Consider the following 136,434-nt stretch of genomic DNA (forward strand, 5'->3'; position numbering starts at 1 on the left):
TACCCAGCGCAGAACGTAGTCCTGCTAAGCCTTCTTCGCTGTCTTCTTCGCCTCCCAGACTTGGATACATTGAACACCATGTTTCCAAATACGATACATTGGCTGGTGTCGCTATCAAGTATGGTGTTGAGGTACTTTTATTGTTTAATTTTTTTTTCTTTTATTTACTTGTTTATTTTATAATTTCTGCTCTGTATCAGCTTGATTCTGATTGCTTAGAAACTATTGGAAATTGTGTTGCGGATGGTTTAAGTGCACGCGCGTGTTTTGCCCTCTCTAGGGAGCTGAGTGTAAGATGTTAGGGTATGAGTCAAACTCGTCCAAAGGGAAATTTGATGATCAAAGGGTGTCATATATCAGTCAAATTCACGGAAGTTGGGGTTTGATGAATAAAAGGTACCGTGTGAGTCGGATTCATGCAAGGACGAATTTAATGATGAGAGAGGGTCGCTAATGAGTGAAATTCATGCCAGCGGAAATTTTTGTGATTAAATGGTACTATATGAGTCAAATTCACGCTAGAGGGAATCCGATGATGAAAGGGTGCTATAAATGAGTCAAATTCACATAGTTTTTGTGGCGTGTGATGTGGGTGCAGCCTATGTTATGAGAAAACTTAGATATAGTTTTTTAGGTGCTTTTGATGTTTCCTAATCAGAATTGCGGTTTGATTGGTAACGTATCTTGACTTTTGATGCAAAGCTTTGTTATTTGGATTATCTAGTTGAAATTTCAATTCTGATCAGAAACTGTGCCTGGGGATATTGAATTAGGATTTGGCAGATGGATATGATATGATATGATATGATCTCCTCTTGAGACGTTTGGGTCAGAGTCATCATTTGTGTAGGAAAAAAAGTTAAATGACAGGAAATTTGAGGCAAAAGTAAGAGGAAGAGATACTATTAATAATGGTGAAAACTCACATTGTTTTCTGTTTTTAAATGGTTGTAGTATTTTTCGTTGCATTGATATTATTTCCTTGTCGATTTATTGGTTTAGTCGGTTCCGAGTGTTTGCTGAACTGTTTATCGTTTTGCTTGCCTTTCTCCGGCACCACTTTTGGTGGGAGTACTGTGCTGAATTCTTTTTTCTGAAGTTTTTTCTTTTATCAATTTGAGTTGTGCAATGAAATGTAATTTCTTCAGCTCTATTTTATTTGGAAAATTGTAGGTTGCAGATGTCAAAAGGTTGAATAGCCTTGTTACAGACCATCAAATGTTTGCTCTTAAAACTCTCCACATTCCGCTACCTGGAAGACACCCTCCATCTCCTTGTTTATCAAATGGTTCCAGTACTCCTGGGTATGTTTATCTTTGTTGGATCAAGGAAAAGCATTAAATACAAGAAACTAGGTCTTAGGGAGCATTTGGTGAACACTTTAGGCCGGGACAGAGCATCACATGTAGGTCATGTTCTATATTTGGTGTATCTTAAAAAGAGTACAGAATAGGGGACGTAAGTTTAAGTCATTTAGTATATTTTGGTTCCACTTAAAGGGTGGAGCTAAGGAGAATGTAATAAAAAATGTTCCATTATGTTTTAGTTGTGTGTCAAATGCTGCCTCATACATGTTGGTGCTACTGAAATATTTGAGAAGAGTATCTTGTATACATCAAAAGGGAGGTGGTGGGGGAGGAATTTCTGATTTCTTACCTTATATGAGCTTTCATAGGGGAGTTTGATATTTTGGGCATGTTTCATGTTAAACGCCGAGTAATTTATTGTGCTTTGGTTACGTGTATCTGTTGGGCATGCTTGTACAGCCTGAGCAGAAAATGAAGGTTAAGGTGAGAAACTGAGAATACATTTAGAATGAAATTCAATGCTGTAGTTTTAAGATTGTACTTGCTGTCATTGTAAAACCATTTTGTATGCTGTAATTGAGCAAAATTAAATCCTTAGCTTTTTTCCATCATTAGGTCAGTTTGTTTTTAGTTTCTTGTTTCTATAATATCATTGAGATTGCTGTTATTCTATTTATCATGTTTTTTTCTTCCTTTATGTATGGCTCCTCTGTTTTCTTCTATCATATGTCTGTGTACTCGCTTTCTAGATAATTACTATTGATGAATCCTCTATACTTGTTTTAAAAATTTTGTCATTTTGATGACTGTGAATTAACCTTACATTTGAAGTGCCAGTTTTTTATTTGTTCAACAGGCTTAATATTGGTTTTGGTTACAGAATATGTTTTCTGATGGATGCTTAAGAATAAATATGGCAATGGTTATGGCAATAGCGATTGCTTATAATGATGCAGTGTAAAATGGGTTGGTAATGTTAATCGGTCATAGGAAATTTACATGGTGGATAATATTGCTCATCATAGTGTTGAAATTTGTTCTGCTAGGTTGAAGATATATTGCTTTGTTTCTTGAATGCTGCTTTTGTTTAAACTTGCTATCTAAGAATTGCAGTTTAACTTAATTATACTGTAATTGGGTATCCTCTGGACCTTGTTATGACTTTAACCTGTCATTTGTATTAATTTCTTAGCATATGAAATTCTGTGAACGGGAATTGGGGGCTTATGTAGAAATTTCAGAAGAATTTGTAATTAAAGAAAATAGATCTATAATATGCACTTTTTATGTTGGTTTCAACATTTTTTTTTTATATCATCATTACCTTGTGATTTCTTTCCGATTAGCATTTAAATCACTTATGGCCATGAATGTTGTCTCTTTCAGATATTCAGATCACAATTCTCCTACTACTCAGGCACACCATGATCTGCTTGATTCATTCCCATCACTGAAAATGAAGTCATCTGAACGGAAGGTCTCACTAGCCATGAGCTCATTACAGGGTTACTATGGACTTAAAGGATCCTCAACTCCCTCAGAAGATGGTTACTTCAGAAACTCACCTACGTCTGACAGACCTCTCAGCCATCACCGGAAATCTAAAAGCTTGGTCAATGTAATTTTGGAAGAGATTATGGAAAAATCAAATGAGACATCAGCTGCATTAACCAGGGAAGTTGACTCCAGTAAATGGAATTACAATCTTGTCCAGAGACGTCAGAAATCTGTAGCGGACTTTACCAGGATACCAGAGCTGCTTCTGAGGGAGGATAATAGCAGCCCTGGTGTTCTTCCATCAAGAACTGGAATGGGCTTAGCTCTTAGACAGAAAGCAGCTAGCCGAACTAATTTGGCATCTGATTCTGATCAAAACGGTTCGAGTCCTGTGGCAATGGGTATGGTGGATACTACACTAAATGAAGGTTCATCCAGGGTGAGGAAATCATCAAGTACGTCCTGTTTACATGATCAAGATAACAGTGGCTCCTCATCCATTTGGTCAACCTCAATGCAGGCCCTCTCAACTGCAGCCATCGGAAAACCAATCTTTGATGGCCTGCCCAAGCCATTAACTGGTCGAAAAAATAAAGCTGCACTTGATTAATGTATAGTGTCCATATCAAACACAATTTTGACCCCATTTGAGAGGTTATGGAATCATTAGCTGCTACACCAGTGGGTAGATTGGAGGAAGTAAAACAATGTAGAAATGACATAAACAAAATCAAATATCACATGTATTTCTTCGAATAGGGGCATTATTTTTATGCCAGAAAATACTTCAATTTATTTATTTAATTTTAAATGTCTTGGCTGCCTATTGTCCATCTTAAAAGAAAATACACTAAAAGGATCAGAGTTCCCAACCTTAGGCTTCATATAATCAATTTTTTTTAGTTATAGTGATTCTTTTGTGTATTTTGGACAAACACAAATTGGCAAATGTACGAGTTTGGAAAGGCTCTTTCTTCCTACACAGTAAGAATCTCAGTTAGCACCTTCCAAGAAAAGAACGAAGGTTTAATTACTCGGATGATACTCATTTAAGTATAGGTGTGTCAATCTGGTACCTATTTTTATAAAAATGTCAATTGTGTCCCAACTTTTGAAAAAGTACTTCAATTAGGTCTTTCTCAGACGGAAATAAATAACGGCGTGCCACGTGTCAGTATGTGTTTTTTTAATTTTTTATTTATTTTTGAAAAAAAAAATTAAAAATGTCACGTGTCAAGTCCTTGGTGTAACATGTGACATTGGTAGAGTTACGTGGCAATGCAAGGTCACATGTTAATGTCACCATGATGTCATTGTCATTATGTATCTCTCATTTAATTTTGATCCATTTTTTTAATAATTAAAATCAATGAAATTAAAACTAATTAAGTATAAAATTTTTACAAAAATTAAATATTTGATATTTATATTAAAATTTAGTAGTAAAAGTTATTTTATTAAGTCATTTTTAATAAAAAATATTAGTATAACATTCATACAAATAAAATTTTTGGTTTAAAATTAGTAAGAGACAATATTGTTGTATTTTGAAAAAAAAATAACAAAACATGAGAACTTAATAAAAAGTAATTAATAAAGTAATATGTTAAAATTTTGTTTTTAATAAAAAATATTAGTATAACATTTATATAAATAATAAATTTGTTCTGAGATTGGAGAGAAACAATACAAATATCAGTACTTAATTTTGTAAAAATATTTATACTTAATTAGTTTTAATCTTATAAAAAATGGATTACAAAAATATTTTAATTATTAAAAAAAATTGGAACAAAATTGAATCAGATAAACATAAATAGGAACTAAATTAAAAAAACATATACGGAGACTAAATTAAATGAAAAAAACATATACAGAGACTAGATTGAAATCAACAGTGAGATCTGATAGTGACACCGATGGCACTAATAATGCCACGTGTCACATCACGAACTTGACACATAGTATTTATATTTTTTTTTAAAAATAAAAATAAAAAAATAAAAAAAATAAAAAAATTACATTCTGTGGCACATTGTTAACTGTGTTAATAATTTTTGTCTGAAAGGGACCTAATTAAAGTACATCTTCAAAAGTTAGAGGATGCAATTGACACTTTCTAAAAGCGGGTACCATATTCATACGTATCTACCAAAGTTTAAACCTTTAAAATGTTCGTGCGCCGTTTTTAGATTTAGACTTATGTTTCTCACAAATATTTTTGACAATCAATATCAAAAGGAATTCAAGTATCCTTCCAGGAAAGCCTATTCGAGAGAGAATTCAATACCTTTTCAGAAGACTTATATCCCTTTGGGAAAAATCATTGAGATGCAGGAGCATTCCAGAAGCCAGAAAAACAGTTTCAAAATACTGAATCTGAAACCTATTTGAATATTCTGTAAGAGATTATCCTTTAGAATGAATGTTTTTACGATTTCAGTGTACGCGTTTTGAAGTTACGTAATGAATTCATTTGAAATTCTTAGCCAGGAAAGATTGTTGAGTTCATTGTGGCCTGGAGTTGTGTACGTGGACATTGAAGAGATTGATGATCGCTTATAAGATGTTTATGAAGATTGGAAATGGAAGCTAAATAATGAAGGTTACGGTGTCGAATGTTGAAGGTTGCTGTTGTGTGTTGGATTGTCTTGCTAGTTATTCTTCTTTGCTTCTTCTGCCATTGGGGCAAGCTCAATGTAAAAACTCTTGTTGGTGACAAAATAATTTCTAAAAGAGTATATAAAGGAAAACTGCAATTGGACTAAGATTTCTCTGCATGCAATAAGAATTTGAATTCTGTTAATCACTACCATTAGACTTCTGTTAACAATCTCATTTGGGAAAGACTAAAAAGGTCACTCCAAAGTTTTTCCAAGAATTCAAGTTCGTTCTAAGGTGTACAATTGTTTTTCAAACCTTCATAATTTCTTTCTCCACCTCACTTTTATAGTTTTTGAAGACATTATAAGTTTGGAATCACAAATATGTTCTAGAATGAAGCATTATCTTTCGATTCAAAATGGATAATCTCGAATTGATTTTTAACATTTATGATTATTCATCCTAAAACATTTTTTAGTGAGATATATTTTTCTAGAATGTACATCTTAGATTTTCTTTTTTATGATTTGATAATATTTTCTGAAAATGTAAAGACTTTAAAATATTGTTTTTGTTATTTCACTATGATGAAAGATGAAAGACGTGGTGGAGATGAAGAATCAATTTTTTTTTATAAATTAGTCCGAATTCCATGGATTTGAATTTAAAGAAGGACCGCTTCTTCTTGCACCCTTTTTTTATTTTTATTTTTTCAGAAGCACGGTTTCTTATTTTATTCACCGGTATAATATATTGTGCTTAAATATTACGGTGATAGCACGCTTTTTCTTTCATGTGGGAATTCGAGTGCCTAAAGGACCAAATTCCAGCCTTGTTTTTGACAATTTTTTTTTCATTTCCCCGGTTAGAATTCAGCCGAATTCTGAACTGGGTTTTTGTTTTTTATTTTTTGTTTTTTTAAAATAAATTAGAATTAAGATTTTTGAAATTTTAAAAAAAAGATTTAAGAGTTAATTTTTTTCGTTTTTGTAAAAAATGTTGAATTAGAGGTTAAATTTATTTTTTTAAAAATAGATTTAGTATTACGTTTTTAATTATTTTAGGTATTATTTAAAAATATAAAAAAATAAATGTTATTTTATTTTTTATTTGAATTTGTTGAGTTAAAAATAGATTTTGTATTGTATAGTAAGTTATTTTAGGTATAATTTGAAAATATAAAAGTCACTTTAATATTTTTTTTTACTTTGTTGATTAATTTTTTTATAATAGTGATTTTGGAAAAAAAATTATGAATTATAATAGAGGTAACTAAAGTAAAAACAATTAATGTATAATGTTTGAGGTGGTGTTGTACTATTTATATTTTTATGTTTATTGAATATTTAAAATTAAAAAAATATGTGGAAGTACGAATTTATTTTTTATTTATATTTTTTTACTTTGATTTCTTTATAAGAATTATATTCATAAAGTGTTTATTTTTTCATACAAATAAATAATGTAAAATTTATTGTTATATGATGAAATAAAATAGTAGCTATTAACTATAACTATAAAGTAAGAATTTATTTTTTTTAAATATCCTAATAAATATTTTCAAATTAGGTGTATAGGACTCGATATCCTAATAAAGGTAATACATCTTTTCATAGTGGCATAGTGCATCTTAGCCCATTATTATATACTGTGAATCAGGGCATGCATTATAAGACTACTTACCTTTGACAATTCAAGCAAGTAAAAAACTTGGCACGGTATCCCAATAAAGTTGATACATCTTGTCATAGTTTCAGCATGCATGTGATACCATTAATGATTACATTGTGTATGGCCATGTGTTCACGTATCTGTCACTTTTTCAAGTGGTCAAATTATGTATCTTTATTGGCACACTATCCCAATATCATTGACAAGTCTTATCGTAATGTCAGGGTTCATATGAGGCCATGTATTTAAAATATGCGTCAGCTTTTGTAGTGGTGAAATTAAATATCTTCCTTGGCACATTATCCCAATTAAATATCGGCCTTGGCACAACCCAATAAAGCTCACAAGTCTTGTCATAATGACAGGGTGCATGTGAGGCCATGTATTTGAAATATCCCGCAGCTTTTACAGTGGTGAAATTAAGTATCTTCCTTGGCATGCTATCCAACTGAAGGAAGTTAGTTTTATTTAAGGTTGTGGTTCCTTAGTTTGAAAGTTGTGGAGTGTTATAGTACAATAAGTAAAAAGGATTTTTTTTGAGGAGTTGAATGCATATAATTCCTTTAATGCTGCTATTGATTTCGAAGATGTGAAGGTTCTCCTTATGTAGAATTCCAAATGGGGTTACTCTTAACCATATGCGCATCATAATAAGAAGTCATTTGATGAAACCATTTGAGCCCCAACTAAGCCATTTGTGGTACCATGTCCCTCCTGAATTTGTTGAGGAAGGCATTGATGAGTTTCCTTTTATAAGGAATGAAGAAGATCTTCATCATGCCATTCAGTGACACTCAATGATGATCCCTACGACGACAATATCTTTTTATGTGAACTTCATGAAAGTTGAGAAGTGTGAGAACTTCGTTTGTATTTAGTTTTATTTATATCTTTTAACATGGTCTTTGAGATCATTAAACCTGCTGAGTTTATCTTAAGAAATTGTTGTTAGCGATTTACCAATGAAGCATTTGGAATGATTAAGTTTTTCCATTACTCATCTTTGAAATTGTGCTAAAAACGGTTCGCTCTTACAAACACAAAAACACAGCGTATTTCACATGTAATAAAATATTAAACTACATTATTATCCTTTTAATCACCGTAGTGGTGTCCAGTTCCACACCGTGGTCGACGCCTGTTTCTGGTGGGGTTCCTCCTTCGTTCTTCAAGTCTAGGTTGTTCTTGGTATGAAGGTTGTGGTTCCTAATCCTCCGCAGCTTGATGACCACCATGTGAAGGAGATAATGACGCTTCTGCATATGGATAGTTGACGTAGTAAACTAAGTCTTGTTGAGGCAGGTCAATACCTCTTAAGAAATTTGGAGTTTGGCAATTTGTATGCAACCACGGTTGTGCAGAAGGTGGTGTTTGAGCATAAGTTGCAAACATAGTTGGCATGCCTAGTTCTGAGTATGAATAAATAGAATTCCTTGTTCCATCCATACATCGTTGTGGAGGTGGAGTATTTAAGTCATGCATAGTCGCATCTGATTCAGTTGGAGGGACATATGTCGATGTCGATGCACTATTCATTCTAGAATCATTTAACATCTGTGGAATTGACCATATGGTTTAGTTGGAGGGACATATGTCGATGTCGATGCACGATTCATTCTAGAATCATTTAACATTTGTGGAACTGACAAATATGGACATGAGTTTGAAACATATCAGGACATGTACTCCGTTGTGTGCTGAAGTGGCCCAAGCATTAGTAATCCATTCAATGTTAGGTCACGCTAGTTTTTCCATACCTCTATCCATTGCGCATGTATAGTAACCCAATTCTCATTCTGTCTCCCCCTCATATATATTTTATGTAGATGATCAAGGTTGTTGTGTTTTTCAGAGATCTCTTGTGATAACCGAAATTGTAACTTCACCATGTCCGACTAGTGTCATTCAACAATGGCAAAAAAAATTAAAGTTGTGCATGACGTCCATAATGCTTGGTCCCGATATGCTTCAACATCAATAACATAGTCCAAACCCTCATAAGGAACCCAAATAACTACACCAATAATTGAAAATGTTAGTCAATTATTTAGCTTATGTTTATCATTATACAAATGTAAAACGTTACCTGATTCTATTGCATGTGGTCTATCCTTGCGTGGTATCTGACTAAATCATTGTGTGGGACATTTTTGTAGTCTAGTACTCGAACGTCGCTCCATTGACAAACTAACGCGAAAGTTGGTCGAACTCTTGAAATGGGTGCAATAAAGGGCATCTGAAACCATGCCCGTGATTGTAACAACGAAGCACATCCACCCATAGTCTTCGCACGTCGATCAATTGCTCTACACATCTCCCTATACAACATAGCCCAACATGTTGAACCCCAATTATATCTCCTGGTTATTTGAAGATTAGTCAAATAGTTCAAGTACATTAAATGTACTTTATTCCCAGTCTTATCAAGCATTAATACCCCTCCAATAAGTCCTAATATATAAGCTTTGGCATGTGCATGAATGACCTCAATATTTGAATTTTCATCTATAGGCAACAAATTTTCCCTTAACTATTTTAGTTTGATCATAGAACCAACAATGGACTCCCCCTTAATCGATGTTATACCTAACAAGGTATCATACATCTCGTCCCAATCCAACATAGTTGGACCAATGATAGGGGGTCCATCGACACAAAGCCCCAAATGAAGTGACACATCTTGCAAGGTTATGGTGAATTCTCCAGTTGGCAAATGAAATGTGCATGTTTCAGGCCTCCACCTTTCTATCAAGGCAGTCACTAAACCATGGTCAACCTTTAGATGTCTCAATTTAGCCACACCGCCAAATCATGCATCTTGTAGTACAGGCACAATACTTGGATGTGGTTCAGGCATGGAGTGACAGTAAGATGACACAATGCTCCCTTTTGTGTCCTAAAAAACCAAGTAACACATGTGACTATATAAAAACTTAGATGTGTTAATAATAAATGAAGTTCACATACCCGAGAAGCAATGTATGCAGCCTTGTGCTCTTGTTGTCTCCATAACAACATTTTGTTTATCTCTATATAGGTTTGTGTCAATACCAACAATTTAAAACAACAACTTTTAATCTTTATAGAAAATGCAAGACTTAAGCAAGAAAATGTTAGCCGTTGGATTATTGAAACAAATGCCACCCCTTAGATTGAGGTTGGTGCATTATCATGTTAGGGTGATTAATGTGAATCTGTCTACTTGCAATTTGGGCAATCATTCATGTGCAAAGATCTTTTCAGAATGACGGTGACTAAAGCTTTTATGATAGTGACTAAACAGTGCAGCAAAATAGTTTATTGGAAATAGTCTTCACAAAAAAATAAATAACACAATAACACTCATACTAATTTGGGGACCAATGTCCAAATAAGTGGAGAGTTGGGTTAGGGTTTTTGTACACATTGTTCACAATTTGCAAATTATGAATGACCATGTTCTTTGTACCCAATATGGAAAAAAAAAAATTAATTGGGGTCTTTATGAACAAAAATAAAGTCAATTGGTATTAGTCTTAACGGAAAAATATATGGCACCACCACTGACTCATATGTCGGCAACCATGTGGAAATAAGTGAGAAGTTGTGTTAGATTTTTTGTAGAAATTGTGAACACTTTTGTTACTTACAGACAAGATGTTTTATGTTGACAATATGGATAAAAGATTACATTGCATCCTTATCAACAACAAAATACTTCATTGGAGTTATATGATCCTATCCAGGAAAGAGTATGGTCGTTTCTGAATTTGAATCCTTAAGAGGCACGACACGAATAAATAAGAGAAGAACGCGAAAGAAGACAGAGATGGAGGATGCCACAATCTAGCAGATTGATAAGTCAAGTGAAGATTTGCCACAAAGATGTTCATCTTTGATAAGAACCGGAGGCCTAAGCCAAGAACAAAGAGTATCTTCTCTTTAATGAAATCAAATTCAATATGTGACTAAAAGTGTCCACAATAGTTTTTAATACCTCTATATATAGGCACATGAGTTTAAGAAAACCTAAGAACCCTACAAGAAGGCCCAAGCCAAAACATAAACTAATTTATAAAAGAAATCCCAAAGCCCAAAACATAGAACATAACTAATTTCTAAAAGAAAACCCAAAGTTCAAAAATATAAACTAATTTCCTAATAACCATCCTTCAAAAGTGCTCCAAGCCATGATCTTCATATCCTTTGAATTTCCACTTGCAGTTGGTTGTAGTATCAAGAGCCTTGAATATATTTGATTTTCCAATCTCTTGCTTCTTGCCCTTGTCATAGATCCTTTGAATTGTAAAGGTTCATCTTCAAGTTCTTCTTGCATAGAATCTAGGGATAGTCCTCTATCATAGTCTTAAAAAAAACATGATACAACAGCAGTAACAAACATGTGGGGAGCAATATGCAAATAATTGGGGAGGTGAAATGGAGTTTTTGCCCACAAAACAAGTACTTAGTAGTAAAAAAAGGCTGAAAAATGAAGTCAAAATTTGAACTTTTAGGATTTTATTTGTTGTCTTAATGATTTCATAGAAATCATATATAAACTCAATTTTATAGTATTTCATGCAATAAAGCCAATGGAATAATTTTCGAATAAAAAAAAAAATTCAAGGTTAGACAAAGTGCCCACAAAACATGTACTTAGTTTAAAAGGCTGAAAAATGAAGTCAAGATCATGACTCTTTGGATTTTATATTTTGTCTTATTGATTTGATAAAAATGTTATATAAACTCAATTATATAGTATTTCATGCAATAAAGCCAATGGCATAAGTTTTGGAGACTAAAAGAATTATTTAGATGCAGATAAATTGCCCATAAAATAGGTACTTAGTACTAAAAAAGGCTGAAAAATGAAGTCAAGATCATGACTTTTTGGATTTTATTTGTTGTCTGAATGATTTCATACAAATCATATGTAAACTTAATTCTATAGTATTTCATGCAGTCAAGCCAATGACATAAGTTTAGAAGCAAAAAAATTATTAAGGTGCAAATAAAGTGCCCACATAACAAATACTTAGTACTAAAAGAAAAGTTCAATTTAACACAAGAACTTTGTTACATTGCTTACACTTAACTCATTGATGGAAATTTACTAATAATCATAAATAAAAGTAAACAAATTATTTAAACTTCCCTAAACACATCGAGAACTAAGGTTTAGTCATCAACATTATTGTCTGCAGCTAAGTTTGTTGCATCCAAATTGTCACCTTCAGGAGGATGTAGGTTTACTAAAAGCTTCATTGGAAGATCATGTGGGAGTGAAAGGAAGAAGGCAACCATGTCGCGAACATCATCATCCGTAAGAAGCTGAATTGTTCCATATTGGTCCCATCGTCCTAACATAGGCTTGTGAAACCATACATATTTTACCCTTCTTCCCTGACTGCAGCAACGATAGCTTACAATTTCTTCCTTCAACATCTGTAAATTCATAGTAGTTGACACATAAAAAGCACAATTTATGCGACCTTCGTAGTTAACAACAACTAGAAAACTATTGTGAATGTTATTTTCGTGATGGATCACCATCCTTGTTTTGCTAATAGCCAACTATGATTGTGAACTAAAATGAAATAATAATATATAAGTGCCTTTGTTGACGTGGTAAACTTAAATAAAGCCTAATTGAAATCCATCGTGCAGTGTGTATATCAACATTAATCGTCTACCTCCAAGAATTTATTTTGAATGAAACTATTGAAGTTGATGTCACATGATGACAATGACTAAAGTTTGCTACTCGTGGGTAGTGGTGCCTTTACTTTGAACATAACATATCACATGCCACATAATTAAAGCTGCTAGACATAAATGGCAATGACTAAAGCCTGCTAGTCATGGTCAGTGGTGCCTTTAATTTGAACCTAACATATCACATGCCACATAATTAAAGCTACTAGACATAAATGGCAATGACTAAAGCCTGCTAGTCATGGTCAGTGGTGCCTTTAATTTGAACCTAACATATCACATGCCACATAATTAAAGTTGTTAGACATAGTGACAATAATTAAAGCCTGCTAGTCATGGGTAGTGGTGCCTTTAATTTGAATCTAACATATCACATGCCACATAATTAAAGCTGCTAGACACAATGACAATGACTAAAGTCTGCTAGTCATGGGCAGTGATGCCTTTAATTTAAACCTTACATATCACATGCCACATAATTAAAACTGTTAGACACAATGACAATGAATAAAGCCTACTAGTCATGGGTAGTAGTGCCTTTAATTTTAAGCTAACATATCACATGGCACATAATTGAACCTGGTAGACATATTGACAATGACTAAAGCACAGACCACTAAAAAAGATTTTGGATTCTTATGTAAAGTGGATCTAAATCTTGTGCGTTCACTTATTCAACTTTGAATCTGAACCATTAACCTAAACAAACAAAAATTGTCATTGATGTATCCCACGCTAAGCCATTCAGCCTATAAAAATGGCCTTCATCAATTGCTTGATCAATCTAATCAAGTCAGTGCCATATCACTCCTACCCCCCAACGAGATCTACAACATTCACTGTGTTGGTGTACTTCAATGGCAGCATCTATGTTGAAGATTACTATTCTGATAAATACATTAGCTCCAACACGGCATGGGTGACCATAACAAATACTATGAGTATGTCCCAACTTAAGTAGGCAATCCTGAACCACTTCAATGGTTTGACGTTACACGAATACAAAGTAGACATACGTTACAAGTTACCAATCTTCATATCTGGTGACATTACACATTACCGATCTTGTGTGATGTGTGGAGATGACAACGTTGAGTCCATTTTTTTATATGGGAATGACAAGAGCATGCCATCTTCCAGTTGAGATAATGGCCTTTATTACAACAAGGCATTGGAATGTAACCCTTGATGATGTTTATTTTAAATTTTCCAATAACTTAAACATGTCCCTCAACTTAGATTGAGATTTATAGTTTCTTCTTTATAGTATTTATTTTTATTTATGGACTTTTGCTTCATCGATGTGTATGCAGATTTTAATTTGAATGCATTTTAATTTGTTTAATGGGGGGTGGTTAAATGTAATGTTCATTTCGTGATACATAAACACATAAGATTTTATTCTTCTGACATGAAAACATAACATGTACTGCTACTAGCATGATCACCTAAAATGTAGTCAAGTCACATGGTTCATAAGAGATCTTGCCATTCAAATGGGTACATAAGAGGTCGTGTCAGTCACAAGGGAACATAATAATTTGTGCACGTCACATGAGTACATTAGAGATCGTGCCAGTCACATGGGTACATAAGAACTTGTGCCACTCACATTATAACTTTAATTTGTAGTATAAAAAGTCACATTCACCATCACATTCTAAACTCACAAATTCAATTTTGCAATTTCTCCTTACTCTAAAAACTCAATTCGAAAGTATTGTTCAACTACAAATTCAAATGGAAGAAACAATGTTTGTTTGTGTATACGATGATGGAGAAATCGCCAGTGACCCTCAAACTGGTATCTTCTTTGCATCTATAAAGACAATCATGATCTACATCCATAGATGTTTCGGGCTATTCAAACTTATTCACATAATAATGGACAAGGAAAACAGAGATGAAAGGGATGGAGTTCCATTGATACACTTCAAGTTTCCTACTAAAGTGTGTGGCCAACATGTCACGTACACAACCACTTAGATTCAAGATGACGACGACTTGGATGAGGCTTTTGACATGATACAAGCCACCCGAACTGTTACATCTATTAAACTCTACACCACCTACAACTTAGGTATCATACCTTCACAACCAAATTCTTTAACACATTTTCATGCACATGATCCACAACCAAACACCAAAGCCACACAAGAACCATTTGACCTTAACACTACCTATCTAGGGAAATGGGGGCATGATATACAGTCATATACCGAACTACTAACCAATCTGTTTACCTCAAATATTTTTCAATCACCCGCATATCATAACACCCAAACGTTCTCTCCTCCAACTAATGTAGAAGTTCAAAATTTAAGTCTACCTACAACGTCCTTAGACCCGTTTAGTAAGGATGAGGACGAAATACTATTTGATCAACCTGATGACCATGACCAAAACTTAGATGTCCACCCTTTACAACAACAACAACCTCATATACATGTCCCTTATAACCCACCACAACACTTCGAATTATATGAAGAATACAACCAGACCCCACACGATGAATTCCCAAATGCATTGCATGACAACTTTGAGCATGATGTTGGTACACTGACCCAAGGAATTAGGTTCCAAACAAAGGAACAACTTCTAATGCTTTAAACAGATACCACATAACAAACCATTGCACCTACAAAACCACACACTCAAACACAACAAGGTTGGGGTGTAATGTGTACAACAGGTGTGTGCTTGGAAATGTCAGGTAATATTACGTACAAGGAACCAAGTGTGGGAAATCAGAAAGGTTGAAGGTGTCATGTGCCACACAACTCATAACGCAAGACCACAAACACTTAGGCTCAAGAATAATATCTCAACATCTAAGACAAATGGTGGAGTCAAACCTATCCACACCAATTGCAACAATAATTTCTTCCATCCAAACCTCTATGGGATATAACACAACCTACAGAAAGGCATGGTTGGCGAAATAACAAGCAATTGTAGATGTGTATGGAAACTGCGAACAGTCTTACAACCGATTGTCGTGCCTATTACAAGCCATGCAAACTTGTTTGCCTGGCTTTGTATACTAGTTGAAAACCAGTCCAATTACAAATGGGGAGGAGGTCCTAGAAAACCAACAACACTTTCGAAGAGTGTTCTGGACATTTAAACCATGCATTGATGGCTTCCCATTTTGCAAACCAATAGTGCAAGTGGACGGAACCTTCCTTTACAGAAGGTATAGGGGCACCCTTCTAGTAGTTGTTGCACAAGATAGGAGAAATAACATTTTCCCGATGGCATTTGCTATAGTAGAGGGTGAAACGGTCGAAGCTTAGTCTTTTTTCTTAAAAACCTAAGGATGCACGTTACGCCTTAACACATTTATGTTTAATGTCAGACTGCCACAATTCAATCAGTGCAGCATTCAACTGACCCAGTAGTGGCTGGACTGAAGGAAACTGCGTGCAGATGTTTTGTATTCGACACATTGCACAAAATTTTACAAAAAGATTCAAGAATACAACTCTGAAAAAGGACCTCATCAACATGGGTAAGTTATTACATGTAAATTTGTCTTTTTCATTTTTTTTGGCTGTTAATTATTCACCCCCATTATTAGAAAATAATTTTTTCTTATCATTATATTTGTAGCATACGCATTGACGGAGCCACGCTACAACTACTACTACAACATCATTAGAGAAGACAACCCAGAAGCAGCAACTTGGGTAGACCAAATTCCAAGGGAGCAGTGGTGTCTTGCATATGATCAAGGAAGAAGGTGGGGTCACGTAACAACAAATTTAGCTAAAGCAATAAATTATATCCTGAAGAAGACAAGGAATTTGCCAATTTCATCCATAGTATTGGTCACGTACACCAGGTGCAACACATACTTCACGAAAAGAGGTAGGCAAATAATTGCAATGGTGAGTGATAGTCATGTGTACTCTGAATATGCGACTAACTTCCTACAAGATGCAAACTCCAAGTTAAACACACACTATGTAAATGAATTTGATAGAAATACCACAAGATTCAGATTGGAGGAGATGGTAAATCCCTGAGAAGTACGTCCTACAGGAAAATTTGTAGTCAGATTAGATGAAAGGTGGAGCGATTGTGGAAAGTTTCAAAAAATCCATCTACTATGTTCACATGTTATTGCAGCTTGCAAGCATGCACATCACGACTTCAGCATGTACATAAGTCCCCATTATAGGCTGAATGTCATCATGAAAGTATATGACAATTTGTTTGGCGAGTAAAGACATGAAGAATATTGGCCACCATAGGGCCACAGGTTTGGCCTCATCCTGCCACAAAAAGGAGCGAGGAGGGTCGTCTTAAATCAAGTAGAATTAGGACTAAGATGGACATTAAGGAAGGAAGACAATCAAGAAAGTGTTCCTATTGTAGAACTGAAGGACACACAAGAAATCATTGTCCTAACAACCTTGCACTTAGATGATCCACATCGAACTACTTACTTTATGTTGTACTTTTAATTGTGCTCAATAAATTTATACTTGATTCAATTCAATGGTATATATTTTGTTATTATCTTTTATTGTTACTTATTTTACATAAAACAAAAACAAATAACAAAATTATTTAAAATACAATGATTTTAAATTATTTTAGTTATTTCCTTCATTTTTAAATTATTTTTTACAAATTTGCAATGTTTATAATATACAACTTTTAAAAATTATCCAAAATTAAAAGAAAACTATAATTTCAATATTTATAAACATCTATTAAAAATAATTAATACTACACAAATTATGAAAGAAAATTTTAAATTAAATTGACTTTTATATTTTCAAATTACACCTAAAATAACTTACTACACAATACTAAATCTATTTTTAACTCAACAAATTCAAAAAGAAAATAAAATAAAATAACTAAAAACATAATACTAAATTTTTTTAAAAAAAAATAAATTTAACCTCTAATTCAACATTTTTTACAAAAACGAAAAAAATAACTCTTAAATCTATTTTTTATTTAAATTTCAAAAATCCTAATTCTAATTTATTTAAAAAAAATGAAAAACAAAATAAAAACCAGTTCAGAATTCAGTTAGAATTCGGGTCCCTAGGACCGAATTCTGACTAGGGAATGAAAAACAATTTGACAAAAACAAGGCTAAAATTTGGTCTCGAGGGACCCGAATTCCAACCTAAAAGCAAAAAATGTGTTATCACCGTGATATTTAAGCATAGTATGCTATACAAGTGAATAAAATAAGAAACTGTGCTTTTGGGGAAAAATCCCTTTTTTTTCCTGCACACATAAAAATTAAAAGTATAATTAGTCACAACATTCCTACTTTCGTCCCAATGTGTCTAAATGGTACTCGCTTTTAACTTTGTGTCTACTTAGTACCCAAATTAGTTAATTTGCATCAATGTGGTCCATCCCGTTAAGTTTTCAGAAACGCCGTTAATAGAGCACTGATGTGGCATTGCAGAACAGATACGTGTTAATGAAAATAATTGTATAGTGGCAATTTTTGTTTAACGTGTCATGCCTATTTAAATTGATTGTTCCCATTTGAAAGCCCTAACTTCCCATTCCCATCTTCATCTTCTTCTTCATCTTTTGGCCAGGAAACTCATTTTCTGCAAGGGTAAGGTGGTGGTTGAAGTGGGAAATGTCTCGCGGTTTTAGTCATTTGTGGTCGTCTTGTTCGTGTGGGTCACATAACCACAATGTTTCTTCTCCTGCTACTGTATCTGGGTCATTGGGTGGAACACCACATTGCCATTGTGGGGAGATTGTAGTATTAACAGTTGCAAGAATAGTGAAGAATGGTGGGAAACAATTTTGGGGGTGCCCTCACTACAAGGTATGATATGTGATTTTTATTTTCATTTGGGCTTAATTTTGTTGTTCAAAAACATCTTTGGTTTGATTTTTGTTAACAACAGACTGAGAATGAAGATTTTAAAGGCTGCAATTACTTCAAATGGTGCAATGAAGATAATGGGGATGAAAGAGATGCAACCATTGCTAGACAGAGCAAAAGAATACATAATTTGGAGAAATAGTTGATTGATTTTGAGAAGTGGCTGATGTACTTATTTAGGATAATTGGTTTGTTGAGTTTAATTATCATCCTCCTTCTATGTGTATTGATAAAAAATAGATGAAAGGGTTCATTTTTTTTTTTGTAAAAGCGGTGAAGGGTTAATTATATGAAGGATTCATTATGGTTTGTATTTGGGTATGTATTTTGTGTTGAATGAAGTTGTAATGTATGGTTATTAAATGAATTGGAAGTTGAAATTGTTGTTGATGAAAAGTGTATTCACTTTGTGGTATGAATTTAATTTTTAATCTTGTGTAATTAATTGGATGTACAAAGAAGAAGAATCATAACACTTGGTGGCATATTCATTTCACATTCATAAAGTCTGAACTAAACATGGATGAAATTGCATTCATTAAATACGAAGTAAATATTAAGTGTTGAGTAGATAAGCTAGGCATATCAAAATAATTTGTCTTCTAAAATAAGCTCAATATAAAACAAGTTGTCAATTACAGATTACACTTTAAAAAACAAAATGGAAGTCCAAATTCTTCACGAAAAACATTCTCAGTTGGTGGATCATGGCTTCCAAGTTGGGCCCCTTTTATATCCAATTTTGGTCTACCATTTGTACGTGCAGGTGGTCTTGGTGGTGCCTGACTTTGTTGTGTAGCACCTGGTTCAACTTGTTGTGTGTGTTGTACATAGGAGACAACAATTTCAATTGTTGGATTGGTTGTTGTACTTGGTTGCTGAATTGGTTGTTGTGGTCCACTTGATGCATGCGATCCAGGAGGAGCTTTTGTTGCACAACTCTCAACTATCAAGTCTTCTCTTCTTTTTAGGTCTCCTTGGCAATATCCTCTTTGGTGGTGGCAAGACATCAATATTTGAATTCATCTCCCAAACATTAGGTTCGTTGACTGGATATATCAGTGGAATATATGTTTCTTTATACGTTGATGTCAAAAACTAGTAAGGTATATGTTGTTCTACATTAACATTGAGGAACCTCATAACAGTCAGAGAGTGGCATCATGGAATTCTCGTGATGGTCCATTTCGTACATATACATTCCAATTTCTCTAGGTTCACCACGAACTTGTCACCAGTCATTAGGGATGGCAAAAATACCCGTGCCCGCAGATATCCGCGGATAAAATTCGCGACGGATAGTCACTACCCGCGGGTATTTATTACCCGCGGGTAGCGGGTAACGGGTATTTTAATACCCGGTTATAAACGGGTTGGGTACGGGTATCGTACTATCCGTACCCGCAGGTACCCGTTACCCGCAAAAAATTAAAATTAATATTTAATTTATATTTTATTAAGTTAAATTTAATTAAAATTAGAAGTAACAGTATATTTTATTATGTCAAATTTAATTATAATTATAATTATAATTATAATTTAATTTAATTTATATTTTATTTTTATAATTTTATATTAAAAAATTTATAAAATTCATATTTTTTTAAATATTTGCGGGTATCGGGTATCTACGGGTACCCGCGGGTTTTAAAAATATCCGCGGGTATTTTTTAAGCGGATACCCGGCGGGTAAACGGGCGAGTAACGGGCGGATTTTTTTTTAGCGGGTCGGGTACGGGTATCATACTATCCGTGCCCGACCCGACCCGTTGCCTTCCCTACCATTCATGGACACGTGGTTAACCTAAACAATTTTTCTCCAGCCCAATTACCAAAACAACACAAAGATTAACACTATTATTATACAATCCAATTAAAATATCAAATAAAAGCAATAAAGAACATGAAATTATATGGAAATAAAACTAACCAAGGTATCCAATATTTTGTCTTCTCTAATTCATTATCCAATCTATTTTTGATTTTGGGGTAGATGGAACCTTCAACTTTTTTTTTTGTTCAAGCATCGCATAACACCATTAAATTAAACCACGAACAACATTCAAGCAAAAACCCTAAACCCCACGATCCCAACAACAAATCATGCAATCAACGACAAAAAAGATTGGTTTGCGCACCTGCAATCCGAAATAGACGCCAATTTGATGTCAATTGCGCCTTCAATTTTGTCCACAACGCACGAACTCTCCCGAATTTAGCAAACCCCTTATTCAGCAAACCCCCTCTTCCCTAACGCCTACAAAGAAATGTTCCTAATTATGTGGCTTTTTTATTTTGATTTTTGTCTTATGCATTGTTCCACATCACACACCACTCTCGTGTCACGTCATAAAATTTTTTTCTAACTTACTAGGTCCACACAGTCAGACGTTATCTTATTTAACGAAGTCAGCAAAAAGGGACCATATTAATGCAAATTAACTAATTTGCGTACTACGTAGACACAAAATTAAAAGCATGTACCATTTATACACATTGGGACGAAAATGGGTATGTTGCGACTAATTATACTTAAAATTTATTATCTCCATTTTACCCCTCACTTAAATTATATTAGGAATCCTAAATGATTAATCTCTCGCTATTCTCCTTTCTTTTTCTTCTGCACCTTCCTTTATCCTTCTTCAACTACCCAGCAACGCACCTATTCCATGGCTGCCTGTGAAATACCTACACTTATTCCCAAAGTTTTATTATATGCATTTTGAGATACATATCTCCGAAGGTGTTTTTCAGAATCTAATTTCTTTTAAATATATTTTAGACTGTACAATCATAAGATATTTTTAAATCTAGAAATATGTTTTAAAATACATATTTCGTAATGTATTTTCTGAATACTATGTTTTAATATTCGAAAATGTTTTTCGAAATGTATAATCCAAAGTTATTAAAAAGTGAGGTAACTTTTACATTTTTATTATAATTTTAATGAATTGCAATATGAGGTTTATGAGTGTTATGGAGTGCAGGAAGAAAGAAAGAGGGTGTAAAGAGAAACAGCCTTAAAGAAGTGGGCAAAATTTGTCGGCTTTTTCTTCCTCTTCTTTCTTCTCCACCTTCTACCCTTTTTCATGCACCGTGTTGGAAAAGTTCAAATAATTCATACTTTCATATTACACAATTTAAAAGTATATAGATTATATTTTCATATCAAGAAATCTAATATGCATTAAGCAATTAAAAAATGTATTTTAAGAATAAAATAGAAGTTTATACCACAAATTATATTTTAAATTGAACATTTTAGAATGCAAAATGAAAATGAAAATATGTTCCGAATAACACAATCCAAAATATATATTTATATTCTGAATTATTCAGAAATATAATTTATATTTGGATTATAAATTTTAGAATACAAATGTATTTTAGGACGTAAAATCTCAAATACAAAATAAAAAATATATTTTGAATACACTCTGTATCTTTTAATAGGATAAGCCTTTGAAAAAGACAAACTTAGAGGAGCACTGATTAAAGGAAGGGTTTGTGGCTTGAATGGAGTCCATGAAAGAAATTACACTTACAGAAAGAAAAAACTATTGCAGAGAATGGAGCTCCGTTTACAAACTTGGGAAAGAGGTGTTTAGGAAGAAGATTAAGATAAAAGAAAGGGAAGGAAAAAAAATAAAAGCAAACCGATCATTTTACCATCCCATGAACATGTAAATAAAAATTATGGGATGGGGTGTGTGAGAAGCTAGAAAATCTTATTTTAAGAGTGATAGTGTTTTAGATAATGAGATATTACTATTATTTTAATAATAAAAAGTTTATATTTAAATAGAAATTTTATAAAAGAATCTCATTATCTTAAAACACTCTATTTCTCTAGAAAATCTTTTTTAGGAGCTCTCTCCCTTCTCTCTATCATATCTCACCATATATTCATCTGTTTACGATTAGAGACTACTATAGAGATCCTTGCAACGTACTCTCTGATTCTATCTTATTAGTTTCCTCCATAGAGTAAATTGATTTTCTACCCTTATCTCCATCAATCCTTATTAGAGATACTTGTGATGAGTGATGAGTTGCATGTGAATTCTGATCTTTCTTTGTGAGTCTTACTGATCAGTAGTTCTGTTTCTATGCCTTGATCATGTCTGTATTGTTTATAGGTTAAAAGGGAGTTTTCGTTGTTTTAGAGTCAAGATTGAATTACCAGGTAAGGGAAGCTAATAATATTTTGTTTATGTAATGTGCTTGATGAATTTTGTGTCAGTTGTTTAGATTGATTGTGAATTTGCTTGTGATAAAGGTTGTGTAGGAAATTGATGTTAGTTTTGAATTTGATTTTTATGTTGAATCTATAAATTAATAAAGTGTTTGAATTTCAGTGCAATTTGTGATTTTTGTTTGTGGCGTGAATAAGTATTTGTGAAATTCTCAAGTAAACAATGCATCTGGGCTCTGAAATGCATTATTTTACAGGTTTAGAATTTGCACAATTATGTAGAATTATGATATGCAGAATTATGCAAACTTGTTGGGTGAGTAGGATTTGCAAGGCAAGCTACAAAACCATGGGACTCCTAATTCACGAGTCGTTGATGAGCAGGAGCTTGCTAGGTGAGTTATGGATCAAGGATTTCCTGTTTTAAGTGTTGTTGGATGAGTCCCACTCGTTGGACAAATTATGGGTGAATTAATTTTTTGGAGTCACAATGATAAACTCGTTGGGTGAGCTATGTCTCGTTGGTAGAGAGTATAAATCTGATAGTCAATGGTAATTGAAATATTTATATATTTATATATGCATCTACAAGTGTGGTATGAGAAATTGTTTCTAGAATTTCAAGGGAAGTTTTAAGCAATGGTAATTTAGTGTATATAATGACATAAGGATTCATTATTAATTGGTATTATTTTTCTAATAACTACTCACATTCAAGTAAAGTTGAATAAGTTATGTAATGAAGAGAAGAAGGAGGTCATAGCCATTGGACTCAATCAAGTCTTAGGCATGAAGGAGATTTACCTTGCAAGCGGTTGGATAATAACCCATTAAGGTCAAACTCTATCGAGTTTGGGAACCACACACAGGTGCAAGCCGCCAAGAGATCTATTCCATTGCATGTATCCAGATAATAGAGTCAATGTCATTTGTTGTTATGATACAATCAGTTAATAATGTAATTTGATTGTTGTATGAAGTTTGTGACACGATTATTATTTACCAAAATAGCTTTTTTCATATTAGCTTACTTTGTGATGATTGTGTTATTGTGTTTGTTTACTTCCTAGACGATGATCACTTAATTGTGTGAGCAAAGTGTACTAATATTTTTATATCAATCTTTCCATTATCTATTTTGATCTATCATATATAATATTTTATTCAGTAGTTTAAAACACAATGAGATATGCTTGATAGAATTTATATTTATATATAAAAGAATTTATATATAAAGAGGAGGATTTTTCTTTTTTGATGTCCATTTCAATTTTATTTTTTTATTCAAGAATACAAATGTAAAAAGTTATTACTTCAATTATGGACACTTTCATTTAAACTTCAATTATTAAGTTTAATTGAATAATTCATCATAAAAATACCAATCCTTTTCATTCATCTAAGTAAAAATATTAATTAACAAACTAAGACTAAATATATTCAGATAAATACATATACTTTAAAAAAAAAAAACTCAAGTATAATTTATAAATGAAAATTCAAAAAATTCTCAAACTATGTTAGTGAAGTTGGTCCCTAAAAAGACAGTTAAATGTAAAGTGTCTAGGTCCCAGGAGAGACCAACCTCAGGCTTTCTTTTGTCATGCTTAAAAATTGGATTCTTCGTCATTAAAGAAAAAAGAAAACAGAAATCGGATTCTTCAAATAAGAAAAACCCTCTTACAATTTTGGTATGATAGTCGAGAATCAGATACCAACAATCTCTGCTATCTTCCCTAAGAATGAACTCTGATAATAAAGCATGAGATAAGGTGCTTGATCAGTTGATAGAGGCCACAATATTATGTGTTAGCACTGATGATCAACCTTGTATATCACATTGATGGGGAACGCAGAATGCCAAACATCAGAAATGCTTTCTACAGTACAAAAAGATCTTTCTTCAAGATTCTTCGGTATCTGCGAAGATGTGCATGCATCAGTGCTACACAGTACATCTATCTAAACATTGTAATGTGCCAATCAGAAATTTTTTGAGCTCTTCATGAGAACCATCCTTATAAATGTCGCCGCATAGAAATTGTATGTATAATACAAGAAGAAATTATGTTCCGCCATGTCAACTATCTAGTTCGAAGATCTACAGTTTTGGATGCAATGTGAGTCTGAGTGTCTCACAGCAACGGATTCAGTGACTACTTTTTTCCAGAAAAAGTTAGGTAAACTTGTTCGTTGTTCAGAATCCACATTGTAAACCTGAGAGGTAAACCAATCATCTCCGCTTACGCAAAAACCTGAAATATTCAAGTTACTCAAAATTCCTCTTCAGCAAAATAGAAAGTTTAACAGACAAATCAAGCATTATAACGTGCTTGAACCCAAAAATAGGACTATATATTTTACTGAAGAGTATGACATCAAGGTAAAAAGTGTCCATGATTGTGTCGCAGTCCAAAGCCACGGCATGACTGTCCTATCTACAATCACTCACAATTTCAAGGAACAATCCATGCAAAGCAATCAATACGGCTATGCCTGAATTTAAAATGTTATGATAGAAAAACACAACAGAAAAAGTTCAACCTGTTTTTAAGCAATGGCGATGAGCGCTTGTACTAAAGCAAAACTTCAAAGTACCTGCTCTTCTCAATAACTGTAAAATCCATGAATAAATAAAGGTGCAATAGATTAAGACGTCTAAAGAATTCGTTAATTCTGTAAAATTTCTCAGCATATAAACAAACATTTTATATTGCATTTAAGTTTTTCCTATATGCGTTTTAAAGTCACTTACTTGAGGTGTAATTACTAAAAACACGTAAACATGCACACATCGTCATAGTTTTAAAGCTTATTCGGACAAATTCTTCCATAAACATCTCCAAGAAAAGAAAATTGAAAAAAAAATCCTATAAACTAAAACTAACTTATACAGGAATTAAAAACTAGGCTTCAAAAAGGCTAACATAAGACCATTTTTTGCAAATTAGTTAATGTATAAACTAATTTTATCTTATAAAGAAGTTATTTTATTTTCCCTTATTATTTTCTTAACCTGTAAGTGTTCTAACAAACCCTTAATGTAATGATCATTAACATTACAGTGTTCATACCTTCATCCACAAGTTTAAGAAGCAGAATATGAAACGCGCATTAAATACCATTTCTGAGATCAGCTAATCAATAGAAAATCGGCGTGTTGGAATTTTACAGCAATGCTCTTTGATGACAACTTCCCACAATTTTTTTATATGATTCTCCCCTTTCAACACCACGTAGATCTGAAGGATATGTGATGTATCAGATTCGTTTTGTTTTAATTGTCAAATGATGCTTTATTCATAAAGCACAAAAAAGGATTTGTTAACAAAATGGAAAAAATCTAATCTTGTTTCTCTATTTCTTCACAAAATCCTTAAAACTTGAAACAAAAGAGAAGTATCAACATAGAAACTAAATATGAACATATAAAACAAACCAAACACAATCCTAACCCAGGAAATTAATATTTTATACACATTACCGAGCAATCCTAGCTCAAGCAACATGAAATCCATAAACATCACAGGGCCAAGTTTCATATATTTTAGCAATCATAAAAGGTGACTTTTTCAAAACCTTTAAAAAAGCAGGGAAATATTATTACAGAAAAGGAAATTCCAAAAGGATAAGATTATCGTTCAATGCAGAGAAACAAAAAGTAAGCAGTTAGCTCAAGAAGGTCAAACTTAAAAAAACGCAAGCTGCGCAACCTCTATATCAGAAGGAACTCAGCCAAACACTTATAGGCCAATAAGAAAACCATGTCTCATCCATTAGTAACGGGAGAAATCGGTCATCATCACTGATGGTAGCTGCCTAACAAAAAATAGTAATTTGAAAACTGTTTCCAAACTAGTCTTATACAACACATAAGGGGAAATATCTGTTGATTGTAGTTTGACAAATCTTCAACATGTTATTGGTGTTAATTCTATATCATTTGTCATTGAAGTTGTGACTTCAGAAGAAATATTAAGTTCCTGAATGAGCTAGATCAAGAAGGAATTCTAGTTGTGCCAAACAGTAATATCTCTAACTTTATATTCAAGAAGACATCCTGGTTAAATTCACATCTCATTCTAAAGAAACTATCATCATGTGTATGCTCAGTGTCTCTACTGCCTCTGATACTGGCTCAATCTTGACAAAATCAGTGATTTAGCTTACAGAACTCCTGGAACTACCCTATGAAGGGTCCTTATCTCCTAAAGAACCAATCTGAGAAAGCTGTGATTTTGTTATTCATGTAATCCAAATAATACTAAGTTGTGACATGGTAAATTTCTTCAAATGGGTTCCCAACAAGAAATGGATAATCTTATTTTACACCAGTCTATGATCCAAAACTGTAATAATGTGCTAGTGTTTTACATTGAATCCACATGCAGATGCCGGCATAATGCAGAAGAGTCGTAATTGGACAGCATGATCATAAAAGTGTTACTTAAAACAGTAAATTTAAAAAATGCCAATAAAAAAGGTCAACAACCGACAATCCCAAATATAAAGGGCAGCTTTCAGGTAACCCAGTGTCCAAAGACTATAAATATGAATTTCCAAAAACAACGAACAACTCTTGAAAACAAACGAGAGCTTCCCATACCACTGGAAGGTTCCCAAACTTCAGAATCCCAACCAATGTAAAAAACAGGACAGATTATCCCTAAACTCCAAAAAACTGGTAACACATGTAAAGAATGATGTGCCTATAGGTCTCTCCAGCGTATTAAGGTAGACAACATGTGAGAACAAAAAAGAATCAAACATGCATCACCAAATCTCTGCCTATATCTAGACTAGTTTCAGCATTTAGTTTCTAAATGGAATGGAAATCACAATGCTTTAAAATGGCAAGGAGTGGGTTCAACAATGTTGGAGATCTCATATTGACTATTTAAGTGAAGATAAAGCTCATCTTATTAAACTGATTTTGGGATGTTAAAGTAGACTTAAAGTTGTAAGATGACACCTCGATGTATGTTGTAACTTTCAAAATTGTTGTTTGGAGTATTAGGTTGCAGTGTAACTTAGCCTCTTTAAAACACAATTTCGTTTTCGCTCAGCAAAATTTTGCAGATGATTTTGGAAGTCAATGCTTTGAAATGCGATCAGCAAATGCACTAATTTCAAACCTTGCTCTCGTTCGAGAGTGCATTTGCTAAACCGTTTGTGGTCCACTAAGCTGATTGACATATGTGTGACTTGGGTATAAATAGCCCTAAGTTGATTTCTTCTCATTTGGCAAAGAAAGAAGCCAAGAACTGAGAGAAAAAGGTTTCTTTACCACCAGGGCACAGGGGTCACAAGACTCTTCATTCCATCACCTTCCCTTGCTTCTCCATCACCTCTTTTCTTCCTCCTCTTCATGTTCTAACGATCATTTTTCCTTTTAAGGTGAGTGGTTCTCCTATTTCCGTCTTTTCACTTATTTGAGGTGTGAAATGTGACCCAGTAGAAATAAAGGATCATGGGTAACGAAACTTCTACCCTAAAACCATTTTCTAAAGATATATGTTGTCTTCAAACCTTCCTTACGAGTTATTTCTAAAATCTCTATTTTTCTTAAATCTAGTTCTTTCATACAGAGATCTTTTGAGCATAATATGTTTTGAGAGTTGTTGAAAGTTATCATTCTGTTTAATTTGAAACATAGTTCCTAGTAAGCCAAAGTTTTAAGAGTGGTTTATGTTTCACGAGTAGTTTGAGAAAAAAAAAGGCAGGATTTTAGTTTTTGAGTTCAACATTAGATCAAGAGAATTTTTTTAGAGACAAGCACACCTTACAATTTCATGTATTCCATTTTAGTTATGTATTTAGAATTAAGATATGATTTGTTTAAAACTTTTGAAAATCAGGTTATGAAATTTATGATAAAAGTTATTTATTTTAGTTTTCTTAAGCACTCTAAGTTTATCTCACCTAGCATTATGTATTCCAGATAAACAGGTTCAGAAACAGATAGTACGGTTTAATGGGTTTATCAAGAAGTTTTGGATTCAACCTTCATAGTTGCATAGTTTATCATCTAGTTTATCGTTCAGGTAATAGATATGATTGTAAACCTTGTGCCTCAGTTCCTGAAGAAGTGAAAGTTGTAATGATGAAAGTTGTGGCAGAGGCTAAGGATGTTTCAAAAAAGAAAAAAGACAAAATACAATTGATGAGTTTGATGATGAGCATATTGAAGAGGTGGATACAAATCAAAGTAGCAGTAGTATGATGTTCAAAAATAAAGGAAAGGAAAAATTCAGTCAAGGTGTTCAATCTACTTTAAATCAGTTGCACAAGAAAGGGGATAAAGAAAAAGTTGATGCTCAAGTGGCTGAATTTTTTTACACAAGTGCCATTCCATTCAATGTTATTAGAAATCCTGCTTTTGCAAAAATGTGTGAAATGATTGGAAGATATGGAATTGGCTACAAACCTCCATCATATCATGATATTAGAGAAAAAAATTTGAAACAAGTAGTGCAAAAAACCGATGTAATCCTTGAAGAGTTTAAGGAGGAGTGGAAAAGATCCGGTTGCACAATCATGTCGGATGGGTGGATTGATAAGAAAAGACGTTCAATTTGTAACTTTCTAGTGAATAGTCCTAAAGGGACTGTGTTTCTTTATTCATTGGATACATTAGATATCTCAAAAACTGCAGATAAAGTGTTTAAGATGTTGGATGATGTAGTGGAATTTGTTGGAGAGGAGAATGTGGTTCAAGTGGTTACCGATAATGCTGCAAATTTGTGGAGTTATTGATGAAAAAACGGGAGCACTTGTAGACTCCATGTGTTGCCCATTGCATTGATTTGATCTTTGAAGATTTTGAGAAACATTAAGGTCCATCAAACTACTATCAAGAAGGGAAGAATCACTAACTACATTTATGGTAGAGAAATGCTAATTAGCATGCTAAAGAAGTTCACCAAAGGTAGAGACTTAATAAGGCCAGGTATGACTAGATTTGCCACATCTTATTTAACTCTTACATGTCTCCATGAATTGAAAGCATCGTTAATGAGCTTCTCTAACTCTGATGAGTGGAAATCAAGCAAATTTGGAACTTCAATAAAAGGGATTAAAATTGAGCATGTGGTATTAGATAGCCGATTCAGGAAGAATGTAACCACTTGTCTCAAAGTTGCTGCCCCTTTGATGGTGGTCCTTCAACTAGTGGATTCAGATGTAAAACCGACAATGGGTTTCATTTAGGAAGAAATGGATTCTACAAAAGAGAAGATCAAATTTAATTTTAATAATATTAAGAAAAGGTGATATTTATATACCTTATCTCTTTTAAATTGTCATTCTTTATTTTGTGTAATTATTTCTAACATTGCATGATTGCATCATTGTAGTTATGAACCAGTTTGTAACATAATTGATAAGAGATGGAATAATCAGCTTCATAGACCTTTGCATGCAGCTGCATATTACCTTCACCCTCACATGCACTATGAACCTAATTTAGAAATGATGATGTTGAGGTAAAGGAAGAGTTGTATGAATGCATGAAAAGATTGGTCAAGGATGTTGCAGAAAGGAAAAAAATTAATTTGCAGCTTATAGAGTTTCATTTTGCAAAAGGACTTTTCTCAATGGAAAATGCAAAAGATTGTAGGAATATTATGCTTCGTGGAGAATGGAGGACATGTTTGGAGATGGAACTCCAGAGTTGAAGCTAACTTGCAGTTCTTCTGGGTTTGAGCGTAATTGGAGTTCATTTGAAATGGTAAGTCAACTTTATTAAGTTATTATTTGGCCTTTAAACTTTCATGATTGTTTATAGGTGCACACAAAAAGAAGAAACCGTTTGCATCAGAAAAAGATGAATGACTTGGTTTATCTCATGTACAACTTGAAGCTCAAAAGTAAACAAATTAGGAAAACAGTTGGTCCCATTTGATGATATTGAGTCTGATGATGAATGGATAACGAAAGATGGAGATAATGTTGGGATTGAGCTAGTTCAAGGTGAAGGTGACGAGGGAAATGTTGACATAGTTGGGCCAAGTTCAGTTGATGCTACTTTAGAAGCATTTGATCTTGATAATATAGTTTTTGATGCCAATATTGATGATGCACACTTATCATCTAAGGAAGAGCCTGATGGTGATGGAGAAGATGATGAAGAAGATGATGATGTTGGAGATGATATAATTAGATGATTGGAGCCAAAAATTTGAAGTTATTTATGTTGTCATTTGTATTAACTTATGTATTTGGTGTACTTTGAACTTATATAACTATGGCATGTGTGTTGAACTAAGTTATTTTAGAATTTTTGAACTATTGTTTACTTTATGCATTAATTGTGGTGATGAAATTTTGAATTTGTATGGTATTATATACAACTTTTCAGATGAAGTAGACTCTTACGAGTCTACGAGTCGAGTCTGCAAGTTGAGTCTACGAAGCTCTCACGAGTCTACATAGACTCTCGAGTTTGATAACCTTGGTCATGCTTTGGGCTTTGATAACCTTGTTGCTTGTAAGAACCAAATGCGGAAAATCATCTCTCATTGATGATTCCAAAACTTTGGTTTCTGATAATTGGTTGAGATCTACATTGACTAAACATATGACCAAATTATAGTATATAAGTTTATGCAAACTTCAGCTAACAAGCCGACTTTGATGTTGAGTTAGGCTTAAAGTTCACTTTTTAAGATGATATCAAAGTCTATTCTAGTAAGACTTGGTGTACATATTGTGTAACCCACTCTCGGACCACCCATAAATATTTACTCAAACACTTGAGATGCTCAGTCATCTGCATGACAAAATGTATTGGAGATCTCACATGAACTAGAGTTATGGCTAATTATAGTATATAAGTAGATGTAAACCTCATTTTACAAACTAGTTTTATAAGGTTGAATCAAGCTTAAATTCACTTTCTAGGAATAACCATGCCTAAGAGCAGTTGTAATGGCTTGGGTGCAAAAGCCCCATTTACCTAGGGGTGAGTAACGATCAGGTTGGACCAGATTAGGGCCCAACACACCAATCCAGCCCAATCCGAATGTGTCACATAAGAAACCGAATCCCACCACTTAATAGTTCGGGTTGTACGGATTCGAGGTAGTTTCGGTTTCGGTTATCTGTGGATGGATATGAGTTAACCGAATCTTGGGTTTGTTTCTCCAAGAGAGTTTCAAAGGATTTGTTTCCCAAGCAGTTGGAGAAACAAAGTTGTTTGCCAATCTCTTGTTGTTTCTTTGGCCCTCATGTCATCCACCTTGCACTTTGACTATTCAAAATCATATGTCCAATTGCATCTTCCATTCTTGTTCCTTCCTATGTCTTTTTCTCCCTGTTTCTTCATCTGGAACTTCATCAAGTTCTGATTTTTAGGGGTTTCTTACTTTCTTTCATTCTCTCAATAAGTGTTTCTATCATAGAAATTTGACACTTTTCAGGGACTAGTTTTAGGGTCCAACGTTCTTGTCCTCATCGATGTTGTTGATGTTCATATTTTAAGGGTGAAGGGAGAGAAAGACACAAAAATGATGTTAATGTTTTCTCCAATGCCCAAACCAACCATGCGATGATCGCGATACAATTTCTCCATATTTTTTTTTCCATTTGGCTTGTGTTTTGTGATATTCCAGTATTTTCTATCTCATTTTCATGCATAAGAGCAGGTGTGAGGATTGCACATGGATGGTGGGGGTGGTTGAACGAGAGAATTGGGTTGGAAAAGTAAATCCAGGGATTGTTCTTTCACAATCTTCATAACAAATTAAATAATATGCACGAGTCGGGTCAAATATTCGTGAATATTTTTACTCAGATTTGTATCCGACCAATTAAACCCATTTTACCCATTTTAATTTATCCGTTTAAGCTGTATCCGGGTAAAACTGACCCGTTGCTTATTTTCTTCTTTGGTTTGGGCAGGTGCGGTCGGATCCACATATTTTGTTCACCCCTACCTATATTCATTAGCCGCTTAGACACCCCATAGTTTGGAAAATTACATCTATTTTCTTGTCTATCTACAATTATGTCTTTAGGGTAGTCTTGTCAATTAAACAAACATATTTTTCATACCTACATGTTATGTCACATTTTTGTTTAGTACATTAATATTTGGGGTCTTAGTCAAGTCTATTCAACCTTACGTTAGATGACCTTTTTCACATAACCAAATATTTTTAATGAGAAATCATTTTTTATGTTTACTCCATCTTACAAGGTTTCTCAACTAAGGTTAACAAATAAGTTAGTCCTTTGATTAAAATTATGCATTACTAATGCATATATACATACATACAAACACTCGCACACACACATATGTATATATGTGTGTGTGTGTCCCAATTCCAATATTCTCTAACCTTATTGGGAACAGATCTATAATTCTAAGTCAAAATAAAAAAGATCAAACTTTAGGCCTTCATTGGCTTAGGTGCTCTCCTACTCGAATCATAACCAATGGGCACTACCCGAACCACAAACTATCACAACTTCCCCATACCCTGGTTAAATTTTCTTTTCAGCAACTTTTATGGAATATTGCACACACATTCAACCTATACTATTTATTGTTTCCTAGTATCGGCATCATGGGCAATATTCTAAATCAAAATTTGAATATCATTTAAGTTTAGATCTGAATTGGTCCTCTAAGATGATAATTGCAGGGAGCACAGCAGGAGAAAAAGGTAGTATGCATGAACGAAATTGAATTAACTCAATTTTTAAATGGAGCAAATACCCAGCAATAATATTCCAGTAAAACAAAGTAATAACACCTGCCATCAGTTAGCACACTCTTTCTTTTCAATGCATTAAAAGATTGGTATCATTGAAGTGCTTCATAACTCAATTGATACATACTGACAGATCAGACACTGAAGCAGATGAAAGACACTAAACATTTCAAATTGCAAAACACTTAAAAGAATCAAGAGAATAAAATTTGAAAAGAGAAAACAATGGCTAGAATTAACATTCCACTATTGCAGTTTAAATGGAGTGCATGAAACTGATTTTAATATAAAGAGAGCAATCTTATGTAATAATTACAAAGGATGAGAACAGACAAACTAACCAAGTCAGAAACAAGGACCTAAACTTGGAAGCAAATGTTCTTGGGATACATTGTCAGGAAAAATTATAATATACACAGTCCTGCCAAAATCCTCCACAAGTTTTCAAAACTTTCCTCAGGGGTAGTTGTCCGTATGTTCTACACAAGTGAATCTAACTTCAAACCACAATGTGTAACCTCGATGGTTGATCCACAAGCATCAACACTGAAAGGTAGCATGACAATCATCATTCAGTACTGCAACTGAGAACTAAGAAATAATATTTTTCTTCAGAATAAAAATTGACCAAAAACTTAGAAAAAGAATAGTACATATATAATGACCTAATTTCTTATCATGAAAGAAACTGAGTCCACGAATAGGCCGGTATAATGATCATTAATTCAAAATAATTTCCCTCTTAACGTAAACAATATGTAAACATTCCAAACAAGCTACAAATATGAATCCATTGGCCAATCCTTACCCACCAATTGTACAGATGAATTTTACAATATTTCTATCAGCATCAGGTAGGCCTCCAAAAATTAAGTGCAGGTATATCTGGTCTACAGGACAACATCTGAGGAACACCATGTCCTGAAGAAGGAATTAATGATCTTGATGCATAAATGTAGTTTATTAACAATTGGAAGCTCAAAAGGGGAAACCAAGAAAACAGTGAGGAAATGCAAAATAACAAAATTACCTGTGATAGGATGAGTAGGTATGTTGCCAGGATTTGCATGCTGAAAACCTACGTTGTTTATTGGTGGTCTTTCTAGTGGTGGCCGAAAAAAACCTGTCATTATCATCATTAAAATAGCATTTATAACATTCAGTTGTATCTCACAGCACAGAAATACTAAAAATAGATGGATGCAAGCCTTCGTGAAAAGCCAAAGATAATGACAAACATTCAAGAATAGGAAATACAAACTAACTAAACAGCAAAAAAGCATCAATAATATTTTACTTTAATAATCAGTTGGATTTAGTAAGCTGAATATACCTTCCTGCCCAAAGGGAGGAGCAGGACATGAAGGATTTCTCCCAATCCATAGACCCTGCTGATTATTTGTTATAAATTCACTTGATGGCATCCTCCATTGCTCATTAGCACCAAATTGCCTCTGGGCATCTGGAACTGATGGCAATGAGAAGGGGGGCTGGAAAGAATGTGGAAGGTGCTGGGGAATTGTAGGTTTTGGATATGAGTACTGATTGGATGAATTTTCGGGTAGGGCAGGATGCACGTGTCTTGGAGCAAATGGTGGGTTAGCTGGCTGAAATTGCATATTAGGTTGCGGGCCTTGAGAATTTAGATACATATCATTTTGTCCATATTCTAACTGCCTTGGAGGGTTAAAACCAGAGGGTTCTTGAGAGTTGCAGCCTGCCATTGGAGGAAAGCAAGCAGATGGCTGTTGTAATATTTCATTCTTGACAACTGAGCTATTGTGACTTCCAGGTAAAGAATTTCCAGCCACTTGACCTATTTGGTTGCCCTGTAGGGAGGACAACTCCATTTGTCAAAACCATCAAAGCAAACAAATCCAAAACAAACCAGTGATATTTGAAAGCCAAAACATCTTACATTGGTTGAGCCACTAAAATCATGAGGTACACTCTGCTGAAACCCTGACAATGGTGATGACTGATGCGATAACTGAGGTGGCACTATTGTCTGGGAGAAAAGTGGAGGCTGAACAGGCTCAGATGATTGAGGAACCAGTGAAGGTGGAGGGCTTGGGGGTGGCAAAGGAGGAGGTGGAGGTGAGGAAGGCAAAGGTGGTGGAGAAGGGGGTGAATCTAATGGCAAAGGAGGAGAGCCCTCAAGAATATCATCAGGTATCTCAGCAGAAATCTTTGAAGCTGGAACTAAAATCCTTTCTGAGCCCTGATGTTGAGAATCCTTTTCAGAAGGACTGTTCAGTAATAAAGGTCTTTCCTCCTTGAGGTGACCTGAAACATCTTCCATTTCCAGCTCACCATCCACATCCTCCAAGACACAATGGCGCTTGTCACTAGGGGTAACAGTAGAAGTTTCTGAATCCCCAAAAATGCGGATGGCATCTGCTGGAGATGCATTACTTGGAAAATCATTGTCCTCATCTTCTTCAAACACACAAGAAGATAAAAAGCCAGGCAGCTTAAATGTATTACTGGTACACATCCAAATATAAAAGAAGAATTAGAATTAGAAAGCTTTACCAATAGAATATAAAACAACTAATGACAGCTGCATTTCATAAATCGAAGAAAATCCAGATATTATTAATTGCAAGTCGAGTGATATAAAATAGGAAACTGCAAATAGAAACAAAAATGAAATATGTTCCATCAATTTCCTGTTTCCATAATGGTAATTAGAGTGGTATGGTGCGTAAATATAAATAAGAGAAGAATTTTGATTGGTTAGTTGGGCGCCTATTGTTAGCCAGGATTTTATAATGGTAAGCTGCAAGATAGCTGCTACTAATTAAAGCAGGGTGGCAGTACATTTTAGACAGTGAAATTATAATGAAGTGCAGTTCACAGTTTCTAGGATCTGTTATTCTTCTCTCTCCTTCTTGTCTTCTACTTCCCACCTAAATCATTCCTCTAGCACTGGGGTCTAGTTATGCTGTCCACTGCAACAAGACCAGGATCTTTCTGCTACATTTACAATCAACATGTAATTCAAGAATCTACAGTTAGTTTTAAGTCAGAGTAGGTCAGAAGAGAAAATCCTGCAAGATTGTTTATTCAAAACAATTTTGACAAAATGCAATTTGAAATACAGATTAATCACACTAGTTTCAACCCACTTGTTTCTTTTTATTATACTGTAAAGCTCATTGATATACAATATGTCCAAATGGATATATTCCATTTTGTGCTGCATCTGTTTTCTTGCTTTAAGGATCTAACATTTACAATAGCTTCTTGCTTTAAGATAGACCAATAGTCTAGAAATAACAAGTGACTCTTACAAAGAAAACAATACAGAATAATGAGATTCGATACAAAACATGAACTTCCAAGCTAATAAGATCAATGAAATAAAAACATCCACACCTTCCATACTCATCAACAAACATGCCCTCCAATTCTCTAATTGGGTCATCCAGAGAACGTTCAGCACGAGAAGGACGCCTAAATGAACAACTAATTGTCATATCATCCATGTAACGACGAAGAACTGATTCAGGAAATATTTTCCTCTCAAGCCACAGCTTTAAAACCTGCATTCCACACACACAAATGTAAAAACAAACAAATTAATATCCCTCGTGTACACAGTATACCCACTTACCAAAAACTGGCACAAAAACATTCCTATAAAAAACCACCCTTGACTGTATCCTAATAAAGAAACTTGTAATCAAGTAATAGATAATCCTACAAAATATCCTCAAATTATGGTGTCTAACCCCGGTATGTGTATGACACATTTCTCTTTTGCGAACAATTGAGGTAGGGTAGGTATGAGAACATTCTTTTATTCTCTCTATCACTAAAATTAGTCCAAAGTATCAATTGCTAAAAGTTGTTTTGTGGGCACAAGTGAGTACAATAATAATGTCTTTTTCCTCTTGCATTGCTTTCCCTATGTGCAAGAAATTGTGGTACCTTCCCACTTATTAGGAAATTTTGGTGGTGATCCTTAGAGCCATTTCTTCTTGTTGGAGATCCCACATTGACCAATGATAAAGCAAATACTTTACAAGTTGATTTTATAGGATTGAATTAAGCTTAAAGTTCACTTCTCATATGATAATATCATACATATTTAAAAAACCTATCCTAGTGAGATTGATTGTTTTTTTGGTCTATCATGTCACCGCTATTGAATTGCTATCAGACTACTCAGAAATATCTAGTCTTATGCTCGATATGAATATGCCTTAGCATCAAGGGTGTGTGTTGGAGATCTCACATTGACCAGTGATACGGTAAATTTACAGTATATAAGTGGATGCAAACCTCACCTCAAAAACCAGTTTTGTAGGGTTCAGTTTGATTGAAAGTCCACTTCTTAAGACTTCTAAAGATCTGGTGACTAAAAAGAGCTCTATGCATCTAGATAATGGCCTTCCTAAAGCCAAGGTCAAGGATCCTATTTTTGTAGGGGTTCATTGATTCTTCTAACTATGCAAATTTCTTCATCTTGATGCACCCTTTATCAGCCAAGGATATCTCACATTTGTAGTAAAGGAGTTGTCAAAATAAATGAGTTTCTCAAAGAAATTGGGTTAAAACTTAAACTAACTCTAAAATTAGTTTATAAGGTGAGAGTTGTCAAAGCTTCATAAGCTTTACCTAAGCCATATCTTTCTAGTTGATGAGTACATGGATATAGAAGAAAAGGAGTGAGGACATTTTGGAAGAATCACAAACATGACTAGAAATCTTGCTGCTCACAAAAACTAGTCTTTATATTCTTACTTTTGTATTTCTTGGACTCTTGAGCCTTGAGGCTTGTTTGAGTTGTTTGTAATTGTAGAATAGGACTTTTAATTGGGCTTTGATTGATCACATAGATACCTTATGGACCATAATTGCCCACATCAATGGAAGGTCTAACATAGTATCCAAGTGATGTATCATGAAAGCAAAGAAACATGGAAAGCAAAAACACAATGCGGCATGGGAAGCATGACATAAAGCACAATCGTAGAATAGGATTTCTAATTGGGTTTAAATTGAGCACATAAATTGTGAACCTTAATTGCCAACATCAATTGAAAGTCCAACAATGTATCCAATGATGCATCATGTAGGCAAAGGAACCTTGAAAGCACAAACACAAAAGCATATGAAGCATGGCATCAAGCACGCCAATTATGGATGATTTTGGATCATATTTTTAACACTCAAACCAAACAACGAAACATGTGCAAGTGGTGCCAAAGGAGAACATTCTAGGACTTTTATGCACCAAGGTAGCACATGTGTAGAGCACATTAGCTTAGGAATATTCTAGACCTTTTCATAGGCAAGCGCTATTCTTATGTAAGGCACCCTTGCATCATCGATTTATAGATTTCAATAAAATAAGATTCTTTTCAGAATTGCGAGAAAATTAAGAAATTTCTTGAGTGGGCAATGTTTTCTCTTAAGTAGTCTTCCCTTGAGTTCAAGTGGTGATTCTTCCTCTCACTTATCTTAAGTCATCTCAAGTAGTGTCATTCTCCATTTCTTTGATTTCATTTAATTTGCTTAATTATTTACATTCCATTCTTGTTCTTAAGTCAATGATTCAACACTTGAAGAGATATGGGTTCCATACCCATCTTTTAATTTAGTCAAAACTTGAACAAGCAAAGTTACGCTCATCATTGGTTTCTATGCTTACTATACTTGATTCCGAAATTGAATTCAAAATCATAATTACCTTGGATTTAATGGATTGTATGAGAGGTGCCACCTAGTGGAAGATCCCACTTCAAGGGATGTGGCAAATGAATCTGTTTTCCACATATGGTCCGAATCGTCCTAATTTTGATAAGGAAATACCCAATTTTCTAAATTGGGTATAGGAACATGGATGGGTATGTATATAGTCACCTTGTCTTGTCCCAAAACTCCAACCCGTCCTCATTTTAAATTACTAAAACACATGTTTATTAGGTAACCTAAAAAACTTAAATTAACTTTTCTTTGGTCTTTAGTTTTGTAATTTAGGCACACATTTGATCATTTTTACACTTTTTTATAATTATTTGACCAATATCCGATTGATATTAGATACTCTAACTTGAGATTCATGCAACTATAACTTCTTTTTTGATAATTGACATTGGAGAAAGGAAAATGTGTATATCCTTTTGAAATTGAATCCTTTATAATATCATGTTTTTCTTATTTTGATTTTTATTTTTTTGCAAAAAATTATTTAATTAATATTTGCAACAGTAAGAGAGCAAGTTTAGGTATATTCGTTACCCGATAAGAATAGGACAAATTTCATACATGTTGGGTATGGAATGTGAATACAATTCTTATTCAAGGATGGGAATGGAAAACTGAAACCCACAATTGTCCCGTTGCCATCCCTACCCACTTCCATACACATTTTTGGGGTTCCATCACTAGTTGACCTGGGACTAAACACCACCTTCGAGGCTACAATTAAAGCGGTTCCCAAAGAAACCACAAATAAGACAAGTTAGGGGAACTACCTTGTCATGAATAAGAGGTGGCTTCATAATAATTTACCTTGACAATGTCATGAATAAGGATCAACTCTTCCTTAGCTTTGATCTGAATCATTTAGATCAGCAGACACCAAGCTTAATTATAGAACTTTCCATCAACAAATGGATGGCAATAAAGAAGTCATCAACACAAACGGAAGCCATACAGACTACAAAATATTTGCATGAGGAATGCAAAGTTATCCCCACATTATCATAAGAGGTGGCTTCATAATAATTTACCTTGACAATGTCATGAATAAGGATCAACTCTTCCTTAGCTTTGATCTGAATCATTTAGATCAGCAGACACCAAGCTTAATTATAGAACTTCTTTCCATCAACAAATGGATGGCAATAAAGAAGTCATCAACACAAACGGAAGCCATACAGACTACAAAATATTTGCATGAGGAATGCAAAGTTATCCCCACATTATCATGGCCCCTATTGGATCATCCAAGAATTGGAAAGATCCATGAAATCTGGAGCTACCTGATCAAACTAGAATTCATCCAGTTTTGCACATGTGTAGGTAGAAAAGAGTGCTAGCAATATCAACAGTGGCCCAGCCATGCACCAGCTTTAACAAGGAGTCCAAGTTGTAATCTATCTCTGCCAGCAATGTGTTAGATATCAAGTAGGGATCAATAAATGTCTTTATAAAATGGGAACACCTTCCTCCTCGTGAGAACTGAGAACAGTTTGCTGATATTCACTACAGTTCTCCTTCATTTCCCCTGCAGAACAAGTTGAGAGCTTTGGGAGGAAATATTGATGGTGGGCCTGTGATCAAGCTGGTTTATGTCAGGAAGAAGGGGGATAGGCCTACAAGGGGGATACAGGTAATCCTTATGATGTCTGAGAACTTTTGGAAAATTAGAAAGGCTGTGAGAAGTGGGTCCAAATCTCTTCAATTCCCAAGATTATTGTATAAATTTCTTAGGAAAATCTTACTCTGTTATTCTCTAATAAATTAAATTCTCACTGTTTTGACACCAGTTCTATCACTTTTCTTCAATTTACTGAGCATATCAAACACTAGGTAGTAGGTAGTGTTTGGTAGAGCTGTCAAAATGAGTTGGAACCCGCGAGCCAACCCGGTTCACCACGGGTTCGAGTCGGGTTGGGTTGAAATCTTTTTATAAATTTCAATACGGATTGATTTTTGACCCGGCTCACTTAGGTTGAACCCGTGGTGAGCCGGGTTGGCTCACCAACCGCAAATAAAAGGTCACACAAGTGTTTTTTGTTAAGTTGAACTTTGCACTTGGCTCATGTTAGGTTATTTTTTTAGCCAACACATAGATAATTTATATTTTTGTGATTTTGATTTGTATTTGGATTGTATTAAAGTTTATTTAGATTTTAATTAGAATTATAATTTAGTTTTGACTGAAAAAAAAAATAAATTATTTTTTTAGTTAAGTGAGTTAGTGAACCAACCCGTTTAACCCATCAACCCGTGGTGGGTCAGGTCGGGTTCGAATTTTTTTGGCTCACTAATAAGTGAACCGGGTTGGGTTGGCTCACTAAATGATCAACTCGTGGTGGGTCGAGCCGGGTCGGACCGGGCTACCCATTTTGATTGCTCTAGTGTTTGGCTGAGTCATTTTAGGCTTCTCTTTTCCTTAGAAGGAGAAGCTAGGCAAATAAAAAGGATGTCCAAAACAGTATTTTTTTAATGAAAATAATAAAGATATATAAGCTTTTAAAAGAAATAGAAAATATTAGAAACTTTTGCCCTCTCCCTCTTTATTCCAATTTTTCAGGTCTACAGTCACGCTACACTGAAAATTTGACTTAAAAGTAACTTCCAAGCTTAAAAGTTACAAAAATACCAAACTACAAAATTAAATTTAAAGCTTTTATTTATAAATTTAACTTTAAGTAGTTTATAAGTGATTAAAAATAGTCTGGCAAGACAGATCGTAATAGTACTTATGGCTTACCTCGAGCATTTGTAGCTGTTTCAAGGCAATTCACATTATTCATATACAGATACAGATATATTAAGTGTGGACATTGCATTCTTGATTTTAATGTTCTGTTTTGAAGTATAATCATATTCCTTTTCATACTGGCTTTTTTTTCATCTCAAATAAAATTTATGTTCGCAGACAAAATGCTTACCTTGAGACATTGACGACGATTTTCAGAAGCACTGGCCCCAGGGGGAGCAGCAGCACTAAGAAGGCGTGGCAACCCTCCTTGAACTGTAGGGATGTATGAGGCTCCTGCAATGCCTGAAAAGTATATCTATGATTACAGTTCAAAGTTATCATTAAAGACACTACCCGAGACTTGCAAATTTGTAGGTAACAGAGAAAAGGGAGATGCAGACACAGCCATAATAAATGCAACTAAACAGTGTACTTTGAAGTACATACTCCCACCTTTTTGATTATGCGAGCACTGGGTGATGGAATCAACAAGAAAAAACAAATCCACTTTACGATGAAAACTAGTTTCACTTTCCAGCTTTCGGATAAGAAGTTCAACAACCTGAACATAAACTTCAAGATAAGTCCACTACAAGTAAAATAGCAATCAGATTGATGCCAAAATTGGCACTTCAATTTTCTTCACATGTCTATTTTGATATGTATTTGACATTGATTCTTTTGGATACTTCACCAATACATACAACGAAGTATCCAAGCCTAAAAACTAATTTATGAAAATCAAAAACTAAATGAGACATATGAACATGTATAATATAGAAAGATGAAAGCATTGTCTATTGTATTGATAAATCAATAATGAAAATTGTTCTCATTATGGATGGTGTCCAGAAAGAATGAGATTGATAGTGTTATTATATTTTTAATAATAGGAAATAACTTAGATGAGAATGATTGACATATTTTTGTGATATTATTGTTCTTAAGATTTGTAGAATTTCAATCATATATCTATTATTATGTTTTATGAATTTTCATACATACCAAGATATGTATCTTATATGTTATGTATCTTGTATATTTTTAGCATATTATATCATATAATCATTTAAGATACATAATGTATCCAATATGCATATTGTATATGCGCATAATAGGAAAAAAGTAGTTGTACAAGCCTTACATTGTTAAAAGAAATATATATTCACATCACAATTCTTAAAATGTACAAAAATCTGCATTGCCATATTCTACAAGTACAAATTGAACACAGAAACACACAAGAAACATAACAGTTTAATTTTAAACACACACACAATCACATCATCATCATCATAATAATAATAATGCAATGCTCAAAAAACACTTCATTTTTCAAAAACTGGGTTAGCTTTCTATATTAGCTGAGATTACCCATTCACCTATGTGACAATACTGACTTATGGTATACCAACGGGTAAAAAAGCACTCCAACAGAGCTAGCAATAACTAATGTTGAGACAGTATCTTTGAACACTAAAAGCAATCTTATACTCATACTTGATGTCGATGATAAGGAATAAAGTTTTTATCTGATTAATTGCTTTAGAAATAGAAAGGATATGAAAAAGCATACCTCATTGGCAATGCCATACTTAGCACAATCAATAGCTAAACGTGTTGCACGCCCAATACTTTCCTTAGTTCTAGACAAAGTCTCTATCATTCCTTCAAAGGCATCACGAGCAATAGCGGCATCAGTACCACCACTTAGAGATCCCCTTACATCCTTTTGCACTGGACTAACTCTTTTCTCCTCATTTTCTACAGCACCAAGTTCATTTAGAGAAATGGATTGATAGCCATTAGTTGATGGAGAAGCCAAAGTTGGGTTTTCAAGAACTCCCTGCCAATCAGCCTGTTCAATATTACTTGAGGCAGACAAAAATGGTTGAATTGTAGAGGGGCTTGGTGTTCCCCCTTGAGTATAGTAAATGGAAAGAGGATGACATTGAGCTTGAGCTACTTGTCTCCGTTTCGCCTGTGCAGCTGCAATAAGATTCTTCATACTCTTAGCAGTTTCTGGAGTCCTAGAAACAAAATATAGATTACTTTTTTCTTCCATGCCCACCTCAACGCTATAATAATATAAATAAAGTGGAAATAAAAAAAAAAAAAGAATAAATATAGAAAAAATAGAAAATTAAAAAAAAAAGTGTACCTGTCAACAGGAAAAGCATCAAATTCCTTTAAATTTTCAGTTGTAACAGGAACTTCAACTGCCTGTGATAATGCCTTTGGAGTAGTTTTAGAAGTTTCAGCTGAAGATGCAGGCTTCTTTTTATGAGTAGTGATCTGACTCGGTGAAGAGCTGATGCTATTTAAATTCTTTGAAAACCCGTTATCAACTTTCTTATGTGTAGAATTACTGGAAACTTGAAGCATACGTTTGGAAGATTTATTTTGCTCAGCATTTGACTTTGTTGTATGAAGAGAACGAGGTGAATTTACAGGAGAGATGGACCTCAATTTATCCACCACCTTGGGAGGATGTTGCTTTGAACCTAATCTCCAAGGACTATGAGGTAATTGAACAGTAGCTTCATCAGTCTCTTTTTGAGGATGCCCAATAGACAAATTGTCATTATGTAATTCAGAAGTGGATTCTTTAAAATGGATATCATCAAGTGCACTAAGGTTTTTGGTAGCCAGCTGAGTAACATCAGTGTTTTCTAGCAGTGTATCACTGCTCTTCATAACCTCTGAAACAAAAGAAGTTGATTTAATATCTTTAGCAGCTCCTCCATGAACAGGAGTCTTGGGTTCATCATCATCATCATCATCAGAAACGCAAACAGCTCTTCGTCTCCTCTTTACTTGCTTAATTGCAACATTATTTGTGTCACCTTTCGAACCAAGAGAACTTATCTCTGTATGTCCACCAGATGAAACACTAGCAGAATCAGGCATAGCTTGCGGGACTTGGGTACGATGTTTTGTCTCAGGCAGTAATTCACCAACAGAATCATCAGAACCTACAATGCTGATCTGACCCCTTGATGGCAAACCTTTTTCTGATTTCAAACGTGATGTAGACCTTTTCAGCTCTATTTGTTTGAATTCTTTGTCAGGAGAGCTAGGCAAAACACTATTTCCATCTTCCGAGAGAGACTTTGAAGTCTTGTTGTCTTTGTTATCCATAAACTTCAACTTCTTGGTAGCATGTGAGGTTTCATTTGTTCCCAAATTACGTTTTCCATGAACTTGGGTTTTGTTATGCTTAAGAGGTTTTTTTCTCTCGGCCTCAGAACATTCAAAGCTCTCTTGTAACTCTTTTTTAACCTTAAGACTTGTTTTAACTTTCAGCAAGTTCTTATTTTTACTTCCACCGTTAATATCAGTGTCTGATTTTGGAGCATCTAGAGAATCTGACCTAACAGAAAATGAATCTTTCCCCTTTTTTTTATCTTTCGATTTCTCTCCAGACCTGGAAAAACCAGCATAACCTGCACAACTTTCATCTTTCAAAACTGCTCTACTAATTTCACCACTTCTTTTCCTATCATCTGCAATCTTGCTTCTTCTTGAGCCACTAACAATCTTTCTTGAGTTGTTCCCATTTGTAGAAACACTCTGTACATAATCAGCTTGCTTTAAGTCATTAACATTGCACACATTCTCAATATCAGAGTCTTCAACTTTACGACATGATTGTTTGTCCAGGCCAGATTTGCTACTGTGGTTATTCAGTTCTTCACCAATTAATGGTTTACTTTCAATCACAGGAGACAACACTGGAGACGAACCGTCAATTGGATGACCAGATAGAGAAGGTTTTGCATCTTGGCTACCACTTTCTTCACATTTCTGTGTACATTGCTCCAAATTTGAGCCAACATCTCCCACATATGTGTCAGTTTTTTCTACATTGAGTACCACAGCATCTGTGGCATCCTTTGGGTGAGCCAATACCCCAACAACAGGAGTTCCCGAACCTATATGTGAATCATCAGTGTCCTCTTTCAAACCACTAGCTTTCTGTTTCTCTAACTCCTCAAATGCTGCACAGATTTCCTTCACGGCTTTGGTGAAATACTTTGTCTTTCCTTGACACCGAGCAGACAACTTAGTTTTAGTCTCATTGGTGAATACCTGAATATCCGCAGGGGCAACAAAAGCTCTACAAAAGAAAAGGCACAATGTAAGAAGATAAAAGCAAGACTATCAGTCTAATTAAACAACAAACAGTAATGTAAAATAAGTAGCATAATAGATATCATAAAAACAAATTACTCAGGTATTTGGAAAAAAACAAATTACTTGACCTTGTATATACACAACTACTGTCCTATTTGTGTGCTTAAGACTTAAGCAAGGGAGGGTTGCCATGTTTTTCAAATGAGTCACATTTGCTGTTGACAGAAAATAACTCAAAAAGGAAATAGAAGATGGAAAAATAAGTGCTCTTAAATTAAAACAGTAATTTAATTTAAAATATAAAATAAAAGCTAGTGCTGCCCACACTTGCACATAGTAGCATATCAAAACAAGTCTAAAGCATCAAAATTAAAAGTTAAAGTTGAGTTGTGTTGAAGATCTCACACTGAGTAGAGATTTTCCCAAACTAGTGCATGTAAGTGAGGAGCAACCCTCATCTCATGAGCTAAATTTTGGGGTTCAATTAGGCTCAAACCCAAACTCTGAAAGTTATTGAGATTGAAGCTCTTGATTCTATTATATATATATGCTATATGCCTTGTTTCTTCTACCGTCTCACCCTGCCCAACTAACCTAATTAGCACACACCTAACTACTAATAGTATCCATCAATTTCTTTCCTCCTCTCTTACAAGATGCTACTGCTTGGAACAACTCTTTGGGGACATGTCTACTGAACAAATAATATATTTTGATACGGGTAGGAGTATGGGCTAAATTTTTTTTAATGATCACAAGCATCCTTTTGTAGATTGTGATTATCATCTACTGATATGGTCATGCATTAATGAGAAATGATAAATGTCTTTTCACAAGCATTGTGCATATATGGAAAATATATAGTTTTCTAATGAACTTGTGTTAACATATCTAGGCCATAGAAAATCTAGGGTGTTCTAGTTTTCTAGTGTGGCAGAATTGTGTATTTGGGCTTCATCCAGCAATAATCATAACCAAAAGGGATTAGAATAGACAGCCACTTGACAAACTGTGAGCCAAAAAGTGTCAGGATGTTAGTTCCAAACTCCAGTAGTCATTTGTATTACTTTTCCAGCTCTGAACAACATTACTGTCCACTAACATTTATTATTACTCCTGTGCTAATACATATGATAACCATTTTTCTCTTTTTCATCATTACGGAGAGCCTGAGTGCAACATTTGGAATTAGCTCTATGTGACCCAGAGACCACAAGTTCGGATCATGGAATCAGGTAAGGTTGCCTCTACTATAGACCAACATAGTGGACCTGCCCTATGTGAGTGGGAGGCTTCATGACATCAGTCTGGCCTTTCTATTAATATGCCAACGTTCATTCAATTACTTGACAACCTAGCCATTATCAGCGACTGAAGAGTTTATGAACATCCACTAAATAACTTCACAACCTATCTGTTCACACGTTGTTAATGTAATGTTTAAAATTGCTAAAATTGTGGACTACATTGCATGATGTGGCTGCAATGCCTCAGCTACGGTGGTAGCCACAACAGCTTTAGGGGCTATTGCGAACCACATTGGCCACAATGGGCCGCAACTACACTTTAAAACCATGTGGTAAACTATAATGCTTGAATTAAAATAAGAGACTCACATTTCTTTGGTCCCAAAAAATTGAACAAAATACTTCTTTGGATCAGGGGGTTTATCCCAATCTTCAGGCCTGCTTATCTGAAGATACAGAATAAACAAAATCAGTAACCTCGGCATTAACTAATAAGCGAAAATTCAACATCAACGGCAAGTTAGTTAACAATTTAACAATACAGAAAAATCACCAAAAACAGAGAGATGAAGCATAATCATAACACTCCTACAAATTATATAACGAGAAAACAAAAATCAGAGATCAATCGAAGTACCAAGAAAATGAAAAGCACGTGCACCCACTCAAAGAAAAGAAAATCCCTACCAAGAATGCAAAAACCCCTCAAACGAAAAATTTCTCGAAACTACACCCATCCGTGCGGAATCGAATAACAGAGATTTGAAAAATATACAAAAAATTCGAAAAAGAAAATCCGCAAAATAAAGTTCGATAATCGACAGCGCACCATGGCAGGCCAATACGGGAATCCCTTAACCTTAGCGAGCACAAGATCGCCCAACCTCAAGTGACCATTGGCCTTCGCCTTGTTCGCTCCGCGTCGGCGCGGCGGAGGCATTAGGGCGTTGATGCCACGGAGCGCAAACCGAACGATCAGAAAACCCTAGAAAAATCCGACGGAACCGCCGCGAGAATCTCCGCCGCAGAATCTCCGGCTATAGCAGCGGCGCACACGGAGAGGCCGCCGGCATTGACAATGGCGGCGAGATAAATAGGGAAAGAATCTGAGACTTGTTGAAGAGATGCAGAGAGAGAGAGAGAACGGCGAATTGGTTCCAAAGAGTGTCGTTGCTTTGGAAGGAAGGAGTATAGTATTTGGAAGCAAATGGGAAGGTTTTTATGATCCTTCTTCTCTTTTGTTTTTGTGCCACTTTCTCTTTCTCTCTCTATTTTTCAATCCGAACGTTGCTTTTCAATTTTGACCCTTTGTGTTGCACTTGCATAGCATTGCATGATATGTATGAATCTCAACCCAACCCATGAATGCAACTATTTATTATTTAATTTGCTATTCTTCGTCACAACAATTACAAAAATATAGAATTTCCATACAATATAAGAGTTTAGTTTTAATGTAGAATTGTTAATTTTTTTGGCCTAACCTACTACTATTGTCCACCCCTGTATTAGGGTTTCAACAAATATTTTAAAAATAACTATTTTTTTTAAGCAATGATTAATACCATAAAAGATGTATTCTCTTTTCAATATAAAAAAAAATTATTGTTTATTGATTTAGCTCAAAGTAGTTACACCATTAATTAATAGATGATAAAATTTCTCTTACCAATGCCAAATGTAATTACTAAAGATAATAAATAATTTAAGGAGAATTTACACAATAAATGATTAGTTATTTATTCATTTTTGCTAACAAAATGGAGGTGGTGATGAAGTACTTGTATCACCATTTGATTGAGACCAATTTCTTTTAGATAAAACAATATCATTTTTCAGGAGAGGCAATTTTCTTGAGCTAAATAGAATTATTGTGATAGCAAGAGTCTCTCTACAAGAGTTTAACCTAATTTTCTTGACAAAATTCAACTTCAACAACTTAAATCGAAACATTCTATTACATGAGTGCCAATAATTTGAAATCACTTTAATATTATATATATATATATATATATATAAAAGTTGGTTTTTATTTCAAAGTTTATATTTCGATAAATATTCATAAATACGAACAAATGTCGGTAAATATATTTATAAAAATTGTAGATATTACATACTTATGCATGTATGAACTAAATTTTCATCAAAGACGGTGGATGATAGGATATATACTACTACGTGCTGTTTCATAGTCATTTCAAAAAATGTTTTGTTGAGAATTTACATTTGGTGGCATGTTTGAATATTTTACATACATATATTTTACTAAAAACTATTTTGCATGAGTTAAATAGTTTATTATGGATGATACAATTCGTTCTCTAAGTATTTAATATTTAATATAATTATACATTTAGAACATAAAAAAGAATATAAATGGCCTAAGATAATTAACGCGTTGAATGTTACACATTTGGTAGTATATTATTTAAGTTTAATTTTGACTTATGGATAATATTATATAATAATTAGGCTAAATTGTTTATAACAATGAAATCCAAGTTTCAATACTACAATATCATATAGGAATTTAAAGGATAGACTAGTACAAGGGCCATAGCCCTAAAGAAAAACCCAAATAAAGTCCAGCCTAGGTAGACTATGCAGCGGAATCATCTCTTCCTTGTTGACCTCGAGTACCTCTTGCATCTGCTCCCATCAATAAATTAATGATCATCGCAAAAGTAGAAGAACAACATACAAAGCAATCAAACAAACAAAGGGTAAGCTAGAGTAGAAAACAAATTATCATGCAATCACATGCTATTTCACAATCCAAGTAGTATATGTCATCTAAACATGTTATGACTCCTCAAGCAATACACTAGACTCGACACGACTCCTCCAGATACATATAATCTGGTCGGATTCAACGGATGCTTGCACTTGTGGTAGATATCTCTGCTCACCCCCGAGCTGCTCACCCCCGAGCTGCTCACCCCCAAGCTAAGTATTACAAGTGTTACAATGTCTCAATCCCCACACACAAGGTTAGCCCTTAGTGAGTTTCAGGCCTCCTGCTACTCTAACCACAAGAGTTAGTCCACACTAAGTGAGACTAATTGACTCCTTAAAGTGTCAGGATGCAACATTACCTTGAATCCTTACAAAATTATATAGATGGGGCACCACCATGAACTCCCACTAACAGGGGTCATGGAATTACGTCCCGACCACTGAAGCACTGCCATGAGGTCTCACCTAGAGGCTCATGGAATTACGCACTGACACAGACCAAACATACTCAATCAATAAAGTAATATTTACCACACATATAAGTCTCATACCAACCTTTATAACCATTCCTCATTCATATTCCATGTTGAATCAATAACAACTCATCCTTCCCAAATCCACCAATATAGAATTGTACCTCATGCCAATACCATGTCAAAATTCATCACTTCTTACCCATGAATCATTCCATATCTCATATCAAATCCATACCCAACTCATCATATTCAATCCATGAATATAGAATTTTATTTCATATCAATACAATGTCATTTTCATAACCAACCATTTCATGTTTCGTTTCATACCAAGAATTATCCAAGTTCATCATTCACATCTCATACACCCTCTCACACATGCATATTCATTCATCTCATGCCATTATATAATAACTCAATCAAATACATGTCAAACCTCCAAGAACAGAGATAACATCAAACCAGGACACACTTTCACCTAGCTATTCGCTCAGGCTGAAGGGTCTCGCTTAGGCGAGAAGGACTCTTGCTCAGGCGAGCTCCCTTCGCCTAGGCGAGAGCTCGAAAAGAGGAACAGGGAGCATTCGCACTAGCTCGCTTAGGCAAGCTCTCCTCGCCTAAGCGATGCATCAACTCGCTCAAAACAAGGATGACCCGTCTGAGCGACAGTTCGCGTAGAAGGCCTAGGCGAGCCTCTGCCTGTCTCGCTTAGGCGAGCCTGGCTCGCCTGGGCGAGATTATCAGTTCTCGTCCCTATTCTCACCTGCAACAATCACATTTCCACACTCAAACAACCACGCAAGGCATCCCACATATTCACAACAACGTATAATCTATACAAACACCAAGAAGACTTAAAATAGGCCAAAAATGATTTAAAACTCGAAACCCTAGCTTCCCTTACCTTGAAATAAGCTAGCGGAAAGTTCCGACACTTAAGCAAATGAGCACTACAGCTCCAGAAGCAGGTTTAAGAGCTGAAAATCTCAATAAAGAGGGAGAACGAGATTATTACGAGGAACCCTAACGACAAGCACAAAGATTAAACTAAAGACCAATAGAAACTATTTTCGTTACTAATTTATAAATCAATGTTAGGGACCAATTTGAAGACCAATAGAAACTATTTTCGTTACTAATTTATATGGAATCTCAATGTTAGGGACCAATTTGAAGACCAATAGAAACTATTTTCGTTACTAATTTATAAATCAATTATAATTTTTTGAAACCAGTTTAGTTACCAATAATTTTTAGTTTATAAATTAGTATATAAATTGGTCACTATAATGACTAATTATTTTTTATCACTAAATTTGATCATTATTTAAGATTTTTTTTAGTTCAATATTTCCTTATTTATAAATTTATATACGAGCCTCTTTTATTAATGTTATATCAAAGGGCATATTAAATTTGTTTATGATTTTAATTAGTGCAAATAATAATTAATATTTGTTTTAATCAAGGTAGAGAATCTCTTTAAGAAAACCCAAAATATTTTAAGTCCAAACTTCAATAAGTAAAATTCAATTCCAACGCAATACAACGAAAGGTGTGTCATATATATTTTAGTTACTTATTCTTTTGGCAAGTGATATGTATAGACTGGCCGATGAAATAACTAAGGGCACCGATGAAATAACTAAGGGCTAGACGGACTTATAGCTTGATTGGTTATGTCTATTGTGGACATTCAATATGATTGATCGGTAGACATCTCGTGTAACTAATCAGTCTAAAAGCAGTTGCATGCAAATCAATTAAATAATTATATTAAGACACAATTCCAACAACATGTAAACAAAAGATTTACAATCAAAGTATATCCTTTGAGCCTCCAATATTGTATTCCTATTCTACTATTACATGTTTAATTCTCCACTCAATGCTTAAAATAAGGAGATGAAGTATGTATTTATAAAATGTTCAGAGCAATACTCAACTTCAGCTTTGGCACTCAGTCACAGAGTTTTTCCTCTATGTAAGGTTTTCTCTTAACCGCCTTAAGTGCTTAATGTCATCTTGTGGCTCAACTGCAAAACTTAGATTCCATATCTTTCGAAACCACCTTTCTTAGCACTCAACAACACATTTTGGGGCTCGAGCAGTAACTACCTTTCCTCAAGCAGGTGCTTAAGGTTTCTTCCTCATGAGTATTTCCTTAATCGCCTTTGTAGCCCTCAACACCGTTTTTGGGGCTTAAGTTGCACATCCTTAAATTCTTTGGAAATATCTACAAAAAAAATCACAAAGACATCGATTTTCTTATTTTCTTACTTCTCTACTCTTCATTCTGTAATCTAAAGCAAAAAAGGTTGTTTTCTTATAAAATATGATCAATTAAAGCATGATAAGTGTCAAATTATATGTAAAATTAATGCGTTCTATACACTTATAAGACATATTATGCAACTATTACATAACAAAATGAGAGAGTGGAAAGAAAACAACAACATATTATGAATGTGGCACGAACATTCAGAATTTAGTGTAAGTATTGAAATGGTTGAAATGTTAAGAAGGGGGATTGAATGGGCTAGTTAAAAAATATGGTGACTTTTAAAAGCCTAAAGCAGTTTTCAATTGAATCAAATCAACCACCAAGTATGGATGCAAACACTCCTAGACTTGACACTTTCAATCGATTAAAAACAAAGATAGTTGAGTGATTTCATTAAACGGATACAATACTGATAGAAGCAACATATTAAATCACAAAAATAATCGTCTGAAAAATTGGGAAAAATACATAAATGCAAATTTGTGATTTAAGTCAGGACATTATGAAAGATCAATCAAGATAGGTTCAAATGAGTTAGACAAACATGAGAAAAGCTACAGATAATGCCATATCACACAAGAATGTCAAAATGATTATTCAAATCAAAATTCTTTAAACTTTAAAATGTAATACAAGAGATAAAGGTTAGAGAAAAGAGCAATGCACAAGATTTTTATACTCGTTCACTCAAACCTAAGCTACATCCAGTTAGTCAAGGCAACCCGAGCTTGACTTTGCACTATTTCAAAAGATTTCCAGAGTTCACCATATTACACTTTCAATGTATGCAAAAATACCACACAATGACTCTTGAATCATACAATAATCAAATCAGCACAATGTAACATCACGGTCGGATATTACTAATTTTAAATAAATAAAATAGAATATAGAAATAAAACCTCATTTATTATACTGTCTTTTCCCAAAACGCGGGAAAATTTAAAACATTTATTATCGTAATAATTCAAAACCACAATTTATAATTGCCTATTACATCCCATAATCTGTTAAAAGTAAATGTTTACAAAATCCAAAATCCATAAATAATAAAACCCCGTAAAAGTTTTTCCTCGCTAGCCCCTTTTTGATGTTATGCCTCAGAAGAACCACCGACAACATCATCTGCTCCCATGTAACACATTACACGATCATCACCAAACACAAGCAGATAGTGTGAGCTAACATATAAACATATACACACACACACACACACACATATATATATATATATATATATATATATAATATTCATACATGTAAGACCTAGAGAATTTAAATAATTAAATAAATAAATAAATAATTAATAAATACAGGTAGTAGAGCCTTTATGACATTTAAGGCTAACTTTTATGACGTGGAATAGTACTAGCTCAAATGGTTGAGAGTACTTGATTGTGTTGAGAGTACTTGGATTCGAGTCTTATGTATGTCAATTGTGTGATTATTTTGAGAGGACGTGGAACCAATTTGAATCAAAAAGGGACTTTAGAAGAGAATTGGTGCGGGAAAAACATCCAGGTTAAGGGAGCTCTATTACGTGCTTCATTATGAACTGTACCATTCTGGATTGATTTATATGCATGGGTGCCTTGAATCTTGTTAAAAATGCGTAAAAGGCTCGTGTTTCTGGAAATTTCCAAAAATTGCCTAGCGGCGTTGATGACCCGTAGGGCGACTTAAGCTTTAGAACCCAGTTTCTGGGTTTTCTCCATGAACCGCCTAACGGCTATGCGCTGCCCACCAGGCGACACGAACTGGCTTGGTCAATTGTTCTATTTCGTGGAGTTCTGCGATTTTGGTAATGCCTGGTTGGAGTTTTATATCAAATTATAAATGTAAGGCCCACTTAAATTCTAACCCCTTATGTTAAGGGCTGCCTTTAATCGGTTGGGCCTAAGGCTGACCCAAAGGGAAAACAGACCCTAAGTCTGCCCTAACACTTTCATCCCATTCACTTTACAGAAATAGTTCTTCCATCCCCTTTAGAGCAATCGCAACCCTTTGCTAGGGTTTGATCTCCAACCTCCGTCAAGTCCGCTCAAGTTTATTCTTTCCCCGTGTAAGTTACTCTCTGACTCATACCACTTCCCCCTTAGTATATTTTCGTATTTTCACAGCTAAGGTTCTGTAGCGAGCTTATCTTGTGATCTGTTTCGTTGTTTTTCCAGCTTCTAAGCATATTCCTAAAGTTGTTGTGTCCGTGGTTGGTGTCAAGGTCCTATACTAGCTTATTCCAAGTAAAGGAAGTTAGGGCTTTTTGTTTTAAATGATTGGCTTAATTACTCGGATCATACCCATTTTGGTTCGAAAATTTTAAAATGGTACCCACTTTGAACTTTGTCTCAATTTAGTACCCAATTTTGATTATTGCATCAATGTAGTACCCTCCGTTAAGTCTACACAAACGACGTTAAATACCTTGCCACGTGTTAGCCTCTGGATTTTTTAATTTTTTAATTTTTTTTAATTTTTTTTGAATTTTTTTTGAATTTTTATTTTTTTTTGAATTCTTTTTTAAAAAAAAAAAATTGCCACGTGTCAAATCCTTGATGTGACACATGGCAAGGTATCGCCACGTGTCAAGGTACCTGACAAATGTCATTGTCTTCATTTCAACTTAGTCCCTACATGTGTCTATTTGTTTCAATTTAGTACCCATATATATTTATTGGTTTCAATTTAGTACCCAATTTATTTGTTTTAATTTTGTTTGAATAATTTTTTACAAAATAGAGAAATATTGTGTCTCCCTTAAAACCAAATTTATTATTTATATAAATGTTATATTTATATTTTTTATTAAAAATGACTTACATATATGTTATTCATGACTTTTACTATTAACTTTAATATAAATTTCAATACTTAATTTTATAACTCATTTTTAGTAACAAATATCACTATAACATTTATATAAATAATAAATTTTGTCTTAAAAGAGATACAATATTTCTCCATTTAAAAAAAAATATTTGAATAAAATTTAAACAAATAAATTGGGTACTAAATTGAAACAAATAAACATATATGGGTACTAAATTGAAATAAATAGACACATGTGGGGACTAAGTTGAAATGAAGACAATGACACTTGCCAGGTACCTTGACACGTGACGATACCTTGCCACGTGTCACTGACAATGCCACGTGTCACATCAAGGGTTTGACACATGGCAAAAAAATTTTTTTTCTAAAAAAATTCAAAAAAATAAATTATAAAATAAAAAAAAATTATAAAAAAAATTATAAAAATTAAAAAATCCAGAGGCTGACACGTGGCAAAGTAGTTAACGGCGTTTGTGAAGATTTAACGGAGGGTACTACATTGATGCAATAATCAAAATTGGGTACTAAATTGAGACAAAGTTCAAAGTGGGTACCATTTTGAAATTTGCGAACCAAAATGGGTATGATTCGAGTAATTAAACCTAAATGATTTGTTTGGCCTATTCTAGATTCTGCCTAGTGTTGTATGAGTTATATGTTACTATGAACATGCGAAGTGCTTGTGTTCGTGGTTTTGTGCGAAAATGGGACTGTTGCAGGTGAGGACAGGGGCGAGAACTAATAGTCTCGCCCAAGAGAGCTAGTCTCGCCTAAGCGAGGCTGGCAGAGGCTCGCCTAGGCCTTCTGCGCGAGCTGTCGCTCAGGTGGGCCTTCTTGGTTTTGAGCGAGGGAATGCCTCGCTCAGGCGAGGAGATCTCGCCTAGCGAGATGGTGCGAATGGCCACTGTTCCAGCTTGTCGAGCTCTTGCCTAAGCGAAGGGAGCTCGCTTGAGCGAGAGTCACTCTCGCATGGGCGAGACCCTTCAGCTTGAGCGAAGAGCTAGGCGAGAGTGCATTCTGGTTTGGTGTTTTCCCTGTTCTTGGATGTTTGTTATTTAATTGGATTGTTATATAATGGTATGAGGGGAAGGAATATGCATGAGTGGGAGGGTGTATGAGTTGTGAATGACGAACTTGGATAATTCTTGGCATGTAATGAACATGAAGTGGTTGGTTATGAAAGTGGCATGGTAATGAGATGAGTTAAAGTCATATATTCATGGATGGAGTATGAGGAGTTGGTATTGGTTTGACCTGGAATATAAAAGAGGTTGATTAAAAAGGTTGACATGAGATGTATATGCATGATAAATATATATATATATATATATATATATATATATATATATATATATATATATATATATATATATATATATTACTTGGTTGTTTGAATATGATTAGTATGTGGTCAATACGTAATTCCTTGAAATCTCTAGGTGAGATTTCAGGGTCGTGCTTCAGTGGTCAGGACGTAATTCCATGACCCCTATTAGTGGGAGTTCATGGTGGTGCCCCATCTATATAATTTGGTAAGGATTCAAGGTAAGGTTGCATCCTAACACTCTAAGGAGTCAGTTAGTCTCACTTAGAGCGGAGGTGAGAGTAGCAGGAGGCCTGAAACTCATTAAGGGCTAACTTTGTGTGGGGGGATTGAGACATTGTAACACTTGTAACACTTAGCTCGGGGGTGAGTAGGGTAATCCACCACAAGTGCAAGCATCCGCTGAATTCGACTAGATTATATGTAATCCGGATGAGTCGTGTCGAGTCTTAGTGTATTGTTAGGAAGGTCATAACATGCTTGGGTGATGTATGTGTAATTGACTATGAAAGTGTATATCTGATTGCATGATAAAGCTATTTTTTTTGGCTCTAGCTTACCCTTATGTTATTTGTTGTGTGTTCTGTTGTGTGGTTCTCTCTTTTGCGATGATCATCAACTTGTTGATGTGAGCAAATGCGAGGAACACCTGTGGTCAACAAGGAGGTGATGGTTCTGCTGCTTAGCCTTTGGATTGACTTCTATTTTGGACTTTTCTTTTAGCCTTTATGTTTTCTTTTTGGCATCGTGGTGTGCTTTGGTTACTATACGGAGTGGTATTTATACTCCAGGAATGCGCTTCTGTATTATCCTGTGTAATGCTTCCTTTAATTAACTTTATTAATTAAATGGGGTGTTATAATAAACATGTTTATGTTTTACATGTCAGAGATTGTATGAATTGGTGATAATTGTATGATTTGTTGTATGATTGGGAAATTAGGGTTCATGTGGGGATTGGGGAATTAGAGAATATGCTTGGCTATGAATGGTGTGTTGTTTTTCATGAAAAGTTATAATATATTTGAACAAGCCAGAAATATGTAAGTTTGATAGAACGTGAAAAATATGACGAAATGCATACATGAACTACTAATTAGGGTCTTAGAATTCATACTGGTGCAGGAAAAATCTAGGCAGCACCTAGAATTTCTATGCACCGCCTGACAACACTTGAACTACTGCTAGGCGACACATAAAGTGTAGGCAGACGCACCGATTTTGCTTTGTGTTGGGTTTTGGTTGTGGCTATTTGGAAATTTGGCACATAATACTGAGTAATTGAGCATAAGGTGTGAGAAGGAAAGCTTGCATGTGAGATAATTAACTATATGTGTGAAAAGATAGTGATTGGGTTCCCACTACCCGCATTTATTAATTAATTATTTATTTAATTATTTAATTTTTCACGGGTCTTATAGCGTACATCAAACTTCCAACAACTGAAGCATATACGTTAGCCATGATTTCTCTTTCTTCATTTGTCTAAGGTTATTGGTTCTTAGATAAATGAAAATGACTAGCCAAAGGTGTGCTAACTAACTTGGCATCTTCCTTGTTAAATCTGTGAAAAACACGGTTGATGTACTCTTCTTGAGATAATCGCAAAATTCCTTTTTTCTTATCTTGCGTGATTTCCATTCCAAGGATCTTCTTCGCTGGACCCAAGTCTATCATATCAAATTATTTTGAATATTTGATAATTGGCATCATCGTGCTTTTTTTATATCTTTTATTGTTATTTTATTATTATCTTTTCATATTTCAAGTTTTATTTAATAAATTTGGAAAAGATAAATATTTGGTTTATATTTTGTAGATAAGTGGAAATCTCAAAGATTTAGGAAGATTATTAACAAGACCAGTGTAGTACTGAATATTAAAAGAATATAAAACAAAAATCATCCACCAAGTTTGTCATTCATAACATCCAAATTTTGATCATTAATGCGAACTTATAATAAAAATTGCTAAGACATTGAAACCTTCCTTGTGCATGAAGCTTTCAAACTTCTTATACCATGGTGTTGGAGCTTGCTTCAAACCATATAAACTTTTATTTAATCTAACACAAATATTCATTTTCCTTTCTTCTGAGAAATCTTCTGGGCGATGTATATAAATCTTTTCATCTAAGCCTCCATGAAGACATGCAGTCTTTACGTCTAATTGCTCAAGGTAGAGCTATTCACAAGCCACAATACTTAAGACAATCTTGATAGTAATATGTTTCACAACTAGAACAAAGATTTATGTGTGGTTAATTCCTTCCTTTTGTTGAAATCCTTTGACAACTAATTGGGCTTTGTATCTCTTGGAGTCATCATGATGACTTGGACCCAACTATAGGCCTAATCAAAGGCCCAATCATTAGAAGCATGATATGGAAGATACAAGAGGGCATGGATCAAGGGTCCAATGGGCTTCATAGGCTTCAAATGTTATTTTCTTGGATCAAGAAGGATATTAAGATATGATGGGCTTGTCTTAGATCATTAGAATAGATTTATTTTTGGGCCAATTGTTTAGGCCATGCTTTTAAAAATAAATTGTAAAATTACTAGAAGTAGTTTTGGATCATAATTCTTCTAGCTTTTGCAATTGGGTCCATTCAAGCCCAATTACATAAGTATAGACCAAGTTTACATCTAGCCTTAGCCATGAGTTGCACATTTAGTATATGTGTTAAATGAGGAACGTGTGGCACATCACATGGCATGTAATCCACCTTGCATTTGCATTCCATTTAGTCTTACATTTCGTTTTCATTTTAGGAGATGATCTCTACTATAAATGAAAGTCTCCATGCATTTTAAAGGGCACTCTTGAATTTAGCAAAGTTATTATGTTGAGATTCTATGAGTTTTGCCTTTGAGAGTCATTAGTTAAAGTGCTCACCTAGAACTCTCCTCTAGCCTTCCTCCTTTAGGGCCTGTTCGCTTTTGCGAATTTTCTATTTCAGCTGAATTGAGAGGATGGATCATCAGGGAAAATAGATGTTCGTTTGGGATGATATAAGGGCGAGTAGTTGCAGTGATTTAGAGGATGAGTGATTTTTTTCATCTCATGTGTATTGGGCAAATTTGAAGGATTGCTCTACCAAATTACCCTTTTATCCATTGTCACCTTTTTCTTTTCACGTGTTGCACTAGCAAAAATTACCTTTTTTTTTCATGTGTTGGATCGATCCCAAAATTGTAGATCCAATCCCTCATGTTTTTGGAACGGATCTTTTCTTTCCTGGATCCGATATGGGCAAGTGGGGAGTGGATTGGATCCCTTCTTTGTGGATCTGATCCTTTGTGGTGGCTTCATTCATACAACTTCCTTTCTATAACTAAATTAATTTATTCTATTAATTTTTGTTATGTATTTCTTTAAAGTGTAGTATTAAATAAAAATTTAAAAAATTATTATAACTCATACAAATACTAATTTATACTACTTATTACTTAAAGGGCAAAATGGTAATCTCTTTTTTCTATATATTAGAATTTTTTGTTTTATCTATTACATCAATCAAATCACTCAAACTCTCACAAACTTTACTTCCAAATTTACTCACAATCACCTTTAAATCCCTTAAAAAAACAACGCATATTTCACTCTCAAATTCACTCAAACCCATCTTCTCTCCCTCCCACAAATCCATCTGGTCAAGTGAACAAATCCTTAGGTTGGCCAAACCTCCTGAAGATCTCCCTGCACACCATCCATTCTACAACCAACACATATCCTAAACACTATGCTTCCGCGTCCATGGTTGCCATGAAGACTCATTCTACCATTCATTGCGTCCAAGGAGCTTCATCAAGGTCATCACATCATGATCTTCATTTACTCGATACACCTCTTTGTTGTGAAGTGCATTTTTTTCAATAGTTAAGTCTACTAGTTTCCATGTTTGATTGGATATTAAAGACATCATCTCATCTTTCATAACAAACACCCACTTACTAGCATCTAAAATCTAACATGCTTCTTATAGTTTTCAGGCTCCCCTTCATCAGTAATATATAATTTAGGTATTTCCTATTAGGCTTATGAGGTCGAAAAGAACTTCTCAAAGCAAGAATTAACGTAGAAGGCTTTAGTGTGTTAAGGTGTTGCTCATTGTTATTTTCAATTGATTCCTCTGGCTGAGGAGTATCAATTATATGAATTTCGGGGACATCATCCACCTCTACATTCATTGGACTACTCTTTTCTAAGTTTACAATGTATGTATTATCTTTATCCTTTTACATTACTTTTTCATTGAAGATCACATTTATACTACAAACAACCTCTATGTTTTCATTATCCCATGATGGTAGACAAAGTCATCTTCACCTTAACAGATGAAAGTCCGCTTCTTTGATTTAGGATCATGTTCATTCCTTTTTTGATCATTAATGTGCACATATGATACATAACAAAAAATGCTAAGATGTGATTGTTTGACCTCTTTCCACTTCATACCTCTTATGGTATTTTTGGCTCTAATGGTATCGATGGACCTCAGTTGATCAAGAAAGTTGTTGTGTTGAATGCTTCCACCCAAAACTACTTTGGTAAGCTTGATTGCAAACACAAGCTTTTGATTCTTTTAGTCAATGTTTGATTCATATGCTCAACTACACCATTATGTTAAGGTGTACTCGGCACAATCCTCTCCATTTTGATCCCATGCTCATAACAAAATTTCTTAAATCTATTGTCTTCCTATTCACCACCATTGTCCATTCTAAGCTTTTTGATCTTCAATTTTGTCTCATTTTCTACAATGACTTTCCAAATCTTGAAAGCATCAAATACTTATGACTTGTGTTTTAGAAAGTAAACTCATACCTTTCTAGAGTGATCATCTATAAAAATCACAAAGTATTGTTTCCCACTAATGAATGAGATAGTCGTTGGCCCCCAAAACATCAGAGTGAACAAGCTCAAGTCTCTCTATCTTTGAGGTTCTTCTACTTGTCCGAAACCTAACTCTTTTCTGCTTTTCAAGGATACAGTATTCACACATGTTAATTTCTACTAATTAGAGACCTGATAGTTTATCTTTTAAGTGCATGATCTTTATCCCTTTCTTGCTCATATGGCCTAACCTTTGGTGCCATATATTAGAATTTTCATTTGTTGTAGTTGCAATCAAATGACATGCTTTAGTAGTCTTGTAAAGAGTACCACTTTTTTTTTTTACCACGAGCAAAAGTCATTACACCCGTTGAAATCTTCCATTGATCTCCATGGAATACTATCGTATAACCTTCATCAACCAACTAGCCTACTGAGATTAAGTTCTTTGTCAAGTCAAGAATATGTCTAACATTCTTCAATTCCCATATTGATCCATTTAACTTAATCTTTACTACACCTTGTCAACAATCTCACAATATTGTTCATTGCCAAGGTAAACTTTACAAAGGATTCCAAGGACATAATTCTCGAAGAATTCTTTCTGTGATGTGGCATGAAAGGATGCTCTAGAGGTAGAACCAAGATCTACCTTTGCCTTCACATCTTGATTTTTGTAATGCCTAGTCTTTCCAGAATTCTAACACTCAACTGTCTTTGAGTTATGGAAGTTATGAGGGTTTTTGAACCTATACCTCCTTTCCTTGGATTTACCACGTCTATATCCTTTAGTCAAATTTCTCCCTCTTGACTTTGTGTGCAAAACTAAAAAGGTTGACGATTCACTTTACTCTCTTCATCAGATGTCTTCACTGAGAATCAAGTCACGAACATTATCAAATTTCAACTTATTACATCTCGATGAACTTCTCACAACAGTGACAGTAGCATTCCAACTTTCTAGTAGGGAATACAAAAAATCAATGCTCGTACTTCTTCATTAAATTCTATTCCAATAGAATTCAATTGGAACTATATTGAGTTCATTGAGATGTTGTGTTGCTGATGCACCTTCTCTCATTTGGAAATTGAACAACCGTGTTATCAAATCAACTTTGTTTGAGGCTAAAGGCTTTTCATACATTCTAGAAAGAGTTGCCATTAGATTTGTTGTGGTTGTTTCTTTTACAATGTTGAATGCAACATTGCAAGATAACATCAAACAGATAACTCCGAGGGCTTATCTATCAAAAAGAGCACAATCTTCATCTTTCACGTCCTCTAGTTTGTTTCTTGAGAAAGGTTGATACAATTTTTTTCTGATACAAATAATCTTCAATTTGCATCTTCCAAAAGCCAAAGTTCGCACCATCGAACTTTTCAATTTTTACCTTTCCTTCATCTGTAGCCATTACTCCAACTCAAATTTGATTCCATATAGATCATTTATAATAAAAACAATAGTTACAATCTGAATTTGATACTAGTTGTTAGCAAATAACGCACATTACCTATAATTAGAATTATGGAAACAATATAAGTACAAAAAATAGATAACGAAGTTCAACCAATTATGCTTACGTCTTCAGGTTGCTACAAACCTTTTATTTGAAAGAGAAAATTACAAAAAAAAAGTGTTTACAAAACACTCAATTCACAACCCAAATAAAACCAAAAAAATAAAGTATTATTTTTCTTTTTCTCTCTCTTATCTCCCTTTTTCTCGTTATTGGTATTGAATAATAAACTTTTACGCAAAGGTATTTATACATAGCGTAATGTAGATAATCCTAATATTTTGTTTCTGATAATTATGCATTATAAAATATTACTGTATTTTGTCTATTTTGAAGAAACAATACTCTCTCTACAATATTTCCTTTGTCTAACTAAGTCTAACAAGAAGATGATTAAAGAGACCTAACAAGAGAAATATAAGAGGAGGAAATTAGAAATAAATTGAAAGCAAAATTTAAGATTATTGAAAATATTAAGAACTTGTAAATTTTAAGAGATTATAAAATATTTTAGAAGACTTAAGTATGCTTTTGAATTTCCTAGAAGTCTAAGAGATGTGCGGCCGAAGGTTAGAAAATCTAATATGAAATTTATAAAACTTCCTGATGGGATAAACTCTTCCAAGCTATATGACTAGGAGAGGCTCCCAAATGGGTGATCTATAATGTACCGATACTTCAATTTGGGTCACGTATCCGTGTCCAACACGTATCCGTATATGATACTTTAGGATACTTTATCGATACTAATCAGTGAAGTATCTCATTTACAAAGTCGTAGTACAATACAATAAAATCTTTGAATAATGATCAATTTTAGTAACAAAAATAATTAGTCACTATATAATGACCAATTTAAGTATCAATTTAAAAACTAAAAATTATTGGCAACTAAAATAGTTCCACAAAATTATAATTAGTCTCTAATTGATAATTAAAATAATTTTTATTATAAATTGATTTCTAAATTTGTCACTAACATTAGTTACCAAGATTTTGACTACCAAAATAATTGATTTTTAAATTAGTCACAAACATTAGCTACCAAGGTTTTGGCTACCAAAATAATTAGTCTATAAATTGGTCTCTAATTAGGAAATTGATCTCTAATATATTTTTGGTTACTAAAATTGGTCATTATTTAAGAGTTTTCTTATAGTGGTACTTTTATGATGACAATAATTTATATTTTTTATGTTGATAACTTTAGTACATATAGTTTTAATTTGGATTAACACAAGAACAATCATATATTTATTATGTTTTTAAGAATTATTGTACACATTTTTCAATATTCATATATCATGTATCTATCACGTATCGTGTCGTATTATTTTCCAAAATGAATGTATTGACGTATCGGATACGTGTCGTATCCGATACATGTATCGTATCTATGCATCATAGTGGGTGATCGTTTGTAGAAGCTTGATAGTGATGGAAATATGGTGTGCATATGATGGTTTTGATGTGATGAGATGATGGCTTCTCCTCCAAACTATATGACTCAACCAAGGGAGAGAGGCTATGGTGGTGTTTGAGTAATCTCAAGAGAAGTTAGGCCAAATCTTAAGGAATGGTGGCTAAAGGAAACCTAGAAGGGGTGTTTTAACCTTGGTGACCTAAGTTGAGTAGTATGGCAAAAAATTGGCAATATAACTTTAATCAAATCAAAGGTGAATTACATGAAGGGAGACACCTCTATTAATAAGCTTAGGTAACCCTAAAGGTGTCTCCAAATTGTAGAAGCAAAACCCTAATTTTCTAACTTGAAGACCAAGGAAAAATTCTCTTCATGAGAAGCATGACACATGGCCACTACTAAGGAGAAATCCTCTCCATTAGGAGCATGGCACATGGCTGTTACTAAGGAGAAATTCTCTCCATTAGGAGCATGTCCCATGTCAATAGCATATGTCTCACAAAAGAGAGCAACTTGGAGAATGTCCATCTAATGTTAATTACTTGTCATTTGTCTAATGGATTTCTTTTGTCAAATAGAAGTGGTAGACATGTCCTACAACATATAATAACCTTTTATGTGTTTTTATTTTAGTACGAGGCTTGTTCACTTCTATGTGCTTTATCGTTTGTGAGCATTTATGGTTTGTCAGATGCAAAATAGGACTACATAGTGTTGTATCATTTTTCCAACAAAACACTTGCATATGCTCTATTGTGCCTTAAGCCATCTTCGTTCAGAAGAAGCATAGTCATGCTTTTATGCTTATTTTTAACACTTAATCAAAATCACAGGGTGTTGGACACTTCTCTAACAATGATTAAGAAAGTTAACTTTGTGTAATCATAGGATTAGTGTTCACATTAGATTTAATCATTAGTTAAGTATAATGATCACCGTTATATTCATACTAATGTAATTATTAGTTTTCTGTTCGCACTAATTATTATTAGGGGTGGACAAAAAATCTAATTTTATTGATCCAATCCACTTTTGCTCCAATCCAATCCATTTATAATCCATTTTATTAAAAATCCAATCCATTTAAAATCCATTTAATGGATCTGGATTTCAATCTAATCTACATTTTATATATTTTATGAATTGGATATCCATTTTATAAATCAAGAATTTTAAATATGGATAATCCAAAAAATTCAATCCAAATTTTCAATTTAAAATTTTAGTTGGGTCAGACTAAAGGTTGAGATGGAGTATGCTAAATTCAGACATGGACAGGCCTTGCTCGACGATCTATACAGATCGGGCAGGCTCGACGACCATAAGAGGTTGGGTAGGCCTAAAGATATGAACGGGCTAGGCGGGCCCAACAAATCGAACGAGTCAATCGAGCCCAACGATCCAAAAAATTCAAGTGAGCCTGATGATCCGAACGGGGCAGGCGGGCCCAATGACCTGATGAGCCAGGTGGGCCCGAAGACCCGAACGGGCCAAGCGGGCCCGATGACCCAAATGGGTCAAGCGGGCTCGAAGAACCGAATGGATCAAGCAGACCCAAAGACCCGAACAGGTCAGGCGGGCCCGATGACCCGAACGAGTCAGGCGAACTCGAAGTATCGAACGGGTAAGGCGGGCCCGAAGACCCGAACGGTCAGGCAGACCCGAAGACCCGACAGGGTCATGCGGACCTGAAGACTCGAACGGACCAGGCAGGACCAATGACGAAAATAGGTCAAGCAGCCCAAAGACCCGAACGAGTCAGGCAAGCCCAAAGACCTGGACGGGCGCAACGATCCGAACAGGCCCGAAGACCCAGATGGGGCGGATGACCTGGACGGGCCCGGCGACCCGGACGAGTTTGACGACCTACACGGACCTTACGACCCGGATTGGCACGACGACACGAACGAGCCGGACGACCCGGATGGGCCCGATAATCCAGGCAGACCTGACGACTCGGACGACTCAAAGGGGCTCGACGACCTAGACGAGCCTGACGACCTACAAGGGCCTTATAACCCAAATGGCATGATTACACGAACGGGCGCGTCGACCCGGACGTGCTCTACGACCCAGACGGGCTCGATGTCCTGGACGAGCCCTACGACCCGGACGGGTCCGACGACCTGAACTGGCCTGACGACCCGTACTTGCCCGACGACCCAGATGGGCTTGACGACCCGGACGAGCCTGACGACTCAAACGTGCCCGACTACCCGATTAGGCCCGACTGTTTGGACGGGTTCGTCCAGGTCGTCTGGTCCGTCCGGGTCATCGGGTCCATTCGGGTCATCCAGCCTGTTCGTGTTGTCGAGCCTATTCGTGTTGTCGGGCCCGTCCGAGTTGTCCGGCCCGTCCGGGTTGTCTGGCCCGTCCAGGTCGTCGAGCCCGTTTGGGTCGTCCTGGTCATCGGGCTCGTTCGGGTCGTTGGGTCCGTCCAGGTCATCAGGCCCATCCGGGGCATCCAGGCCTTAATGATACAAGTTTTAAAAAATTCAATTTAAATTTCTTTTATAAAAAATGGATTCTGGATTTTGAACTCTATCCAAATATTTGGATTGGATTTAAATCTTGATCTAAATATTTGGATATGGATTTAAAAAAAATCCAAACTACTTTTGCTAAAAAAATGGATTTTGGTCAAAAATTTAATCCAATTATTTAGATCTAAAATGGATGTGGATTGGATCATTAAAAATCCAATCCATGCCCACCCCTAATTATTATTTAATCTTGTGTTTACATTACTTTTACCTATTTTTCATGACTATTGGACGAATTCTAAAGCCTGGAAATAAAGGTTTTTATCTCTAGTAAAAACTATATTTGAATATTGAAATCAAAGATATTTGTAAGAATAAACATCCTTCACTAGAATTTAGTATAAAAATAAGTCATAAACATCGGAACTTATTAATTGAACATAATTAGAATAACAATAATTAAAATATAAGAATTCAAAATCATATTTCTTTTTGTATTGAGTCCATAAGTAGTTAGTTGTGAGAACCCCTGGAGCCATGACAGTAAATATATGAAGTAAAAATTGATACAGTAGATCTAAAATTAACAAAAAAAGAGAGACAAAGTTTAACAAACGTACAAAGAATGATGCTCTTTCAAAAATGGTAATATAATGATTTCTACAACGTGAAATTTGAGGGCAGAAGAACAAAATCTAAGTGATCAACTCCTAGCATTATTTTACAAATGGTAACTTTTCTCTCTTCACACTAATACAAAGATTTGCGCCCCTTGTGAACATCCACATAATCTAATAACAAAAGAGGTGAAAAGAAAATGTGAACAGATGTTATAAAACCTACCCTGCTTTTTTGCTAACACAACCAATACAGGGTGAATGCTCACAAAATACAAGAAAAAAAAGGAGGGGCCAGGGTGAGAATGGGTGGATTTACAACATGATGTTGAATTGGAGAACACATTTTGAGCCTTAAAAGCTAAGCTGCATCCCACAGGTGAACTAATAATAGTCATGCAGAAATTGGAAGTTTGCATTCTCAAGAAGTTCTGCAGGAGGTTTTACTTTTGGAGGGCTCTTATCTTGAGAAGAAGGGATCTCTTCAACTATGATAGGATGGCTGCAGTTTGGAAACAGTGAAAGGTGAAGAGTGCAGTTTTAATTAAAAAAAAATTTCTTGTAACTGATCCTAGTGTATATGTGTGAGTTTACCTTGTGTTGTCCTCCAACAAGTAGGTTTTACTATCTTCATCTGCATCATCTGACATAAGAAGCTTCAATCTAGTGGTGACCTACACAGATACATAGCAGTGATTACAATAGCTACATAGCAATGGCTGAGAAGAAAAAATGTGGATAGATAGATAGATAGGTGCAGCTTACATCTGTTGATACACTTTGTTTTTTGTCATCATCATCATCAGAGTAAAGTGTACATATTCTATGAAGTTGTTGAGCACTCAGGACCTAAATTCATCACATATATTTAGATGTTAGAGTGACAGAAACATTTCACCTAGTTGTTATGTATATTACAGGTTTGCAGCATGTAAGTGTCTAAAGTTGTTTCAAATACAGTAAATTTGCCATATTTGCAGGAATCAAGAAATATTAAATCTATATTATATTTGGTGAGTACAATGTGTCTTATTCATATATGTTGCTGATCCCACTTACTGAGATAAGGCAAGAGGGTTGGTAGTGTTATAACTAATAAGGTGTACTATAATATTTGGTGGTGCACCTCTTAATCAGTAACACAAAGTGTTGAGAGAAAGACAAGCTTACTTTGGAAACACAAAGAAAAAATCTTTTCCATTTTTTGCTCATATAGAAAAGCTTTAGTCAAAGTTAAAGTTGCAGATATGTATTCATATTGAGTGTTATCAATCACTCATATAAGACGAAAATACTTACAGGGCATAGGTCGTTTGTAAGATCATCATAAGATAGCTCTTCCTTCTTTTCTGCAACCTGGAAAAATGATTTCATCAAAAAGTTAAAACGGGGGAGAGGAATGAGTGTTTGAAGATTCAGGAAAATTCTCATGTATATGTTTGCAGTAATAATATAAAAACAAGTAAGGCAATGTCATATCACTATTTTCTCAATGGGAAAGAAAGTCTAGAGTAACATGTTAATCATTTGGGTTAAATTTATCCAACGTATGAAGTCTGTTTGAAAAGCAAAAGTGTTCACATCACAGAAGAGGTCACTAGGCATACCAAGAATTTAACTGCTTGTGTTGCATGTTTGAGTTCATCCAAAGATGAGCCAATGTACTGCAACAGAGATAGTTATTAGCTACATAAGAATTAGAGTTCTAGAACACACTCTCTGACACTTTTGGACACACTCTTAAATCACTGTTTGCAGAATGCAAGTGACTTAAGTGTGCATAGGAAAGTTACAAAAGGGTGGATACAGTGTACCTCTTCCGTTGCTTCATTACACCATCCTTCTAGTTCAGCCAAACCTGATTTTATATATTCTCCATGCTTGAATGTGCAGCACTCTCCTTGCAAAAGAAGGCTGGAGAACATAGCATTCCCAATTCACAAGTCAACCCATATGCCATGCCTATAATTAATCCATTACTGTAAAAGGATTGAATGAAACAAGACATGTTTACCTATTAAAGAGTTCCACATTGATGTATTGAAAAATTTGATTAAATAGCTTGTGAACTAGAACATTAGGCACCTGGGGCAAAACTTAAAATCAGTTTGCTCTATAACATTAAAAAGGACTTGTAAGACAAGGGCTGTACAGATACCAATTCACTGTACTGTCAAACCTTCACATACATAGTTTTCTTTCATAATCTTGAGATATTTATTAAGGCACTCCATAATGCTGACCCAAGAACCAGCTTGTTGGCTGGTGTCATTTGATTCTCTATCTGCCTGAATTCATATTATCATAGGTAAGTGGAATAAGCATTGTGAAAGTGTAGATAAACTTCTCTTTAAGTACTTCTGAGAGAGAAAAAAGAAAGTAGGCTTTTTCAAAAGTTAATTTGCAGAAGTTCCCTTAGCTTTTTCAACACATTATTTCCTTCTTTTCTTCCCCTATAAGTACTTAAAGTGAAATTTATCTAAATAGATCTATAGTCAACTAAATTAAGTGGAATAAGCATAGTGAAGTTGACACTTGTAGATGCTTGCTACCTCCACTTAATTCCACATATGATACTGATCCTACTGGTCTATAATTTGCTGCACACAGGCACCACATGAATATGAATACCAAGAAATATTCCATAACAAAGTACACAGCTTCCATACCTTAATGCAAGAAGAAAGCAGAGGTGTCAAATCTGTCTTGAAATTTTCTCGAACGATTCCATAAATCTTTTCCACGTAAGCTGCAAGCTGTTGCTTGAAAAGCAAAGCTGGATACTTGGCATCAACCTGATGCACTACATCAAAAGCACTGCTGGAAAGACTATTAGATGAGCGAAAACCCTGAGAAACAACATCAAATTACATGTCGTGAGTTTAATGGCATTATCTCTATAATCAATAGTTACAATATTTAAATCTATTTAAAATGAAACAACAATGTATAAGGATGCTACTATAGCACAAGCATAATCGTTTTTGCCTCTTATTTGAGACAAAAGTCAGACCAAGAACAAGGTGTATTATAGAAATATAATTGAAATTTTGTTGATTTTGGGTAGAAATTCTTGCATAGTTTCCTTTTCATTTTCTTTGGCCTTTATTAGTATTGACCTTTAGACACTTACATGCTACAGAGCAAAGTGTTCTCATATAGCATGTTACAGGCAATAAGGAGACAACCATATCCTATTGACAACCTTCATTATTGGTTATACATTTGAAAGCACTAGAAAGTCTAATTAATTTCATACCAGCTTATAATATATAGCACCTAAACATTCATATCTGCAGATAGAATATTAATCTTGCAGAATGACCCAATATGGGGCTTATGCTCAAGGCATGTTAACTTGGATAGCAAAAAAGAAACTTGATACCTGGGCCATTCTCCCAAAAAATGATGTCGGAGTGGGTGGTTTCCGCGCTGTAGGTACTCTTAAACATCGATGAAGATGGAAAAACAAAGAAGCTGTGTTGGATAGCCAATAAGCCATAGAATCATTTTTGTCTGGATCCTGCAAAATTGTTAAGTTGAATATCATGTGAGATCACATTGAAATAAACTACACATCACTTTTTTTCAATAAAGTTGCAGTGCTAAATGATGAAGTTTCACATCTTCTGCCTCAATTCTTGGATAATGTGCCTTATATAACTAATAAGCAACTTCACTTGGTGCTAATCAATTTTAAAATGAAATCTGACATGGTATCAAGCTTATTTTGAATTACTGGTAATTGCCTATTCTACCATTAAAAGTTCTCATTGTCATGGCTGAATTAATTTTCAAAGACTAAATCTGCTAAACTTTACCTCTGAAAAACAAATGCAAAAATAGTTTGAGTAAATAAAAAGTTACCTCTATTTCAGAACCAATAATCTGAATAAGACGATCAAATATGCTTGTTTTTTCTGCTTCAAAAGATTTCCAATGTAGCAGACAATTGTAAAGGGTAAATGCTGCAACAGGTTTCCCTTCACAGAACCCGAGATCTTTTGTCACGCATTTGAAAAGAACATCTATGCTCTCCTGTACACAAAGAAATAAAACAAAAAGATAATCTGAATAAATGCTACAAAAGTACATAGAAGTATAATTAAATACATTATTACGAAACAATTATTCTACAATAGCATACTTGATGTCTCTCCATAAGAGACCTCCTTACTTTACTATCCTCTGTACCGAATGTTTTTGCAGGAGCAGCAGTCTGTTGTGCCTATAGAAAATAAACTTTTCTTCAAAAGCTTCATAAAAGGAAAGGTGAAAAACTTCTCTTTTTTTGAAACAAAGAAAACACATAAATTACAAGAAAAGTAAAAGGGATTTCAAATATAAGGCCCTCATTACCTGTCCATTTTCCACAGGCTGCAGTAGCAAGAGCAGAAAAAGACATTAATATAATCTCCAGTAAGGGTAAACAAGAATGATAGTCAGTGACTGTTGCGACAAAGAATTATTAATTCACATTACTCATTAACTTGGTTTAATTGAAATTTTCCAAATTGTCCTCAAGGGGAACAGACAACTAAGATTGTAGTTAGGATCAGCATAGAACAAAAATGATTTAATTGAGGATAATTTGAAAATTTTCAATTAAAAGTAAATTGATGGGGAATGTATATAGACAACTAAGAGTACCAACAACATCACTTAATAAGAAATGATCTTGTATTTACCGGAACTGTAGCAGGGGAAAACTTTCCTGACATTCTTCTGGATGATGATGAACTCAACAAGGTTTGCTGCCGCAAAACTTGATTCTCAGTTTCCATATCGGATACTTTTTCTTCAAGCCTAGCACAAAAGTATGCACATAAGTAATGCATTGTAAATTATTCCTTACAGTGCATATCTGCAAAAACAAACACCAACATACGAACCTCTGCATATTTGTCTTTATCTCAATCATCTTTGATTCTGTCTCTATAATTTGACTCATGCGCTCCTCACTAATCCTGTTACATTCTTCATATTTCCTCTCTGTTTCATCAATTTTTATTTCCAATGAATTAACCTGACCCTGCAATGCCTCAGGAGTTATTTTTTCATGTTATGACAACCTTAAACGTAAATTCCAAAACATTTATTATGTAATTTATACCTTAAGCTGTTCGTTTTCTGTCTTAAGTTTACTAATCAACTCATTGTCGGTAGCAGCGTTAACAGAAGACTCCTGTAAAGTTTTCTTTTCCAATGAATTAGTCAGTTCCTATAAAGCTTAAAAAGGATGAGAATTTGGAATCTCTGGTGTGTTTAATTGTACTAGTCCTCTATTGTATCTTCAAAATACATTGATGAACACTTATATCGATGTTTTAAAATATATTAAAAAGATTTTTAAAGTACCAACATCAGTGTATTTTGAAGACACAATAAATGACAACACCAAAAAACCAGTAGAGAATCTGGAGTCAACCAAAGAACCATAACACAAATTTCAAACATTTATTATTTAATTTATACCTTAACAGTTTCCTTTTCTGAGTCAAGTTTGTTGATCAACTCAGTTTCAGTAACATTAACAGCAGACTCCTGTACAGTTTTCTTTTCCAATGAATTTAGTCAGTTCCTCTAAAGCATAAGAAGAACCATAACACAAATTTCAAACATTTATTATTTAATTTATACCTTAACATTTTCCTTTTCTGAGTCAAGTTTATTGATCAACTCATTTTCAGTAACATTAACAGGAAACTCCTGTACCATTTTCTTTTCCAATGAATTAATCCGTTCCTGTGAAAAGTAACAAACAACAATAACAATGATGATACAACGTAAATTTCAAACACCTTTTTGAACATAAATGAGAGTGTAAGGCATCACTATGTTGTTTGCCATCCTGACTATATTGGCACCACAATTTATACCTTAAGATGTCCATTTTCTGAAGTAAGTTTATTGATCAACTCTTTGTCAGTAAGGTTAACCGGAAACCCCTGTTCAGTGTTCTTTTCCAATGAATTAATCCGTTCCTGTAAAGCAGAAAAAGTAATGATAATGATAAAAATAATAATGGAAATACATAAATTTCAAACACTTAGTATACAATTTATACCTTAAGTTGTTCATTTTCTGAAGTAAGTTTATTGATCACCTCATTGTCAGTAAGGTTAACCGGAAACCCCTGTTCAGTGTTCTTTTCCAATGAATTAATCCGTTCCTGTAAAACAGAAAAAAATGATGATAATGATAATAAAAATAATGGAAATACATAAATTTCAAACACTTAATATTTAATTTATACCTTAAGATGTTCATTTTCTGAAGTAAGTTTATTGATCAACTCATTGTCAGTAACATCAGCAGGTATCCCCTGTAAAGTTTTCTTTTCCAAAGAATTAACCAGTTCCTGTTAAGAATGCAGAATAATGATAACTTTGGATACTATGACACACTTAGTAGCATAAATTTATCAAACACCTTTTATACAATGCTCACCTTGAGTTGTCCATTTTCTGCTGTAAGCTTACTGATCAATTCATGGTCAACATCATTAACAGATTTCTCCTGCATACTTGGGGTCTGCTCAGCTAATTTCTTGGCAGCTTCTTGTTCCTGAATGAGCGCTGCCTCCATCTCTTTCAAAGCATCTTGTAGTTTTTCAGTTTCTTGTGTCTTGGCTTCCTGAATTTCTTGGAACTGAAGCTCCATCTCTTTCAAAGCATTTTGTAGTTTTTCAGCTTCCTGTGTCTTGGATTCCTGAATTTCTTGAAACTGAAGCTCCATCTCTTTCAAATCATTTTGTAGTTTTTCAGTTTCCTGTGTCTTGGATTCCTTAATTTCTTGGAACTGAACCTCCATCTCTTTCAAAGCATTTTGTAGTTTTTCAGTTTCCTGTGCCTTGCCTTCCTTAATTTCTTGGAACTGAAGTTCCATCTCTTTCAAAGCCTCTTGTAGTTTTTCAGTTTCCTTTGTATTGGCTTCCTTAATTTCTTGGAATCGAAGCTCCTTCTCTTGCAAAGCTTGCTGTAGTTTTTCATTTTCCCGTGTCTTGGCTTCCTCAATATCACAATGAACCGAAACATTTAGAATGTTGGTGAAATAATACCACTAAAGCTATGCTTTATTGGTAAAAAATAACCAAATTAGCAATTGTAGGCATGAAGAAATTTTATCATGCTTCTACATTTTCATTAACTGTAAATAAATTACCCTCATCGCCTTTTCTTCTTCTAGAGATGAAATTAGTTCTTTGACTTGCTTTTCCAGATTACTTTTTGCCTCTTCAAGTGCTTTTTGTTCCCTGGCAGCCTGCAGTAAGTTAAAATTTAGATCTTTTTCATATACAAAACCGTTGTAGCAATCTTATACACATGTAAAATAGATAGCACTACATTTTCACATTTAAAGGGATAAAATAACACTGATGAAGAATCAAGTAAAGTAATCAAGAGGGAAGAGGGAGCACCATTTTAAGCTTTCGAAGTTCTCTCCGTGCTATTGTTCTCCTCCACGAACACTGTGCAAAAATTGCTGCTTTCTTTAGCTTCAGGTGATAAGTACGAGCTGAATGACATCTTTGCCGAGCCTATGATAAGAAAAAAAATAAAAAATTAATCATATTTTATGTATAACGCACCAAATATCGTATAGTAGGAATATATAATCACTGTTGAGACAAACAATTGCTCTAACACTTTCCAGTGCTTAAAGTAAAAGACATATTTGTGTTGAACATCTACTTAACAGAGAAACTGGACATCTTAATAATCATGATTGAAAGAAAACAAAGGTAAGAAGAAAACGCTTACCTGAATAATAATTGCAGCTTTTGTCCGTCTCCTGAATCTAAGATCATTTCTAGCAGCCATCCCTCGCATACCAGTTTGAATACAAATAGACGAGGCATATTTAGTTGTGTAAGCCTTTCTGGAAACATACATGCGGAAATCTTTCTGAAGTTTTATAGAAGCGGCTTCCCTCCTCATGCATTCATACCGACGTCGTGCAAGTTGTCCTGCATTAAATTCAGAGCAAAGAAATGTGCAATTAACACTTAATTGTCTTTCATTGATTACATAGTAAAACATTGCAAAAATGCCTAAAGGATTCACATAAATGACACCTTTCGCAACCCTTTGAAGTTCTACGGCCGACAACTGTAATAAGACGTATTGTTTCCGACAGATATACGTGCGGGCTCTTCTCTGAATAACACTTGCAGACAATCCAAGGACCTCAGCACGACATGCATCTAGTTCTGCCATTTGACCTGCTCTCAGAAACACTTTTGTCTTTCCAACCTGCAATGGGAATAGTTCAGTCAGCAAGAGTAACTTTGTCTCCAAAAACATTTAATTCCTATCCATGTTAGTGTAACATGTGTTGAGGTTGCATTAACTACTATCCATGTAACCAGCAAGCAATGTAAATGTTACAACTGAGATCAACAGAAAAATTAGCACCTGATAGTCTTTAAGGTTCGCTCTATCTAGAAGCCTCTTGCAAGCCGTCATCTCATCAGGGCTGTGAATACATGCACCACAATCAGATTCATATAAGATGATTGGACAAGGAAAAACAGAAAATGGAAAGGGATGAAAATACCATGCTTTCAGAACCGAAGGTTCCAGGATGGTAAACCGCTGAACAAATTCATCAAAGGTTTTTCTGGTGGGATATCCAGCACAACTGATCCGAATTGCCTCCATTACTCCCTGTGAATGGCATCCACAATGTCTCAAGTCACTTGGCAAGAATAATCATGTCACACAAGAGAACACAGCCAAAATGGCATTCAACTTACTCCACATCGAAGCTGCTGCAACACATTATTGTTCTCGAATATTCCAGGCTTCAGAAGATTATTTGGCTTTACACAACGAATATAGTGAGGCTCGGTAGCGTTTAGTGTTTCGAGCAAAGATTGAAGTTGTAGCTTCGTAAGACATGCATCAAGAATAATACAGATAAATACAAGGCAGATAATTTGCATTATAGGCTTGGCAAAACAAAACAGACCTTAAACTGAGTGGCTATAGAAGAAAACTTTGTCGATTTTGTAGTTTCCTCGGGTAAAGGAGGGAACAACCCTGAAACAAAGGAGCACTTCGAAGCACTGAGTAGAGCAGCATGCTCTGGAACAACGTAGTCTTTATTTTTATCAAGGAAAAAATCAGTTTGATAGGTGACCTGAAATTGAAAATCATCATATATTAAGCTTTTTTCCTCTGTTGTTAATGGTAATAACTATGCAGACCAAAATCTATTTCACTTACATCACCGGCATAGTGGTTAATGGTAAAGTCTGTGCGAGACAACTTTGGCTTGCTGAAGCGTTTGTTGTCTTTAAAGGTTTGGTATAGCTTTTCAGCAAATGTTTCATGCGTTGATCTTGGAAACATACTACAAAGAATAAGCAGGACAACCTCACAATCTCAAAGGATATGCATATGCAGATATCATTACTTAATGAAAAATGAATAAGATTAGCCATTCCATATCTAAAAGAATAACCATAAGACAGATTTTTGAACCATTCAGCCATTAAATACATACCAGGCCTCATCCAGGAGAGCAATAACACCACCAGGTTTCTGAAGTTATAGGAGTACATCAATTAGAAATGTAAAATCCAAATAATTGTGCAATTAGATGTACAAGCAATCAATGCACTCTGATTGTAAAAAGCTTGTAAGATAAAAGAAATTTACTTCAGCATTTTATAAGAAAAAAAAAAAAAGTCTATGTAATTGTAACATTAATACAATAACGACTGTTAATTATTCTCAACAAATGTACGTTACTGATAAGTTTTTATTTGGATGGGAAGTTTCAGAAAACAAACCTCATGAAAATGTTGTACAATACATGTATTATCATCACTAATATTGCCTTATGTAAATGGTGAAGCCATTGAAATGTTAACGAAAATGCATGTTATAAAATCTTGAGATGCCAAATTGATAGAACTCTCCTACAACTGAAAAATGGATGAAAGTGTGAATTACACCTTCTCTATGAGATCAAGAACATCTTGGTTATCAACGAACTCAATATAACTCCAATTAATCTCTTCCTTTGTATATTCCTCTTGCTCCATTTTGAAAACGTGCTGCATAATAAAATGTTAATCGAGCCTACAGAAATTGTTCACCAGAAAATGAGTTCCAACAAGATGGAGAAAATAAAAGAAACTAACCTGGTTGAAATGCTGCTGTAATTTCTCATTTGTCAAATTGATACAAAATTGCTCAAAGCTGGGCGTGACCATTAGATAGGAGAGTTCCAAAAGTTAGTAAAAAGGCATATAAAAAGGTCGATCCAAAAAATTAAATGATAATCACTAATTACAGAGTATAATATCAGAAACCCAATAATTCCGCAGTGGTGAGAGGCACACTGACAATAATCCTTAACATAACTCTCAACATATAACTAAAGCTTTAGGTGAATAGCCCATTTTTATACACTGTTTTTGTCATCTTTACATCAACTTTAGTTAAAGACATGCTACATTAAATCTTGTCCCATTATCTCTTCAGTGTACTTTTGAACCATTTATCCTGTGTCCATCTAGCAAAACAAAATCTATGGCAGCCAAAGAAGAACAGATCCATAGTCGTGAATATTGTCCCCTAATGTATAAAAAAGAAATTAATGGGCTTTATCAACTTGTGTGTCATAATTCACTGACACAGAGCACATAAGTTCCTATAGTTAATAATCCCACTTCATGTGAAACAGATGGGAAAAGAAGGCAAATGGCTAAGCACCTGTTGGTTTTGAAACTCTCAAATCCATATATATCTAGAACTCCAATCAATTTATTTGAATCTGGATCTTGCCCAATAGTGTTGTTGATCTTGCACACAATCCTGCATCAACAGATGTTTGCACAAATCGAATTACAGAAACTCAGACATATTGAATGAGCTTTTATAAGGACATGTAAACTTATTGAACACCATAGATATACCAGTCAAAAAGCCTTGAATAAACTATTTTAGCCAATGCATCTCTGCTGAGGGCTGCAGAATTTGGATCAAGTGATTTTGTTATGGTGTCACCACGAGTCACCATAACACGTTTGCAGAAAGAGTCTTCAAGGGACTTCACATCACACCTTCCACAATCAAACAAATAACCGTAGATGCAATAGCCTTGAAGATTAATATTCGTAAGAAAAGACAAATAATTGGCTACTTCACTTACATCAAAAGCTCTGCTGCTGTTTTTAGGTGATAAATGGATTTTTCATCCTTGGGCTGTGAGGAATCCAACTCATCTTCCGCTCCCTTAATAAACTCAATGTTTCCTAAATGAAGTACTGCAGCTACTATTCGAAATATAGCATCCTGAGAAGAGGGATGGGGAAGTTTTCTAATGAAAACAATAAAAAGAAAAAAGAAGAAACATACACACACTCTCCAATGGGAATGTTACTGAGGAGTACCTGCTCATCTGCGCTGATCCCAACAACCTCCATAGCTCTCTTAGTTGCAAGGTACTCCTTAGAATCATCCAACCCATCCAGCTCAATGCAATTTGATTGATTAAGGTAATGGAATTTTCTTGGATCTCCCACTTTGTATTTACCAGATTCCTAGACATGGGAAAACTCAAATAAAAACAATGAATCTTGTAAGCAAACTTAAAAAACTTCAAAACCCAACTTTTGAAGCTCATGCATGTAGAGAATGCTCATAAACTTTTGTTATGAAACCATGAATCCTGTAAGCTACTTGGATCAAGGTAGTGACGAGGGAATTGGATAGTTTGAGTTTGTAAAACTTAAACCTCTTTGTCATTGTTGTACCACAAACAAGGAAGAATCATGTACCTCTTTTGGTGCAGCACACAACATATAAAAGCAATGATAGTTTCTCTCAGGATCAGAAACTTGACAAACACGGGATCGTTCCAGCAAATATGTTCTGATAGCAGCTCCTGAAATTCTCCCCTTTTGATCAAACTGAATCTCCACAAACTTACCAAAACGACTGAAATTATACTATGTAAGCTTAGGACATCAATTTAGGCAAAAAAGGGTGCAGAGGAAATTGCAAAGACGAGGAAAAAAGATCTTACTGGACAACAAACTCAGTACCTAGAATTATTATTCCTAACTGTCTTTGCATTGCCAAATGCTTCTAAAACTGGATTGGACTGCACAAGTGTAAATAACAAGCAAATAAGTAATAACATCCAAAGTTAAATTTCTCAAGAATGTTTGGTTGATACAAGAAAACTATAAAGCAGAAACATAATCAAAACGCAGGTCAAGATTTAGTTTCTTACCTCGAGAACTTGTTGCTCCACAGACCTTCCTTCAGTTGCTGCTCTCCCTCCCAAAAAAGCAAGATAATGCATAAGCATCTTTGTACTCTCTGTCTTGCCAGCTCCACTTTCTCCACTAACCAAAATAGATTGGCTTTTTTCTTCGTTTATCATCTTTCTGTAGACAGTCATCTTAGTTAGTGAAAGCAGATATGACTTATTCTTTATTTTATATCATTGGCAATTGCCATGAACCTTTAATACTAGCGAAAGTTATACGATGGATGCAAAAGCTAAAAACAAAAACTCTCAAATGGTTTGCGCTCGATGATACAACAAACTTATTTGTTTCTTAATTATGTAGACCAGTTATCATGTTCAAAGCATAGAAACAGGTTAAAGCCACCAACCAAGGCACAGAAAACTGAGAGCAGCAACAAGGTACCTATATGCAGAACTTGCAATTGCAAAAGGATGCGGGCTCTGCTCACCAAAAGCCGCAGCTTTATACTTTGCCATGGTACTAGTTTCAGTCAAATGAGGTAACCTTTGAAAAGGGTTCACAGCTATCAATATATTTCCCGTGTATGTCTACAAACAGCACCACAAAAAGTTAAAGCTTCATTGCAGTGAGTGTCGCAGCAAAAGAAAGCACATCCGCAATATACATTTGACATCTTACATAAATCTCATTTATGGAATATCGAATATGCAAATTCTGAAGAACTCCTGGTTCATGCAGATATGCCAGTCTTGTCATATCGTCCACACCAGCAGGTGGGAATTCTGGATCTTTGGGATACATGTTAGTGGATTTGCTCACAACCTGCCATGGAGATGCTCATGGTGTTGAGTACTTTCAATAGTTTAATAATCTCATTGTGTAACTCTGAACTATAATGGAGAATATTGCAAACAAACTTCCTGAAAAGATTTGAGCTAAACTACACAGTTCATTGCTAAAGAAGTATCCATGATGTGAATATCAGATGCACAGAGAAGGTACAAACTCTATCACATACCGTGATATTCCTTTTCACCCATATAAGTAATGCATCACACACCCTCAATTGCCTCAAAAATGTAGAAAGCATTGGAGAAATGAACTAGATATACCGGAAAGAGAAAATGTTGTTTTCACCATTTGTGTGTGTGCATGTGTGCTACAGACACATATATACGGATTTACCAAAGATTCAGAAGACTCACCTTCGTGCCCGATTCAAAGAGAATCGTGATCTCGCCTTTTTTAGTTTCCTGGATTTCTCCATCTATCCAAGCTAACTCAGGGTCCTCTACCCAAACATGGGACCCCACTACAAGATTGAGTTGACCAGCCTGTGCATTCAAAAGGATAATCAGTGCCTTATCATTTGTGGACATGCAAACCAAATGGTGAGACTTTGCTCCCACATTACAAGTAAAGGTCAATCATATAAATGAAGCCAACGATGCCATTTTTACATCACAACATAGTAAAGGCTACCTAGTTAAGCACCCTTTAAACTTCAAAAACATAGTAACACAATGTGAAATGGAAAGTGTAAAAGAAATTATTACCATTGCCAACAAAATGTTATGCACCCAAATGAATCCGGGGATCAGCTACTCAAACCTTGGATTGCATCACCAGAGTCTACCAAGCAATGTGGAGAAATGACTTGAGAATATTGTATCTCTATGGGTGCAAGGAGTAAATTATCTTGCTGAGCTATCTGCCTATCTATCCAACTCTAACTGAAAGAAACTTGCTACTGTTATATATATAAGTTATCCTTTTCTTGATGTGAAGATTGAAAGATTAAAAATGGGAGTCACCCCGGGAAAGTGGCGTTGCAGAAGAGGCTTCACAATCACGTGGCTTTTCACAAGATGATGATCCAACCTATGCTAACCCCTCCTCTGCAACTATCTCCCTCTATTCTCTTCTCCTGCTTCTGTCTCACTCTTTTCCTTCTACGTCTCAAGCTAATTGTCTGGTGCGTGTCTTCCCCAACAACGCAAACAAGTTATAGCATGACACATGAAACGTGATCAAAAACAACAACTATGTGTGTAGGTATATCTCCAATAACTATGTATATATCCTAATCTTATGTAACTGGCACACCATGAAATCCAACTTCACATGCTGTCCTTATTCCTCTCACAAAATGCCATATACACTTCCAACTAAAATAGAAAATCTCTGAATCCCTCGTTGTTTCTTCACACCTTGGATTCATTGTTCGCACATGAATCTCGCACATGCACGTATGCACTATGCCATCATGCGATCCCCTTTCTTGAATCCAGATACACCATGTCTTGAAAATTCTTGATGCATGTGATAAGAGTTTTGACGTGATCAATCTCAGAAAGTGTCCTCAATCTTTCTCCTCCCTTGACCCTTCTTCCACACCATGCATCATCATCCACGAATGATGATCCTATGATAAATCCAAAGAAATTAAGAGATAACACAAAATCTACACGCCTTTTCTTGAATCAAAGCCTCTAGCATCCACCCTCATCGTCGTTGAAGAACTCATCGGTGTAACATCACCAGTGTGGTAGTTTTTCAACCATTGAATTGAATCTGAATATCTGATAGAAAATTTGTTTTTGGCAGAATTCAATGGCTTAGAAAATGTCACTTACTTGTTGCATTGGTGCAACGGTGGCATGCTAACTTTTTTCCTTAACAGATATGAATCATACCAATGTTTGTTTACCCTTATTCGAGGAAAACCGGAGATCTAACTAGCTTCTCTACGTGGTTAAATCTACTCCATTTTCTATTTTTAATCTAATTTTTTCTATTATAGTATTAATATTAATATTACATTCGAATCTTGTTCAAAACTATGCTAGTTATGGTTACCATTATAATTGTTTTTGTGTTCTCAACTATGTGTACATTTATTTCTACTGTACTGTCTCATTTGAACTGCAATGTTTTTTTTGATAAATTAAGTGTATAATAATTTTAGCTTAATATGTTTACACATGTTTATTTATAAACATTATCTTAGTTTTTTTATGTTTTTATTATTTACAAAACATGATAAATTATTGTGTTTTAGCCTTTTTATTAAAGAAAGTTTTATATTGCGCCTGATATTTGGTCGTGTTTCATTAAAACTTCGTAGATATGCCAATTTACAATTTCCAATTTAAGCAGAAAAATATATAATCTGTCTGTTTCAGAATAACAAAAAGAACATATATATATATATATATATTTTTTTTTTTTCTTTTATTGATTAGGTAAGTACCGGAGTGACAATTGTATATGCGTGTATATGGTTGGAGATATATGGGGAAACATTTTCGATAATAAATAAGAAGATGATTTATTCCAAGATTTTGAAATTATTTCTTTGACTGACGAGATTAAGTGCTTTCATCTTTCCAAAGCCAAATTGTATTTAGTATCTACCCATCTTGAAGAAAAAGTCTCAAGCCTATGTTATAATTAGGAGTGAGAGTAAGAAACATGTAAGAGTAGTATATCTTTAACGATATATATATATATATATATATATATATATATATATATATATATATATATATATATATATATATATATTTTGTAACAATAATAAGTATTATTATTATAATAGTTATTATTATTACTATTATTATTTTTATTATTATGGTTAGTTGTACATTTTACTTTTTACTTATTATGTAAGGATTATTTTTCAATTATTTGCTCTTTTTATTTGTTTTGTTGTTCATTTATTTTTATATTTGAACAATTATTTCAATTCAAAAAAATACTTACTAAAATTAGTAAAATAATAAAACTAAAAAGTAATTTTTTTATTATAAATAATTTTTAAAATTTAAAATATAACAATTAAGAGGATAAAATTTAAAAAAACAAACAAAGACACCTAATATGTTTACACCTAATATGTTTATCTCTTATATATGTAGTTGTATTATTATTATTATTATTATTATTATTATTATTATTATTATTTTGTATCACTAAGCGATATTGTTATAGTGTTGTTGTTATTATTATTATTTATTATTGTTATTATTATAGTTAGACATACATTTTACTTTTATTTATTACGGGATCATATCTCAATTATTTGCACTTTTTATTTGTTTTGTTGTTCATTTTATATCTATATCTGTGTAATTATTTGAATTAAAAAATTGTTATTAAAATTAGTAAAATGATAAAATTGAAAAATAATTTTTTATTATGAATAATTATTTAAATTTAATAAATAATAATTAAGAGGATAAAATTGTAAAAACAAAAAGAGGACACAAAAAATGTGTATCTCTTTATATATGTAGTTATTGTATTATTTTTTTTTGGTTAAATTACTCTTTTGATCCTTGTAATTGTCAAATAGTTTCAATATGGTCTTTAAGTTTTTTTCTGTCTAAGGGTCCTTATTTTTTTAAAATATTCAATTTGGTCTTTGCAGTCAATTTTGACCAAGCAGGGTTAAAGTTAACCTCTCGTGTCAATTTCTGAATTTTTTGAATTTTTTACACATGTCACTTCACACTTGACATATGTCAAAATGATTCAATTTAGTCACTGTATTTGCTTTTAGTTTCAATTTACTATGATGCAATATTGTCCCTCCTTAAATTGAGACTCAATTTACTTTTTATATAAATCTTATGATGATATTCTTACTAAAATTGACATTTTTATTAAAAATTTGTAGAAATATTTTTAAACAAACTTTTTGTTTTTAGTTTTATTATTAAAGAAAGTTAAACCTCAAACCTAATTTCAATAATTAACCGTTTTGTAATCATATATAAAGACATCAAGTGTACCATATTATACAAACTTAGTGAAGATTAAAAATCAAATAACTCGTCACATGTAAGACCTGAGAAATTTGAATAAAGAATAATAAATAAATTACGAACAATTATGGGTTGGAAGTACCCTAAGAGAATTTATTGACAAGTTTTAGGCAAGGAATAAAGCCAGTTCAAGTGATTGAGAGTACTTGGTTATCTTGACAAGACTTAGGTTCGAGTTTGGTGTGTTCCATTAGTGTGATTTTAATTATTTTATTTTACCAAAATATTGTGAATGCGAAAGCATGGTTTAAGCATGTGTGAATTTATAGGAATAATGTTATGGTTTGTTTGTGTGCCATTTGGTGTGATTTTAATTGTGTTTTATTTTACCAAAATATTCTGAATGTGAAAGCATGATTTAAGCTTGTATGAATGTGTGAATTGATAGGAATAATGTTATGGTTTGTTTGTGTGCCATTTGGTGTGATTTTAATTGTGTTTTATTTTACCAAAATATTTTGAATGTGAAAGCATGATTTAAGCTTGTATGAATGTGTGAATTTATAGGAATAATGTGATGGTTTGTTGGTGTGCATGTATTTGATGGGTTGGAAGGTTGTGGGTTTGAATCTTGGTTAGAGTAAGTAGGTCCTTTATGTTTTCATATTTTTGCTAAGTTATGGAAAAAATCTAGAAATTATAGAAATCCCTTAAGAAACCGGAGAGGTAGCAATTGGGGTGTAGTAATCAAAAGTAATGGTCATTAAACCTTGAATTTAAGTTAATTTAAAAGAGTTATAGTGTGTGGCAAGTGAGTCCTGAGAATTGCAATCCAGAGAGGGAATTAGAGTGGAGGCAAGGAGGGGAGCTTTGGAAATAAGGAAGAATTCATTTGGAATTGTTTGGAGCTAGGACACCAGGCAAGGAGAGTTAACTACTTTTTTGTGGTTTTCTTGTTTGTTTAGCCATGATATATATATATATATATATATATATATATATATATATATATATATATATATATATATATATATATATATATATATATATATATATATATATATATATATATAAAGATTTCAAATCAATTTTCTTTTCTCTCGTGAGTGCAACTTTAATTTAATGTTTCAGTGTGGATTAGTTTCAAGTTATATGAAATACCATTATCGTGATTTGGGGGCTTGGTGCTTTATCTACTAACGTTAATTTGTTGTTGTGGTTGACTAAAGATAATACAAATATTTTTGTCTCTGAGATTTTAGAAGCATTCTGGATTTTATAGGTATTATTTTAGAAAATTGCGTGTATGGATGCATCTTCATACTGGAAATTCTTACTTTATTAGCATAACTTAAAAATGTGAGTATTTTAGTGTGATTAAAGCTGGGTGGGCTGACACTTTATGGTTGTTAGGTTTTTTTGTATACATAAATGTTGGTTTGTAGAATATATATATAATATATATACATTGTCAAATTTTGGACGGTTGGAGAATCCTTACCAGTTTTATCATTTTAAATATAATTTTGGATTGTATCATTATATTATAATACATATAAATCAAAAGATTTTGGCTTGAAGTTAAGATATTGTGGTATGATGAATCTTTACTGATACATGTGGTTTGTAAATAAAAACGTTTTATACAGATTTAATTTAGAAAATTTGCATAAAGTTTTATATATATATATATATATATATATATATATATATATATATATATATATATATATATATATATATATATATTAAAGGTTAGCGTACAATTTAAATTTAAAATATTTTGCTTTGGTGATTATGTAGTGGTTTTGTGTCAGAGAGGATTGTAGCATACGTACGAATTAAGTTTCATGTATAAAAGCTAATGATATAATTTTACTTTTGTGATTATGTAGTTGTGTTTGTGTCAGAGGGAATTGTAGAATACAATTTTATAGGTGAATTTGTTTTAGCTTTGATGTTAGAAATTAATAAGGGGGTTAGGTGTTGAGTTATTACGTTTGGAGCTGGGATTGAAGTTACGGTGATTGGTACATGCTGCATGAATTTATTTAGGTGTAGCGAAAAAGTTTTATTCAATAGTGTGTGGATGTAAATGCCGAGGAGACGCAAATGAGTAAAGTAGATTTATTTTTCGCATTACGATTTTGATGGGTTCTTTAGAATTATCAAAAATTTGATATTGTTGTTGTTTAAATCTAGATTGTTGTTATTGTTTCCAATTCATATGGTTGTTGCTGGTTAAAAAAAACTAAATTATTGGTACCATTTTGGAGGTATGTTGAATTGTGAAAATAAGCACTTGTTATTCTAGGTGTGTAGATATGATTGCTTAATGTGTTAAGATCAATTATGCAGTGCCTAAACCAGTAGAATTCATTTTACTGGTGTAGCGCCTGGCGGTAGATATGCTTTCGCCAGGCAATAAGTCACAAACAGAGGGGCCATTAACATGTGGTGCCTAGCGGCATGGGTTTATCGCCATGCGGTCTGGAGTACATTTTCGCTGGTGGCGCTTAGGCAGCACTAGGTCATAGTGTAGGGGCAAGAGTCCATTGCAGACAGATTTGCATGGATGGGTTTGATGGCTTGGTCGGGGATATGCTGGATTAGTTACGAGTGGGAAGGTTTGTAACGAAGATTTGAGATGCATGATTGATGCGGGCAAGGAGGTCCGTATTTGTTGTACTCTTGTGTGGGGATACGAGCGAGGAGGTTCGTATATTTCGTGCTCACACTTGAGGCTGCTATGAGCGGGGAGGTTCATAGTAGGTGTTAACACATGTTGGACTATGAGCGGGCAGGTTCGTAGAGTTGGACTACGGGCGGGGAGGTCCGTAGAGTTGGACTACGGGCGGAGAGGTCCGTAGAGTTGGACCACGAGGGAGAAGGTTCGTGGAAGCATGATAATCCCTAGGGACCAAGGTTGTGAATGGATCTTTCTCACATAGGTTAAGATTGGGGTAAAACGTTATAAAGAAGTCAATAAACTAAAATTGGCTAAGATAGATTGGGTGAGGGTTAATTTTTATTATTTAATTGATTGTACTATTTTTCTTTCATAACTCACCCTTTTTGTTTGTGTTTGGCGATGATCGTGTGACTTGTCACGCGGGAGCAAATGTAAATCCAGGTGAGGATGTTGACGCCTAGAGACGGAGTGGGGTAGAATATGCGAGATTACTTTATGTTTTATTTCTAAACATTTTGTAATAAGTTTTTATAATATTTTTCTTTATTATGGATTTGTAATAAGGAGGATTCAGTGTATTGGAACTTCATCGGTATAAATTTTAAATTTTTCCGCGCTTGGGAACTTTATATTTTATTTTAATTCTAAAGAAATTATATGATATTTGCTTTATCTAGTAATATCCACCTAGGGTGTTACATCACACATAAGTTTAGGAACAAAATTTCAAGTTCAAAACAAAACCAAAGTTTTAAGTTTTGTACATAATTTAAAGTTAGTTTAAAAACATTTCTAGAAATATTTAATAAAAAGGTTAATTTTAGTAAGAATATCATCACAAGATTGAGTCTCAATTTAAGGAGGGACAATATTGCTTCATTTTTATAAAAATTGGTACTAAATTGAAACTAAAAACAAATATAGGGATCAATTTGAATCATTTTGACATGTGGTACAACTGTGAAGTGACACGTGTAAAAAATTCAAAAAATTCAAAAAAATTTAAACAATTCAAAACAAAACAAAAAAATTACATGTGGCATTGATTTTAATACCATTTGGGCAAACTAACGGTAAAGACCAAATTGAACAATTTTTAAAAAACAATGACCAAATTGAGACAGAAAAAAACTTGAGGACCAAATTAACACTACTTGACAAATACAAGGACCAAAAGAGTAATTTAACCTTATTTGTTTCATTAGTAGTACGGGATATTATTATAATGGTATTATTATTATTATTATTATTATTATTATAGTTAGACATATATCTTAATTTTATTTACTATGGGATCATATTTTAATTACTTGTCCTTTTTATTTGTTTTGGTGTTGATATATATCTTCATATATAATTATAGAGTATTCTTTTAAAACTATTATAATTTATAATTTATATGAATATTATTACTAGTATTTTTAATGGTTAAATCAATATAATAACAATTATATTATTATTCTAAAAATATTTGAAATAAAAAAAAATGTGCATACATACACATGTAATAAGCTATTATAATTATCTCGTAAAATCAATTAACTACAATATATTGTGATATCAATTTTAAAACTAAAATTATTATCGCATCACTTAGATTTACTACTTCATTACTTTAATAATAACATTTATAAAAATATAACCTAATTTTCATGACATGTCATTATATAATATTTTCACTACTTAATTATTTTAATATACACAATAAAAAATATAACCCATGCGTACGCATAGGTCAATCTACTAGTATTAGGCTAAATTATTACACACTTTAATTATAAAAAGGTTAAATTATGTGTTTGTTTCTTGTTGGAAAATATAAAATTGGTCTTTTTCTTTATGCGTCTCAATTTGGTTCTTTGATGAACGTTTGACAAGTAAACCAATCGTTAATGTAGTAATAAAATATGGTCCTCTTGATTGACTTGTTGAATACTAGATTCCTAATTTACGTAATTTTGAACAAATGCGAATCAATAGAGTTTCAAGCATAAAGTTTATAACAAAAACTTTAATTAATAGAAGAACTGTTAGAGGATTGAATTCGTACTTTTTCCTATAGAATTTTACTCCTTTTCAATCGATGCAAGCAATGTAATCATCCACTTGAGTTTACTGAGAGTTGCTTTACCCCTAATCCCTTAGTAGGTAAAATCTATTTATTGAATTCGAATCCCCAATTCCTTAGGTCAGTTTACAAAAATTTAATAAAATCATGAAAAATCAATAATAATCTCTATTGTAAACTAATTAGATATGCCCAATTTCCCAATTGTGACATAACCTAACATGTCTTGTTTATAATCGCAAACAATCCCCAATTTTCCAATTGTGAAATTGCTCATAAATTAAACGATAAAACAATAAACAGAGCACTGAGATGAAGAACATTAACAAAACATTAGATGTAAATAGTAGAACCTATAATCCAAAGTCTTACATCAATCCTCCAACAAAAAAGGAAATTAGTTATGCATAATGAAAAGAAAAACTAAACACGATAGACAAAGCGACTGACGAAATAGAGAGGAAGAAGAAGTAGTTTTTTCTGTGAACGCCCTCCTTTTATCTTTTCCACGTTCTCTCCTTTGCTGGGGTGATTTTCTCTCTCCTCTAACCGTTTTCCCCTATCTCTTCTCTTTATATTTTCTTTTCCTTTTAAATCTTTGTTAGTCCACATAATCTTTAGATTTCTCGTTGGAAAATCCACAGGTTGTGGAAAAATCCACAGGCCATCTGTGGAACACGCTATTTTACGCATGATCTTTTGAAGCAAACTCCATAGGTCGTGGAAAGACCCACCAGGCACCTGTGGAACACACTGTTTTGTATCCTCCAATTTGAAGCAAAATCCACAAGTCGTGGAAAAAGCCACCAGGCACATGTGGAACACGCTATTTTGAAACTTGCATTCTTGAAGCTAAATTCACAAGTCGTGGAAGACTCCACTAGGCACTTGTGGAACATGCTGTTTTGTGTCTTACTTACTCCTTCTAGACCTGTTTACACACACAATGCACAAATCCAAATGTATGATCCAAAACCAGATAATGCATGATGAAATTGGCCAAATAATGTACAAATGAATAAAAATAGCCTAACTAATGCATGAATACATCTATATATTATCTGCTCATCATTCTTATTTTGAAAAAAATGGATGCAATTAGGTTTTTTCTATTAGTACTATATTAACAAAGTTAACTAGCTGTCATGTATCAGTTAGTGATTTTTTAATTTATTTATTTTTAAATTTTTCTTTAGATTTTTTAAATTCTTTTAATTTTTTAAATTAAAAATTTGTCACATGTCACGTTGACGTCGTGCCACATGGGAGTAACAATTTGATGTGACAATAATAATGTCATGTATCATTGTCACGCTAGGATCATTGCCTCAATCTCAATTTGGTCCTTGTATTTTTATTTTGTCTTAATTTAGTCTTAATTTATTTTAAAAATTTAGCAATTTCATCCCTCTCCAAATTAAAAGAAAATTTAATTTTTATATAAATAGTATACAAATATTATTATTAAAATTCATATTTTTATTAAATAATTTAACATGAAATTCATATTTTACATTGAATTTTATTTAAATTTGTTAATAAAAAGTAATGTTAATAGAAAAAAATTAAAATTAACGTTATTAGTACATTTCTAACGAAATGGGCCTGATTGCATTAAATTTTTCAAAATAGGGAATAAATTGAAACACATAAAAAATGGACCAAAGTAATATTTTCCAACAAAAATTTGAACCAAAGACATAATTTAACCTTTTCAAAACTAGAAATATCAGAATGGGTTAGAACCTGTGAGCCAACCCATCTTACAATGGCTGAGTCTGAGAAATTAAAAATTTTCTGATTATGGAGAAAACGGGTTGGGCTCATTTAACTCACGAGTTATGCGAATTTGAGTTAGGTTGGGCTCACTTAACTGCAATCCACTTATTGTTTTAAAAAACCTATTTTTGTTTATCTTTAAATTAGAAAAAGAAACCCTAATTTCATTGTATTTGTTTGCATTTCTTGATTTCTTTGAGATCTTACAAATTTCAATATCTGAAAAAGTACGAAATTGTTTCCATCATACAAATTTGAATATTTGAAAATGATTAAAAAATATTTTTTTATTTTTATATGGGTTACTAAGTCAACTCATTTAACCCACTAACCTACAGTGGATTAAATCGGATTGCAAAATTTCTAACTCACCAAAAAGTGAGTTGGGTTTGGTTCACTTATTTTTAAATCAACCCGTAGTGAGTCAACCCATGTAAGTCAAATTAGTTCACTTTGACACCTTTAATCAAAACTAGTGAAAATGCATGTATATTTTTTTATAATAAAATATAATTAAATTTTATAACTTTATCTGTACTATAATTAAAATTTACAGTTTATAATAAAATATAATTAAATTTTACAATTATAATGAAATATAATATCTATACTTATACATAAATAGGATACCTTTTTTTGGGTGCACAACTTTTATTTCCATTTTACTCTTTATAATAGGGTTAAATATGTTTTTATTCTCTCAACTTTTAGTAAAAATTAGAATTAGTACATCTTGGAAACTTTGACCCAATTTAGTCTCTCATATGTAAAAATGCATGAATTTAATCTCTTTAATCAAATTTTGTTAAGATTATTTAACGTTTAAAACGCGTTTCATTGAATTTTTTCAACTAATATTGAAGCGGAAATGTGTCAACTATGTATAAAACTCAAATGCTAATATGAAATACGTTTGAAACGTGAAATGAACTTAACAAAAATGGGTTAAAAGTACTAAATTCACGTATCTTTAAAAATGAGAAACTAAATTCGACCAAATTTTGAACAAGGAATAATTTCAATTTTCACTAAAAATTAAAGGGTCAAAAACATATTTAACTCTTTATAATATAATTATTAACTAATTTTTTTAAAAAAGATAATTGTTAATTGATATTTTTAGACATAAATTCTATTTTGAAATATTTTGTATAAAACTGTCATAGGTTATTTTTCCTTCACTCTTTTATGTTTCTTTATTATATTTGTAGTTTCTATACTACTAACATAGAGTAACATAGAGGTACTTCTTACTACTCTCATTGGTTTTTTTCTAATATATTAATTAATCAATTTACATATATTATTAACTTATAATACAATACAAACACTACTACCATTTTTTATATTTTATGGGATTTTTCTTACAAATTTGTTATAAAATTTTGTAAGAAAAGATTTTATCTTGTTATTTTTCCTAAGAGTTTTAATTGGTAGTTAATTTCTTCATAGATAATCATTTTCTATAAAATTATAAAATTCACAATTATTTCCTACAAATATTTATGTAAATCATTTCCTATAAAATTATAAAATTCACAATTATTTTCTACAAATATTTATGTAAAAAATATTTCGTGCAAAATATTTTAATAAAAAACATTAGTAACAATTTCTAGTAAATTATTATTCATTACAAAATTTATAATTATTTCTTATAAAAAAGTTTTCAAAAGAAAATTGACAAGAATCGTGAATTTCTTTAATAATGAAATATTTAAAAAATACGAATGCAATGTAATTATACTAATAAAATATTAAGAATGACAATATAAACCTACACGATCCATTTAATTTTGTCTCACACATATACATAGTATCAATCATTCTAAAAATAGAAAATATTTTTCACAAACCAAAATATATTGCTCATAAATCAAAAACTTATATATGCGAATCAGTGAAGATAAAGAGAGACTTTGAAGATGGCAGTGAAGTCATCACCGCTAGGAGGGGTACTGTTTGTCATCGCTGGTGAAGGCACCTGTTTACACCATATTTCGTTTAGGAAAGTAAAATGTTTTTCTACAAATTTTTAGTTCAATTTCATAAGTAAATAAGTAAAATAAAAATGTAGAAAAGTGAACCATATAAAATTTGGGAGAATTAAAAAATAATTTATGTTTGTGTATTTTCTTTTTTGGTCTTTTTTATTCTTGTTTTAATGGGTTGGCAGTAACCCAATTTCTTTTTTCCACCCTCCTTTTTAATTTTTGCACCTTTCTTACTTTTGGGTTCAATAGCCTATTGTTTTTTCGTTTTCCACGCACTGTTTTCCTTTATCCACCCCAAAACAATTTTTTCACTCACGACATCCGGTGGTCAACGAGACGTGCATCATAAGAAGCGGGAACAATTATCCTTGATTCATAAACCGCTTGGTAAATTCCTTTTGGATTTTAGAAAAGATATAATAAAGATGGAAAATTATCTTTTTGTTATAAAATCAAGCTAATAACAAAAAGAAGAATAGAAGGAAGAATAGAGAATGAGAGAATAAGGAACAACTTTTCTGTATTACTAATGGAAAGAGTCATATTTACACATGTAACCCATAAAGGAAACAAATCAATTAGTTAATACAAATATTTACATAAAGAGTAATGAATCATATAAATATCAATCATATGAGTAACTCTATTAAATTAATGGACAACCATTAATTCATAACACTCCCCATTAGGTGTCCATTAATAAGAGAATGTGTTTTGTTAAAATCTTACTAGGAAAACCTTTTGGGATAAACATCTTCACAACTTTCCTCATAATTCTGTATGATTAGACGATGTTGCTGCTATAAATTGTTTCGTATACCATCATGAAATCATTGTGCTACCACATGTGAACAAATATCTTGTTTGTGATCAACCATTGTGACATTGTGAGGATATGTAAAATAACAAGCATATACATAACACATTAGGTCAGATTTTGAATTATTTGGATAAAATAAGTTCATATTCATAGTACCCTTAAGGTAACAAAGTACATGTTTTACTCTAATCTAATGTCTTCTTGTAGATGAAGAAATATATCTTGCTCACAAATTTACAGCAAATATTGTATCAGGTCAAGTATAACTAGCAAAATACATTAATGCTCCTATAACACTAAGATATGGTACTTAAGGACCAAGAAGTTCTTCATCCTTTCCTTGAGGTCTAAAAAGGGGTTTTATCAATATCTAACGACCTTACCACCATTGAAGTGCATAATGAATATGATTTTTCCATATAGAACCTTTTAAGCACTTTCATTATATAAGCTTCTTGATGTATAAAAACACTTTTGTATAAATACTCAATTTGTAATTCAAAACAAAACTTTGTCCTTCTAAGATCCTTCATCTCAAATTCTTTCTTTAAAGAATCAATTGCATTTGTGATCTCGTTAGGAATTTCAACGATGTTTATGTCATCTATATAAACAACAATTACGCCAAATTCATTTTTTGATCTTTTCATATTAATACAAGAAAAAATAAGGTCATTTGTATACCCTTCCTTTAAAAAGTACTCAATAAGATGGTGATACCACACACACCCTGATTATTTTAATCAATAAAAGGGCTTGTTCAATTTTATTGAATAACCCTCTTTAGAATTTGCCTTGTTGGGCAAATAAAATCCTTCAGGAATATTCATATAAATATCATTCTCAAGAGAATCGTAGGCTATAACATCATCCATTAGATGTAAATGCAGACCTTGTGCAACTAGGATAATCAAATATTGCAATGTTTTTGCATCCTATACTAATGAATACGTCTTTTCACAAATCAATATCAGGTTTTATGAAAAACCATAAGCAACTAATTATGCTTTGTATCTAACAATTTCATCATTCTTAATTTGTTTTGCACAAAAATGCATATGTACCCAACGAGTTTCACACCCTTAGATGTGCAAACTATAACTCCAAAAACTTTTTGTTTAGCAAGCAAATCTAATTATGCTTCTTTGTAAATTTTCATTTTGGCCGATCATTTCTTTGTCAACAATCTTCAATAATCATTGGTTATTGACCACCATTGTCATTCATAGCATTCATCGCTATATTATATATAAAAGTTTCATCGATGTTGACTTCATTTTGGTTCCATATTATATGATTCATGACATAAGTTATTGAGATCTCATCATTTTCAACAATTTCAGGTACTTGACGTTCTTCTGGAACCAAATCATTAATTATGTCAAACGAATCTTTTGACATTTTCACCTTTTCGATTAGGTCATCTAGCATTTTAGCTTATTTTCTCATTCAAGAGTTTTTATCTTTGGAACCAATAGGCTTAACACGCTTCAAGCGTGTCTTTGGAACCAACCGACCTACCACGTTTCAGGCGTGCTATGAATTAATATCAAATATACTCAGAGCATTAGTAGTTGGTATATATGATTTGATTACTCTTTCTATTAGTAAGAACATCTGGTAATTGATTGACTAATTTTGTAAATGAATTATCCTTTGAACTTCCAGTTTAGATTCTTTTGCACGAGGATCAAGATAAGATAATGATAATTCATTCCAACCAAAATCTTTTTCCAATTGTTTTCTTTCTCACCCTAATGTTGGAAAAACTTATTCACCAAATTGACAGTCGAAAAGTCAAATTGTAAATAAGTCTCTTGTTGGTAGTTCAAGATATTTTATTATTGAGGGAGAATCATATCCAACATATATTCTCAATCGTCTCTGAGGACCCATCATAGCCCCTTTTGGTAGAGAACATATGCACCACACCAAAAAATTCTTAAATGAGAAATATTAGGTTACTGACCAAAAACAACTACATAATAGAGAATTTTTGATATTATGTTGGCTTGATGTGAATCAATAATGCAACAAGCAAAATTTCATATCCCCAAGTAGCCATTGGAAGATTAGCTCTCATAAGTAATGACCTTGGAACCAATTTAAGACGTTTTAGTAATGATTCCGCAAGTCTACTTTGAGTATGAACGTGTGCCACTGGATGTTTAACTTTAATTCCAATTGATATACAATACTCATGAAAAACATAAGATGTAATTTCACTAGTATTATCAAAATAGATTTTCTTAATTAGATAATCTGGGAAGTGAGTTCTTAACTGTGTTAATAACTTTGCAAATGCTTGATGGCTAGTTGATAATAAACAAATATGTTGCCATCTAGTTGATGCATCAATTAAAACCATGAAATATTTAAATGATCAACATGGTGGATGTATTGGACCACAAATATCACCATGTATTCGTTCTGAAAATGAGATTGACATTTAAATTTTTTTTGACGATGGTCTTATTATCAACTTTTCTTTGTGAACGTATAGTACATGAGAAGTCATTGGTCTGAATAAGTTTTTTGACTATTAAGTGGGTGTCCACATGCATTTTTCAACCTTTTTTTTTTTGCATCATAATAGATCAAAGATGACGCAATTGATCATGTCAACAAGGAATTCATTTTGATTCGTAAACTTTTAGTTTACCATGACATGCATTTTAATTGTATTAATATATGCGTAGTATAAATCATCCAACTGATCATGCCAAATAAGGCATTCAATTTGATTCGTAAACTTCTTGTTTACCATGATATGCATTTTAATTGTACTAATATATGTGTAGTACAAACCATAAGAGAAGGTTGATAATTTTTCTAATACACATTTTTTTTTTCAACTCAATCATAGAGATATAAAGATATTTCATTGTTTGTCTCAATATGATATCCATTTAGACAAATATCCTTCAAACTTAAAAAGTTTCTATTCAACTACTTGATAGAAGTATAATAACTCTTCTAAAGCCTTCAAATATATTTGTAATACTATAAATAATATTAACATTGATGTCTCGTATTACCAAACAGGAGAAAATTTTATTACTCTTAAGAATTATATGAGTTATTGCACTATCAATAAGACACATATCCTCATCATTGATGCTAGCGCCAACATTCATTCTTCATATAAACATAAATATCAATATTAGATATTACTATGTAAGATGAGAAGAAGAATAAAACATTTAGAGAATTTTATTGATAAAAAAAACTTATATATAAGCAACATAAAACATGGAACAAATATAAAGCATTGTCTTAAAATTAAAAACTAATATGAGAAAATCTATTTTTTAACACTTTCCACCAATGAGGTGATCAATACTTCCATTAGGTTTAACAAAGAAAATAACAATATCAAGATGAGTAGCATCCGTATGGCCATAATCAAAATCATTATTTTCATAAGCAAAATGTGTTTCTATGTTCTTTTCATTATTTTTAATATGCTTTGGTGTATGACAAGTACAACTCAAACGACCTTTACCACCGTAATGATAACATATACTTTCATTTTATTTGCCATTATTTTCACCTTTTTGTTTTTCCTTCCTCGCACTATTATTCCACTCTTGATGATAAAATGTCTTTTTGAAATTTTCTTTATGATCATGTCCACAATCATGATCCTTAGCATGACCACAACCACAACCAAGACCACGACTATGACCATAAAAATATAAATAAGAAATATTGTTGCATTCACTTTTGGGAATGAAGCAAAACCAATTGGGTGGACCTCATGATTTTTCATCAAAAGCTTCATTGTTTTGTTCAGCCATACAGATGCATGAAATAAATTCAGAATATTTGTGAAATCTCTCTTTTCACAGTATTGTTGTTGTAGGAGCAAATTATTTGCTCAGATGTTTTATTTATTTCTTTGATGATATCACCAAGACCCATTATATCTAATTGTATTTCAATATTTAAAATTCAATATAAGTCATTTTTCCTTGTAATATCAATGCACAACCATTAATTTATAACACTTTTGACAAAAAGAAAATTAACAACTTAGCAAAGTTTTCATTAAAAAATTAAAATTGATTAATTTTTTGTTTTTTAGGTTTAATCATGCCTTTGGTCCCATTTTCGTAGCAAAATCTCAATTTGGTCCCTCTATTTTTTTTCGTCTCAATTTGGTCCCTTCTGTTAGTGGTATAGCAACACTGTTAAAGGGGGTGCCACATGTCAGTTCCTGGATTTTTTGACTTTTTTTTATTTAAAAAAAATTACCACGTGTCAAGTTGTCATCGTGCCATGTGGCAGTGACAGAGTGATGTGGCAGTGACAATGACATGTGTCACTTATATGTCAGGTGTCATTTCCACTTTCTCAATTCGGTCCCTTTATTTTAATTTTTGTCTCAATTTAGTCCAATTTTTTGTAATTATTGAATAATTTTATCCCTCTACAAATTGAAATCAAATTTAATTTCTATATAAATGTACACAAATATTTCTATCAAAAGTGATATTTCAAGTAAATATTTTTAACAAAATTAAGTTTATTTAATTAATATTTTACATTGAACTTTATTTAAAATTGTTTGAAAGTTGTTAATAGAAAAAAAATCATAAATTATATTGATATTTTCTTACATCGTACTTTAATATTGTTTTTTATTTGAATTTATATTTCAAATAATTGTATATTTTTAAAATTTTAAAGTTCAATAATTTGCACACAAATGTTTGAATTGGTGTAAAAATAACAATTATAAAAATTTAAAAATAATTTTAACTAGTTCATGTAACAATAAAAAACATATAAATTTAAAATTTGAAAACAATTTTAAACAAAGTTGAATGTGAAACACAAATTTAAATAAACTTAGTTATGTTAACAATATATAATAAAAATGTCGATTTGAATAAAAATATCAAATTTAATAAAAATATTTGTATAACATTTATATAAAAATTAATTTTTGTTTCAATTTGGAGAGGGACGAAATTGCACTATTTTTACAAAAATAGGGACTAGATTGAGACAAAAATTAGAATACAAGGACCAAATTGAGAATGAAGAATTACATTTGGCATAATATTGACATGTGGCATTATCACTGCCACATCACTTTGTCATTGCCACGTGACACGATGACAGCTTGACACGTGGCAAATTTTTATTTTTAAAAATAAAAAATTCAGGAACTGACACGTGGCACCCCATTCTACGTTGTTACTATACCACTGCCGGAAAAGACTAAATTGAGATCAAATTTCCCAAAACAGGGACCAAATTGAGATGAAAAAAAATAGAGACCAAATTGAGATGAAAAAAAAAATAAAGAGACCAAATTGAGATTTTATTATGAAAATGAAGACCAAAAACATGATTAAACCTATTTTTTAATCAAAAAAAAGTAATAAAGTAATATTTCTTTTAATCTAAATTGATAGTTTTTGAAATAAAAATTTGGTTAAAGTATCATTTTCCAATAACCATATAACTTGGTAAAAACTTCGAGTCGGTAAAAAAAAGGCTTAAATACCTTTTTGTTCCTCATTTTCGTAGTGTTTGTTGCGGATGATCCTCATTTTGACAGAATGTTTAAAATGGTCCTCATTTTTACCGAATGTTTAAAATGGTCATCATTTTCGCAATTCGTGTTTTATTTGGTCATTTTCTGTAACGTCATTTAAATCATTAACGGAGCATTGTACATGTGGCACGATTTGTATTAGAATGTATTACGTGTACTATACAAGTGTGGTAATTAGATATTTGGGGATAAATAAGTGAGCTAGGGTTTTGGTAAGGAATGTTTGGACAGTTGGTGAGTTTTTTTGACAATCTTGTTCCTCCATTCCCAAAAGGTGTTGCTGCAATATTCTTCTTCCTGCAATCCCATTATATAGGTATGTTACGGTCCCAATCTTCTTCCTTTACCTCTGGTTGTAATCGTTGGAGACAACCGTGTTGTATCACTTCGTGCACTATTGGTAGTTCAACGAGAAATGGATTAACCCCGATTTGTAGCTGCGGAGAGATGACATCTTTGAGGATGACAAGAACTCCAAAGAATATTGGTAGAAAATTTTGGGTACAATCTACTTTTATTTTTGTGTTAATAATAAATTAGTTTTAATTTTTGGTTTATTGATTTACAGAGTGGTGGTTCCAATAATGTGGGCTGTAACTTTTTCAAATGGTGGTGTTGATGAAAAGGATGTCATCATCATGACACAAATGAGGCAGATTAATGATTTAGAGAAGTCATTGAAGGTTACTGAGAAGAGGCTACAATTAGTAATAGGGTTCACTTGTGTTGTTATTGGATTATTCGTACTGTTATTGTGTGTAATCTTTTAAAGTCTAATATGTTTTGTACTATTGTTAAATGAAGAAGTGAATTAGTTTGATTATGTTGATATTAGTCCCAACATGTTCAGAATGACATCTTAATCTGAGCATTGAAGTAAATGATATTGATATAAGCTTGGGAAAAATCAAATTGATCTAAGTCTGGAAGAAGTTAAATTCATAACATTAATTCATCCTCATCAAAATGCACTACATCAATGGTTGGCAAAAGTGAACTTGAACGAAGTTTAAGGAAAGTCAAAATGCAGTACATCAATAATGAATTCTACATCAGAAATTCCAAAAAATAACTAAGACATTTGTAGCTGTTATCATGGCCTCCTCCTAATCTGTAATTTCATCCTAAACTGCTGAGATGGTTCTTCTGGTGTTGGTAGTGGTGCTGCTTGACTTTCCACTTCATCCCTTGGTGGTTGAGTTGTTTGAGTTTCAGTAGTTGATGCATTTTCAGTAATTTCAGCAGTTGGTGCATTCTCAACAGTTTGGGCATCTGGTGCAGTCTCAGCAGGTGTTGCAGTCTGCTCATCCACAGACTTATCTGGGCAATTGTTCATGTTATGTCCAATCTGGCGGCATATGCTACATTTTTTTCTATGACCTCCTTTGCTGATTTGTGTGTTATCCTTTCTCAACTCCCACTCTTCCAACCTTCTTTTTTTCTTGGGTCTTCCTGGTAAGATCCTCTTATGTGGTGGATGGACGTCAGGGTAGGGAGTTCTTTCCCATAAGACTTCACCATTGACTGGAAAGATAATGGATTGATATATTTCTTCGTAAATGGATCTCCTGAAGCATATTGGTATGAAGTCCTCAGCATTGACATTGATGAAATTCATTGCTGCAATAGGATGGCAGCAAGGGATAGCAGTCAGAAGCCATTTCCTATAGCTGCAATGTTGAGCATCCACATTCACTATGTACTTATCTCCAACCATGGATATGTGCCTCACTTCAAATAGCATTTCTCCTGACTAGCTGCAAATATCATTGCACATATCAGTACACGAATAAGTTAATTGTGTTAAAAAAAGACAAAAACCTAACCTTGGGATCCAATATTTGGTTAACTCATTTTCCTTATGTAGTTTGTCAAGGACCTTGGGGCAGATGTTTCCTTCAAAAGTTGTAACCTTTTTTCTCTTGGTGGCTCACCTTTCCATTAAATAAACTCTGATTTCCTCGAGCATGGTGATTATGGGTTTGCATCCACTTTAACACTATTAAAAGCTTCACTCATATTGTTGACAATTGTGTCGCATATGGCTCAACCACTAAATCTAGACTTGGAGTAGAACCTGCATGAATGCCACCTTCCACTTCAATTTCACCTTCCCCTTCAACATCACTATCCAGACCACTGGCATCCCCAATCTCTACTTCAGCAGCCTCTTCATGGGCCTCTACTTCACCACTGTGGTGGACAACAACATCGAACCTATCATCACTCATTGCCCTAAAGTAAATTAAATTAAACAAATAAAAAAGATGTATTATTAAGCCTACTTTAACGCAATGGGGGACCACTGCTACAATCAATTACAAATAAAATAATGGGGACCATTACACCAACACCAACAACCGACAAACAAACCAACTAAAATAATACCCCACTGAACCCCACCTACAGACACAAACTACACAAAATCATGGAAGTAATTTAGAAACCATACAGAACATCACAACAATCGAAAGACAAACAAACCCCAAAATAGAATTATGAAAACCCTAACCCACGAGCAAACACAACCCATAAAACCCTAAACCAACTTACCTCGTTGATGATGATTAACTGGAAAATTGAAATGAAAAGCGCAACTGCAATCCAATGATGAAATGACAAGTATTAGCTGCTTCCTCGCAAATCCGAGCTCAAGAAAGACGAAGATGAAGAAATTTCCCTAATTGCAAAATTTCCACTAAATTGAAAAATTAACGTTAATTAGTCATATGTACATTACACGTAACACACCCTAATACAAACCGTGCCACATGTACAATGATTCGTTAATGATTTAAACGACATTACAGAAAAGGACCAAATAAAACACGAATTGCAAAAATGAGGACTATTTTAAACATTCGGTAAAGATAAGTATCATTTTAAACATTCGGTAAAAATGATGACAATTTTAAACATTCGGTAAAAATGAGGACCATCCACAACAAACACTACGAAAATGAGGACCATAAGGGTATTTAAGCCTAAAAAAGAAAAAAGAGGTACAATTGGGACATTACGATATTTAACAGAGAATTTTTGGGCCGAACATTTTTTAACTAATCTATTAACCATCACGAAGATTCATCTTCACCTTACCATATGCTGTTGAATTCAGAATCGCAATAGAGTTATTCTAAATCAGGAGTAATTGAAAAATGAAGAACCAAGAGAGTTATTCTAAATCAGGAGTAATTAAAAACGAAGAACTAAGAGGATATCAGAGACAACAAAGGCAAGATTGGAGCATAAACAAGGTACACAGTTTCTATTCTGAAAAAATTTACTATGATTGTGTATGGTACGAACTTATGAAAAAAATGTAATTCTTCATCTGATTAACGTGAAATAATAATGAACCAACTAAACACTTAAACATAATGGTTGAGAAGAATTGAAGAAGGAAATTGAAATGGAGAAGAATTAGGGAAGATCACTGGTGAACAGGGTACAGGAGGTGGCATTTTGGTTTTCGAACCCGACCATTTGCAGCGATGATGTTTTTGTCTCCGGTGAGACTGTGGTGTTTCTGATTGATGGTTTTTCCCTCTGATTGTGTGTTTGAGAGGAGAATACGTGAGACCCTAGTACGAAACTGGAAAAAGGAGGCGAAGTAGTTTCCAAGCGCCGCCATAAGTGGTGGTCCAGCGCCGTTCGTGTCAACGTCGATGGCAGCCTTGTGGTCTTGTGTACGTCAGCCTGCGGTGTGATGGTGAAGAAGAGTGGCGTTGACAGCAAAGGTACCGACAGTAAGAATGGTGGTACTGGTGTTGGCTAAGCGGAGGAGATGCGAGCATGGGGCCATGTCGTGGTGCTTCGCCTAATTGAAGGACGTGAGGCAGAGAATAGCGTCGCCAGTGGTGTTAGTACGACGAGCAACAATGGTGGTTAATGCCGCCATTGGTGATGGCACCACGATGGTGGTCGGAGTTGTCGCTGACCCGTCGCCAACGGTTTGATAATGAACGTGAGCAACGTTTGTCAGAGACGAACCCAAAATCTAAATTTTTATCTTGTAATCCATTTAAAATCCATTTTATTAAAATTTTAATTTATTTAAAATTTATTTTAAAAGATTTGGATTTTAATCTGATCTATATTTATATATTGGTTAAAATACTTCATTAGTCCACATTTGTGTTTAAAAATCTCAATTAGGTTCTAAGACTTTTTTAGTTTTAATTAAGTCCATATTTTTTAAAATGCGTAATAATTAGGGCAATTCCGTTAGTATGGTGATAACAATGTTAAAGATGTGTTATGTGTCAGCACCTCATTTTTTTGAATTTTCTTTTGAATTTTTTTTTGAATTTTTTATTTTTTATTTTTTGAAAATTATTTATGCCACATGTCATATCAGTATTGTGCCACGTGTCAAGTCAGTCAAGGTGTCACGTGTCAAATCATTGTCTGAATCTCAATTTGGTCCATATATTTATTATTTTGGTTACATTTCAGTCCATTTATTTTAAAATTTTAAATATATTTATTTTAACTTTTTACAAAATTATTTTAAAATTTTATATTTAAATTTATAAAATTGTTATTTTTAAACCAACTCTAACATTTGTATATAAATTATTTAAAATTATTTTGTAACAAGTTAAAAAAAAAATTTTAAATTTTTTAAAACAAAATATAAGTAAAGTTTAATGTAAAATAAAAATTTAAATAAACTTAATGTTATTAGAATGTTTAATAAAAATATCGTTATAAATTTTTTATAAAAGTTAAATTTGGTCTTAATTTGGAGAGGGTGAAATTGAAAATTAAAAAAAAATAAAGTGAAATATAATCAAAATAATAAATATATGGACCAAATTGAGATTCAGACAATGACTTGACACGTGTTACCTTACTGACTTGCACAATATTGACGTGACACATGACATGAATAATTTTTTTAAAAAAATTAATAAAATAATTTTTTAAAAAAAAATAAAAAAATTCAAAAAAATGAGGAACTGACACGTGGCACATCTTTAACATTGTTACCATCATACTAATGGAATGACCTAATTGTTACGAATTTTAAAAAATATGGACCTAATTGAGACTAGAAAAAATCTTATGACCTAATTGAGATTTTCGAACAAAAACATGAACCAATGAATTATTTTAACTTTATATATTTTATAGATTGGATATCCATTCTATAAATAGAGATTTCAAATATGGATAATCCAACAAATCCAATCCAAATTTTTAATTTAAATTTTTAATTGGGTTAGGTTAAAGATTGAGATGGACTAGGCTAAATTCAGACTCGGACGGGCCTTGCTTGACGACTTATACGGACCGGATAGGCTCGAAGACCTTGAAGGGTCGGGTAGGTCTGACGACCAGAACGAGTTAGGCGAGTCTAAAGACATGAATGGGCTAGGCGAGCCCAACAAACCAAACAAGTCGGTCGAGCCCAATGACCTAAAAAAGTCAGGTGATCCAAATGACTCGAACGGGCCAGGCAGGCCCGATTACCCGAACGTGCCAAGCGGGTCTGAAGACTCAGATGGATTGGGATGGGTAGGCCAGACAACTCGGACGGGTCGTGCCCGACGACCTGTACAGAGTGGGCAGGCCCGATGACCTTGATGGGTCGAGTGGGCCCAATGACCTGAACAAGTTGAGTCATCTTGACTACCCGGACAAGCTGAGTCGACCCGACGATCGGCCGGACTGTACTAGACGACCCGTACAGATCGGGCAGGCCCGATGCCCGAACCGACCAAGCAGGCCCAAAAACCCAGATTGGATATGCTGGGCTGGGGTTGATGATTTGGACGGGTCGTGCCCGATGACCTGTAAGGACTGAACAAGCCCGAGACCCTAATGGGCCAAGCGAGTTGGATGACCTGGACAGGCTGAGTTGTGTTGGCCTTAAAGACATAAGTTTTATAAAATTCAATTTAAATTTCTTTTATGAAAAATAGATTCTAGATTTTGAACTTGATCCAAATATTTGGACTGAATTTAAATCTTGATCCAAATATTTGGATCTGGACTTAAAAAAAATCCAAACTAGTTTGGCTGAAAAAAATGAATTTGGGTCAAAAATTCAATCCAATTATTTGGATCTGAAATGGATGTGGATTGGATTATTAAAATTCCAATCCATGCCCACTCCTAATTTTTGTGATTAGTGGCAGCGTGAGGTAGAAGATGAAGTTTGGGGAAATATTTGTTTTTTAAGTGTTAGGATACTCATTTCATTTAATATCTATCGGTTAAATTATATTTTTTTCTTAATTTCGTAGCAAAATATTAATTTGATCCCTCTATTTTTCATCTGGGTTTCTATTTTGTAAAATTTGATGCAATCAAATCATTTTCGTTAGTAATGTAGTAACAACGTTAAAGAGAGTGTCACGTGTCAACTCCTGAATTATTGAATTTATTTATTTTTGTTTTTTTATTTTAAAACAAATTAAAAATTTGTCAGGTGTCAAGTTGACATTGTGCCACATGGTAGTGACAATGTGATGTGACAATGACAGTGCCATGTGTCACTATTATATTAAGTGTCATTTCTTCATTCTCAATTTGGTCCCTGTATTTTAAAAATAATTTTAACTAGTTTATAACAAATAAATTTGAAATTTGAAAACAATTTTAAGTAAAGTTGAATGTGAAACAAAAATTTAAAATAAACTTAGTTTTGTTAAAAATATCAAATTTAATAAAAACATTTTTATAACATTTATATAAAAAATAATTTTTGTTTCAATTTGAAAAGGGACGAAATTGCAAAATTTTTACAAAAATTGGAACTAAATTTAGAAAAAATTAAAATATAAGGACCAAATTGAGAAATAAGAAATGACCCTGGCATAATAGTGACACATGACACTGTCATTGCCACACCACACTATCACCACCATGTGTCACAACGTCAGCTTAACACGTGCAAATTTTTAACTTTTAAAAAAAAATCGAAAAATCCAAGAACTGACATGTGACACCTTTTTAACGATGTTACTACACCAGTAACAGAAAGGACTTGATTGCATCAAAATTTTCAAAACAAAGACCAAATTAAGATTAAAAAAAAATATAGGGACCAAATAGATATTTTACTATGAAAATGGGGACCAAAGACATAATTTAACCATAACTATTTCACTAAGCACACACCTCACTCCTCTATCTTTGTTTTCGGATGCGTTTTACTTTCTGCACCACGCAATTCTCTTCATACATCTCAGTTCTAAGTGTTTAAGTTTTTCTTTCTACACCCACATACTTACTTATACACTTCTATGTTTTTATTTTTAAATTTTACCATTTTCTCAAAATTAAATTTTACTTTCTCCAAATTTTCATTATGTAATATTTTCAATTTTATTTTTACCCATCAAACTTTTTGTATGTCTCACTTTTTCTAAAATAATAAAAATTTTAAAGTGAAATAAAAATCAAAATAGTTTTCAAAAATGATAACAATAAGGATAAATAAAATTTAAAAAATAATTTTCTTTGTTTTTACTTTTTGGTGTCTATTTGCTCGTGTCGCATGACATCCTTTTTCAAAATAAAAAATATATAAAAAGGTTCTTGGTGCCTACCTAATCGCTCGTGTCGCATGACATTTATTTTCAAAGTATTAAAAAATATTTCTAAATAAAAATATATAAAGACTTTTGGTGTCTATTAGACCGCGTCGCATGACACCTTTTTTCTAAATATTAACTATATAAAGAATTTTGGTATCTACTCGACTACTCGCGTCACATAAAACCCATTTTATAAAGAACTACGTAACCCATATTTCACATTTTTAATAAGAATACATAAGATCAAGGTTAACCTTTGTTGGGTCCTTTTCACTCAAAAAATATATTTGTTCAATTTATTTTTGGGAAAAATAAATATTATAAAATAAACACATCTCTTTTGTAACTTTAATTAAAGGTACCGCCTCTAGGCGGACGTTGTAACATCCCTAGGGAATATTACTTAAAAATAAATATTAAAATAAATAATTGCATTAATAACCATCTCGATAAAAATCCCAACGCGGGATAACTTCAATTTATTAAGATAGCGCGCCAAAACTCATAACTGAATTCATAATAGGTTAAAAGTTACCAAAATTCGTATTGAAAACATAAATTACAATTTAGCAAAACCCTAGCACTACTCCCATGCTAGCCCTCACTCCGCCATCTGAGCATCCTCAGCACCACCTGTATCAACATCTGCTCCCGTGTAACGAATTACACGATCATCGCCACACACAAACAGAAAGGGTGAGCTGAGAAAATAAAATAACAACATATAGAACACCAAATACATCATATACCCATCTTATTCATCATATATATAATTCTTGGCCAAGACCCTAACCCCGAGACTTATCAGTCTCCAAATCATACAATTTGTTAGCCTTGGACTCGGGAATCTGATGCTCACACGAACCTGCCCGCTCGTGGTCCTGCCTCTACGAACCTCCCCGCTCGTAGTCCTGCTCTACGAACCTCCCCGCTCGTAGTCCTACTCTACGGACCTGCCCGCCCGTAGTCCAACACATATGATCCACCAGCCCCCGTACCTCCCCGCACGTGGCATCTCTCAACGTGAGCACGGAACATACGAACCTACCTCGCTCGTATCCCCACGTGAGAGTAACTTGATATGAACCTCCCCGCTCATATCATCACATGTCACACCATCCATGAACCTACCCGCTCATGGCACAGCATCTCCCAATCCAAGCAAAGCATCATTGTCAGTTTAAAAACAACACACACAGCTCATAACCTGCCACGCAAGCGCCTGGCGCGTCAACCAGTGCCGCCTGGCGAAACAGGTTCAGGCCGCCTGGCGATTTACGTCCCACCGCCAGGCGCTATGGCCTCCAACAGAAGCTCGCTGTCTCGCGTCCGCCTGGCAGATCTCGTCTCACCGCCAGGCGCCAGCCTCTGCAGGCTCCCTTTCTGAGTCTTCGACCGCCTGGCGCACCCAGTCCAACCGCCAGGCGCTGTGACAGTACCATACCAGTCATGTTTTTGTCCCTCTTTCCATTTATCCCACACTACCCTAATCTCTCCCAGGTAGCAATACAATCTTGGTTAACCCCACTCTCATTCTAGACTTCCTAGCCAACCTCTTGACTGATTACAGTACCTATAACTCCCATTCCAAACTCCCTATCATACCTACAATGCACCAATCTCTTCCAACATTATAATGTAAGCTCTCTTGTCTCCTGATAGAAGCCACTTAGTGTATTTCCCATACCACATTCTCTACTCAAATTGCTTTATCACAGTACCACACTCCCTGCTCAGTTAATTCATAATTCATTCTACACAAATCATAGGTATTACCTCAAATCTTGATCCATCTATCTCTTATCCCAGTTGCGACCCCAACAAGTGTGTTTATTCAAATCTGAGACTGGTCACTAAAATTCTTATTCTTACTATTTCAACTACACTCCTTCCAATCTTACATATCATGCTCATGCCTTCACATTAATCCCATTTCCTTAATCCTATACTACAGGCTGCTTATCTCTTACAATTTTATCAATATTTGTTTAAAACATGACTCGTCCCAGTTCTACTCACTTCCACCCTCTTCTCTCTTTTAAGCACGCAAAAGACGTACCCGCACCCATTGTCGCCTGGCGGCAAGCAGCGCGCCGCCAGGCGGTACATCAGTGTTCTGCAGAATCACAAAATCCTCCATTCATATCACGCACTCAGTCCGTTTTTCCAATTTCTATCCCGACCAATTTCAGTCATCAAGAGACAACCATACCTGCATTACATACTAACTTTCTACTCTCAATTTGTTTCATAAAAGCGGCCCTATATTCACCCTCATGTGCAACCCCAAATCATTTCACACATGATCATCCCTCAACCCTTACCATCCCGCAATTTGATAATCCAATTTGATCCAGAAAGATATCCAATAGAACCCATTCACACCAATCACAGAAAAACACATACACACTTACACTAATAGCAACAAACATCAACAAGGACCGCAAACGGAGTCGCGCCGCCTGGCAGGAATTCATCGCCGCCAGGCTATTCAAACCAAAACAAGAACAAAACTCATCACTGATGTGCCGCCTGGCGGTAGGGATTGAACCGCCAGGCGGTTTCTGGGAAAAGAACCCAGAAACTTTGATGAAACAGTGCGCAACTGACAGATTACATGCAATTTCGATCATGAGGCACAGTGTAATTGATATAACTGAGAGAAAACACACAGAGCAACTCCCCTTACCTGGAATTTTCTTCAAGTTACGAATCAATGTGAGCACGCTCCAATCCAAATCTTCTTGCCCTTGCTCACACTCCCACGTTAGTTCTTCTCCTTACTTTCCCTCTGTTTTCAATCCTAAACCCACCAAACCTTCTGTCCAACGTTCCCCACGTACCACCGCACCTCTCTTTTCACTAATTCCCTCCCTCTCTTGGCTTATGGGTAACCTATTCACTCATTCACTTTCCAAAACGAAAATTACTTAAAAAGGGGTTTAATAACCATTGGGTGGATCATCCAATCTGATTTTCCAGTCCCTTAAACGACTAGGTTAAGCTGCCCCTTTCAAATTCCATGCAAAAATCAAATTTGGCAAAAAAAGAAATTATTTAGTCTTCACCAAGGTTTGAACCCACTCTCATGCACATACCAAACCAAGGCCAAACCACTCAACCAACACATGTTTCATGATGACTCCCACAATTTTAAGGATTTATCATCATCCATACGAGTTCAATATATAAACACACAAAAACACATAATTTAAATAACATCCAAGTGGCACACATAGGACTCGAACCCAAGTCCTCACACACAATAAAGTACTCTCAACCACTTGAGCTAGTACTCTTCCATGTCATAGCTCCTCGCATTTATTGCTTTAAATGTTCTCGCTACCCGTCCTAATTAAATAATTAATTAAATAACTATTTAATTTTCCCGGGTCTTACATTACACCCACCTTTTAAGATTTTCGTCCTCGAAAATAAAACTTACCAGGGAATAAGTACGGATAGGACTGCTTCATGCGATCCTCCATCTCCCAGGTCATTTCCTGGGTAGTCTCATCCCACAACACCTTCACAGTTTTAATCTCCTTCCCCCGCAGCTGTTTCACCTGTGAATCCAGAATTCGCACTGGCCTAGTGCTCACCGTTAAATCCTCCCGGATCTGAATATCATCTGACTCCAGTACGTGCGACGGATCTGCAACATATTTCCTCAGCTGGGAGACATGGAACACGTTATGCAGATTCGTCAAGTGTGGTGGCAGGGCTATCTCATAAGCTGCAACGCCAATTCTCCTCAGAATTTGATAAGGCCCAACAAACCTCGGGGTTAACTTCCTCGATTTGATGGCCCTCCCAATACCAGCCGTTGGTGTCACCCTGAGGAATACATGATCCCCAGCCTCGAACTCTAGAGGTCGTCTCCTCTTGTCTGCATAGGACTTTTGTCTGCTCTGTGTAGCCCTCATTCTCTCCTGGATTGCCCTAACCTTCTCAGAGGTTTGCTGTAAAAACTCAGGACCCAACACCAATGATTCCCCATCCTGGTTCCAACACAGTGGCGTCCTACACCGCCGCCCATACAACGCCTCATATGGAGCCATACCGATGCTGGTGTGATAACTGTTGTTGTATGTGAACTCCACTAAGGGAAGCATCTCACTCCAACTACCCATGTGATCCAATACACAAGCCCTTAACAGATCCTCCAAGGACTGAATGGTACGCTCTGACTGCCCATCAGTCTGAGGATGATATGCAGAACTCATCCTCAACTGAGTCCCCAACGCTGCCTGTAATGACTGCCAAAAACGAGAAGTGAATCTCGGATCTCTATCTGACACTATACTGGCCGGCACACTATGCAACCTGACCACTTCCCTCACGTACAACTCAGCCAATCTGTCCATGGACCACTTTTGATTAATAGCAAGGAAGTGAGCACACTTTGTCAACCTGTCCACTATTACCCAGATTGAGTCGTGCCCCTTCACAGACTTTGGCAAGTGTGTGACGAAATCCATAGCTACACTGTCCCATTTCCATTGAGGAATATCCAATGACTCCAGTGTACCCCCTGGTCGCTGATGTTCAATCTTGGCCTTCTGACATACCAAACACGATGCCACAAAGTCTGCAATGTCAGTCTTCATCCCGTTCCACCAGAAAGACTGTTTCAAGTCGTGATACATCTTAGTCATACCTGGATGTATGCTAAGACGGCTTTTATGGCCCTCCTCTAGAATCTGTTTCCTCAATCTCCAATCTCCAGGCACACAGACTCGATCTCTGAACCTCAGGATACCATCTGTCCCAATCCGGTAGTCTTTCCCCTTCTCAGTCCCTATCCAACTCACAAATTGTTGTAATTCAGTATCATGCTTCTGTCGATCTCGGATAACTCCCAATACATCACTGGTCAATGTAAGCACCCCACATTTGATGCAATCATCACTCAGTTGCATACCCAGATTCATATCTCTGAGCTTCTCGATTAACTCCAACTCCTTCACCATCATAGCTGATATGTGCATCCGTTTCCGACTCAAGGCATCCGCAACCACATTAGCTTTACCAGGGTGGTAAAGCAACTCAAAATCGTAATCCTTGAGATATTCCATCCAGCGCCGCTGTCTCATATTTAGCTCCTTCTGATCGAACAGATATTTCAGGCTTTTATGATCACTAAATACCTGAAATTGGGAGCCATACAAATAGTGTCTCCATGTTTTAAGAGCAAACACTACAGCAGCCAACTCCAGATCGTGGGTAGGGTAGTTTTTCTCGTGCACCTTTAACTGTCTAGAGGCATAAGCTACCGGCCTCTTCTCCTGCATTAGTACACAACCCAAACCCTGGTAGGATGCATCGCAGTATACCTCAAACATCTTACTGGTATCTGGAATAATTAAAATCGGAGCGGTAGTCAACCTCCTTTTCATCTCTTCAAAGCATTCGTCGCATTTATCAGTCCATGAGAAGGGTTGATCCTTCCTAGTGAGTTGAGTTAATGGACTCACCATCTTAGAAAACCCTTCCACAAACCTCCTGTAATATCCAGCCAATCCCAAGAAGCTTCTGACTTCTGTTACAGTTTGAGGTCTCACCCATTTCACCACCGTCTCAATCTTACTCGGGTCCACTGATATACCACGTGAAGAAATTACGTGCCCCAGAAACTGCACCTTGTCCAACCAAAATTCACATTTGGACAGTTTACCGTACAGCTGATGTTCCCTCAATACCTCCAGCACAATTCTCAGATGATCAGCATGTTCCTCTCTAGTCCGTGAGTAGATGAGAATATCATCTATAAACACTACCACAAATCTGTCCAGATATGGTCTGAAGATGCGGTTCATATAATCCATGAAGACAGCTTGGGCGTTTGTCACTCCAAAGGGCATCACGACATATTCGTAATGTCCATATCTCGATCTAAAGGCTGTCTTCTGGACATCCTCCGGCTTGACTAAGATCTGATGATAGCTAGACCTCAAGTCAATCTTGGAGAATACTCCTACCCCTCTGAGCTGATCAAGCAAATCATCGATTCTAGGCAGTGGGTACTTGTTCTTTATCGTCAACTTGTTCAACTGACGATAATCGACGCACAGCCGAGAACTACCGTCTTTCTTCTTCACTAATAACACCGGGGCTCCCCACGGTGAAGCGCTGGGTCGGATGAATTTCTTCTCTAGCAGGTCTTCTATCTGATTCTTCAACTCTGCTAATTCCGCCAGTGCCATTCTGTATGGCGCTGCCGACACTGGACCCGCTCCAGGGATTAGATCGATTGAGAAATCTATATCCCGGCTGGGTGGTAACTCAGGTATCTCGTCTGGAAATACGTCAGCATATTCATCCACTATTGGTATCTTACTGATCTGCTCTTCTGTGCTCATCTTTTTCTCTTGAGCCACTATCACGAAACAAGTCGACCCCTTTTTCATCTCTTTCACTACCTCACCAGACGTCACCAGCTCTATCCCTTCTGTTTCTGGGAACACAATTCTGCGCCGTCCACAATCAAGCACGACATGGTTGATAGACAGCCAGTCCATTCCCAATATGACCTCCAATCCCTCCAAGGGCAAACAGACTAGATTCACCTTGAAGCGTCTGCCCTCCACCTCCATCAAGCATCCAACACAGGCTACGTTTGTTGAAACCTGTCCAGATGCGGGTGTCGAGACTATCAACTCGCATCCAAGGTCACGAGTGGACAACCCCAATTTCTTCACACAATCATGGGATATGAAGGAGTGCGAAGCTCCTGAATCAAATAACACTAACACACTGTTACCATAAAGTAAACACTGGTCCAGAATCAGGTTACCTGACCGGGTGGCCTCTGTGCTAGTCATGGCAAAAACCCGGCCTGCGGCTCGCGGTCTGTCAGATGAGGATGGCTGAGGTCGTGATGTTGGAGTAGTCTTCCTATTAGGACACCTATTGGCAAAGTGTCCTGGCTGATCACAGGCATAGCACTTACGAGTGCCCACGCCACTGCCTCCGCTGCGGGCGGGTCTAGTACAGTCTCGCTGCAGATGCTCACCCCCACAGTTATAGCACCTCGGTCTCCACGAAGACGCGACTGGTCGACTATAGGGCTTCTTCTGGGCTCTGCCCTCAGCACTATTCCTCTGTGTACGGTTAACCAGGCTGGGTCCCTTCTCCAGCTGCTCCACACTCTTGGCTTGCTCAACCAAGATGGGAAACTCTCGCACCCTCAGTGGCACAATGAAACGCCTCAGTTCATGTTTGAGGCCGCCCTCAAATTTTCTACAGCGCCACTCCTCCGTCACCGTCTGGGAGTAGAATCTCGAGAGGTACTCGAACCTCTCCACATAGTCCTGCACCGACAAACTTCCCTGCTGCAGGGTGAGAAACTCTACCTCGCGCTCATGTTTAGCGATATCAGGGAAATACTTCTCCAAGAACCTCGTCCTGAAGCTAGTCTAAGTCACCTCTTCAGCTCGGTTTATCATCTGTTGCTGCATACTCATCCACCAATACTCAGCCTCGGTCACCAGTAGAAAAGTGGCGAAGTTAAGCTTCTGGACCTCCGAGCACTCTATCACCCTGAATATCTTCTCACACTCTCGGAGCCATGCATCCGCCTCGTCTGGGGTGGCTTTCCCAGTGAATTTAGCCGGCTTGTGACGCATAAAGTCCTCCATGGTCACTGGCCTAACAGGTGGAATCATAGCCCTCGGTGGTGCTGCCACAGGCTGCATAGCATCCACCATCCTATGGATTGCATTAGCAATCTCATCAGCGCCAGCGGTGTTTCTACGCCTTCTGTTCGCCATTGCCTGTGCACGCCACATATTTAGCTGTTAAAATCAAACAGCTAAAGATTAAATCATGCTCTATCAATTTTAACAACTAACACACATCAATCAATTTCACACGCAAACATCAGCTCACTCCCCAGTTTGCCCCAAAAGCATCAAAATGTTTGTTCTGATACCAAATGTAACATCCCTAGGGAATATTACTTAAAAATAAATATTAAAATAAATAATTGCATTAATAGCCATCTCGATAAAAATCCCAACGCGGGATAACTTCAATTTATTAAGATAGCGCGCCAAAACTTATAACTGAATTCATAATAGGTTAAAAGTTACCAAATTTCGTATTGAAAACATAAATTACAATTTAGCAAAACCCTAGCACTACTCCCATGCTAGCCCTCACTCCGCCATCTGAGCATCCTCAGCACCACCTGTATCAACATCTGCTCCCGTGTAACGAATTACACGATCATCGCCACACACAAACAGAAAGGGTGAGCTGAGAAAATAAAATAACAACATATAGAACACCAAATACATCATATACCCATCTTATTCATCATATATATAATTCTTGGCCAAGACCCTAACCCCGAGACTTATCAGTCTCCAAATCATACAATTTGTTAGCCTTGGACTCGGGAATCTGATGCTCACACGAACCTGCCCGCTCGTGGTCTTGCCTCTACGAACCTCCCCGCTCGTAGTCCTGCTCTACGAACCTCCCCGCTCGTAGTCCTACTCTACGGACCTGCCCGCCCGTAGTCCAACACATGTGATCCACCAGCCCCCGTACCTCCCCGCACGTGGCATCTCTCAACGTGAGCACGGAACATACGAACCTACCTCGCTCGTATCCCCACGTGAGAGTAACTTGATATGAACCTCCCCGCTCATATCATCACATGTCACACCATCCATGAACCTACCCGCTCATGGCACAGCATCTCCCGATCCAAGCAAAGCATCATTGTCAGTTTAAAAACAACACACACAGCTCATAACCTGCCACGCAAGCGCCTGGCGCGTCAACCAGTGCCGCCTGGCGAAACAGGTTCAGGCCGCCTGGTGATTTACGTCCCACCGCCAGGCGCTATGGCCTCCAACAGAAGCTCGCTGTCTCGCGTCCGCCTGGCAGATCTCGTCTCACCGCCAGGCGCCAGCCTCTGCAGGCTCCCTTTCTGAGTCTTCGACCGCCTGGCGCACCCAGTCCAACCGCCAGGCGCTGTGACAGTACCATACCAGTCATGTTTTTGTCCCTCTTTCCATTTATCCCACACTACCCTAATCTCTCCCAGGTAGCAATACAATCTTGGTTAACCCCACTCTCATTCTAGACTTCCTAGCCAACCTCTTGACTGATTACAGTACCTATAACTCCCATTCCAAACTCCCTATCATACCTACAATGCACCAATCTCTTCCAACATTATAATGTAAGCTCTCTTGTCTCCTGATAGAAGCCACTTAGTGTATTTCCCATACCACATTCTCTACTCAAATTGCTTTATCACAGTACCACACTCCCTGCTCAGTTAATTCATAATTCATTCTACAAAAATCATAGGTATTACCTCAAATCTTGATCCATCTATCTCTTATCCCAGTTGCGACCCCAACAAGTGTGTTTATTCAAATCTGAGACTGGTCACTAAAATTCTTATTCTTACTATTTCAACTACACTCCTTCCAATCTTACATATCATGCTCATGCCTTCACATTAATCCCATTTCCTTAATCCTATACTACAGGCTGCTTATCTCTTACAATTTTATCAATATTTGTTTAAAACATGACTCGTCCCAGTTCTACTCACTTCCACCCTCTTCTCTCTTTTAAGCACGCAAAAGACGTACCCGCACCCATTGTCGCCTGGCGGCAAGCAGCGCGCCGCCAGGCGGTACATCAGTGTTCTGCAGAATCACAAAATCCTCCATTCATATCACGCACTCAGTCCGTTTTTCCAATTTCTATCCCGACCAATTTCAGTCACCAAGAGACAACCATACCTGCATTACATACTAACTTTCTACTCTCAATTTGTTTCATAAAAGCGGCCCTATATTCACCCTCATGTGCAACCCCAAATCATTTCACACATGATCATCCCTCAACCCTTACCATCCCGCAATTTGATAATCCAATTTGATCCAGAAAGATATCCAATAGAACCCATTCACACCAATCACAGAAAAACACATACACACTTACACTAATAGCAACAAACATCAACAAGGACCGCAAACGGAGTCGCGCCGCCTGGCAGGAATTCATCGCCGCCAGGCTATTCAAACCAAAACAAGAACAAAACTCATCACTGATGTGCCGCCTGGCGGTAGGGATTGAACCGCCAGGCGGTTTCTGGGAAAAGAACCCAGAAACTTTGATGAAACAGTGCGCAACTGACAGATTACATGCAATTTCGATCATGAGGCACAGTGTAATTGATATAACTGAGAGAAAACACACAGAGCAACTCCCCTTACCTGGAATTTTCTTCAAGTTACGAATCAATGTGAGCACGCTCCAATCCAAATCTTCTTGCCCTTGCTCACACTCCCACGTTAGTTCTTCTCCTTACTTTCCCTCTGTTTTCAATCCTAAACCCACCAAACCTTCTGTCCAACGTTCCCCACGTACCACCGCACCTCTCTTTTCACTAATTCCCTCCCTCTCTTGGCTTATGGGTAACCTATTCACTCATTCACTTTCCAAAACGAAAATTACTTAAAAAGGGGTTTAATAACCATTGGGTGGATCATCCAATCTGATTTTCCAGTCCCTTAAACGACTAGGTTAAGCTGCCCCTTTCAAATTCCATGCAAAAATCAAATTTGGCAAAAAAAGAAATTATTTAGTCTTCACCAAGGTTTGAACCCACTCTCATGCACATACCAAACCAAGGCCAAACCACTCAACCAACACATGTTTCATGATGACTCCCACAATTTTAAGGATTTATCATCATCCATACGAGTTCAATATATAAACACACAAAAACACATAATTTAAATAACATCCAAGTGGCACACATAGGACTCGAACCCAAGTCCTCACACACAATAAAGTACTCTCAACCACTTGAGCTAGTACTCTTCCATGTCATAGCTCCTCGCATTTATTGCTTTAAATGTTCTCGCTACCCGTCCTAATTAAATAATTAATTAAATAACTATTTAATTTTCCCGGGTCTTACATTACACCCACCTTTTAAGATTTTCGTCCTCGAAAATAAAACTTACCAGGGAATAAGTACGGATAGGACTGCTTCATGCGATCCTCCATCTCCCAGGTCATTTCCTGGGTAGTCTCATCCCACAACACCTTCACAGTTTTAATCTCCTTCCCCCGCAGCTGTTTCACCTGTGAATCCAGAATTCGCACTGGCCTAGTGCTCACCGTTAAATCCTCCCGGATCTGAATATCATCTGACTCCAGTACGTGCGACGGATCTGCAACATATTTCCTCAGCTGGGAGACATGGAACACGTTATGCAGATTCGTCAAGTGTGGTGGCAGGGCTATCTCATAAGCTGCAACGCCAATTCTCCTCAGAATTTGATAAGGCCCAACAAACCTCGGGGTTAACTTCCTCGATTTGATGGCCCTCCCAATACCAGCCGTTGGTGTCACCCTGAGGAATACATGATCCCCAGCCTCGAACTCTAGAGGTCGTCTCCTCTTGTCTGCATAGGACTTTTGTCTGCTCTGTGTAGCCCTCATTCTCTCCTGGATTGCCCTAACCTTCTCAGAGGTTTGCTGTAAAAACTCAGGACCCAACACCAATGATTCCCCATCCTGGTTCCAACACAGTGGCGTCCTACACCGCCGCCCATACAACGCCTCATAAATAACCAAAAATAAGTGTTAATTAAAAAGAATAAAAATAAATTTTCTTAAATTTTTTTTATAATAAATAGGATTAAAAAATGTTTCTTTAATTTATGTTTAATTTAAGTAAAATAAGATTTTTTTTAGATTAAAAAATTATTATTAATTATTCGTTTTGTTTAATTAAAATAAAAAATCAGAAATAAAAAATAAGAAATTATTTATTAATTATTTTTCGTTTTATTATTTTATTTTATTTATTAATTAAATTCAAAAATTAAAAATTAAAAATTAAAAAACACAAAACACAGGTTTTGAAAACAACGGTTACCTGTGGTCTCAACTCACCAATTGCTCTTTATACCAAACCACTAGAAAGTTTTTTTAAAAAGAGGTTTTTGGAAGAGATTATTTTTTTCATTACTGTAACACATCTGTGCAAGCACCATCATATTCTTCTCTAACATTTTAAGCCATCATCAACCATTCTCTGCACCCATTTTTCACACACTTTCATCCAAACCATTCTTCGTACAAAGACACAAAAAATCAAAACAAAGAAACAGTATAAGAAAGAGCAAGAAAATCAATAAATCACGGTGAAGGTACGTTATGAATCCTTGTATTTCATTTTGGTGATTACATTGTGAGTTAAATTAAAGACCCATTGAAAAGAGCTTCATCTTCCTGTAACAATGGTAAATAATCACTATAAATTAAATAAAAAGGGGGAAGGGTTGAATAGGCTTTGAGAAACAGAGAGGGAAGATGGCGATGTAAGAGGCATTAGTAGTTGGCGACGATCTCTTTGAAGGAATGGCAGTCGCGGCAGTGGTCTTGGTGGCCCGAAGAAGATGCGAGCAGAGGAGATGGTGCGGCAGTGTTTCGCATGGCTATAACTGGTGCAGTGGCGAGCAGTGCCGGTGCCGACGTTTACAAACCTCCGAGAGTGGTTGTCGTCACCGTTGGTGGCTTTGCTGCGAGCATGGTTGCGTTTTGAACATGATTGGTGGACGCACATGATGTTGTGATGGCGTAGATGGCTGCCGGTGCCGTTGTGGGTGGTGCCGCCGTGAGTAGTGTCGCCGACGGCTTGGTAATGAGTAGCAGCAATGGTGTTTGCGTGGTGGCCTTGTGTGGGAGGTAGAAGATGAAGTTGGGAAAGAAGAGTTTTAAATGATGTGTGTTCTGGGTTTGATTTAGGTTTAAGGTTTTGGCAGATTCATTTAATTATTCTTCGTGCACCCTATAACTTAATTCTCACACCTATGCAGATTTGTTTCTTGGACCATTTGTTTTTATTATCATTTTTTTTATTTCATGCACTCCCAAATGTAATAACCTCACACCCCCTTACATTAAGTTTTATTTTACCTCATGCACCTGCGTTTTCACTAAGCACACACTCCACTCCTTTAATTTCCTTTTTAGGTTAGGATGCGTTGACTTTATGCACCATGCATTTCTCTCTGTGCACCACATTTTCATATGTGTAGTTTTTCTCATTGCATCCACATATTTACTTATGCACTTTCATTTTCTATTTCTAATTTTACCTTTTTCTAATTAAATATCACATTTCAATCATATCATTTTCAAAAATAATAAAAATATTTTCAATTGAAATAAAAATTAAAATAGTTTTCAAAACTGATAAAAATAAAAGCTAATAATTATTGTCTTTATTTATTTATTTTTGTGTCTAATCGACCGTTCGCGTCGCACGATACTTCCTTTCAAAATAAAATTATAAAATTGTTTTGTTGTCTAATCGATTGTTCGCGTCGTACGACACTTTTTTTCAAAATATAAAAATCAAAAAATAGTTTTTGTGTCCAATCGACCGCTCGCATCGCACGACACTCCTTTTCAAAATATAAAAATTATCGAAATGTTTTGGTGTCTAATCGACCGCTCACGTCGCACGACACTCCCTTTCATACATACAAAATATAAAAAATATTTTTGGTGTTAACTCGACCGCATGCGTCACATGACACATATTTTCAAAAATGTCAAAAGACAATTTTAAAAATTAAATATTCTAATCAAGGAATGATCAAGAACTTCGTAATCTTTGATTCTCCATTGTGAATGGAGATACGTAGGAACATGACAAGTCCTTGTCAGGTTCATTTCCCAAAAATTAAAAGGTTTTCCAAATCATTTTCAAATAGTTTTATAAAGAACTACGTAGCCCTGATTTCTCATTTTAATGAGAATACGTAGGACCAAGGTTAATCCTTGTCGGGTCTTTTTCACTCAAAAATATATTTGTTCAATTTATGTTCTTACTTTTGGGAAAAATAAATATTTAAAATAAACATATCTCTTTTGCAAATTTAATTAAAGGTACCGCCTTTGGGCGGGTGCTGTAGGGTGCTAATACATTCCCTACGCGTAACCGACTCCCGAACCCTAAATTTGGTTTTTGCGGACTTTATGTTATTTTTATGGTTTTCCATAGTTTTCCAGAATAAACTATGGTGGCGACTTCTAATCTCTTTTTCCAAATTAATTTATTTTTAGTTCGTCGTCCCATCGCGATATAGGTTGCGACAATAGCATATAAAGTCAATGAAGAAAGTTCGATCATTGCAATCTTAGTTGATGTCTATGGGAATTTGAATGTGTTATGAGTCTAAGAGAAAGAAGTTGTTATGTGGTTTGCCAGTTTTGTATATATGGTTCATTTCTCATGTGAGTCCAAACAATAAGTCAACTGCTAAAGGAGCAAAGGAATGGACATTTTTTTTTTCTAATTTATATAATGGGATGATCATACGGGAGGTGTCCTAGCTGTAGAGGTCACATGTCATACATATTGCGGATTACCAAAATATACCCCTTATAAGAACCAAATTTTGTGTTAATTATAATCCAATATTAGCGCAAAGGCAATTTGGGTATCCTATACTAGGTGCACCAACTTCATAATCCTTAATTGTAGTTTGGAATTATTGCGAAGAAGGAATATCTACTTATTTGCTCCGACAAATTAGGAATGCTTGGTGCAACGTGGTTTGTGCAGAAAAGGACTCAAGGCCATGGGTAGTAGATGAAAATATGTCTTATTAGCAATGGATCATGGACAATGTTAAAATGGTGAAATTACCTTTCAAATTAGATTCCCTCTGGCCAAAACAACCACAACATGTTCAAACTGAGGAAGTCAAGACCCTTAAAGAGGAAATAGAAAATATGAAGTAGGAGAATGTTCAGCTAGTTAATGACCTATAGAAGCTTCGCCATGCGTACGTGGATCTCAAACATGATAATGAAGCAAGGACAAGGACATGTGATGTACTGGTAAAGAAACAGAGAAAAGAAAGAGATCATCACTTCAGAGTTCAATTGGATCTTAAAGCAGCTAATAAAGAGTTAGCTTTGAAACACAAAGAGAATAAGCCGATGATATTGTCTGAACGTGAAAAGATTGCATTGTGTGAAGAACTGGCAAAATATAAAAGGGAAGCCCTGAAGCAGTTGCGTGAGGCATAAATTAAGATCATGGAGATGAAGTAGTAGAAGAAAGAAATGACAATAAGTTTTTAAGACAAAGCTAGATGAAGAACGCTAGTATAAAGCATAGTTGAAAAGTTATATATAGTACAAAAACAGGGAATTCGAGAGAAGGATGAAGGAAATGTTGGTCACTTGTAAAGTAAGGAACCATGTTGCCCCAAGCATTCCTAATCCGTCGGAGCAAATCAGAAGATATTCCTTCCTCGTAAAAATTTCAAATTGCAACTAAGGATTCTGAAGTTAGTGCACCTCGTATAGGATACCCAAATTGCCTTTACACTAATATTGGATTATAATTAACAAAAAATTTGATTCCTATAAGGAGTACAATTGGGTAATCCCCACATTGTATGACATGTAACCTCTGCTGCTAGGACAACTATCGTCTGATAATCCCATTATCTAAATTAGTAAAAAAATACGTTTATTTTTTTGCTCCCTTAGTAGTTGACTAATAGTTTTGACTCACATGAGAAATGAACCATACATATAGAACTAGCAAAATACATAATTTCTTTCTCTTAGAATCATAACACAAATTCAAATTCCCATTGACATCATCTAAGACTATGGTGATCGGACTTTCTGCATTGACTTTACATGCTATGAAGACATTAGCTAAAAAATCAATAAAATTATCAATACTTAGGAAAAGCATAACACCATAAAGGGTGAGCGCTAGTACATTTATAAATGTTTCCCCAATTTCATTGTCAGCCAACTGGTGCAAATGCCCTTCTAGAAACCCTTGAAGGAAGCCTTTGGAATTTCCTTTTAAGATCATTTTACCTTCCAGCTTTGCAGCGTGTACTTTCATGATCCCGCAAGTGTCGAAATAGAGGTATTCTACATTGTATGCCTGTAAGGGGTTTTTTTTTCCTTATGTTGGTAGATCCAAAATATACCCAAATTCTTCTATGATCTACACTAATTAAAATTTTGGAAGGTAAAACATCGAAGTGGTGAATCATAATATTGAACCAAAGTAGTGATTGTTGGAACCTAAGTATCAACCTCTAAAAGATTCAGCAAATTCCTATATTTCTTTCTAAAGGTATTCCTTTCAATAGCCTTCATTTTTCCTACCAATTCTCTGAGACAAACTATGTTGCCTTCTTTTGCTCTAACAGACTCCTTTTTCTTTCATGACTTTGAACCTAAATGTTCTCTTACCCCAAATCTCATATTAATTTCCATTATTATTTTCTAGGTAGTGACACAACTTCATAATATTCTACCTAAAATGAGTACAATGAGAATGTAAAAGAAAAACAAAATTACAAACATGATGTTATGAATAAATTACATGAAACTTATTACAATCCAAAAATAAATAAAAAATTAAAAAACAATTAAAAGGAAAAAACAAAAGCAAAAAGAACCATAGGAATACATATTTCTCTTTGTTTTACATAGGTTTTAGCGCTTTATTGGATTAAGGTAAGTACATGCACTCATCAGGATTGTCCCCTAATTGTTAAGAATCAAGGTCACAAGAGTTATAGCCCTTTTCATGGTATTTCCCACAACAGTTAGTAAACAACTAGATGTGAGAGTTTCAAATGAAGCAACCGCAACAATTAGTAAACAACGAGATGTAAGAGTATCAAATGAAGCAAATAGAGTCTAGTTGAAATTCTCACAATGACCGCTTGGGAAGTACATCCACTGTGACACTGCTTCTAAGCTACACAAACCTGGGTATAAGGCCCCACTCATGTCATGTATAGAATATTTATTTGACTTTGTTAATTTGAAAGTTATCATTTTCATTTTTATACTTTTAAAGTTTTCATTTTCATTCTTATATTTTTTAAATTAATATCATGCGACATGGTCTTGACACCAAACACCTTTTTTACATTTTTTTATATCTTGAAAATAAGTGTCATGTGACGCGAGTGGTCGTAGAGACATTAAAAGTTATTTTTTGTTTTATATTTTAAAAATGGTATCATGCAACACGAGCGATCAAGTAAACACAAAAAATCTTTAAATATTTAATATTTTGAAAATAATATCATGTGACGCAAACGGTTGAGTAGACACTAAAAGAAAAATAATCTATAACTATATATAAAGGGGATTCCCTATTTTGTGTCCACATTTCATAATTCCAACTTTACCATTTACATTTTAATTATTTATTAAATTTTTAAAAATTAACGGTTACTTTTACAAATTTTTATAAAACTATTTACTTATCTCCTTCTTTTTTCTCCTACTATTCATCAACAATTATTTTTCTCATATTTTCTTCATACATTTCACTTTAATTTTTATAAATATACTTTTATTTTGTTCATTAACTTAATAACATTACAATATCATCAATTATTTATATAATTCAAAAAATGCGTACACATAGGTGCGATAGGAATATATTCAGATTATATTCAGATAAAAATAATAATCTGAACCTAATTTCAATGTTTCAGATTAAAAATTTCTGAGAACCCTAAATCCTCTTCTTTGCTTCTTCTGTGCTCACCCCCAAAATTTCGAGAACCCTCTCTTCCTCTGCTTCTTCTTGCTTCTTTTATGCTTCACCCTCAAAATTTGGAGAACACTACAGTTGATTGATTGAAGGTATTTGAATCTCTTCTTCATTCCAATAATGTTGCTAGTTTCTCCTCTGTTTTATCTAGTTTTAAGTTTATTCATTCATTTGTTTGATTTGATTTTAGAGAAAGAATCATATTGTTGCGTTTCTCTCTTTTCCATTCCAATAATTCCCGTTTCTCTTCTATTTTATCTAGTTTTAAGTTTATTCATTCATTTGTTTGATTTGGTTTTAGAGAATTGGTACCAACACTGACTACATCCCAGGTCTGTTTTCTCTTCCTTTCTTTCTGCACTTTCACAGCTCAAATTTGGTAAGACAACTTGTTTTATAATACTTGAGTATAAAAAATTTTTTTTCTTGTGAAGGCCATCTGGGTTCTTCTTTCCAGTGTCTTATTCCCATCCTTGATCCATTGAAGCCTAATTTGCTTCTTATACGTGTGTATAAATATATTTTGAAAACTATAAATCAGCAAAATGAAAACTAATGTTCTACCTTAGCTATAAACTTCCTCTGTCACTCTGAAATGGGTTTCGTTTGAAGCAAACTAAAGTGACAACTATATCCCTTTACCATATGTAATTAACTAGCTCTCCATCTTCAAACCTAGTCCTCACTCTACACTTTAACTCTTCTACTTTTTTTTATAATGTATAGTCTGTAAACTAATATTGTGTTAGGAATCACAATTAACATTTTCTTTATAACACATGTATATTCTTACAAATATCGATTTAGGCTATTAGATGTCTTTTTCTTAAGTCTATAATGGATGCTCGTAAGTGTAGTCTCATTCACTGTAAATATCCTATTTCTGAATATATTCTAACCATTCATGATCTTAAGTACTTTAGGAGGTACTCATTTGACTAAATTCAAGACTTATTATATGTCAGCATGATTGCAACTATGTTTTGTTTTGTTTTGTTTTCAAGAGTTTGAGTGAAGCACTCCTGATGCACAGACTCTTGTTGGGGCCTTTCTTTTGTATATGATATGATTTTGATGTTCACTCACCCACTCAACCTCAATCTTAAAAACTCACAATGAATCACTCACTCATTCATTCACTCAATCAATCACTCAAATCACGTATGTATGACCTATGTTGTTACCAGTTTCACTCATTTATTCCAACTTTTCTATTCGTAATTGCTAATACATATGTTAATGGCCTATTAAAAAAATAACAATTATTTTTATAATGTTTAATACGAAAATCAATAATCTATATTTTATTTGAAAAGTATTTTTTTTCTAGATTTATAAACAAATTGTTTGTGAACTTCAATACTGATTAATTTGGCTATAGTTATAGGGTTCAAAAGAAAGGTTTATTATTTATGTTAAAGTCCATGTACTTAAGGAACCACTCCCCATTACCTACTCCTACTGACATGAGATGGGATTAAATAATAATGAAAACTTTTTTTTTCAATGTACCAAATCTAGTTTCTTAAGTTTAAGTTCATTGAAAATAAATTCTAGTTGGTCCGTAAATACAAAGCATTGTTTTAGTATTTCTATTTTTCTTAAGTTTCTTTTATGATTGCTAGTGTGCCTGATTGGTTAAGGGTTTGGGCAATGGAGGAATACACGATGCGATGAATACGAGGGAGAAATGGCTCGCGACGAAAACCCTGTTCGACACTGTCATCGAAGTTGCTAGAGATGTCGGAGCTGGAAAAAAACGCTTTGCTGGTTCCCAGTCTGTGTGGCGAAGGAAGTCACGATCTTCGGCGACTTGGAAATCTCCATTTGCAGCGATGAGTTACGAGATCTCCGGCAAGGAAATCGATAGTAAGAACGGTGTGGTGGAGTACTGAAGGGTTGTTGGGTAGCAATCCGAGTGCGAAGTTGCGACGAAGTTTTATGGAGTGGCAACATGGTGATCTCCTACGGCGAGGAATGTGGAAACAGTGAGGAGTGTGGAAGTTGCAGGGGGGGAAGAAACGAAACCCTCAAAGGTTGGGGTTGACTAAGAGGATTTTGTAAGGTTTGTCCAACTAGTTTTTGTTTTGTTTTTTCTCATTAAAATTCAATTTACTGTGTAATAAAAAGATATAATTAAATGAGAAATAAATTAAAAGGAGTATTATTGAGGGAAATATGGCGCCACTGGAAAAGACGCATAATGTGTAATGGGAGTATAATGGCGTTTTAAAATGCCATATTTTGCATACAAAATGTGGCAGTTATCGAACTGTCGTATTATGAAGCAAATTATGGCAGTTTTCCATAACCGCCATATTAAAACCGCCATATTAAAACTGCCATATTTACTTTAATTTTTTGTAGTGACGATTTTATTTTTTTGTAGGACAGGAGACTTTCAAACTATTGATAGTAACTTGATTATCTTTTCTTATCAGATACAGTGGTAACTATGGATGAAGATGATTGTTCTATCTCAAAACCAATTGAACATGCACTTTCTACTCCATCAATTGTTAGTGGCTCTGCAAATATGGGACCCCTTTCTTATGAGGGACGGAAAAATCGATCAGAAGCTTGGAATCATTTCATTCAACTAGAACCAAAATCGGATAAATGGGCTCAATGCAAGTATTGTGATATCCTTATTCGATATGAGAAAGGAACAACTGCAATGCGTAATCATGTGTTGAGATGTCCAAATAACCCCAATAAAGATGTAAACAAGAGACAAAAAGTAGGTTCATCTTCAACAATTGATGGAAATATTAACTCTCTTTCTTATGGTAGATTTGACCAAGAACTTTGTCAAGAAGAACTGGTAAAAATGTTTGTGGAAGCTGAACTCCCCTTTCGATTTGTAGAGCATTTTGCTTTTAGGAGGTATTCAAATGCTTTGCAACCAAGATTTAAGATCCCATCACGTTATACCATATCAAAGAATATTGTGACATTATGGAATGCAAAAAAGATATATTTGAAGGATTTTCTTTCTCAACATTGTCAAAGAGTTTGTCTCACTACTGATGCATGGACTTCACCTCAAAATCAAAGTTATATGTGTTTAACAGCCCATTTCATCGACAATGATTGGAATTTGCATAAAAGGATTTTGAATTTCCGTCAAGTAATAAGTCATACTAGAGAGGCCATGGCTAAATTTTTTGAGTCATGCTTGCATGAATGGGGGTCGAGTCGTGTTTTGACCTTGATAGTAGATAATGCTACATCAAATGACACGGGAGTTCAACACTTGAAGAAAAGACTATTGTCTTGGAATAACTCGGTTTTGAAAGGTGACTATACTCATATGCGTTGTTGTGCACATATTTTGAACTTAATTGTGAGTAGTGGTCTAAAAGAGATTGATAACTCTGTTTTAAGAATTCGTGCTGCAGTGAAATATATTAGATCATCTCCTTCTAGATTTATGAAATTCAAAGAGTGTGTTGAAAGACAAAAGATTGAATATAAAGGTCATATTTGCTTGGATGTTGAAACAAGGTAGAATTCAACATATTTGATGTTAGATGCTTCTTTCAAGCATAAAATGGCATTTGTTGAGCTTGAGTTTTATGATACAAAATATGCTAATGAGTTAGGAAAAGGGATTGGATTGCCTTCTTATGAAGATTGGGAGTATGTTGAGTCTATTCTACCTTTCTTGAGCATTTTTTATGAAGCTACTTTCCGCATCTCAGGTAACTCTTATGTTACTAGTAATATCTACATGTTAGAAGTGGTAGGAATTTGGAATGAGATCAATCATCTCCTAAAGTCCAATGCTACAAGCAGTGCTATATATGAGATGGCTGAAAAAATGAGAAAAAAATATGAGAAATATTGGGGTGAACCTAACAAGTTCAATATATTGTTGTTAATTGTTGTTGTCTTAGATCCTAGATACAAGATGAGTTATATGAATTGGGCAATTAATAAACTTTTTTATCCTGAAAAGACAAATGATGGATGGGTGTTAAAGTCACGGCTCGATACTTCCTTAAAGTTGTTGTTTGATGAATATAAAAGTCAAAACGGGGGAGCTGAAAATGACACACAACAAACACATGTTGAAGTACCCAATTACAAGCATGATCCATATGGTCAGAATAAGTTTTTGCAAACAACAAGATTAACCTCTTTAAACAAATATGAACTTCAAAAGTATTTAGAGGAAGATCTTGGTGAAACAACTTTGAACATTCTTCATTGGTGAAAAATGAATTCATGTAGATTTTCAATCTTGTCAAACATAGCACGAGAGCTATTAGCTATGCCTGTTTCTATGGTAGCATCTGAGTCTGCATTTAGCACGGGAGGAAGAGTGCTTGATCCATATCGAAGTTCTTTATCACAACAAAAGGTGGAGGCACTTATTTGTACACAGGATTGGTTGAAAGACACACATTCACCATCATTGTTAGACTATGATTTTGAAGAGCTTCAATCTGTTGACCAAGGTATGTTGATGTTTAAATTATATAATAATATTATAAATAAATATGTATTAACTAATGATATTTTTTTTCTTAAAGAGTTGGTTTCTCAATAAGATGATGACCATAATATAATTTCTTTGAGTTAAAGCTCACGCCCCATGCCTCTTGCAATTAGTAAGTAATGAATGGACTTCCCTTTTCATGTGAATAACTTCTCTTTCTTGTATTCTATTGTTTAGTGGTTTTCTTAAAACCTTAAGTTCTATTCTAACATGACACTTTGATGGAACAACATTTATAAGTCACAAAAAATGTGTTAGTTTTATTAGAATTGGTGGGTAGAGATAAAATGATTGAGTGATGCATTAACTTATGTTGTTATTACCTTGACATATGAATTTGTTATTATATCTATCATTGGAATAGATTATTTAAATTTCTTTATTAATTCGTTCATGTTTCAGATAAATCATAAGTCAAGTGGATTGATGCCAATTCCAGTTGCTTCATATATAGATGGTTGTGAGATATTGATAATGAGTTTGAGTTAATGAGCCATGGAAGAGATTTTGAACTTTGTAATCGAATGGGTGTTGCTGCATTCTATTTGAAGAGACTGTTAAAATTGCCATGAACTCTATAGTGTTTTGGATTTGTTATTTTTTAATGTTAGTGATATCGAATGAGGATGTAATGACTTTATAATCATTTTCATTACCAAAAGGTTAAATGATTTTATATGGACAATTATATGATTTTAATTTTTTTAATGCTAAGAATTTAAATAATATATTATTTTTAATCTTTAATATATTAAATTTATAATATTTTTATATTTTTATTATTTTATATATTATTTTACTTTTTTAAAAAATATTTATGTATTGGATGAAATAATTATTTTATTTTTAAAATATAAATTTAAAATTAAAATTAAAAATTAAAAATTAAAATTAAATTTATAAAAAGTTAAGTTTCATTAAAAATGGATTTAGAAATAAATCTAGATTCTTAATTGATCTAAATATTTAGATAAGGATATCTAACTTGATCCTAATATTTGGATATAGATTTTAAAATATCCAAATTGTTTTTTCAACAAAAAAGTGGATATGGATCAAAATCTGAACCATATATTTAGATTCAAATTGGATTTGGAGCGGATATCTAAATATCCAATCCATGCCCACCCTTAGTGATGAGAGTGATAAGAGGTCTTAACCTTTAGACTTGTTGTTTGGTCATAGACTTAATCTGCAATATTTGGTTCCTATAAGGGCTATATTTGGGTAATCTGAAATATGTATGACATATGACTAGGGATGGCAACGGGGCGGGGTGGGGACGGGTTTCGCTATCCCATACCCATCCCCATAGAAAAAATCTATCCTCATCCCCATCCTCAAACCCAACGGGTATCAAAGTTTTGTCCCATCTCCATCCCCACCGGGTAACGGGTATAATCTCATACCCATACCCATACTCGTTTACTCAAATATTAATTTTAATTAATTTTTATAAAATAATAAAAAATTACGGTAAATGAAACATAATATTATTAAATATTCAATATTAGAGGATGACTATTTCTTCGATATCAAGTATTTTGAAATAAATTATAATTGTTTACATTTTATATTAGAATACCAAATAAAATTTCATGAGAACCAAAACATTTATTAAATTTGCAAACTGCAAACATTAATGAAATCTAGTTGATAAAATTTAAAAATATAAAAGGAAAACAAATATTCAAATTAAATTATATTTTAAATGTTTGTTTACTTCAATTTTTAAAATTCTAATAAATCTTTTTTTATACACTAATAAAAGTTATAATATATCACTTGATCAAAATGATGCAAAAAACAAATAATAAACATAATAATAAAATTTTGACATAGATCTTCCATCTTTTGAATTTCAATGTATGTTGGATGGTGAAAAAAAATATTCATGACAATTACATTAAATTTTTATATTGTAGTAAATAAAATTTATTTATACAATTATAGTAAAAAATTACAGTATGATTGATAATGAGTTAGAAAATAAAAAATAATTAGATAAAATATATCGAAATAATATTGTACATGATGAAAATAAACAACAAATAAAAATATTAAAAAATTAACAATTGTGTGTTTTAAAAACAATTTGAGAGACTATTGAAAGAAATCGTACAAAGAAAAAATTACAGTTATAGTGAAAAATTACAATTATAGTGAAAATTTACAGTATGATTGATAATGAGTTAGAAAATAAAAAGTAATTAGATAAAATATATCGAAATAATATTGTACATGATGAAAATAAACAACAAATAAAAATATTAAAAAATTAACAATTGTGTGTTTTAAAAACAATTTGAGAGACTATTAAAAGAAATTGCACAAAGGAAAACAAATGTATAATTAAGGGTATAATAAAATGAAAAATACCTTAGAGATCTAAGAAAACTTTTCAAATATCAACATACATACTCAATGGTTGAGAAATAACGAAAATTGTTTTAGTGAAACAAAAGTTCTTTAAATAAAACAAAAATTAATAATAATAACTAAATATTTTTTTATATTACATAGTAAATGAAAGGTTTATGTTATTAAACATTTAAATTGAGAGTATTAAACATTCTTATGTTTTTTATGTGAAAGGAAAATATACAATAAATAAAAATATTAAAAAATAATAAAAATATTCAAATGTTAGACATAACATTTTTTAATTCTCATACATCATTTTAACATAATTGCATAAAGGTCATTACAAAAAAAAAAAAAAGCTAAACTGCGGAGGTTTTAATTTCGTTTAGCGGGGGGGTTTTACCCTCCACAAAATAATTTGTAGGGGTTTTTCAAACCTCCACATATAGGTTCCCCACAAGTTATTTGTGGAGGTTTTCTACAATCCCTAGTACCAGGTTTATATTGTGGAAGTTTTTTAATGGAGGGTTATAACCTCTCCTATTCATGACTATTGTTTTATGGAGGTTTAAAACCTCCTTTATTTCTATAAACCTATTTGATTCCAAAATTCCTATTTCTCATTTTTTTTGTGGGAGTTAATACCCTCCTCAATTTGAGGATTATACTGTAAAAGTTTTAACCTGTTTCGTTTATATTATTTAATTTGTGGATTTATTACTGTATTTTTCTTGCGTTATTCAAATCTCATAAAAAAATAATATTTTGTTTGTAATTAGAATTTCCTACTATATTTGACAATGTATGTCATCATTTAAGGTACTTATATTTTTACATCAACAATATTTTTTGTAAACTTCAATCAAATACTTCAACCAAAGTGCTCAAATATATATCATTAGAACTTTTGATTCTGAAAATCAACATATTAACATAAAAGCAATTTAAATTGAAACAATTACAACTTAATCCATACTTACTCAAAGTTCATAATACACTAAAATAGTTTCATCCTAAAAAATATCATCAACACCCTAAATGTTGCTACCACCAGATGATCCTCTTGTACCTATAGAAGACTCAGGCTCATTTGCATCACTGGTTTGCTGAAATTATAAATGATAAATATTAGCTACAAGAAGGAAGTCAACCTCAAATCATGAAATCAACATGCATATACTAAAATAGTTTATTACTAGATCATTGACCTGCATAAAAGTCATGATTATTTGGTATCGATGATTAACTCACACTGATACAGTATAATTCTTGTATCAAAAATCACATCACAAATAAGTACCAAGATAATTAGTTTCCAAAGGCTGGACATAACTTACTTGTGGTTGAGGATCAAAGAAGACAGTTAATTCTTCAGGGATCTTTCCTTCCTTCATTATCATGTAGACTTTTAGTGCACCCAAGGTGGTTTAAATTTGGGATTCTAAATTAGTGTACTTTTGTTGCAACTGATCAGAAGATGTTGATGATGTGACAGCACTAGATGAAGCAATGCTTAGGCAACTTGATTGGTGGTTATTTCTTATAGAAAATGCCTCCCTGAACAATGTTTGCAATATTTTCATCTTTACTCTCTCTACATCTACTCATTTCTCTCTCAACAAGAGAGGAATCTTTAGGCATAACAAAACTTTCAGGTTAAAAACTTTCTAGGCAATCCATCTCAGAGAACATCAAAAAACAAGTCTCTGATCTTGTAGTTGCTATCAGTGACAATCCATCAGGATTTTTTATCAATCAGACCTTTATTTATTATAATATTCAAAATCTGCCTATGTAGTGTAATTAATCTCTTTCACCACATACTTTTTCTTAATTATTTATTCACAAAAACGTCACGCTCAATGCCATTTTGCCATTAGTTTATCAAAGAAAAAAATGAAATAAAATTTCTCCTTCTGCCAAACACATCCTTGATTATTATTATAATTATTAAAGGCCCCTGGTAATCTGAAATCGAGGGCACGTGTTATAGAAAAGAATGCATGAGGTTCACATTCAGTCACCAATGGGGACCTTCAAAGTTAGTTAACATTTTATCAAGGATAAACCTTTCTTAGCTTCTGTTAAATGCGAAACATTTTATCAATATTCAGTATTTTATCTTGCAATTAACTGCTTATAGTAATTAAAACTGTTTGTAGCAAAAAAAAAAAAAATACAAATACTGTTTGTAATTAGACATGTAATGATATTAATTTAAGAAAATTGGATTGGAAACATACCTGTTTCGATAAAAGTTTTTCGGTCAAAGATGAAAGACCCCACTTGTGATTGTTGGGTATTGGACTCCCTTCCTATGTGCAGAAAAGGCTCAAAATTTGAGAAGCCCATGTCTCACTTAACCTAGTGGATAGGAGGCTATAAAATAAAGAGAGAGGCAGAACAATAGAGTGAGAATACACTGAAAGCCCTAACACATAGAGGGAGAGGTAGAGGGAAAATTCTGTTCACGTTTTTCATAGAGCTGTCGCAGTAAATTCGGCGCTGCGGATTCGTTCACCGTTGGATCAGGCTGAAATTTTTACAGCAGGTTCGGAACTCATTGCTCTTCATTCTGACCGGTCGGATCACCGTTGGGAGATATTAATTTCGCACCGCAGCAGTGATTTGTAGAGGTTTTCCCCTCTTGTTCTTCTCTATTTGAAAGTTTTGTTGCTTTGTTATTTGGTTGGGTGTTGGCACTAATTTGTGTTATTGATTGAGACTCTTTTGTACTCTTGTTGATCATAGTGGAGCTATTTCTTTGGTCTGGACGACTCGTGGTTTTTACCCTTGATTTGAGGGTTTTCCACGTTAAAAATCTTGGTGCCTTTATTTGTGCTTTTGGTGATTTATTATTGTTGCTCTTTGATTATTGCTCCTCATAGATTCTTGCAAGTTAGGGGAAATTATATCCGCTGCATTCTCTGGTATATTGTTTGTTGTTGTTTTCCCCATCAGAGTGGCATCAGAGCTCTTGGTTGGGCTATATTTACTTGCTTGAATGATGGAGGCAAATGCAAAGATGGTTGCTTTGAATGGTACAAATTATCATTTGTGGAAGGGCAAGATGAAAGATTTATTATTTGTCAAGAAATTGCATCTTCCGGTCTTTACTACACAGAAGCCAAATTCTATGTCTGAAGAAGAATGGGACTTTGAGCACCAACAGGTATGTTGTTTTATTCGGCAATATGTTAAAGATAATGTTTATAATCATATTGCTAATGAGATACATGCCAGAGCTTTGTGGGAGAAGATTGAGTCTTTGTATGCTTCTAAGTCGGGCAATAATAAATTGTATTTGTTAAATTGCTTGATGAATTTGAGGTACAGGGAGAATTCTTCTATTTTTGATCACTTAAATGAGTTTCAAGGGCTCCTAGATCAATTGTTAGGAATGGGCATAAAGTTTGATGACGAAGTTATGGGATTATGGTTGCTTAATACTCTACCAGAGTCTTGGGAGGTATTTCGGGTTTCAATTACGAACTCTGCCTCGAATGGTGTTGTTTCTTTTCAGATGGCAAAAAGCGGTGCTCTTAATGAAGAGATGAGAAGGAAGGCACATGGTTCTTCATCTCAGTCTGAGATGCTTGTTACAGAAGCTAGGGGGAGAAGTTAGAAAAAGGAACATAAAGGTGGTAGAGAGAAGAGTAGGAGCAAGTCCAAGTCAAGATACAAGAATTTAGAGTGCCATTTTTGTCATAAAACTGGGCACATTCAGAAATATTGTTTTAAGTGGAAAAAGGAGAACAAAGACAAGAAGGGCAAACAGAGAGAGAATGATCATGATGATGATGATCGTGTCACTACTGCTACAGATGGTGATCTTGTTCTTCTTCGTGACTTTAAGTCCGTTAATCTTGTATCTGATGAGAGCATGTGGATTATTGATAGTGGTGCTGCACTGCATGTTACACCTAGGAAGGAGTTCTTCACATCTTACACTTCTGGTGATTTTGGAGTGTTGAAGATGGGTAATGATGGTGAGTCTAAAGTGATTGGTGTTGGTGATGTTTGCCTGCAAACCAACATGGGAGTGCAGTTGTTGCTTAAAGGAGTCAAACATGCTCCAGATGTTCGTTTTAATTTAATCTCTGTGCAGTTGCTTGATGATTGTGGTTATGACAATCACTTTGGTTCTAGTAAATGGAAGCTCACTAAAGGTAACTTGGTTATGGCCAGAGGGGAGAAACAATCTAAATTGTACTGGACTAAAGCTTTGGTTGCTAAAGACAATGTGAATGCTATGTATATGGAGGCATCTTTGTGGCACCGGAGGCTTGGTCATATAAGTGAGAAAGGGCTTAACTGCTTAGCTAAAAAGGATGTGCTTATGGGATTGAGAAATGCAGAATTGGAGAAATGTTCTCATTGCATGGCTGGTAAACAAACCAGAGTCTCTTTTAAGAAGCATCCTCCCTCAAGGAAGTCAGAATTGCTTGAATTGGTGCATTCTGATGTTTGCGGCCCATTAAAGGTAAAGTCATTTAGTGGTGCACTTTACTTTGTTACTTTTATTGATGATTGTTCCAGGAAGCTATGGGT

At 34.4% G+C, this 136,434-nt stretch overlaps 3 protein-coding genes across 17 annotated transcripts in view; 1 reads left to right on the plus strand and 2 right to left on the minus strand.

Moving 5' to 3' along the window:
• The window catches only part of LOC114173994, a 3,942-nt gene extending 323 nt beyond the window's left edge, over positions 1-3,619 (plus strand). The window contains exons 1-3 of one of the 2 annotated variants that reach the window (XM_028058712.1): positions 1-131; positions 1,174-1,304; positions 2,694-3,619. The exon at positions 1-131 is cut by the window's left edge and continues 323 nt beyond it. In XM_028058712.1, coding sequence (XP_027914513.1) covers positions 1-131; positions 1,174-1,304; positions 2,694-3,414 — 983 coding nt within the window. In that variant the 3' untranslated portion in view covers positions 3,415-3,619. The remainder of the gene's footprint in view (positions 132-1,173; positions 1,305-2,693) is intronic. The other variant, XM_028058713.1, reaches the window with a different exon arrangement.
• A 20,790-nt stretch (positions 3,620-24,409) lies between these two features.
• Positions 24,410-48,703, minus strand: LOC114173946 (ENHANCER OF AG-4 protein 2-like). 14 transcript variants are annotated; one of them, XR_003602637.1, is made up of 15 exons: positions 48,227-48,703; positions 47,767-47,843; positions 44,175-46,133; positions 43,590-44,043; positions 42,467-42,575; positions 42,204-42,316; positions 36,949-37,115; positions 35,486-36,053; positions 34,899-35,396; positions 34,598-34,689; positions 34,376-34,508; positions 33,909-34,113; positions 25,975-26,094; positions 25,397-25,466; positions 24,410-25,107 (listed from the first exon to the last, which is right to left on the minus strand). XR_003602637.1 is itself a non-coding variant. In XM_028058644.1 (12 exons), the coding sequence occupies exons 1-11, from the start codon at positions 48,335-48,337 to the stop codon at positions 34,418-34,420; spliced, it is 4,218 nt and encodes a 1,405-aa protein (XP_027914445.1). In that variant the 5' UTR covers positions 48,338-48,703; the 3' UTR covers positions 33,829-34,113; positions 34,376-34,417. The 14 variants fall into 14 exon arrangements, 3 of the variants coding, with proteins under 3 accessions (XP_027914445.1, XP_027914444.1, XP_027914447.1); XR_003602635.1 differs by having other exon boundaries at positions 25,927-26,094; XR_003602644.1 differs by having other exon boundaries at positions 25,397-26,094; positions 48,257-48,703.
• A 19,289-nt stretch (positions 48,704-67,992) lies between these two features.
• Positions 67,993-80,976, minus strand: LOC114173624 (myosin-8-like). The gene is made up of 37 exons (XM_028058112.1): positions 80,839-80,976; positions 80,602-80,747; positions 80,178-80,334; positions 79,987-80,045; positions 79,720-79,879; positions 79,333-79,482; positions 79,092-79,234; positions 78,856-79,002; positions 78,653-78,754; positions 78,079-78,136; positions 77,890-77,991; positions 77,436-77,473; positions 77,156-77,282; positions 76,899-77,069; positions 76,684-76,815; positions 76,485-76,594; positions 76,343-76,403; positions 76,003-76,180; positions 75,689-75,894; positions 75,346-75,465; positions 75,090-75,188; positions 74,376-74,627; positions 72,818-72,957; positions 72,614-72,731; positions 72,285-72,302; positions 72,073-72,153; positions 71,793-71,963; positions 71,311-71,448; positions 70,595-70,774; positions 70,115-70,213; positions 69,940-70,010; positions 69,740-69,839; positions 69,533-69,589; positions 69,225-69,281; positions 68,691-68,774; positions 68,520-68,599; positions 67,993-68,427 (listed from the first exon to the last, which is right to left on the minus strand). The coding sequence occupies exons 1-37, from the start codon at positions 80,959-80,961 to the stop codon at positions 68,310-68,312; spliced, it is 4,353 nt and encodes a 1,450-aa protein (XP_027913913.1). The 5' UTR covers positions 80,962-80,976; the 3' UTR covers positions 67,993-68,309.
• Between the last annotated feature and the right edge of the window lie 55,458 nt (positions 80,977-136,434).

The sequence above is a fragment of the Vigna unguiculata genome, chromosome 2 (genome assembly GCF_004118075.2).
Source record: "Vigna unguiculata cultivar IT97K-499-35 chromosome 2, ASM411807v1, whole genome shotgun sequence".
NCBI classification, from domain to species: domain Eukaryota; kingdom Viridiplantae; phylum Streptophyta; class Magnoliopsida; order Fabales; family Fabaceae; genus Vigna; species Vigna unguiculata.

Coding starts and splice junctions, on each gene's coding strand:
- LOC114173624 (XM_028058112.1), bottom strand. CDS start 80,961: ATGTATCCCAAAGATCCAGAATTCCCACCTGCTGGTGTGGACGATATG. Junction 79,003..79,091: donor ACAGCAGCAGAGCTTTTGAT/GTAAGTGAAGTA, acceptor TGATTGTGGAAG/GTGTGATGTGAAGTCCCTTG. Junction 69,840..69,939: donor AATGTGGAACTCTTTAATAG/GTAAACATGTCT, acceptor TATGTTCTCCAG/CCTTCTTTTGCAAGGAGAGT.
- LOC114173946 (XM_028058643.1), bottom strand. CDS start 48,337: ATGCCTCCGCCGCGCCGACGCGGAGCGAACAAGGCGAAGGCCAATGGT. Junction 42,317..42,466: donor GTGCTCGCATAATCAAAAAG/GTGGGAGTATGT, acceptor TATACTTTTCAG/GCATTGCAGGAGCCTCATAC. Junction 34,690..34,898: donor CTCCCTTTGGGCAGGAAGGT/ATATTCAGCTTA, acceptor GATAATGACAGG/TTTTTTTCGGCCACCACTAG.